Below are 134103 nucleotides of genomic sequence, written 5' to 3'. Positions count from 1 at the left end.
GCTCCAGTTTAACTCGGAGCTTCCTGGCAGCTAAAGCAAAAAAGTAAAAAACTTGGGCAAGGCCTTCAAATAAACACCACACACCTGAAGCCCCCAAACACAGCCAGCTGGGCGGTGCCAGGCCGGTTCAAAGGTGAAGGTCACCTGCCTGCCTTGGAAACACACAAGCAAAAGGACAATGTGTTGAGTATTTTGTAAAGTTAAATTTTTTAAATGATTTATAAAATTTATAACTACACTGTTATATTTAATTATGTAAAATGACTTGAGAATTCATCTCATCGTTTTTAACGTTTCACTGGCTTTACTTTAGTAAAGTGTTGTTTATAAATGCCTTCATTTACCCAAATAAAAAGTTGGTTTTCCCTCCCAAAAAATCCAATAATGTTTGTGAATCCAAAAACCTGGCAGACACAATTGTAAGGCATTCCAGAGATGACAGAGATCTGGTTCCTGTCCTTCCAAAAGGTTACAGTATTTGGAGAGCAGGAGACAAATGGCTAAAATTGTCGGATTCAGCAAATTTCCCGAATACTGAATGGCACATGCTTATCCTAAAAAAGTATTTGTTGTGTCTCTGAAGTTCAAATTTAACTGGATGTTCTATATTTTATCTGACAATCATAAAAACGGTTCACTCCTAGTACCAGTGGCACAGGACTTAATTGAGCAGCAAATATACATTGAACGATACATGAATCACAGACATACTGCTACTTCGAATTTTAAAGCTAAAAGACGCTTTAGGGCCTATCTGGTTTCCTAGGTGAGGCAATAGAGGACAGATTAGCTGCTAGTCCGTATATAAAATGATCGATGAAATTTACATAAATTATAATTCTATCATTATACGTAATTATATAAAATGACTTGGAGAATTCATCTCATTGTTTTTAATGTTTAACTGGCTTTTCTTTAAGAAAGTGATGATGGTGATAAATGCCTTCATTTACCAAAATAAAATAATTTTTGTGTTATAACAACCCAGTGCCCCATGTCACAGACCAGGCAGAGGCCAGGCTGAAACAGGGAACCTTAGTCTCAATGTCGGCTCTTTCTAGACACTAATTAAACATACAAATAGTTGTTGCGGGCTTGCCCTCGCCTGATGGTTTATCTGGGCACTGACAACAGATTTAAGTCCTTCTCCCAGGAGCTCACATGCCAGTGATGTAGACGGGAGGCTTCCCTCTCCCCATTTCTGATCCCCGGGGGAGAGGGCTTGACAGCCTTTGGGGAGGAAGGTTTGACAGCCTCCTCAAGGGCATGTCATCACTCCGGTTAATTACACCTTGAGCACTGTGATAAGATCCTGGAGCAGATGCAAGTCTTTGGGTGGATACGGAGGCTGTTCCCTCCTCTGCAAGATCAGTCGGCAGAGGCATTTGCATATCCAAAGCACAGAGGAGCAATGAGGAGGTTTATAAGCCAAGAAATTCACCTTCCTGGGTGGTTGTTCTGTTCTGATGGCCTTAATAGCTTTGCGTCTGATAGTTCAGTTTTTCTCCCTCCTCTCATCTGCCTCCCCTAGCCCTCCTCCCCACCCCCAAACTCTAAATGTATTTTAAAGACAGAAACTCCAATATTGTATCTACGGTGCATCCCACAATCTGGTATAAGGTTTCTCCAAGCATCTTAATTTCTCAATCTGTTTGGTCTTGGTGGCTGTGATTATTTCACAAGCCTCTCAAATCTGGCACATTTTCTGCTAAGATGGCTTGTACATTCTTTGCCAAAAGCATCGTCCTTGACACCTTGCTCCTGTTTCCTTAGACTTCTAAATTTTCACTTTTTATGCTCCTCCAATATGTCAAATTCCACTTTACTCATCCATTCTTGCATATATTCATTTAACAACAATTCAAGGATGTACTATGGGCCACGTACTGTGCAAAGGCACTGGGGTTGCAACAGTAAATAAGAACCCAGAGATGTTACCCGCTCTCCATAAAGCTTACAGTCTAGTTGGGGAGGCAGGCCAAACAAACAAACTAACTAAATGATAAATGCTTAAAAGACCTAAAAGAGGGTCCCAAGGAGAGACTCAAGTGGGAACTATTTCAGAGTGGTCAGGAATGGCCTCCTTAAGGGCAAGCATTGAAGCTGAGACCTGAACGGGGAGAAGAGGCAGCCATGCAAATGTCAGAGGGAGGAGGGTTCTGAACCAGAGGCAGGGATAGCACACTGGACCTGGGCAAGAAAGAGCTGGGTGTGCTTGAGAAACTGATAGAAGGCCAGTGTGGCTGCAGGATGGTGTGAGGGGAGCGGGAGGCGGGGGGGGGGGGGGGACATAAGATGAGAGTGGAGAGGCAAGTAGGACCGATAATTTCAGGGCAGCAAAAGAAGTTTGGATTTTGCTCTGAGAGCAGTGGAAAATCCCCGAGTGGATTCACGCTGGAATGCTGTGGTCCCATGTGTGTCTTAGGAAGATTGGCCTTGCTGCTGAGTGGAGCCTGCTCTGCACAAAGGCCTCTGGGAAGCCATGGCAGGAGCCTGAAGAAGAGATGGATGGTGGCCTGGCTAGATGGTTGCTTTGGAAAGCTGCTTGGAGGGGAGATGCCAGCACCATGCCTCCTTCTCAGCAGCCTGAATGTCTGAGTCCAGCACACACACACACACACACAGAGCCCCACTGCAATGGACATGAAGTTCGCTTAGAACAGTGGTTCTCAACCTTCCTAATGCTGCGACCCTTTAATACCGTTCCTCATGTTGTGGTGACCCCGCAACCATAAAATTATTTTTGTTGCTACTTCATAACTGTAATTTTGCTACTGTTATGAATCGTAATGTAAATATCTGATATGCAGGATGTATTTTCATTGTTATAAATTGAACATAATTAAAGCATAGTGATTCATCACAAAAACAATATGTGATTATATATGTGTTTTCCGATGGTCTTAGGCAACCCCTGAGAAAGGGGTGTTCGACCCCCAAAGGGGTCGCGACCCACAGGTTGAGAACCGCTGGCTCAGAAAGTTGGGATTGTAAACTGATCTTTCTTATGAACTGCTATTTTTTCCCCCTGAATACTAGGCAGCTTCTTTACAGGAGTATGAATTGGAACAATTATGTTCTTTCACGATTATTAATGAAAAACGGAGTCAAAGAGGAGCTAAGTAGCTTGTTTAAGGATATACTAGGTAACACGAGCCCAAACTCCATCTCAGATGTCCTACTTCCTACTCCTCATTCCTGTGCTGCTCCGTAGGTCCCATAGCAAGGGGACAGCCACCAGACTTCGCTCAGTATTCTACTCTTGACATAGTTTTATCCATCCCACGGGAAATTGCCCAGTGGTGACACCCCATTTTTGTGTCTACAGATGAGATACAGTATAATTTAACTTTGGATTGGCATTGGCTTGGTGCAATATCCCTGAAGACCACTAGGGGGCAAATAATAGTCCTCGAAAGCCAGCCGGTGTCACCACTACTGGTCCATCTGTCTGGAACCCTCTTTACCTCTTGGTTTTTCATATTTATGCTTTGTCTCTTTTTATGCCTTTCTTTTAAATTTTATTACCTTTTTATTATTCCTTCTTTTCTCTCTGCTCCTCCAATATGTCAAATTCCACTTTACTCATCCATTCTTGCATTTATTCATTTAACAACAATTCAAGGATGTATTATGGGCCACATACTGTGCAAAGGCACAGGGGTTGCAACAGTAAATAAGAACCCAGAGATGATACCCAGATGGAGTCTGCCCACATCAGGGAGCTAAAACTATGTTTAGTAGTGTGTTGTATGTGTTGAATTGCTCCTGATTTGCAGCTCTGAAAGAGTATAAGTGTCCCTAACCGGCTTGGCTCAGTGGATAGAGCATCAGCCCGTGGACTAAAGGAAGGGTCCCAGGTTCCATCAAGGGCATGTACCTTGGTTGCGGCAGTGATCCCCTATAGGGGCATGCAGGAGGCAACAGATGGGTGTTTCTCTCATCATGTTTCTAACTCTCTATCCCTCTCCCTTCCTCTCTGTAAAAAATCAATAAAAATCTATTTTTTATAAAAGAGTACAAGCGAAACACTTTATAGTTCCCTTCCCTAGCTTTTCCCACTCATTTGTTCATTTTTTTACTTATGTGGCCTCCCCTTCAATAGAAACAAACAAAAGGTCCTTCAATTGTTAAGGAATTTCAAGAGCAGCGGAAGTTTTAAGAGGCCTTGAGAGCTGCATCCTGTCTCCGCAGTAACTGAGACAGTATCTAAACAACCACCCAAAGTGTGGGGTTCCTGTGGACCTGGGGGAGAGGGGAAGGCCACTCCTTCCTTCCCCGAGGCCAGCATTTCACATTTCCTACTGTCAGATGATTCTCCTTAGTGTCCACTCCAAATTCTCTGCAAGTTCAGATTGGTTCTGTCCACAGGAGCAAGATCTATGGAGGGAGCTGCGAGGTGTTTTATGTTTCTGTTGACCTGAGGGGCCTGTGATCAATTCCCGTGCTGCAGGCTGACAGTTCAGGCGTGAGTGTACCCAGGGCCAGGGCTGACCGCCTGCTTCCAACAGACCTATTTACATCTGCATTAGAGGGAGGCACGCTCTGAGGAACTCGGAGAGGAGGAACAGTCCCATTCATCACGAGGGTAAATGATCCTAATTGAGTGGTTAAGAGAATGGATGCTTTCTAGGTAGTTTACAGTAAGGGGCCTCCCGCTCCTGGATGCAATAACAGAAAACCACGGGCCATCAGATCCATTTGGGAAAGAGCATTAGCATCCAGTCCACTCGCCTCTTTGGTCCTCCAGCACGTGTTTCCTGGAAGTCAGCTCCCTCTTAGCAATCAGCTCAATAGTCTTTTGAGTCTTTATTTTATTTTTCTCTTGTTAAGCTTCTGAAAGAGCAGGGACTCTCTTCTTATCCCTGCTTGTACAGCAAGTGATGCGTAGTCAAGTATTGCATACTCAAGCCTTGGAGACTTCCACATGCTGGAAGTACATCTGACCTCCCACTGCCCAGCTTCTAGTGAGCAGATGATTCCGGAATTCCTTCTCAGCGCCGCCCCCCACACCCCCGCTCCCCCCCCCCCAACCACTTGCTGCAGGTACACCCTTCTCTACTGAAACAAAAAGTTATTTGCTTTTTGAAAACGTTTAAAGTTCTGTCTTATGCTGTCAGTTGGAGAGGTAGCACTTACATATAATAATTTTTAAAACTGTATATTTTTTGAATAGGCAATTCATCCCCATGATTCAAACTCCATATACATTTGAGAGCACAACAGTGAAATGTTTTCTTCCAGCCGAAAGCAGACTTAACATGAAGTGAAATACGCTTTGATTTCAGGGACCCTTATTTGCATAGGCCTCTTCTAAGGTTCTGTGCCTAATTCCGTATTATTTTTTCCTTTAAACGCCCCTCCCCCCCCAAATTGTATGAACTTTGGTGTTTCCAAACACTTGAATATGCCCCTGTCACCATCCCTGTCACTTAGCCACCACATTCCCTTCCCAACAGTCAACCAATACCAATGCTTTTCTTGAGTATTTTCGTGGATACACATTTAAGTAAAAGCATATCTACTCCTTCATCCTTTTAAAATAAGTGGTAACATGCTGTACCCACTGTTCTGCATTCAGTTGTTTGAATTTGCCTTAAAGTAAGTTAATTTCTTCATAATTTGGTTTCCTCATCTTTAAGATGGAAATAACTGTACCTAGCCCAGAGACTTCCATTAGGATTAAATGAGATAAAGTAGAGCACTGAGCCCATCACATGGAACATAGTAAATTATCGATAGATATGTTATTACTCCACTGTTAATATCCTATATAATAAAAGGCTAATATGCAAATCAACTGAACGGTGGAACAACTGGTTGCTATGATGTGCACTGACCACCAGGGGGCATATGCTCAACACAGGAGCTGCCCCACGGTGGTCAGTGCGCTCCCACAGAGGGAGCACCACTCAGCCAGAAGCTGGGCTCATGGCTGGTGAGTGCAGCAGCGGTGGCGGGAGCCTCTCCTGCCTCCACAGCAGCGCTAAGGATATCCGACTGCTGGCTTAGGCCCACTCCCTGCAGAGGGCCTAAGCCAGCAGTCAGACATTCTCCAAGGGCTCCCAGACTGCAAGAGGGTGCAGGCTGGACTGAAGGATACTTCCCTCCCCCCGAGTGCACGGGTGTCGTGCACTGGGCCTTTAGTTTAAAATATAATGAACGGGGTGGTCCTGATAAATAATAACGGATGAATGAAACAAAATAAGAAGCCTCTGCAACTCAAGTCTTTACTATTTCTGTGCAAGGTGGTGTTGTCCATGGGTGGAATACAAACACTAAAAAGAAAATGTTTGTCTTAAGGAGCTTCACATCTAGGGGAGGAAAGCAGACATGAGTCAGAAATGTAACACAAAAGAAGAAATTGCTGTGGGCATTGGTGAGCTGCTTGCTGGCTGGTGTGACAGTGGATACACGGGGAGCACAGAACACAGAAGGCTAAGTGACCTGAAGGCTAAGGCATCTGAACTGGCCTTTGAAGGATCCGTGGGAATTTGACATCCAGAAATAATAGGGGAGATGGTGGTTGCAAGGATAATTCGATCTGACAGAATCACAAATGCTGAAGAAAATGTGGTTAATTAAATGAAATAATGTTTAAGAGAGAGAGTTATAGATTGACAGGTTGTTTTCCCAAATAACATGATCTTTGGGGTCCTTTTGACAAGTCTGAGCGAGAAAGGGAGGGCCGGGAGTCCCTAGGTGGGGGTGTTATGTGGATTTTGATTGAATTTGGCATCTCAATCTAACTCTCAACTGTAATTAAAGGGGGGGGGGAGGTATCAACATTAAAAAAACAACAACAGTCCCTCATGAACAAACTCCAAGTCTAAATCTTCAGATAACACTTTATCAATAACACGTTCTAATTACATCTGAGGCTTTGAAAAGATGCCTCTGTATGATAATTGCTGTAAAGCAGATTTTAGTCACAGGGACTGAATTGCACAGAAGAAATAGAGAGTTTATTGAAGAGCATAATTTGATTGCAATTGCAGATCTTGACAATGCTTGAACAATGGGCGTCCCAACCCCCCTCCTGCTCCCACCCCTATACATCAAGTGTATAAGTAACATTTCCATGTGCAAGATGGTCCAGAGGCCATCTAACCACTCCCAAGGCCAGATGGGGCTGGGTGGGGGTGGGAACTGAGTTCCAAGCCACATATTAGATAAAATGGAGCTTATATCTTGATTCCAGAAATGCAAAAGCCTATGGTTAAGTCAGCTTCTAGACCAGCGGTTCTCAACCTGTGGGTTGCGGCCCCTTTGGGGGTCGAATGACCCTTTCATAGGGGTCGCTAAGACCATCGGAAAACACATATATAATTACGTATTGTTTTTGTGATGAATCACTATGCTTTAATTATGTTCAATTTGTAACAATGAAAATACATCCTGCATATCAGATATTTACATGACGATTCATAACAGTAGCAACGTTACAGTTATGAAGTAGCAACGAAAATAATTTTATGGTTGGGGATCACCACAACATGAGGAACGGTATTAAAGGGTCGCGGCATTAGGAAGGTTGAGAACCACTGCTCTAGACGAACACAGGGCCCTGAGGAGAACCAGCACCCCAAGGGTCTGCCATCAGATTGAACACACTTCAGACCTGAAGTCAGAGCCCCCGGAGCTGCCTGCGTGTGTAGAGTGGGCTGCTTCTGCCCATCTGGGGCCTCTTCACCTAACTCCTCGTCTCAGTCCAGGTTTCCCCGTCCCCCAATCCATGCCCAGCCAGTGTGTGCTGCTTGTGTGATCAGCAAGTCGTTTAGGGAAAAGCCTTTTAATTAAGAGGAGAGCAACACATTATTAAATCAGATTTATTTATTACCCTGCCATCTGGCCAGAACTCCTCCCAGCCCCCTCCTCCGAGCCCACAGAGGCACAGAAAAGGGACAAAGAGAACGGAAAGAGAGGAGACCTGGGTTTGTCTAAACTTGGAACGGACCCTCCGCCCCTTCCTGGAAGCAGGGTGAAGGTTCTGGGAGGACTTCTCGGGATTGTTTCCATACTGTAGAAACGGAGTCTCTGTTTTCTTGCCTATGAAACAGGGACAATACTGCCTACCTCACAGTGAGACGTCTGGCACAGTGGCTGGCGTAGGGGAGGCACTGGGGATATGTAAGTTAAATCCAAAGCCAGTATATTAGCTGCTTTGTTATAAGGTGGCTGGTGATGACGGTGGCAGCAGTGGGTGGCAGGAGTGAGACAATAGAAAGCTTCCTCCTCATAAACTGCCACCGGTTATCTTTCTGTTGTGACCCACAGGGCATCCCTCATCCTCTCCCTCACAAGTATCAGGGAGCTCAGGAAATCCAGGTCCAACGCTTGCCCGTCCCCACTCCAAACCTGGATGTCAGGTGCCATCCTAAGGAAAATAGCAGCTGGAGACTTCCGTGTCTGCCTTGGGCATGGTAACAAGAGGGCTGAGAGGCACTTAGAGTTCAAAGTGGAACTGAGGGGTGTGTTTCAACCGGAAACAGCTCAGCGAGGCCTACCCTGGAAGACATAATGAAATAGATGCTAGTTCCCAAAAGTACAATCACCACCCATGTGACAGCTGTGAATGAAGACAAATGCAGGGATACTGGAGACTCGGTTACCATTAGCCCCATTTCTGTTAGTGATATGATTTTCCACAATAGTGAGCAACTCCTGGTAAAGCATCGAGCAAAATAAAGTATAGTCTTCCCGTAATTTACATAGCAGTGCCATTCTTAGTGTATACTTCGTGTATATTAAGAACCATTTAAAAAAGTCCTCCTGTTTACATATAAAACCAAATTATCTTCTAAAGCTCAACTTATAAGTACGCTTCCAGGCCCCTAATGTCTAGTGGGGCACTTTAAAGTTGTGGAGCACAGGGGAAAGCATGCACAGAATTGTCACCCAGATTGCGGAGGACAAAATTGCCCAGCTCCCTGCCTCTGCTGGTCAGGTATGGGATTTCCACCCATCATTGGGACAACCCAAAACACTCCCCACCTTTCCAGAATGTCCCATAGGGGGTGATGCTGGGCTAGACTAAAATTTAAAATGTGAATCAAACTAAATTAAGTGAAAAATGTGAACCAAATTAAATTAAATGTAAAAAAAAAATTAAATGACAACCAAGAAATTTAAATGTAAGACCAAACCAAACCAAAATAAAACAAAAAATCCAGCCCTGATACAATCAAGAACTTTTGAACTGGACTTGGGATGATATGAAAGAATTTTTGTGCATTTTGCTTGGTATATAACAAAAATCATTTTATGTAAAAATACAGACAAACATGCATACAATAGTGCAAAAAAGTAAACCTCAACAGTGACCGTCTGAGTACAATATGTCTGTGAGCTTTACAAGAAACACTTCCCGGGGTGGCTGCTCAGCTCACAAAGACTCACTATTCTTTGGACAATTCCTCCATACAATACTCAAGGTGAGCCCTCAGCTGTGGAGTGTGCATCACATCCCCTCTGTCCCAGTGGATTGTTCTCGGTGTATGTGTGTGTGTGTGTGTGTGTGTGTGTAGGGGGGGCACACCTGACACATTCAAGCCCATCAGATCACCTTTCGCAGGGGCTTGGCACTGGAGCTTGGCATGGGAGCCTGGGCTCAGCTGAGTCACATGAAAGCGCTGCAGCATCCTTCCCCAAATTTTCATTTCTTTGTGTTCAAACCAGCTAAAGTTGGGTTATTTAAACTAAAGAATCTTAGTAAGATGTTTTCATTCTGGAGACAAATAACATGTCAGGAGAGGATTTAAGATTAAAGATTGGCTATCACAGAGGAGGTCCCCTGGAAGTGAGAATTGGAGAATTATTTGGTTCCTCAATGTGGTTATATTTAGATAAATCCTACCAAGGGGAATGCAGCTGAACTTGGCAAATTGTCTGTCTTTGCATATACTGGAAATTATATTTAAACTAGAGGCCCGATGCATGAAATTCGTGCAAGGGGCTCGGCCCTTGCAGCTGCAGTGGCTTGCCTGGGCCCTCACAGCCCTGGCTTCGTCCAGAAGTTCATCTGGAAAGATGTCCAGAAGTTCATTCGGCTGTCTGGTCTAATTAGCATATTATGCTTTTTAAAATATATATATATATTTTTATTGATTTTTTACAGAGAGGAAGAGAGAGAGATACAGAGTCAGAAACATCAATGGGAGAGAAACATCGATTAGCTGCCTCCTGCACACTCCCCACTGGGGCTGTGCCCGCAACCAAGGTACATGCCCTTGACCGGAATTGAACCTGGGACCCTTGAGTCCGCAGGCCGATGCTCTATCCACTGAGCCAAACTAGTTAGGGCTATTACGCTTTTATTATTATAAATACAATAATTGTATTAGCCAGCTTCCAAAAGGGTCCCCAATGATGCTTGCTTATTGACATTCATATCCTTTTTAAAAAAGTATATTTTTATTAATTTCAGAGAGGAAGGGAGAGGGAGAGAGATAGAAACATCAACGATGAGAATCATTGATCAGTTGCCTCCTGCATGCCCCTGATTGGGTCTACAACCGGGGCGTGTACCCTGACTGGAAATTGAACCCTGACCTCCTGGTTCACAGGTCAATGATCAACCACTGAGCCACACCGGCAGGTGACATTCAGATTCTTGTTTAGTCCCCTCCCATATTGAATAGGGCTGTGTAAGCAATAAAATATTGCAAAATATTGTGTGTAAATCTGACTTCTAAGGCCCAGTCATAGAAGACATTGAAGTTTTCACCTTCTTCTGTCTTGGGTCAGAAATGGGGGCTAGTCCTAGCCAAGCGGACTGGTCCCTATGTCATGAGGACATTAAAACAGCCTTTTGGAGCGGCCCATCTGGTGAGCACCTGGGGCCTCCTGCCACCAGCCAGCCCCACCTTCTGTCAGCTGAGTGGCCCATCTTGGAAGTGAATCCTCCAGCTCCACTCAAGCCCTTAGATGGTACAACCCTGGCTGACATCTTGATTGCAATCTCAAGCCTAAACCAGTGAAACTGTGAGGTAATAATGTTTGCTGTTGTTTTAAGCCGCTATGTCTTGAGATAATTTGTTACACCCTGATAGATTAATAATCTAAAAAATTCAAACTCCTCACAATGACCTACAAGGCCCAGATGGCCTGCCTTCCTCTCCCAATTACATCTTTGACCCCATTTCCTAGTCTTTGCCCTCTCTTTCATTCTGTTGCAGATACACTGGCCACCCTGATTTTTCTGGAACATGCCGGGCACACTCCTGCCTCAGGTAATTTGCATTTGTGGGTTTCTCTGCCTGAATCACCCTTTCCCCAGACATTCAAATCACTTGCTCCCTCACCTCCTTCAAGTCTTGGTTCAAACTTACCTTCTCATTGAAACCTTTCCTGATAACTGTATTTAAAATTAAAATTCTTCACCTCGCTTGACAATTTCATCTCCTTCTGCTTTATTTTTTCTATAACCCTTATCAGTATTTAGCATATGATATATTTTATTTATCTATTGTCTTTATTTTTATATCTACAAGGGAAAAGATTTTTTGTGGGTTTGTTTATTACATCCTTAACGTCTAAAACAGTGCCTGGCACATGCACACAGGATGCTCTCAACAACTGTTTGTTAAGTGAATGAATAAATGATTTAATCTAGTTAGCTTAAAAACATGAAACCCATTATATGGGTTTCTTGTAGAAAAATTAGAAACTATGATAAGTCTTAAGGATGAAGTAAGAATGACCATCTGGAAATATCAGGTATTTGCTATGTATCTTTCTTGACTGCTTTCATCAATGCCCTTTGAGTTGTAAGGAATGGAAATCTACTCTGGCTGAACTAAACACAGGGCTGTTATCATTAGCCACAGTGGACTCCAGAGAAACCTACAGAGTATCCTTGGGCCTCAAGAGAACTAAACAAACACCAGACACCAAAACTGCTCTTTCTGGCTCCGTGGGGCCTTCAGATCTCCCTCCCAAGGAACCTCTGGTTCATCTGCTCTAATCTCTCTCTGAAGACCACTCTTTTTGCTCATTCATTCGTTCACACGTGGTCCTCCGGTCTGTCTGGAGTTTCCATGATGTTCCATCCTCATACGCTCAGTCTGCTGTTGTCCCAATTCCAAGCTCCAAGAAGACTGATTGTTCCAGCTTGGGCCAGGCAGACTCATCCAGTGGGCAGGATCACAAGTCTGTTAATTTACTTGGGTCATAAATTGGGTGGTTTAAGCAACAGAAATTCAACATCTCACAGTTCTGGAGGGAATAAGTCCAAGATCACTGTGTCAGTAGGGCTGGTTCTTCTGGTGGCCTGGGGGACTCTTTGGTTTTCTTTGGTTTCTGCTGCATCACCCCAATCTCTGTCTTCATTTCCACATGGTGTTCCTTCTGTGTGTATGTTTTTGTCCAAATTCCTCTTTTTATTGGATTAGGGACCACCTGAATGCCCTTATCTTAACTTCATCACCTGCAAAGATCCTATTTCCAAATAATGTCATAATCAAAGGTCAGAGAGTTAGGATTGCAACATCTTTTGGGGTACCACAATTCAACCCATGACAGTCGCAGTGAAATAGTCAGTAGATTTGTGCCTGTAAGTGGCTGTGAGTAATAGGAGCAATTATATTTGTTTGGTACCAACATTTTTTTTCTATGTAAATAAATATAACTTTTCTTGCAAAAATGGAATCATTCTGCATAGTTTTCCTTTAACAAAACATTGTGAAATTTTTCTCATGTCAATAGCACATTTTATCTTGTTCTTAATGGCTATGTAGTATTACAAGTATATTATGCAAATATGTTATAATTTATTTACGCAATGTCTTGTTAGATTTTTCCCTTTTTTGTTATTTTGTACAATACTGTAATGAATTTCTTTTTCTCTAAATCTTTGAGCACATTAATAATTATTTCTTTAGGATATCTTCCTGGAAGCAGAATTAGTGGTTCAAAGAATATGGCATTTTAAAAGCTTTTGATATATATTGTCAAGTTGATTTTCTGGATGTTGTTGAGAATGCCTGTCTCCCAACATCTTTGCCAGTACCCAATAGAGTATTTGTGGTCAGCCAAAGTCAAAGAGATTACAAAATATTTTTGATTTCTATTCTTGGACTAAGATTGAATTTTTCCCACATATTTATTAGTCATATGCATTTCTTGTTTGGGGGAATTGTCCATTCATTTGCTTTGCCTAGTTTAGTACTGAACTTATTTTTTCTTATTGATTTGTATCAATTTTCTACCTTAGAGATATTGACCTAGTATATGTTGTAGCTATTTTCCTATGGCTTCATTTGAATTACAATGCTTTGGAAATACAGGCATTTGCACTCTATCAAAAATTTTCTTTGTGTATTTTCCAATACTCTTATGCTTACAGAGTTCATTGAGGGGATAGACAATCATGTCTAGTTCTTATTTTCCCCCCAATGGCTTGTATATTTACATTTCAAATGTTGCTCTCATCACCTCTGGTAGATTAAGTATGGCTGCAAATTCTTCACTACTCTTACGTTTGAGAGGTAGAGACTAATTATTTTCTTCTTGAATCTGGTGTTGGAGAATCGCTTAAACATGGTAGAAATGATCTCCTGGGAATTCGGAAGCTGGATTGAGTACTGAGTCTCCATGTAAGAAGTCTGACTTAAGCAACCATGCTGGAGAGGTTATGTGCAAGCATGTGACCATTCCAGCTGAGCACAGAATTCTAGCCATTTGCACCAATGCAAACAGGGTATCATTAAGTAACCTCTGTCAACACTAAATGGAGCAAAATATGAATGGAGCCCTGCCCAAGATCTTGACCCATAAACTCATGATACATAATGAATACCAATGTTGTTTTAAGCCACTAAATTGTAGGGTAGTGTTATGCAGCAATAGATGACCAGAACATCCCGTCTTTCCTAAAGTATTATAACAGAAGCTGAGAGCTACAGGAAAAGGTACTGGAGGTGCAGGAAAATGGAAGAGTAAAGATCTTCAACAAGAATATTCTCATCGATTAGTAATGACTGATGATATTAAAAGTAGCAAGGTTTACAGTTGACATGTACTTGAAGCAGAAAAAAAAAGGTAAATCAATTCCACTCCTGCACATTTTGAGAAAAAGCTTTTTTTTTTAAATAATTGAAATCCACAGCACGTTTTTAATGTACCATATAAAGCATGAGGCCCTTGACACGGATTTTTCTCATTTAATCCTCAACAGATTCCTGGGGGGGGGGGCGGGGGAGGGGGGTAGGGGGTGGGGAGTAGGGGGTAGGGGGTAGCTGCAATGACCAGAGGGGAAAATGAAGGCTTTCAAAGACTCAGCTGTGGCCATGGCCACAGAGCCAGAACTAGGCTTTGAATCCTTGTGTATGAGCCTGCACACTTGACCACAGGACTTGCCTTCTTTCAGGGTGACGCTCTGATATCACTTGTAGAAAGTTCCCTTTCGCCAGGGAACAGGTCTGGATGCCCTCTCCCCCACCAGCTCTTACCATTTAGATGCCTCTAAGTCTGTGCCGGGGTCCAACCCCAGCAGGTCCAGGGGTCCCCAAAGGCGTAGACGGAGTCGGCGAAGAAGGAATGACACGGAGACAGTGTTCAGTTGATCAGCAGCCTAGCCAGGATCTCCAGCCAGGATCTCCAGCCAAGTTCTGGTCTGGATCTCCAGAGAGGTTCTGCTTCCATGTTCTCTTGCTAGGTTCTCCAGCCAGGTTCAGTCACCAGGTTCTAGTCAGGCTCTCTTGCCAACCTCTGCAGTCAGGTTCAGTCCAGGATCCCTTGCCATGTTCTCTCCAGCGAAGTTCTTCTGTCTGTAGGTTCTGTGTAGGTTCTGTCTTCTTGGCTCTGTGTTCTAAGTTCTGTCTCCTGAGTTCTGTCTTCTAAATTCTGTCTGTTGTTGTCTTGTTGCATCTGTATTTATACCAGTTGATTCCAATCCTATCAATCTCTATTCCAAAGGTTAGGGCGTTTCTTATCTCCATTCCAGGGAGTAAAGATTATGTAGCTTAAGCATGATTGTTCATAGTTAAAGTGATTAATTACCCGCCTGGCACTTAGTTGAGGGGTTTTATTCCCTCCCTAACTTCAGGGGGAAATCCCTACCTGGGGATTCAACCTGTCTCGGAGAGGTGACCTTGGTTAAAACACAGCGCCAAGAAGGTGAGCAAACATATTAAGAAAAGTATGCCATATATGCCAGGTCCCTTGAAACAGCAAGGATGGACCGGCTCCCGGCAAATTCCCCCTTTTTTATTTTTTAAAAGCAGGCATTAAAAAGAAAAACCCGAAATGCTCTCTTGTATCCATTTTAAGAGTAGGATTGGCGCTTTCCGCTATTACCTGAGTCCTGATCTATCACCCCAGGGAGAGCTTGCCAATCCTGCACTTTCCCAGGGTGGAAAGGCTGCAGTAGGGTTAAGGATAAGGCTCCTTGGGCCTACCTTCTCCCATGCCATTACATTTACCTTTCCTTCCTCAGAAAAGCATGGACATACTTCTTGTATAAAACGTTCCGTCTGACTGGGAGTAAGCTTAATTCCTCTGCTAGCAAGCATATGTGTTAAAAGATCAATACAGAGTCTTCTTTCTTTAGACTCAGTATGGCACATCTTCTTAATCTAAAGATCAATACAGAGTCTTCTTTCTTTGGACTCAGTATGGCACAACTTCTCAATCTAAGTTCTGTACTATCCACCTTCTTACCCTACTTATCCTCTATAGGGGGGTCTGTAGCACCCTGGTGGAGTCCTATCCGTCCCGAGTGTGGGGGTTCTCAATGGGGTGGGGGCTTACCTAGGGGAATCCTTTTCCAGGGGTTCCCAAAGGTGTGGACGGAGTCGGCAAAGACTATCCTTTTCCTATGGTGGAGTCCTATCTGTCCCGAGTGCGGGGCGCTTACCTAGGGGTCCCTGTTCGGGCGCCAGATGCCGGGGTCCAACCCCAGCAGGTCCAGGGGTTCCCAAAGGCGTAGACGGAGTTGGCGAAGAAGGAATGTTCGGGCGCCATATGCTGGGGTCCAACCCCAGCAGGTCCAGGGGTCCCCAAAGGTGTGGACGGAGTCGGCGAAAAAGGAATGACACGGAGACAGTGTTCAGTTGATCAGCAGCCTAGCCAGGATCTCCAGCCAGGATCTCCAGCCAAGTTCTGGTCTTGATCTCCAGAGAGGTTCTGCTTAGGATCTCCAGCCAGGTTCTGTCCAGGTTCTAGTCAGGTTCTCTTGCCAATTTCTGTAGTCAGGTTCAGTCCAGGATCCCCTGCCATGCTCTCTTGCCAGGCTCCGCCTCCAGGCTCCGAGGCCAGTCCCTGTCCAGGATCCTCCGGCATGCTCTCGCCAGCGAAGTTCTTCTGTCCCTAGAGAACGTTCTGTGTAGGTTCTGTGCCTAGGCTCTGTCTCTCTTGGTCCTGTCTTCCAAGCCCTGTCTCCTAAATTCTGTCTCTTTCTGTCTTGTTACATCTGTATTTATACCAGTTGATTCAATCCTATCAATCTCTATTACAAAGGTTAGGGCATTTCTTATCTCCATTCCAGGGAGTAAAGATTATGTAGCTTAAGCATGATTGTTTGTAGTGATTAACTACCCACCTGGCACTTAGTTAAGGAGTTTCATCCCCTCCCTGACTTCAGGGAAAAATTCCTACCTGGGGAAACAACCTTTCTAGGAGAGGCATCCCCTCCCTGACTTCAGGGAAAAATTCCTACCTGGGGAAACAACCTTTCTCGGAGAGGTGACCTTGGTTAAAACACACAGCGCTAAGGGGAGCAAACATATTAAGAACCGTATGCTATATATGCCAGGTCCCTTGAAACAGCAAGGATGGATCGGCTCCCGGCAAGTCTGTTATATCAGAGGATTGAGCCAGACACTCTCCAGCCTCTCTTCCAGATCTTGTTAAGCTGTGGTTCCTAAAATTAAGCCAAGGACCTGGAAACATGGACAGTGGCCATGAAAACAAGTGGTTCCCTCGGAGCCCAGGATTCAGATGCCTTTTCCTACCTGGGGTCCTGGGAGGGCCGAGGTAGAGTCATATGGGCAAGAAGGTCCTGAGGGAAGGGATCGTGTCTAATTCATCCCTGTGTCCGTAGAGCCCAACACAATGCCGGGCCCCTCAGGACGTGTCTGGTGTAGTAAAAGAAAGTGCTTCACATTACAGTGGCCTGAGCTGAGACCCCAGTCCTCTGAAACCCTCAAACCACGTCAGAGAGTTTCCTCGAGTTCTGCCTTACCCATGCCCAGGACAAGTCCGTGAGGTTATTTCACTCTGTCTTATCCTGAGCCACTGCTCTGGCCACTGACCCTCATGCTATTCCTATTAGATACAGCTGCCGTGTGATGGTCACTCATTCTACTTTTCTGGTCTCAAGGAGGGGATGGTTCCCTCCGCCGTTACAGCATCACAGAGACAGCCTTCGCATCTTAAGGAGACTTTTCTCTAAGTCTGGGATTAATGAAAGAAATTATGAAAACTCAGAAATATTGCAATCTCTTGCTCCGTATCAGGTGCATTCTCCAGATCTGTTTACTTGCTTGGCTGCTGGCTTGCCTAGGTTGGCAAAGGACAGCCCTCCCTCTGCCCCAGCAGGCATTCACACTAGAGATGCCCCAGGGCTCTTCTTGGCTTTGGGGTACCAACAGGAGTGATATCCTACTCCAGGGAGAACAAACATTTTTTGTTTCCCAATGTACATTCTTCTTCTTATATCCTTATAGCTAACATCCAATTAAATTTGTGCCAGTATGATTGACAATGGGAGTGTCCGTATGCTTCAAGGACAAACCCTCCCCCAATCCCTCCCCGAACCAGTATGTCTGGCTCAGATAAGACAATCACAGAATGGTGGGACATGAATCCATTTCTTCAGTTGAGTTCTTTAGTCCTGTCCACTTTGCTAGTGAATTAATAAATTATCTAGCCCAATTGAGCTACCCACCTTGATTCCAACCAATAAGGCCTATACCAAGCATCTTAACTATTCAGAGAGCTACCCCTTCATGCCAGAACCTATAAATTCTTAGCACAAGGCCCAACGCCTCCTTTGGCTGTTGTGTGCTCTGCAAGCCCAGGATCATTAATCACTCTGCTGCCTGGCAGGCTCTTCCTGCCAGCAATGATTCCCTCTGACCCTCCTGTCCATCTCCCTCCCTCACCCCAGCCTCTGACAGAGCAGAGCGAAGGCTCACACCTGTCAGAATGGGGTGGACAGAATCAATCATCAGGGTCATGAATCTCTTTCACTGCCCCTCCCTGCACCCCACCATTTCATCCCAGGATTTTTAATTTCTTTCTGGGATTGGCCAAGGGGAAGTGTTGGCAAGAAATGGGAAAGAATTTAGGGGACAACAGCAACAATAATTGGAGAGCCCTATGAGAGCTTAGAAACACTGTGATATCTGGCTGCAGCAAGCACAAGGAAAACTTGTGATGCAGACTTTCTGGGGATCTGGGGACCCGAAGGTCTGTGACCCACTGAGGGTTCTTGGCTTCATGCGGGGAAAAATTCAAAGACGAGCCAGTATAGAGTTTAAAGCAGGGGTCCTCAAACTATGGCCCACGGGCCACATGCAAATACAAATATTGTATTTGTTCCCGTTTTGTTTTTTTACTTCAAAATATGATATGTGCAGTATGCATAGGAGTTTGTTCATAGTTTTTTTTAAACTATAGTCCGGCCCTCCAACGGTCTGAGGGACAGTGAACTGGCCTCCTGTTTAAAAAGTTGGAGGACCCCTGGTTTAAAGTGAAAGAGTTTATTAGTGAAGCAGTGGGACAGAGAGTGGCTACTCCACAGGCAGAGCAGCCCACCCTAGTGGGGTTTACTTCTTCCATTGAGTCTCATTTAATCAGGGGTAAGACATTCAACAAGGGGGAGGGATATACAGGATTTTTCCAGGAAAGGGGTGGAGACTTTTCTGAAGAGCCCCATTGGTCATGTTGTGTCCTTATATGGGATTTCCCTTTTCCACCAAGGCAGTGTGGGGTGTGTCATTTAGTATGCTAATGTGTTACAATGAGCACTTAATGAGGCTAGGAGGGTTACTCCAAGGTGAAATTAGTCACCATGTTGAATGGAGTGGGTCTTCTGCTGGTTCTAAGTCATAAATTCATTGGGGGTTGGTCTTCCTAGCTCCTTAATAGTTCTTGTAGCCCTTATTGGTTACAGCCGTTTCGCCACATACCCTATCTCACGTAGACCCAGATTTCCATACAGAAAAAAATGAAATAGGAGTGCAAAGAAGGCAGACTATGATGTCTTGTTTGTGGGCCTCTTGGCTTTATTTTTGCTAAAGCCTACTGCCTAATTTCTTCAAGGCCCAGATCATATGGGCACAAATGAATGGACTGATTGGTGCCTTTGTAGGAGGTGAAATTGCAAAGTAGGCCACTCTTGTCTTCTCTCAGCCCCTGGCAGTATTAGCTCTTTGTGCTAAAAGGAGCAGACACAAGGGCCTTCCTTCCATTCCCAGGAAACCTGCTTTAAGGTGACCTGCTGAGAAACGTGCTCCATCCTTTGTCATCTAAAACCTTCACGACTCTAACAACGGGTCGGGTCGGAATTGCAGGCCTGATAAGAAGGGAGGGTGCCCTAGGCAGGTGGGTAGAGAAGATATTTTTAGGCAACCAGAACCTTAGAGAACCCATCAAATCACAGGGGCCCGCCCACTCCACCTGTGTGTCAGCTTTAAATTTGGATTCAATTTTTTGGTGGCACAAAAGATTTCTGTGCCTCTTGCCACTGGGAGAGCCCCTCCTCCCACTCTGCTGTCTCCAGTTATTCCGCCCTCCAGCATCCAGCTGGCTCCGACTCAGCCTGAAGGAGAGCAGGCGGCCAGTCCAGCCTTGTCAGACTGGCCATCTGTCCTAGCCAAGGGTGAGGGTCCCTCCCGCCTGTCCCAGAGCTTCCCAGGGCTGCTGACACAGCTGCTCCAGAAAGAAGGTTTTAAAGTGTGTGTTCTCATGGGTGCCACTAATATAAGATCCGAATGCTGGGAAAGTCAGGAAAGTCAGGCCAAATGCCCAATTTCTGCATGGACTGTTTCAGAAAATGGGACCCAGTGTTGGGAAGGTGAAGTGAGGGAGAATGAATAGGGGTAGCATAGTCAAGACATATGGCTTCTGGCCCTGGTTCTGCTACTTCGTAACTGCATGACCTTGGAAATCATGCCCCTCTCTGGGCCTGTTTCCTCCTCTGTAAAATGAGAAAGTGGGATAGGATGTATCTAAGTTTCCTTTTAACTCTTTCCTTTTATAGATTCCGTATCATCTAATAAGACCAAATATCTGTATGGAGCATGTAGGCAAAATCTATAATGAGTCAGCAGAATTTGAAATTGTGACAACTGTTTATATTTGAGGACCATACTTTCCTTATTTTCATTAATATTTTAGGCAGAAGTATTTTGTAGTATTTGGGAAAGGCGGGCTGGGGGAGATCGGGTGGTGCCTCATTTACTTTATTTGCTGGTATAGTCACAGCCAAAGGGTTCACATTAACTTGAGTGGACTGTCATCCAAAGTGCTTTATCTTTTGTCTGTTCTGAGGTGACTTTCTGATGCTGGAGGCTCTATTCCTATTCCACCTGTATCAGTTAGATCCCTTTTTATTGCAAGGGACAGAAAACTCAACTCTAATGGACTAAAGCCAAGCAAAGAAAATGTATTGTCTCATATATCTGAACCATTGTCACTAAAACTCATTTCTTCTCCCTCCTCTCAGCTCTGCATCCTCTGTATTTTCTCATGTTAGGTAGTATTTCCCTTTGTGATCACAAGAGAACATCCCAAAACTCTCAGTTACATACATTCATGTTGAAGTCTGTCAGTTGGTATAATTTGAGCTGCAAACAACAGAAAATCTGACTTGTTAGTTTAACAATAAAGAAACTTTTCACTTCACATAAAAAGAAATCCAAAGACATGGTGAGGTCCAGACTGGTTAATTAAGTGCCTCAACCATGTCATCAAGGACCCAATTTTTTTCTACACCTTCATTTTCAATATCAATTATTTTCTCAGAAAGGCTTCCCTCACGGTGACATTTCATTGTCATATCTCAACATAGCAATGTGCAGGGAAAACTATGTCTTCCTCCAACTCTTTCTTCAGAAAAAGGAAATGTTTTCTAGAATCTCATATTTTATGGAACAGAACTGCCTACTCATATTTTATGGAACAGAACTGCCCCACTTGCTCATTCCTCAACTAATCATTGGCAAGTGGAATAAAATTACCATGGTTAGCTTAGACCAGTGGTTTTCAACCAAGAAAGATGTACCATAGGAGCCATTTGACAATATCTAAAGACATTTTTGGCTGTCACAAAAGTAGTAGGCAGTGCTACTGGTATCTAGTGGGCAGAGGACAGGGATGCTGCTCAACATTCTAGAGTGCAAGGGATAGTCCCTGACAACAAAAAACTATCTGGTCCAAAATGTCAGTAGTGCTGAGGTTGAAAGCCCCTTGCTTAGATAATCACCTAGGATGATTAGTAGAAAGTCAACCATAATGTCTTCTACAATGTTCTACCTGGAACATAGCAATAGTTCTAGTAAGATGTCACTATATTTTATTGGTCTGACTGTATCACATGTTCATCCCTGAACCAATTACTATGTACAAGGGGATGAGAGGTAATGAAGGGTTTAAGCCTAGGTCACATGTTCCACCTCTAAGCCAGGGATGAGTCAAATCTACCCAAAGACATGAGCTGAGAGTGGGGAAGGAAAGGGTGATATCCCAGAGAAAACTGGGAATGGTAATCAAGATGAGGGGAATCAAGATGCTGGGCAACAAAAACAGCAGATGCCCACCAAGAGACTACAGAGGCAAAAAACTGTGTTTGTGCTTGGACTCAAAATAGCAGCAGCAGCAGTAGGAGGTCAACCGAACTGTCTCTAGGAACACTCTGGGCTGGCGCCCGTGAATTACTCATTCCACATGGTCATTCCTGTGGCTTTAATTACCTCTATCCAAGCAGCACTTTTCACCTAAGGAGATGCTCAGCCAACCTGGCACAGTGAAATCAGAAGGAACATAGAAGAGGGAGGGAGGGAGGAGGTGTTAGCTAAGAGAGGTCCCGAGAGTGAGCGAGCTGTGGTACAGACAGGTGTGCTGTGTGTTCTCAGCCCTAGCTGATTTTGTGCCCTGCAGCTGAGCTCTTAGGACTGCATTGCCCGGCTCTCCTTGTTCTCTGGCTTCTGGTTGGCTTTGGTTAACAGTTGGCATCATCAGGAGATGAAAGGGAAGGAGGAGAGATTCAGATATTTATTCCTCATGATTACTCCTTGCTTTGTCATGATTCTGGCAGTGTCTACATCCTACTATGCCCAGCGCTTCTGTTGGGTGGTTCCCCTTCCATGGTGCCACTTTCATTTATTCCATAATAGAGGCCAGGTGCATGAAATCCGTGCATGGGTGTGGACCCTAGGCCTGGCTGGCAATTGAAGCACAAGCGTGTGGTGTGGAAGGGCAGGTCCCAGCTGATCTCTGGGCCCTGGGCAGCACCTGGGCCCCTGGGCCCCCATGTGCCCCCCTCCGCCTGAGTCATTGGGCTCTCGCCCAGCTCTCTCAGTGCCTGGGAGCTGGGTGGCAGCCCCACCTCCTACCACCACTGCGGGGTGATTGGTGGTGCCATTGGGCCCCACTCATACACGCCTTGACCTGGCATCACCCGCTCACCTGCTCCACGGCCCCGCTCTAATCAGGGCCCATTGGGGCCGGCAGCACCTCCACTGCCGCCCACTGCCAGCGCCATGTCACTGATGCCCGCCATGGTCCACACCACCCCTCTGGTGGTCAGTGGACATCATAGTGCAGTGATGGCGAACCTATGACATGCGTGTCAGAGGTGACACGCGAACTCATTTTTTTGTTTGATTTTTCTTTGTTAAATGGCATTTAAATATATAAAATAAATATCAAAAATATAAGTCTTTGTTTTACTATGGTTGCAAATATAAAAAAATTTCTATATGTGACACGGCACCAGAGCTAAGTTAGGGTTTTTCAAAATGCTGACATGCCGAGCTCAAAAGGTTCGCCATCACTGTCATAGTAAGTGGTCGAACTCCTGGTCAAACTCCCGGTTGAGGGGACAATTTGCCTATTAGACTTTTATTATATAGGATTACTACCTCCTCCTTTTTCTCCTTCAGGCCTAAAGGTGGCATTAACTCCCTGTTGTTACCTTCTTGGGTGACTCAACACTCCCCATTGGTTCACTTAATCTTACTTATACATCTTCATTAGAGGGTCTTGTGACTAGTGTATATAGTATCTTCATTAGAAAGCCTCTGAATGTGTTGTCTGGTCTCCCCAAGAATCCTGATGGATACAGCAGGCAGGTGGCAGATACAAGATCCACGCATGTTAGACTGTGAGCCTTGACACACCCAATATTCATGAGCCTAAAGAACAGCCTGTTCTTTAAGGCTCAGACTTCTTGGGAAGCTTATTAGTTAAAATGATATATTCAAGGGTTATTCTCCCTCTCTCCCTCCAATTCCTGTCAACCTCTTTTCTCTTTAATATAAGCAAGTAGAAAGTGTGCCTACCATGCTAGATTTGATAATGGTGACTACCATTTCTCGATCACTTATAATATGCATAAACTATGCTATGCTTTATTTCATCTATTCCACACAAGGAATTTATGGGTTTGATACTACTGTTCTTCCCATTTTATAGAAGAGGGAACTATAAAAGAGGCTCAGAGAGTTAAGTAACTTACCCAACATAAAACAACTTGGTATGTGGCTATGGTGGTTAATACCAGTGGCCACCAATATTTCTGATTCTCTTACACCTCCTGGAAACATGGAAAATTATATTCCCCATCTGTCTTTGTAATTGGAGAGGGTCTTGTGACTAATGCTGCCAATGGGTTGTGACTTCAAGTGACAAGGTACTCCTGGGAGGACACATTTCAGAGCTGGCATGTGATCTATAATGCCTGATTCGTCTGCCAGTGTGGTCACATGAGCATGCATTGAAATGGGGCAGAGGGTGAGAGGGTGCCATAAGATTTAAGCAGCCTAGATTGCTGAGCCTCTTCATGAAGGCAGCTGTTCTGCAGTCAAACTTATTGTGTTAAGAAATAGAAAATATGGCCTTAGCTGGTTTGGCTCAACAGACAGAGCATCAGCCTGTAGACCAGCGGTTCTCAACCTGTGGGTCGCGACCCCTTTGGCAGTAGAAGGACCCTTTCAGAGGGGTCGCCTAAGACTATCCTGCATATCAGATATTGACATTATAATTCATAACAGTAGCAACATTGCAGTTATGAAGTGGCAACGAAAATAATTTTATGGTTGGGTCATAACATGAGGAACTGTATTTAAAGGGCCAGAAGGTTGAGAACCACTTCAGTGTAGACCCAAAGGTTCTGGGTTCAATTCTGGTCAAGGGCACGTACCTTGGTTGTAGGCTTCTCCCTGGCCTGGGCTCTGGTCAGGGCTCATGCAGTCTCACATCGATGCTGTCTTTCCCTTTCTCTTCCACTCTCCCTAAAAATCAGTGGAAAAAAATATCCTCTGGTGAGGATTAACAACAACGAAAGAAAGAAAGAAAGAAAGAAAGAAAGAAAGAAAGAAAGAAAGAAAGAAAGAAAGAAAGAAAGAAAGGAAGGAAGAAAGAAAGGAAGGAAGGAAGGAAAAGAAAGAAAGAAAGAGAAAGAAAGAAAATACATTACCTAATCTATCCTGACTGAAATAGTGGAGGAGCTGGGATCAAAACCAAATGTTTTTGGACCAAAAGTCATTGTCCTTAGGCACTAAGCAATAGCAATAGTGCTTCTCCCTGGCTTACTATCCAAGAATATTTCTTGGATAGAGTTATGGCCTTGAAATGGTCAGATAAAGGGGACCTAAGAAAGAAAAGTGATGTTCATGAGGACTCTTACTAGAGGAATAAAAGATTTAGGAAAGAGATTAGCAAAAAAAATTATACCTATCTTTCCTTTGCTCATTGTATCACTAAACAAAGAAAATAAAAAAGAGGATTCCTTAGAAAACTTTATAGTTAGGTCCTTCAGGATTTTTGCTTCTGGGAATTAATTGTAGCTGTTCCTTATTGAAAACAATTTTGCAACCCATCTCCAGGGAAGCATGAGTGGGAATACTCTGCCTTTAAAGGAAAGCTCCATACAGCCCTCCAGTCTGCAAGCAGGCAGGGTCTTCATTTGGGTCACTGTCTCCCTGTGTGGCTTCTCTCTTTCATGGTTCAATAAAAACCAGTTATAGGTTTAAGACCATTTATTAATCTTAACCATCTTCTCCGTTCAGCCTTCTGTCACCCATCACCCCCAAATCCCAAGGATCGACAGGCCATGTCTCTGTATCTAAGATTGGAAAAAGCCAGGTAATGAGGCCAGTGTCCCCAAATCTAAAGGCACTTTGTGTAATAAATCACAGTCCCTCAAGGTTACTAGGAAACCTGAGTTTAAAGGGATTACATTGGAGACCAAGGTGCTAAAGTGACCTCATTTTCTTGACTGAAGGAGAAAATATTTTCTAATAAAAAAAGATTGACAAAGTAGGTGGCCCTTATTGCTCACATATTCATATACCTATGGATGAGAACACAGCGCCCGCTCTTACCCATATTCCCAAGCATGTGCACATGGGTCCCCACACTGGGAACAGCAATGAGAGGATCTGCTAATTAGCATCATGTTTACACATTTATTGTCAACTATAATTACTTGTTTATTAGAATAGAGTCTTTCCTGTTTATTGCAGTCATTATGGTCTGTCAGTAAGAGATAACGTTCTTGAATTTCAGGAATATGTGTGAATTGCACAAATCTTACAGCCTTAACCAGGACCAACTCTCAATGAAAACGTTTAGAGAAGATAATCCTCAAGAAAGCATGGGATTTTATTTCGGTTAACAAGTAGTTATCCTGCCCAACAGAACTGCAAACAATCTCTTACCCAAGGAATTGGCCTTAGTTCCCACTAGTCCATGTTTCTCTTCCACAGTGTTAATGCCAGGCGCTGTGCTAGGCAATTGCTTGGTATGTGAGTTCTCAGTCCATTTTCACCACAACCTTCCAAGGGTCCCATCTTCTAGGTAAGGACACTAAGGCTCAGAGAGGTCAGGTGACTTGCATTAAGGGACATGCCTCGGATGCATACCCAGGCCTTTCTTACACAGCCCTGCTTTGTTCATTCTGCACAAACACACTCACACACCCCACTCACATGCCATTCCCCACATGAGTGCATTGGAATGCTGGCTGGGCTAGTTTTTCTGGGCATACACCTGCAGGGGTGTCCATAAAGGGGATCTTCTGGGAGACAGGACCAGGAGCAGGAGGTGGAGGCACAAGGTCATAAAAAGAGAGCAGAGGTAATAACAGCATGATAGGCAGGGCCACCGGTGATGGGAAGAGGTCATGTTTGCTGAGGAAGTTGAAAAGCTCAATGCCTACCTAGCAGGGGGTTTGGAAAACCAAAATTTATTTGTCTGGCTGTTGTGGATGGGGTTTGGCAAACAGAGCATTAAAAATCATTAGTTAGGAGAACCAAGATGGCGGCATAGGTTAACGCCGGAGTTTGCTGCTTTGAACAACTACTTCAAAAGTGAAACTAAAAGACGGAAGGGACATCACCCAGAACCACAGGAACGCTGGCTGAGTGGAAGTCCTACAACTAGGAGGAAAGAGAAACGCATACGGACACTCAGAGGAGGCGCAGTGCTGAAGTCAAATTCTGAGGTGCGGAGTGCGCGGAGCGGGCTGGCGGCGGAGGGCGCGGTTGTTGTTTTCAATCGGGAGGGAGTCACAGACTCTGAGCTCCAGATCCAGGCGAGTCTTTAGGGACCCAGACTCAAACGGGAGGAGCGGGACTGTCTGGCTTCGGTCAGAGCGAGTGCAGCTTTCTCTCCCAGCTTTGCAGCGGGTGCTGGGACTCAGAGAGGCAGAGCCCCTGGGGACAGGACTGAGAGCCGCCATAACTGCTCTCTCCGGCCCACCCTGTTGATCCTGTGTGACCCGCCCCGCCCAAGCCCTGCACAGAGGCATTTGCCGGATAGCCTCAGGCAAACGCCAGATTAGCACCTCCCTAGAGGACAGAAGTTCTCTCACTGCTGACACAGCTGATTCTCATAGCCACTTGGCCTGGAGGTCAAACCCTCCCTGGAATTAGCTACATCAAGATTTATCTATAAGACTGCGAACGAAGACCACTAGGGGGTGCACCAAGGAAGCATAACAAAATTCGGAGACAAAGAAACAGGACAAAATTGTCAATGGAAGAAATAGAGTTCAGAACCACACTTTTAAGGTCTCTCAAGAACTGTTTAGAAGCTGCCGATAAACTTAATGAGATCTACACGAAAACTAATAAGACCCTCGATCTTATATTGGGGAACCAACTAGAAATTAAGCACACACGGACTGAAATAACGAATATTATACAGATGCCCGACAGCAAACCAGAGGCGCGCAAGAATCAAGTCAATGATTTGAAATGCGGGGAAGCAAAAAACATCCAACCGGAAAAGCAAAATGAAAAAAGAATCCAAAAATGCGAGGATAGTGTAAGGAGCCTCTGGGACAGCTTCAAGCGTACCAACATCAGAATTATAGGGGTGCCAGAAGATGAGAGAGAGCAAGATATTGAAAACCTATTTGAAGAAATAATGACAGAAAACTTCCCCCACCTGGTGAAAGAAATGGACTTACAGGTCCAAGAAGCGCGGAGAACCCCAAACAAAAGGAATCCAAAGAGGACCACACCAAGACACATCATAATTAAAATGCCAAGAGCAAAAGATAAAGAGAGAATCTTAAAAACAGCAAGAGAAAGAAACTCAGTTACCTACAAGGGAATACCCATACGACTGTCAGCTGATTTCTCAACAGAAACTTTGCAGGCCAGAAGGGAGTGGCAAGAAATATTCAAAGTGATGAATAGCAAGAACCTACAACCAAGATTACTTTATCCAGCAAAGCTATCATTCAGAATTGAAGGTCAGATAAAGAGCTTCACAGATAAGGAAAAGCTAAAGGAGTTCATCACCACCAAACCAGGATTATATGAAATGCTGAAAGGTATCCTTTAAGAAGAGGAAGAGGAAGAAAAAGGTAAAGATACAAATTATGAACAACAAATATGCATCTATCAACAAGTGAATCTAAGAATCAAGTGAATAAATAATCTGATGAACAGAATGAACTGTTGATTATAATAGAATCAGGGACATAGAAAGGGAATGGACTGACTATTCTTGAGGGGAAAGGGGTGTGGGAGATGTGGGAAGAGACTGGACAAAAATCGTGCACCTATGGATGAGGACAGTGGGTGGGGAGTGAGGGCGGAGGGTGGGGCGGGAACTGGGAGGAGGGGAGTTATGGGGGGGGGGGAAAGGAACAAATGTAATAATCTGAACAATAAAGATTTAATTAAAAAAAAATCATTAGTTAGGTCCCTGATTATATTTAATCTTTTTTGCTTTTGCAGATGGTTGATGAGGGTGAGGGGCCAAGTCCGTGGCACATAAATGATCCCCAAGAAGGAGTAGGGGGTCGCCACCATCATAATGGGAATAGCCAACTGTGGCTGAGTGGACTACGTGCCAGATGCCATGTGAAAGGCTGTCCACAATTTTCTCATTTAGTCTTTGTGTCACTCTATGAGGTTGGTTCTATTTTGTTTGCAGGAAACAAGCACAGAGAGGTTAAGTGAAGTGGCCAGGTTCACACAACCATGAGCCATCCAATCAGGACTCCGTGTCCCACCCTATCTGCTGTAACAGACCCTTCGACACACCCACATACTAAGTACCTTTTACTATATGGACTCTGGTCAATGAGAATGCATCCTGGATTTCAAGAGGCAACTTTGTGTTTTCTTACATTTTTATATTGAAGTATTTGGTACTTACTTACACAGAGCAAAGTGCACAAATCTTAAGTGGGTAACTTAATGGGTTTTCACACGATTATATATTCATGTAATGGCTCTCTATAGCCATAACTATATGAATCTGAAAAGGTAGAAATGATAAACACTGCAGGAAATGTAGGTACAATTTTTTTTTTTAAATCTCCAGGTAATATTACTCGGAGCATGTGATCTAGCATGCACATGGATGGTGTTATAGCCATCTTTTTATAATTCATAGATCTCAAGTCTTCCCCACTTTAGGGGGTTGTAAATTCAGATGCTCGGGGTGTATGAGGTACAAGGTGGCATAAACCAGGATGCTATGGGGCTTTCGTTGTGTTTATATCCATTTCGCTTCACATCTCAGGCACAGGTAAACTTTTGTGCTTCCCACACAGGGAAACCCTGACATATCTTGTGAATTTCCCAAGGGAAGGAGGATATATAAGTTCAAGGTTTTATTATTGCTATGTATGTATCTAAAAATCAATATTTCTATCTGTCTGGCTATCAACCTACATGTGCACATCGGGTAGCCATTTCAAACAGGCTCTTTTTAAAGCCACATTGTATTAAGTGGGCTCTCTGTTAAAATGGGTTACGTATACATGGCTAAAGTTTGCAGGATGTATCAGCACACATGTGAACTGGAGGAGTTTGTGGTACAAATACAGATTACATTTCTATTTCGGATGATATATGTATGTGTACACATGCATTGTAGATAGCTAGAATTCTGCGATTGGTCATATGTCACTGGGACAAGATGATATGTTACCAAAGAGGGCAGAGCTTTTTCCCTGTGATGGACAAAAGCTCTCATGCTCTGGGGTCAGATTGGGATGGACATATCAGAGGCACAGCCAGAGGAGCCTGGGGAATCTTCGGCTGAGACCACCTCCCCCTTTGTCCCAGCCTCACTCTGCGCAGGCAACTGCCCTCTCAGCACACTGGAAAAGCCGATTCTGTCTTTCATGTCCACTGCTTTATTTTAGGCTTTTTGAATATTTAATAATACCATTTGTCTTCCCAGAAAAAGAGCTCGGAGAAGCCTGCGCAGTTATTGGTACAGGAGATGAGCAGCGGGGCTGTAGCTGACATGGGACAGGCTGGCCAGCCATTCCCTCCAGGAGCATCCCAAACTGCAAACTCCTACAGAGGACTCTGGACTGAGGCTGTGCCAGGGAGAGGAGGCCACACAGGTGGCTTCAGGCACCAGTCAGCAGCCTTAGAGAGGAAGAGGAAGTGCTGAGCTGGTATCGAGTGACCAGAACATGAAGTGAGAAGGAAACCAGAGACTTATTTTCTACCCACATATGCAGGTTTGGCTCAAATTCAGGTGAGTGCTGTGTATTTCACAGACTGGAGAAGTTAGAATGACCCACATTGCTCTTCTGATCCCAAGCAGGCATTTTATAGACTGGGAAACGGAGGCCCAGATTGTAGCCAGTCCCTGAAGTCATACAGCTGATTTGGGGCCAAGCTGTTTCTATAACCCAAGACTCTGTTTCTTGGAATGGTTAAGTTATGCTGCAGTAATAAATAGCTCCACATTTTCTGTTTCTTAACACGATAAAACACTTATAAAAGTTTATTTTGCCCTTTCTCACCACCTTGTTCTGCCATTCCACCCACCTGCTAGTGGGTTATTCCCTAACACGTTACCCTGTTTGGTTTCTTAATAGCACTTATCACCACATGGAATTAACTTACTTGTTTGCCCACTTACCTGTTTTCTACACGAGGATCTGAACTTTGTGAGAGCAAAGCCTTCATTGGACGCCTCCCCGTCACCAGGAATGGCCCTGACTCCAGTGGGGAACACATACGAATACCTTCTCTGCACCTTTTCCATGTCACTATCTTGCCTCTTTTGGACACTGGTTTGGAACTTGCTTTTTACTCACTCATGTCTGGAGAAGATCAACTCCTAGCAGGGGTGTGGCCAGCCCTGCTTCTGTGGTGCCTGATAACGGGAGGGTAGGATCCTGGCTTAGAAATTCATCTGAGCCAGTGTTCTCCACTGTGGAGCTCAAGTGCCACCCATTTCTGTTTCAGAATTGCCCAAGGAACTAGACAAAACAAAACAAAACACCAGTCCCATTCCAGACAAATAAGTCAGAATCTCTAGCGGTAAGAACCCACCCAGGAATCTTTTAATAAGCACCATGGCAACAGGCTTAAAAGAAGCTCTCCCAGGTCTAAGCTCAGCCCACCAATTACACACACCAAAATACTCATTTTTCCTGGTGAGCACTCACATTACACTTGCATTGTCTTGTGAATGATCAAATTCTGTTTGAGGTCAGAGTAGAGTACCTTGAGGTGCAGAGAGCATGGGCACAGTGGCTGATGTAACCTGATCTCTGAAGGAACATCCCATCCCTTTTGCTGTATTATTTTCATTAGAAACAGGTCACTAGGTCCAGCCTACACTCAAACGGAAGGACTTACACAAGGGCATGAATACCAGGAGGTGGGGATCATTGAGAGCTCTTTTAGAAGCTGCCTGCTACACCTTAACCTGAATTTTGAACTATCTTTTCACATGGGACACAGTATGTCAGACAGATAATAACTGTATGAGGTACTGTATCTGGTACCTGAAATTTTAATTTAAAATTCAGTGTTGCATCCTAAGAACAGCATAGACTTTAGGTTGAGAGAAGCTTCAATGAGAATCTCAACTTTGGTGTTCACCAACTATATCACTTTAGACTTAGTTTCTCTGAGCTTGTTATATTTTTATCCAAAAATAATGTGGAAAATACCTACCACCTAAGTAGTTTTGAGGACCAAAAAATCACTTGCTTGAGGCACATGTAAAAATGCAGATTTCACGGTTGCTCCCCAAGAAAGCCTTATCCAGTAAACGTGGGGTGACTCCTTAAGAATTTTTAGTTTTAATAAGTGCCCAAGTGTTTCTAAGTACACATGAATAAGGTGTGTGACTCAGAACATGGTAGCTATTAATAATTTGCATGAGAACAGTAATTCTGCAATCATCTATTATTTTTGTTGTTGTTAATCTTCACCCGAGGATATTTTTCCATTGATCTTTAGAGAGAGTGGAAGGGAGGGGGAGAGACACAGGGAGAGAAACATCAATGTGAGAGAGACACATCCATTGGTTGCCTCCCACACTTACCCTGACTCGGGCCAGGGATTGAGCATGCAACCGAGGTATGTGCTCTTGACTGGAATCAAACCCATGACCCTTCAGTCTGCAGGCCAATGTTCCATCCACTGAGTCAAGCCGGCTAGAGCTCTGTAATTATTTTTTTAAAGAACTTTATGTTTGAAGAGAGTCAACTGCAATAGAATGGAGAGCAAAGCAAACTGTATTGAGGACTAGAAGATGTTCTAGCTTTTGTCTGACACTTTGCTGTAGGATCTTAGGTACAGAACTACCTAATCTTCCTGGTTCACTTTTCCCCCAGCCCCTGTAAAATGCCTGCTAGCCTGAATACTGTCTGTCTGGAAGAGAAGAAGCAATAGCTGCTAGCATGGAATCCTTTTAGGGCTCCCCTGGTTGGGGAAACCAGTGCAATGGCCTCCATAATAATTCTTTTCAAAACTTTGTGTCTCTTTTTTTCCTGCAGACTATTCCTTGGTGGCTCTCATTCCTCTGCTGCTCTAATTCACATGACCCCAGCATCTCCGCATGTAATGAAATATATCTGAAAACAACCTCATTTGAAAGAATAAATCTATTAAGGAGCTGAGAACTTTCTGGCATGAAATGAAAAATATTGATTGCTTTTCACCTGTTAGCAGTAAAATCCCATCCAGTTAATTAACCTGCTCAGAGATAAAGTTTATTTCTGCCCTTCACCTTCAGCTCCAAATCTTTAAACCCATTAATACAAGTACCTGGTCAATGAATAAATCTCCCAGAGTGGTGTTCGGGGTCTCCTGTGATCTGGCTCCAGCTTAACTTTCTGACTTCACTTCCAGCTACTTACCTTCAAGTACCTTCCACTCTAGTTGAATGGAAGAGCTAATGTATCCAGCATTCCCACTCCCACAAATACCCTTCCCTCCTCTGAATTCTACATATTTTAACTCAGTTCAGATGTTACTTATTGAAAAGGGCTTTCCTAGAGCTCTGGCATCTTAACTTTCCCCCTTCTCTCCTAACTGCTGCCCAGTTGTAAGCATTAATTACCACCTTATTCTAACACGCCCACAACTTTGAATACCTTTGTAGCATTTATTATTTTATACCTTCTATTATGCTTATGTAAACATTTATAGTACTAGACCTTTGAGGATGCAATTCCAATTTTTTTTGTGTCCCCCACATCTCCCAACACAATGCCTTGCCTATGATTAGTGTTCAGTAAATATTTTTTGAATGCTTATATGGAGACTCATTGATTTAACATTTTCTTTATTGTGGCTTTTACTCTTGGGGCTCACAACCGCTATTTCATCAGCAGCACAAGGAGGCTCTAACTCAGTGAAGTGCTTTTCAGGATTTACATTATATTTAAAACAGAACTCTCAAGCCCAGTGGTTCTCAACCTTGGCTGCACATTAGAATCACCTGGGAATCTTTTTAAAATCCTGATTTCTGGGCCTCATCCTCCGGAAATTCTGTTTCTTTGTTATGGGGTGGGGCCACAACATTAGTAACAAAGAAACAGAATTTCTGGAGGATGAGGCCCAGAAATCAGGATTTTAAAAAGATTCCCAGGTGACTCTAATGTGCAACCAAGGTTGAGAACCACTGCTCAAGCCTTTCAATCTTTCTGAAGATAGTGCTGTGGTTGCTTCCCATCCTTAGCAGTTTTCTGTTTCTAGAAATCCTGATTTCAGTGGGAGGCGCGGGAAAGAGTCTTCTTGTGGATAATGCCCCGATCTATGACTCTGAATACAGATGTCAGATGGCTTTTCTATCTCCTGTCCCAGTTTACTTGCATGCCATACTTGGAGCTAGCATTTACCAGCACAAAAACAGATAGTTGATTTTAGGTAAAACATACATTCCATCAAGTATGAGAGCCCTCACATGTATGTGTCTAACTTGAAGGGGAGAAATATGGTAGCTTCACTAAACAAAAAGGACATTCACTCATTCATTCAATCAGTATTCATCTTCTTAGTCACCCACCAGACTCTAGGTGCTATATGATGTGCTGATGATACAAATACAAATACTGGTTCCTGCCTTTGAGGAGCTCTGACTCTTGTAAAGGGAGATGAATGTATGATAAGACCATGATTATACAGTGTGATTTGCACAATGACAGAGGCAGGCACAGGGTGATGTGGAGCCCAGAGAATTTGCTTTGAGAACAGACGGATTTTTTTAAACAAAGAAATGCATTTTACAGCACAGTAGTTATGTGCTGATATCAATAATATACACATTATTTTGTACTTATTAATAGCATCAGCATCATCTTCAAATCCCTCACTCTGGGCCAGGTCTCCACTGCCTTGGTGGGTACTGAAGCATGATTCAAACAAGCAGCCACACAGGCTTAACCAAGACCTAGACTGAGATCCTTGCTCCTCAGAGCTTGTAAGAATGAATCATTCAAGGAGATGGCAGCAAAGGGGGTAATTTTCTCTTGATTCATAGGGCTGAACTTCATGCCAATGATATTTTGGTGCAGAGATTTTGAATGCTATTCTGTCTATAGCTCCACCATTTCTAAAGACATTGCTACAGCTGTGTGGATGACTCATTGGGATAGCTTGTGCAAGCCTATGGCCCTGGAGCTGTGTGTGTGTGTGTGTGTGCGTGTGTGTGTGTGTGAGAGAGAGAGAGAGAGAGAGAGAGAGAGAGAGAGAGAGAGAGAGAGACCTCTAAGGAGAGGCAAGAAAGCAATGCTGCAAACATTGAGCATTTGTATAGACCACTTTAAGTTTTCTTTTTCTTGCTCTTCACATTTGGGGACTAATTTTCTACTTTCCTGCTCACTAAGAACTTTTTGAGGAGAATGGAGTAGGGTGACATGAGTCAGATAAAGAATAAGAAAAGAAATTTCAAATCCATTTCAAATTACCTTTTGTCAGTGGCTCAGCGAAAGGCTGGAGATATTGGTTAAGATGAGGCTGTCACATTACTTTAGATTCGTATGCTCCACAATTGAAAGAGGTCTATGGCTTGGAGTAATTAATGATGACTTTGGTGACAGAGGTGGTGGTCATAATCCACTCAACAAATATGTATTGAGCACCTACTACATGCCACCACTGACCTAGACACATGGGATCGAAATGGACTCCCCTTAATAAACCTCTGCCATTGGGGCTTAAATTCCAGAAGAAACTGGCAAAATGGTGCTAGCATTCCCCTTCTTGTTTGAACTATTTCCTTCTCATAAGTTCCTAGTCATGAACGGCTTGTTCTCCATTAAGTGCCAGTATCGGCTCGAGAATCATAAAACTTTATCTCTTCCAAAGCTTGAAGACTGTTATCTGCTTAACATGTTTATATGAGCAGAGAAATGGACTCCGGTTCAGATGTAGAAGTCTGTGTATGTGCATTGAGGGGTGGGTGGGGGCGGTGATAGTGTACAGTGGGAAGAAATTCTACTGCCCTATTCTCCACTGATACTTTCCAGCTGGGGGGAAATACATGTTAATACCCGAATTGCTCCCCTCCAGCCCACTTGCCTTTCCCCCTCTACCTCCACTTTGCTCCCTCCTCCCTTCCTTTTTAAATCCCTCCCTCTCCTCCTTCCTCCCCTTTCCTTTGGTCCCTCCCCACCCCCTTCGCCAGCTCAGTTCTTCTCCTCTCTGGCTCCCTTTCTCTCTAGCCTTTCCCCTCTCATCCTCTTTCCCTCCTCCATCCCTCCGCGTCTGCGCCAGGCCCCCACCTGCAGGGGCGCGGGGTCTGGGTGGGAGCTGTCCACTCGCCCCGGGTGCTGAATGCAGCAGCAGCAGCGGCCGCGGCGGCGGCTGAGATAACTGGGAGGTTTCTTCGCTCCAAGAACACTGTTTCCAGTCCTCAGTCAACTCACAGCCCACGCCACCTCTCCTCCAGCACCACCCCTTTGGGACCTGAGCCAAGGGGGCAGCGGTCGAGGCGGCGGGTGCTGAGCAACGGCGGAAGACGAGACAACACCTGGCAGCAGCCTGGAATCTGATTTGCTTCCTCTCCCCTTTTAGAGGAGATATATTTATATACGGTTTTGGGGAGTCGCGAGAACCGAGCCGGGGCCAAGTGCGGACTACATCCCACCTGGGCCACACTGCTTCGATTCCCTCTCTTCACCGTCAACCGGCACGGCACCGCAAACCAGCCTTACCTCGTTGCATCTGCGGAGAGAGGTAGCAACAGCGAGCCCAGCCAGCCAGAGGCGGTGGCGAGGAGGGAGTGGCGGCGTGGGGGCTGGGGGCGAAGAGAGCCGGCGAGGCCGCCCTTGGTGGGGGTAGCGGGGGCAGAGCTGCGGCGAGGACCCCGCAGCCGCCCTCCTTCGCTCCCACCCCTCCAGGAGCACTCTTTCCGATTATTTGAGAACCGAATTATTCCTCTTCCACTAGTACCATCTCATTTTTTATTACCTCCCTTCCCCACTCCTCAGCCTCCCCCACCCTACGCCGGCCTCGCCTCTGGTTGCATGGCAGCGCTGCCCCGGCGCGGGGGCTCAGGGCCAGCCCCCCGGGAAGGAGGAGGATCATGAAGCCTGGAGTCGCAGCCACGCCGGACCGCGAGCGGCAGCCAGAGGAGCCCCCGCCCCGGAGACACCCAGACGCCGACCAGCAGTCGCCACCGCCTTCGCAGCAGCCTCGCAGGCCGCGGGCAGACCCGGAGCCAGACCAAGGGGGCGACCACCGTCCAGCGGAGGACGAGGAGGAGAACGCGAGGCCACACACCCGCCCGGACCTGCCCTTCTCCAGGCCCTCGCCCCTCGCCGGAAGGGACCTTTGATGGAGCCCAGGGGAGGGGTCCGAGGATTTACAGACTGTCGCAGGGTGGGCTAAAGGCTGAGGTCATGTAACTACTTCCTTCTGTCCCTTTCTACACACCCCTCTTCTCTACACCTTTTCTCTACTCCACTGCCTCGCTCCCCCTCCCCCCCTACACACCCTTCTTCCAGGAAGAAGGCGCTTTGCAAGGGTTAAAAGATCTTTTCTTTCTCCTTCCTCGGTCCTTTATTTCCCCACCTTTAATCTCCCGATTAGCTTTCCCTTTTTTGTGCAGCCCTTTGGCTGCAGAGGCAAAGCACAAGACCCTTGTCCAAGTTCACCTGTAATTCCTTCCCCCCATCCAACTGCTCTCTTAAAAGCAACACCGGTGCTTCTGGGGTTAATTGCCCCAGTTTTCTGCCCAGGAGAATTAAAACTTGTCCCCACCCCCTCTCCTTCCTACCTTACCTCCCCTCCCCCCCACCCCCCCAATCTCTGGCTACCTGAAGAAATAATCTTTTCCCTCTCGCACATACAGTCCTCAATTCTTCATTGAGCTAGTTTGCCCTAATCCCAGCTCAGTCCACTCCAAATTTGATTTATAATCTTCCCCACCTTTTTATATACAAGAAGAAAGGTTGCCCATTGTCTATGAATTTGAGAACAACCCAATAATCCTCTCCTGGGGAACTTTCTAACAATTAGACCTACATCTCAAGGCCCTAACAGACTATCCTCAACATTTCTTTTATCCCCCTCCCTCTACCAGTGCCCCCAGGTCAAAGGCAGAAAGGAGGCAGCCTGAGCAAAGCCTAAGGTTGGGGTGAGGTGGGGTGGAAGCAAGAGAAGCTTTTATTGTTGGGCTTTCCAGGTAAAGTTCAGAATCAGTGACTTGCAGTCTTCAGTCCTGGGGGTAATTTATTTGCTACTTGGAGGAACCAGTGAGAAAGCAGACTCCCGCATAACACAGATACTCTGTGGACCCCTCAAAACCATCCTATCTTCTGCAAAGACTTCAGCTGCCCCTCCCGGGCTCTCTGCTCCCACTGGGCACATGCTGATGCCCCTGAGTGGGCTGCTTTGGTGGTGGTGCTGCTGCTACTGCTGTGCCTGGTACCGCTTTGGACTGTGCACCCCAGCTCCCCAGATGTTGCGCCACCAGGGTCTCCTCAAGTGCCGCTGCCGCATGCTCTTCAATGACCTGAAGGTTTTCCTACTTCGGCGCCCCCCTCCAGCACCCCTGCCCATGCACGGAGACCCCCAGCCCCCAGGTTTGACCGCCAACAACAATACCCTTCCGGCTCTGGGTGCCGGGGGGTGGGCAGGCTGGAGGGGCCCTCGAGAAGGGGTGGGCAGGGAGACCCCTCCTCTGCCACCTCCACCACCTTTGCCACCTTCTTCTGTGGAAGATGACTGGGGTGTCCCAGCCACGGAGCCACCTGCCTCACTGCTCAGCAGTGCCTCCTCAAATGACTTCTGTAAGGGGAAGGCTGAGGACTGCTACTCACTGGGCAGCAGCCTGGACAGTGGCATGAGGACCCCGCTGTGCCGCATCTGCTTCCAGGGGCCAGAACAGGTAAGGCCATTTCCCCCTTTTCCTGCTTCCTTGTAGTGTCTCCAGATCTCGCAGATTGCTACTCGCCTACTTGCTCTGGGGAACCATTATGTTGTGTCTAATATGAGGACTGTAAGTTTTAAGACTCTCAATGATGTTCTTTTGGTTAAGTTTGCCCCAAGAGGGTCTGGTTCCTGGTGGAGCCTGTTTGGTGGCTGGGTTGTATCCAGTGTTTGCATGTTCCTTCCAATGCTAGTATCTTCAGTTCCACGTGAAAATTCCATAAGTGTCCTCAAAATAGAAGATCCAGAAGTCAGGAGCAATGAAATGAAGGAAGTTGGTGGTCTGTTCACACTTGTCGTGAAGATGTCCTTTTGTCTGATTTATTGTGAGTGGCATTTTCCCTAGCTCTTCTTCAGTCCCAGATTTAAACTTCTTCCCTCCATGAAAGTGAGCAGAGATCTTGCCCACTTTCCCTATTCTTATAGACCGAAACCCAATGAGCCTGTGCCTGTTCCTTCATTTTCATGTAGAGACTGTCCCCTTCCATATTACATTTCCTTCTCAGCAGTGTGTTTTAGTCACTGCAGAGAAAATGGAGAAGGATTCTAGGTCCAAGGAGACTGCAGTTTGCTAAGACACTTCTTGGCAGACTTGTGTTTTCTAGGTTGAAAGCAGGTAGGTAAGTGGGGTGAGAGTGAATTTAAGGGAAATAGAGAGACTAATAGAGAATCTTGTTGTATCTAGTCCCCTCCTCAGGCCTGAAGCACATCAACTGAGATTGTCCCTTCCACTCTCCCCATCCAGGATAGAGAATGGCAAGTACCTCACAGACCAGAGTCTTCCCAAGTCTGAGAGTTTTCACTACCCCATTCATTCAGATTTTCACAGACATACTTACCCCACCCCTTTGAGCTCGACTTTCAATCTAGTGTCTGCAATGCTGGACAGCATGTGCACATTCTTCCAGAGTCATATTGTGGCAGCTCTTTCCACAGAATCCCAGGTCTGAACATCAGATCGAGTCACTCATTCTGGGGAAAGAATACTCACCTGGGCCCTGGGCAGGGTTATGTGATCACATCAGCCATTCTTTGTGGATTTCCTGGAAGTGGAGGGAAGACTTCTAGGTGCTCTCTGAACAAATGGCAGTGCACTGGGATGCCATGCTGGTGTCCCGAGTAGTCCTGGTTCTTGTTGGGGGCTTGCTCTGTAAGAGGCAGTCTTGGCTGACATTTTCATTCATTTTATCTCTGCTCTGAATGGGGAAAGCACTTCATGGACAGATGATGACTGAGGCCACACCCTGGGCATTATGAGGGAAGGAGATATAGACATCCAGATGAATACATATCTCTGAGAGTTTGAGGGCTGGATTCCTTCTTCTTGTGATGAGGATTGCCTGAAGTCCCAAATAGAGTACCGCCCAGAGTTGAGGGCTTCAGTTAGGGGAGAAGGTCCAGGGTCCCTGCTCCACGCCCTTTTCCCAGCCCTCCGCATCACCTCCAGGGCTGGGTCTCCAGCAGAGACACAAGGCAGAGTGGTTTGGCTGAGAGCAAGAGGGAACCTCACTTTGGGGACCACCTGGTCAGGATTTTGCCCGAATCAGGAGCCTCATCCATTCCCAGACAAGGAATTACTTAGTTTCTTAAGTTCTTAAGCTATTTCTTTCTTCTCCCATATGGGCTGGCTCAGGGCTGCATGTCACAGGGGCTGCTGGGAGTGTGGCTTCTGGTAAGAGTACCCTAGTCCATAGAGAACAGCATGACTTGGAGACTATTTGATGGGTGTGTGCAGTCCAAATAGCTTTATTTCACTGGGTTCTTTTTCCATTTCTGTGATTTCAAGACACCTTTTTCTGTTTCCCCTCCTTTTCTCATATTTGTTGAGAAGACCCAGGAGATAACGAGCATGAAAATGCCTTGAAAGGAATTAATTAATAATTGCATGTATTTTGATCACAAAAAGCAGTATTTTGTTGAGAAAAGAAAAAGAATGACATCATTAAGCATATTGTGAAACACTTCGTGTGCTACAGGGTTGGGTCAGAGATTAAAAGATTTTCTTTCTCACTTATTATTCTCATGATGTGTCATGAAGAAAGCATTGACTAAAAAAGCTAACAACACTGAGAGAGGAATGGGCTCTGTTATTATGTGGGAGAAATAGGATATTGTGACAGCATTAAGACTGGATCAAATCAAGTATTTCCTGTATATTATCATTACATTTTGGGATTTACTTTATCTGTACAGGAGCCAGGAGATTAGAATGGGAACATGTTATAGAAGTATTAAAAGCAATGTAGCTTAGACGTAGGGAAGGCATTTCCCCACTTTTTCTTCATTTCCCCCCATAGCATTTCAATAAGGAAGGGAGACAAAAGAGGGAGGAGATAGGGAAAACTTTTTAGAGAAGGGAGAGGGAGAGTGAGGGCGGAGAGAGAAGCTGAGATTTTATTTCAGTATCTTAGTTTCTTTCTGCTCAGGAAGAGAGCTGTCCAGCATTTGTCCACATGTGACCCTGAAAGGCGTGCAGACAGACTGTAATCTCAGGGCTGAATGTCTTGGTCTTTTCCCTGCAGCCAAACAAAGGGACCAAACAGCTCCCCAGTCATCTGCCACTACTCCAAGGGCTAAAAGACTGCCAAACACGAAGATGTGGTCTCTGCCTGCCAATATTTGGTGAGGGACAACTGAAAGATCCAGCTAGTGTAACATATTTATACAGGATTTCGCATCACTCATTCATAAATGCATTTAATACACATGGACTGAGCTTTTACAGTGTGCCAGATGCTGTTCTAGGCATTGAGTATCCAGGAATAGACAAAACAGTTGAGATCTCTGCTCTCCTGAATTTGACAGTCTAGTGGAGATACAGAAATTGACAAATAAACTACTAGATAAATCAAGTGATTTCGGATGGTGTTGACTGCCTTGATAAAAGTAAAACAGGAAAATGAGTTAGATAAGAATGAAACGGGGGCGGGGTGTGCTTGGGAAAGATGCAGCTACATTAGATACAGTGTTCAGGAACAGCCTTCCTAAGAAGGTTCCCTCTGAGCTGACACCTACATGGTGAGGAGGACCCCCTGATGGAAAATCATTTCAGATGGGGGGAACAGCAGGTTTAAAGGCCTCAGTGTGAATAAGCTGAGCATGTTTGAGAAATAGGAGGAGGGCGATGAGCAGGTGTGAACAAATGCTTTGAGAGACAACTTGGCTTCACCCTAGAAAACTGACCAAGTACCCACTCTCCTCCTTTCAGCCATTCATTCAGGTTGGATCAGGGTCAAGGTCCATGAGCGTGTAAGACTAGAGCCCAGTCACCAATCCTTCGCTCTCCATTTCTAGTTCACTTTGAGGGACAGTAAAGCCTGGTGGGTTAGCGGAGGTCTCTGAAGCCAGATGGTCCTAGCTCAAGGTCTGAACAAATTGTGTAGCCTCTCTGTGCCTTGGGTCCTCATTTTTTTAAGTTGGGATAATGATGATCATCCCCAATATACAAGGTCACTGAGCATCAGTGCTGTTAGTGTGTTGTTGTTGTTGTCTAAATGCAAGAGAATGCTCCCCCTTCCTTGTTTAAAAGGAAAAATGTGCCCTGGCTCCCAGTCTGGCAGGAGGAGCGCTATGGTCATGGTCTGGCTGTGTTCGTGGGTTGTTTTTTTGTGCACTCACAATGGTCTAGAGCAGGGGTGGGCAAACTTTGTGACTCGAGGGCCACAATGGGTTCTTAAACTGGACCGGAGGGCCGGAACAAAAGCATGGATGGAGTGTTTGTGTGAACAAATACAAATTCAAAGTAAACATCATTACATAAAAGGGTACGGTCTTTTTTTTTTTTTAGTTTTATTCATTTCAAACGGGCCGGATCCGGCCCGCGGGCCGTAGTTTGCCCACGGCTGGTCTAGAGGCACAGTGCTACTCCTCTGCTTCCACCATCACAGGTATTAAGTGCCCACCTATGCCTGCTGCTCTGCTGAGCGAAGTGTAAAGACACATGGCCCATGTGGCCCTGCCCTCTGGGACTTGCACAATCTAACCCAGACATCACGGAGGCTGATAGAGATCAAGAACACACAGACAGCAAGTCGAAGTGAATTGCAGTAATATCGGCTACAAGAAAGGGATGTATGTTTAAAGGCGGCTAGTGTATGGGGTGCTTATGCCAAGAGGCAAGTGGGAGAATTTGTTACTTTTTCTCTAATTAGTCATAGAGGGCTTCTTTAGTGTGGCTGCTGAATACCAAATGAGATGAAATAGACTTAGACTGAGTTTAGAAAGCTAGAAGCAGCCTCGTTGTGTTGCTCAGTGGTTTAGTGTTGACCCCTGCACCAAGAGGTCACTAGTTCGATTCCCAGTCAGGACTCATGCCTGGGTTGTGGGCTTGATCCCCAGTGGGGGGTGGGCAGGAGGCAGTGGATCAATGTTGATGTTTCTCTCTCATCAATGCTTCTATCTCTGTCTCTCAATTCAAAAAAACATATAAAAAAAGAAAGAAAGCTAGAAGCATAAGAGATGTGAGACACATGGGTATCTCGACAAAGAGGTAAAACCAGCTCCTAGGCTGGGCCAGCAGTGGAGCACTTGGAGGTGGGTACAGAAATACCCATCATGGTAGTGGTGGTGTCAGGATACCTGTAATGGAAATCAGGAAATGAGTCTCGAAGAGATTAATAGGCTTCATCTACCTCTTCCTCTTCCTGGGGTTGGCCTCTCTGGAGCTCTGCATTCAGAAGGGGCAAGAGTAGTGTGGAATATTCTAGTCCAGTGATGGCGAACCTCTGACACGTGTGTCAGAGGTGACACGCGAACTCATTTTTTTGTTTGATTTTTCTTTGTTAAATGGCATTTAAATATATAAAATAAATATCAAAAATATAAGTCTTTGTTTTACTATGGTTGCAAATATCAAAAAATTTCTATATGTGACACAGCACCAGGGTTAAGTTAGGGTTTTTCAAAATGCTGACATGCCGAGCTCAAAAGGTTCGCCATCACTGTTCTAGTCCAGTGGTTCTCAACCTTCTGGCCCTTTAAATACAGTTCCTCATGTGACCCAACCATAAAATTATTTCCGTTGCTACTTCATAACTGTAATGTTGCTACTGTTATGGATCGTAATGTAAATATCTGATATGCAGGATGGTCTTAGGCGACCCCTGTGAAAGGGTCGTTCGACCGCCAAAGGGGTTGTGACCCACAGGTTGAGAACCGCTGTTCTAGTCAGTGTTTGGGGTTCTTGGGGAATAAGAGAAGGGCTTTGGAGGCCCCAAGATGCAATGAGAACCCTGTGAATGGAGATCAAATAGAGCATTTTAGAAGAGAGCCAAATGGTACATTATTTTCTTAGCACTATGGTTCAATTTTGCATTTCTGTGTGTGATTATTTAATTAGTATCTGTCTCCACAAATAACACACCCATCCCTAACATTCATGGACCCTCAGGTAAGAGTATAGATAGAGGCTCAGATGGCATAGGCCAATATATTTAAACATAATAAATCCAGCAAACTAAATGCATCTTATGCTCCTATCCTGACAAATATACCTGCAAAACAACTGTTAGATTCCTCTTAATTCTGTGCCAGCCAAGTGGGGATATCTGACCCTTAGACTACACGCCACTCTGACTCTCTTCCCACTGCTGGCTCCATGATGAGCCTTGGACACATGCATGTGGACACTCCAGCTGGTCATCCAAGCTCTGTGCATGCCACCACCAGACAGATGCCCTTTGACCTCTTCCTGTTTAACTGAAGAAAAGAAGCCTGAAGGTTCTGGGAGCGAACTCACAACAGAAATCACAGGGTCCCAGGTAATCAGAGCATGTTCTAGAAGAGGGGCATGTCTCCCTGACCCTGCAGACTCCTCACCCTCTCGGAAGGGTGCAGCTGAAGAAGGACCAAAGTGGAGTCCTGGGTCTAAGGAAGGCAATGCAGAGCGACTAAGATCCCTGGAAGCAGCAACTTGTGTATTTACTCATCATTGGGTCATCAGCTCCCATTCCAGTGGCTGGCACTTGCTTTATACTCTAAAATATTTGTTGAATGAATGAGCCTCTAGAGCAGCAGTTCTCAACCTGTGGGTCGCGACCCCTTTGGGGGTTGAACAACCCTTTCACAGGGGTCGCCTAAGAACATCGGAAAACACATATATAATTATATATTGTTTTTGTGATTAATCACTATGCTTTAATTATGTTCAATTTGTAACAATGAAATTGGGGGTCACCACAGCATGAGGAACTGTATTAAAGGGCCGCGGCATTAGGAAGGTTGAGAACCACTGCTCTAGAGCTTATCCAGCAGGCAGCTCCACAGGTAGGGGAACTGGGGAGAAGAGAGTACAAAAGAGAGAAGTATTCACTGGAATTAAATTATGGAAGTGTGCTGGATAGAAGAGGGGGCAGATCTGCTCCGTGGGATCACAGAAGGCATTGCCTTGGCCAGTGATGGAATCTCCAGAGACACTAACTTGGATTTTGATATTAGAAAGAACTTTCTACCAAGGCTGTCCCAAGAGAGTACAGGCTGCTTTAGACGGGGATTCAAATGGGTGACTGGGACTAGTGATCATCAAGATCCCTTCTGAGCTTGAGAGTTGGGTTCATTTCAATGACATTGCTTGAGGGTCTAGAGATATTTTTAATTCAAGCAGAAAGAGATGAGCCTGCACCCCTTTCCAATTTAAGGGGTCATATTATCCCAGTGTATACAGTATATGGCATGTGTAAATATATCTTCAGCAAAGATCTCAGAGAATAGTCTCCATCCTGCATTCATAGAAATCCCAATTTGTTGGCAATCACGTGATTGCTGCAATCACGAATTGACACCATGCACATACCATAGTAGGACAGCTGCTAGCATTTCATGAATAATAGGCAACAAATGCCATCATGGACCTAAGGATGCAGAACCAGAAAAGGGGAAGCCCAGTGACCCCACCCCCAGAGTCGTAAGTGGGCTGTTTTCACTTTCCCATCTGGGTTTTTCCATTGTATTTTTTCAGTGCCAACTTTAGCCAGTCCCGGTCCTATTTAATCTGGAAGCTCCAAGGACACTTTCCTTGCTCAGGATTCTCATCAGCGCTCTAAGTCTTTATTGGGACTGTTTGAATCCCACCATTGGGTCCCTGGCTATTTCCAAGATTTAGCTGTCTATTACTTACTGCACACACACACACACACACACACACACACACACACACACACGAATAAAGCATTGAGCGCATCTGTCTCTCTTCCACAGACCGAATTAGGGATTGGAGTAGGAGAGATACCTGGTGTCTTGACAGTTGTGGAGTGATTTTCACCTCAGTTGTCAGTAGATCCTCTAAAAGTGTGCACTTAGGGGTAATCCTTCTTCACTTGCCAGCCTGCATCTCCTTGTGGGTGGGTTGGCTAATTTATTATGGGTGGCTTCTAGCTGAGTGCCCCATACAGAGTTACTTAATAAAGCTGGTAGGACAGGAGGGAAATATGCATTTCAAAACAGCCTTGGAGAAGAAAGGAGAGATACTGGAAATTCTCTCTCTCTCTCTCTCTCTCTCTCTCTCTCTCTCTCTCTCTGTCCCCTCTTTTTCTCTCTCTGTCTCTCTCTTTCTCTCCCTTCTCTCTTTTCCAGCTGGTATGTTGGAGAAGCCCAGTTGTGGCCTGTGAGTTGGGGGAGGGAGAGTAGTTCGAGAGGGAGAGGATACTAGAAGAAGTATGTGGGAATGAGCGAGCTGCTTCTTATTTGCTGGGAAGGAAGCCAAGTTGGAAGGGAGCCCGGATGTAAAGGAGCTGGTCAGTGGATACTGTAGGGCCTGAGCTGCACACCATTCCCCTCTGAGATGTATCATATGTAAGCTGGAGTCTACATGTGCAATTATGTTTAGTACACATGTGATACCTCCCTCTGCATATGTGAAAAGTAAAAGTGGGTACACATGGAATTGGCTGCCTCGTGAAAAATAGGCAAAATTGAATAAGTTACAATTTGAATTTCAGGTAGATGCAAACTGTCAGAAAAAAATGGGGGATCTGCAAATATGAGCTCTGTTCCACTCTATGTGATGTAAGCCCACAAGGGGGACTCATGGGCCCCAGTCCTGGACCCAGCTCATCCAAAAGAAGCCTTTTGAAGCCACTGTAGCAGCTAACATAGGGCTCTACATACAGGAGGGGTCAGTACTTATTGATCCCTTCCTCTCCCTCCTGCCACATGTTCATTCCAGACTAATAGTGCTGTATTTGGTCCCTAGTGTACACATGGTGGAAGGTACATTTGTGTGTGTGCACACGTGTGTGTGTATAAATTAAAGTGCCAGGTGTAGGCACTTTAATTTATACACACCCTTCTACCCTGTCCAGCCTCAGGTTCTGATTCTATAAGGATGAATAGTGATGATTCTTGTCCTAACAATGATAGTGACCATTACCCTGGCTGGAGACCACTGGCCAGCAACAGAGCTTTTCTCATTCTCTTGCCTGGTAATGGGAAGAACAAAGACTTTGAAGTCAGAAAGACATGGATTTAAATCCCAATTGGGGCCCTTCCCAACTGGGTGATCTCGGGCAACTTATTTAACCTTCCTGGACCTAGATTTCCTTGTTTACAAAGCAGGAATAAAATTCTGAGCTTGTACACTTGTCCTAAGGCATGGACAAGATTTATGAAAGTTCGAGGCACAGAGAAGCTGCTCATTAAATGGGAGTGATATTTACCCCATTCTGTAAGTGTGGTTCAGAGGCTGCAGTAGGGCCCCTAGATCATACTACTGCCTTTCCTACTCCCTTCTCTTATGAAAACATTAAAAAAAATCAGACTCTGTAAGGCTGTGCTTCGACCACAGCGAGCCCCAGGCTGTGTTTGCGCCTGACATCAGGGATGCACATTTAGAGCCAGTGCCGCTGTTCAGCAATCTGTTGCCTCTGTACTAATGACTCAGCGGAGCCTGCCTGGGTCCCTCATTCCCCACATAGTTAGGTGTCTTTATCCATCCCCAGCACCACCACATTCCTGAAAGATCTTTATTAAATAGCACTCTCTTCTGGGTATGAACTGTGCAGAAAGACATTTTCCTGGGCTCTGAGTCCCTAGGGTCAGTAGCAGACCATGAACTCAGAGGAACATGTAGGGTAGGTGGCAGAAGAAAACACACTGCTTGCTCAAAGTGTGACAGCAAGATGTTTGCATTCAGGTTCATCCCTAGACTAGCGTTTTGGAAAGCCTGGGGCGGGATGGCTACCCCAGACAGACGTGATATTAAATAACACTGATCATCAAGTGAGAACATTGTTCTTTTCAGTTTGCTCTCATGCCTTATGATTATGTCCAGGATTTAAAAAAAAATCTCATTAGAGTGATAATATGTCTTTAACACCTTTCTAACACTTGTCAGCCTCCTTTGTAAACAAAGAGAGAAGGCGCCAGGCTCAGAGCCTTTGGGTGCACAGTAATATCTAGCTGGAATCTGTTAATCTTGTTTTGTTTGTATTTGTGTGTGTCTGTTCTTTTCAAAAAATTAATAGACTTTACTTTTTTTAAAAAGCAGTTTTAGGTTCAAAGTGAGACTGAGCTGAAAGGATAGAGTTTCCATATACTCACCTGCCCCCGAGTCATCCCACCTCCTCCCCAACTATCAACATCCCACACCAGAGTGGTGCATTTGCTACAGCGGATGAACCAACATTGACACATTATCACCCAAAGTCCATAGTTTACTTTGGGGTTCACTCTTGGTGTTGTGTATTCTAAGGGTTCAGATAAGTGCATCATGGCATGGGTCAAACATTGTAGTATCAGACAGAGTAGTGTCACTGCCCTAAGAACCCATCCATTCATCCCTCCGCTCTGACCTGGAACCCTTGGCAATACAGCCTGGCCTTTTCTAGACTGACATGTAGTTGGAATCATGCAGTGTATAGCCTTTTCAGATTGGCTTCTTTCACTTAGTAATATGCATTTACAGTTCCCCCATGTCTTTTCATGTCTCTATAGCACATTTCTTTTTAGCTCTGAATAATATTCTGTGATATGGATGTACCACAGCTTGTCTATTTTTTCTTTGGTAAATGATACCAGTTTTTTTTATTTATGGTAGTGGCAACAAGTCTCCTTTATAAATAAATTTATTGAAGTAAAAATATGAAACACTTAGAGAAAAAATGTTAAGTCTAAAGAAAATAATAGTATAGATGCCCCATGAATACATTGAAAAGTAGAAGTCACTGACCTGGGCTGCACACTTTACAATAATAGTTCGGAAACATCTATGGGCACCAAGAAGTGCCCAGGAAGAGGGAAGATGCACAGTCCCAGGCCCCTGTCTCAGGGGTTGCCCCAGAATCTGCATTTTTACACTCAATTTGAGGATTCTGAAGTAGGTGATCACTCCAGGCACACGGTGTAGGAGTCAGGAGTTTGTGGAGACAGCTAATGGGGAGAAGAAATCCCTCCACCAGCTCTGAGGCCCCCAGACGTTACAAGGAACAGGGGTGTGGGCACTGGAGGAGGGGAGCACAGGACCATGTGACTAGGAAAGAAGTGACATGTCACTCAGGACCGAGGCAGGACAAGATGCCGCTTCCACTTCTCTGTTGCCTCAGTGATCTGAGAGCTACAAGTTTCAGATGGGATAGCCACAAGAAGGGAAAGTCCAACCCACATGGCAGTGTAACAGGGGGGATGCACCCTTTACCTGTGGTACGCCACTGAGACCTGGGGCTTTGTCTGTTGCCCTGCTAATGTTAATTTTCCTGGATAATCCAACCATCAGTTCCCACTCCTGAATTATATTCGGAGGGGATTCTGAGTGAAGTCACATCAGGGCCCTCCCTGGGGAAGCCCGAGTCCCAGAGCAGGCCCACAGATGTTGCACAGCTTGCTTCCTCACAGCTCACTGAATACAGACAATGAAGTGCTTCAGCTCAGGAATGACATCACTATTGCCTGCAACTCGCTGGACCTAGAAACACAGCTCTGCCTACCAGCAAGAGGGCTGGGGAGTGTCATCCTCTTGGGTGCCTGGACAGAGAGAAAGTCCAGGCGTGAGTGAGCGCACCAAGTCTCTCTCTCAACAGTATTAGCATCTCCCTCTTAGGGCTGTTGGGAGAGTTAGATGAGATAACACACTGTCTGACCCACAGGAGAAACTCTATGAACAGCTTTGTTACTGTTTACTCACTTGTAAAAGGAGGAGGTTGTACTCAGGAATGTCCAGTCCCTTCCTGTGCTGCTGTCCTCTTTTATGCCACAGCAGGTATAGGAACCATACCCTGGGGCTGGGATACACCCACCCCCCCCCCCCTCTGCGGATAGAATAAGCCTCCCTGGAAGAATGGACTTAAAACTGGGCCTTGAAGATGGATCAGGGAAAGGGTTTGGAAAATGGGAAATGAAGACTGTTCTAGGCATAGGAACAGTGGAAACAAAGAATCAGAAATGCTTTAGGAGAAGGTTAGCACATTGGATAAGAGCATAGGGCTTTCATAGCCAAGCAGAACTGCTTTTAAATCCCAGTGTGGCTGTGCAGATATATGACATTGGGCAAGTCACTTACACAATTCTCATTCCCTCCACTATAGAATGGGAATGGTTGATAGTAATAGTGTCTGTGGTAGTGAGACTCAAATGATATAATGCATGCAAATGTCTTGGCATAGGCCCTGGCCAGTGTGGCTCAGCTGGTTGGAGCGTCATCCCATATACCAAAAGGTTTTGGGTTTGATTCCCAGTCAAGGCACATGCCCAGGATGTGGGGCTGATCCCCAGTAATCATTGCTGGTAATCTAAATAAAAGTTATCTCATAAACCTGCATACTACTTTTCAATTGCCTATGGGAGCCATTGTGATGAACAAAATCAAAAGCATCCTTCACTTTAGTGCAGCTACTTGTCAATAAGTATCACATTCTCAATCAACAGATACTTTTTTAAAAAGAGCCCTTATTTCAGTATGATGAGGAACCTAGATAACTAAATACATTTATTTTATTTTTATTTTTTTGTTAATCGTCACCCGACAATATTTTCCCATTGATTTTTGAGAGAGTGAAAGGGAAGGGGAGAGACAGAGAGAGAGAGAGAAAAACATCCATGTAAAAGAGACAGATTGATTGGTTGCCTTTTACACAAGCCCCAACTAGGGATGGAGCCTACAAACAAGGTATGTGCCCTTGACTGGAATTGAACCCAGGAGCTTACAGTTCGTAGGCCAACACTCTATCCACTGAGCCAAACCGGCTAGGGCTCAATCAACAGATACTTAAAGTACAAGTATAGTCACTTGAGGCTTTGTGAAACTTTAAACTGAAAAGGATCCAAACTGAGGGACAGTCTACAAAACAATTGGCCAGTATTTTCCCAAAGTGTCAAGGTTATGAAGAACAATGGGAGAAATGTCCCAGATTGGAGACATCTAAGGAGATACGACAAATCAATACAATGTGTGATCTGGACTGGTTCTGAACCAGGTGAAGCACATCAGTGGGACAGCTGGTGACACTTGAACTAGGCGTATAAGTTAGTTGATAATATCAGATCAATGTGAAGCTCCTGGTTTTGGTCGTTGTATTACAGATGCTAACCGCTGGAAAAATGAAGGGAAGAGTTTGTGGGAACTCTTTGTGTTACTTTTATAATTTTTAAAAAATGAATCTGAAATTATTGCTAAGTGAAAAGTTAAAAAATAAAAATGATTTAGATGGGAGCTATTTTCATTGGAAGAATTAGGAATTACCAGTATAGGAAAAATAGCCTGGGTTTGATAGTTACAAAAACTCTGGTTAGGATCCAGGCTCTAGCACTTCCTAGCTGTGTGGCTTTGGGCAAATCAATCAAGTCCTCTGAATCACAGTGGCTTCTATCTGTACCATGAGCGAATACACAGAAATACTTCATAGAACTGCTGTGAGAATTTCAGGAAACAGCACCTATTACGGAGCGTGCTCCCGATATCCATTAGCTCTCTTTCTGGTCTTGAAATACAAACATACAATGAACTTACAATTTCTTTCTGGTCTCTCCTTCCCCCTCTATCTGAGGATGGCAAACAGGCCTCCCACATTCCCCAGGTCTGAGTCTGTGTGCTAAGTGCTTTGAGAGAGACACCTGAGCAGTAAAAAGGCATGAGTGGGCAGGAAAGTTTCCCCACTCTGGGATTTTAAGCCTATAAACAGAGTTAATCATCAGCATAAACAGAGCTAATCATCAGCATAAACAGAGTTGGCCATTATGCAGTGTTCTTTAACACTTTTAACCTCACACCCCAAAGGCGGCACTCTGGCACACAGAGTATGGGTTATATATTTTGATTCATCCCGTGGTGATCCCTCCAGGAGCCACAGATTTAAGCCTCCATGGAGCCATGTGCTTTAGAAAGAAAAGCTTCCAGGGCTGGGGCTCTGAGTTCTCCAACATGTTTAGAAAACAGCTGCCCAACCAGGCAGCTGCAGGTGAAGGAGAGCAGGTGTGCCTGAGAGAGGGGAGGTGTCCGCTCCTGTGGTGTGCATGTCGGTGGGTGGGAATGAGTGGGTACATGAGCGGGTGAGGAAATGGGCATGTGACTGCACATGGAATACAACTATTTACTATAGAAGAAAAGGGCACTCGAGGGTGTGGGTCTGTTTGGCTGTTCCTGCCTTTGTGCATCTTTGTTCCAGAGAGAGCTCAGAGAGTCTAGTCTTTGCAGTCTGTGCTGACATATTTGCAATGCTTGCTGTCTTGTTTCTTGCTTTTGACATCCATTAAGTGTTTCCCAGATAAAACAAAATTTGATCTCCCCCCACCTCACCTCGCAAAATCAACCAACCAATCAACCAACCAACCAACCCACCCACTCACCCAACAGTGGGCTCTGGAAGAGTATATGCTATGTCTTCACAGGTTCTTCTCCTCTCCTTCATAAAACATAGAGTGAGGTTCCTCATGATTTAAATTGATCATCAGCCTTCCTATAAATGCAATTCAAGTAAAAAAGTATTTGTTCATTTGATGGCTGGAACTTGCTTCCAAATAAACCAGTTACTATAGATGACACAGGACTGGCCATGTGTTTAAACACGCTGAAACCGGCTGAGGGCTACATGGTTTATTCTACTACTTTTCTCTACTTTGATAAGCAAGCCTTTGGTCTACTTGATGATGCTGCTTCCCAGTCCCTTGCACAGAGGCCGACATATGGAGGTTACTTAATGGAATTTTGTTGAATGAAGGAACCAACATTTCTAAGCACTAACTATATGCACAAAAAATACTGTAGCTCCTAACTATATATGTTTATTGGGGTATTGAGTGCTCAAGAAGCAGAAGACCTTACTTTGATGGTGTATATGTGTGTATGTGTGTATGGTGGTGGTGGGGGAGTAAAATCAGTTTTAAATGTTGCTTAACATGGGTTGGCTAACCATTCCAGTTTGTCCAGGGGCTGACAAATTTTCCAAGATGTGGGGCATCCAGTGCTAAAACGGAGACAGTCCTAGACAAGCTTGGACAGTTGGTAACCCACAAGAATGCTCCAACTAGCTACACAGTAGACTACTACATACAGGACAACACCTCCGACACTCATGTCTGCTAGCTGTAAGTGGGGAAGCACTTGGTGATGGATTAGCTGACGGGTGCCTGTTTTCACACTCCAGGAGAAAGCAGCCATCAGCTGTTTGCCAGGCTTCTTAGAATCAAGGAGTGTGATCTCTGAAACCCTCCTCCTTGATTTTTCACGGGGCAGGAAGGACAGCTTAAGACGTTAGATTTCTAGCCCAGAGCTTCTCAGACTTTTATATGCATAGAGCCACCTTGGAGTCCTTGTTGAACCACAGGGTCTGGAATAGAGCCTAAGGTTCTGCATTTCTACAGGCACCCAGGTCCATGGGTGCTTCTGGTCCATAGGCCACACTGAGTAGCAAGGGGCTCAGTAGTTCTCATCCTGAGCTGGCATATTAAAACTATTAAAACATTCTACAGTTGCCCAGCCACAAACCCAGACCAATTAAGCCAGTCTCTAGGGGCAGGACCAGGCATCAGGTATTTTTAACTCTCTCTATATGATTCCAATGTGCAGACAGGGTTGTGAATCCCAGGGAGGGGAAGGAGAGAAAAATACCGTGTGATGATAAGGGCTGATTGATTGGTCCAGATGGGCTAGGCTGTGCTGTCAAGAGATTTATTGGAAGTGGAATCAGAAATCTAAAAGAAGGAGCTTATTTTGGAAAGCCTAGAGGCAAGATTCTTTTTTTAAAAAGTCAGGATATAATGGTTTGTGTCCTTTGGCCATTTAGGTTTAGTAGGGAATCAACACATCTTGACCCCTCTGGGTGATGGAGCCCAGGGTGCAACTCTAGGGAGGGAAGGGAGCCACTGCTCTGGAAGTAGCTGAGGGGAGAGAGCATGGGTCTCCAAAACCAGCCAATCACAGCTTTCACAGACCAAGTTATCCAAACTGGTCCTCCAACCATTCAGAATGTCCCTTATTCCTTGCTTATTGATGCTTCCTAGCAGCTGTTCCAAACATTTCCCATTTTCATCAAGTGTCAACCTCATTCTCAGCAGATGACCTTGCCTCTTACTTTACTGAGACAATTGGGGCCAATCATTCACATTCCAGCACCTCCCCCCTTCTGCCTGTCATGACTCCCTCTTCACTTCTGCAAATGTCTGTCTTACCTAGTCTTTCCCTTTCCCTCCTATGTGCCTCCTTCCCAAATGACTACACCAGTGCTCATTGGCCTGGCTCACCCTAGCACCTTTCATCTCCATGAACTTCACTTCATCCAGTGCCACCCCCCTTGTTCACTCCAATGACTGAAACTGATTCTTGGGAGGTCCCTGATGACCTAATTTAAAAACAAGCTGCCTTTCAGAAGCCCTACCCCATCTTGATTCCTCTGCATATAAGATACTCTGATCTCCCTTCCTTGAACATATGCTTTCCTCATTCAGTTCTGTCCTTGTAGATGTCCATATGTGGTGAATACAAAGACTAGCTGCTCAACATCCATTCCATCTGCTTCTGGTGACATCTTGTCCAAACTCTGGGCCATTCCCATTTGGGGGTCATGAAATCAACTGCACGATTTAGCTACAACAAGCATTCGCTTTCTCCACCCTCTGCCCTTCCATGAAATAGACTAGAATAGAATAGGAAAAAAATCAGGTATATTACATGTCAGAAGGGTAAGTATTGTGAAATGTGAGTTTTTGCTGCGGATTAGTAAAAAAAAAAAAAAAAGTTGAGAAATTTCTGTTCTAGTTTGCCTTTCCATACTGCCAAACTGGGAAGTAAAAAACGACACCTCCCATACTCCTGCAACATTTCTACTGTAAAACCACAGGAAGACTATCTTCTGAAAATCAAGTCTTTCTCTCAAACTCCCAATATTGATCATGATTTCTCTAGAGTTCCTATCCCCATCCTGAACCCTTTGTAACTTTTCCCTCTCACTCTAGCCATACCTAGTCAGTCACTAGGTCCCACTCTGAGGATTCCAGCGTTCAACCCTCCTTACATTTCCCTTGCTTCATTTGCTGATTTTGCTATTCACACCCAGAATATTACAATAACCTTCTAACAACTCTCCCAATCCCCCCAGTCAGTGACAATCTCAAACTGCATTTATAAGTGAAATGACCTCAGGAATGTTGTTTGACACTTCCAACCTTCAATATAATTACCTGCAAAGTGGGATACTTTTCTCACAGGGCTGGTTGAAATAAATAAAAAGAATATAAATAAAGCTAGGTAAAAGATATTTAAAGAGGTTGGCATAGGTTAGGAACTCAAATTTAGCTTCTAGCCTCCTAATTCATCAGATACTCTGCTACCAAACCTTCTACGCTCCTTATGGCCTAATGAATGAAATATTTCAACTCTCATCCCAGTGCCTTATGGGCCCTTCAACTTAGCCACAGCCTTTCCACTTAAGCCTTCACTTTCCACAAGTCCCTGTCCTTCTGGACTGTGGGACAACTCACCATTCCTTCCCCAGACACACCCGTTCCTGTCTCTTTCTCCTGGGCGGTGCCTTCCGCCTGGCTGGCCCTTCCTCTTATCATTGTCAGCACAACAAGGTCTTGCAGAAGGGGATCACAGGAGCCCATCCACCAGCTGGTGGCCCCACGGGAGAACTGTGGAAGCAGATGTGCTCAGGCCCAGATGCAGCAGACAACAGGGGCAGGGTAACTGTTGCGCATGGTCACCAGCATGCGCCTGGGATCTGATGCAGAGAGGGAAGGGGCATGGGGACCTTCCAGCAGGCATCTAGAAAATAGGGCCTCAGTCTACCCCAACTGTCCTTGCATGACCCAAATTTGCTCTTTCCTCAGGCTGGAATAAACTCCAGAATTTCTCCAGAACACCTAGCCCATTCCCACTTCTACAGAGATTCATACCCCTTCCTCACAACTCCATAGCCATCCTAGGCCAGTCGCAGCCACTCCACCTCCCTTGCTGGTCCCTCTGCAGGTCTGCCTTTCTTAGCCCCAGCCCATCCCTCAACAGAACAGGTGCCAATTAAAGCATCAGAACATAGTTGCATCCAAAGGGGTCTTTTCCCCTCTTGGAGATAGGCAGTTCTGGGTTTAGCTGGCCACCCTCTCATGTATCAGACAGGTGCCATTGTGAGCTCTGCACCCCACAGAAAACTCATCCTTGTTTTTGTTTTGTTTTTAAATCTGTCAACTGGAGAGAATAGCATGAATCCTCTGGGTGGCTGTGAGGATTAACTGTAGTTTAACCTGTCAAGTTCAGCCAGCTTCTGGGGTCCTAATGCTAGAAGGCTCTCAGGCTTGTGTGGGCAAAGATACTTATTCTTTGATCTGGGCTGGGTATATAATTTTTTTTTTAATCGAAAGAACACACACACACACATACACACACACACACGACACACACAGACACAGACACACACGTACACACATACACACACACACACACACATACTCCAGAACACACTGTTGAAAAATTGGAAGATCCAGAATCTTTGGGCCTCTTTCTCCCAAGAGACAACTATGAGCTCTTGCCTCTAATTATGGCAGTTTGCTGACGTCCCTCCCCAACCCTCTCATGTGACGCTCTGTATATATGGTTGATATTCAATATTACTGTATATTACAGTTCCTCTGTGCCGGCTGGTGAGCAGCTGCTCTCTGGGGCTCTTCCCTTGGGACTCCCCCTCTCCGACCTCACTGAGAGCCAGTCACAATAGGGGGTCTCTGGGACCCAGCTACAGGGTAGCTGACTGGCTGGTGTCTGTGCCGGTCCAGCTGTCAAATGTATTGAGAAACACTGATGCCCAGATGTACAGGAGTGTGTGCCTGACTTCACCTCTGAGTCCCCAGTGTTGGGTGCTGGGCCTGGCACGGATTAGGTGTTGTTTGTTGACTGACTAACTCTGCCTTATGTTCTCAAAAATGTTAGTTTCCTCTCCTTCCCCTCACTCTCCCCTTCTCTGCAGCTAACAGGAAACTGGCCCACCCTGGATCCTGCCCTTTCACTCAGCTCTCCCTGCACCCTTCGATTCATACCGGATCAAGGGGTTAGGGGGGTGGGGAGTAGGGCATTGGTCTGGGGGTGTCCCTGGGCCCCAGTTCCTCAGCAGCAAGCAGGCCTCTTCCAGCAACCAGTGGCAGAGGAATACAGATGGTGCCTTGTGCCTTGTGGGCAGCCAACATGTAGTCAGGCACGGGAGACCGAGAGACCGTGGGTGTAATCAAAACCATTTGATTTCTCAGACAATAGAAACAAATAGAACAGCAATCTCAGTCAGGACATGGAAGGGCCAGCAGGGAGCAGGAAGATTGGAGGAGCAGCAAATGGTATAAATTAATGAAAATGATTCCGCTGGCACTCCTTTCTGCCTGCCTGCCTCCTTGGAATGGTCCTAGCAACTGCTTCCTGGGCCCCAGGCACCTGCGGGGCCTGACGCTTGGGGAGGGTAAAATCTTGGAGGTTTGACAACAGAAGGGAGGTCATTAGTGCTTTGAGAAGCTGAGTGGTTCAGGGGAGATGAGAGGGATGAAGAGGAAACTGGGGAGCCTGAATGAAAACGTGCAGATGTCCGATTTGAGAAACCAGGAGGCCTCACTGTGAGTCCTGGGCTGCTCCGCTGGGTGACCCTGGGCAAGTCGCCTCACCTCTCTGGGTCTCAGCTTTCATATCACTGAGTAGGCTGGGATAGTGTGGCTTCTCGGTTCCTGCCAGCCCCCACATTTGGTGCCCCCAACACAGTGGGGCCTTGACTTACGAGTGTCCCGACTAAGGAGTATTTTGAGATACCAGCTGTCTCTCAGCCGATTTTTTGCATTGAGTTGATAGAGTAATTTGAGTTAACGAGCTCCTTAATGAGCTCCTTAACGAGCTCGGTCTCGGAATGAATTAAACTCGTAAGTCAAGGCCCCACTGTACTCTTTTATGCACACCCCATCCTCGTTTCCTCTCTTGAAATGATTTGGGTTCTATATCTCTCTCCTCCAGCCAGGAGCCCTACCTGAGGGCCGAGGATAATTTTACTTACCTTTTTGGTCATGGGGTCCTCGGAGCATGGGAAGGCCGGGTCTGCTGGCATGAAGGAACGCAGGGTGGCTGGGACAGGTGCGGGCAGCCATGTGCGTTCCTTAGGAAGGGAGGGTGGGGATCACATGGTATCATGGGCTTTGACGGGATCCAGGTGGGGCTCATTACCTGCACTCACGTGGCGATGCAGGCCGGGAAGACCCCGCTGCTTCAGCTTCTCCCTAAAGACACTGTCAGGGTGACGGCGAGGAGGCATCCCCTGCCAGTTCCTGGTTGAAACTGAACTGCCAGCCCTTCACAATAATTTTGAGTTTTATGTTCACGTGTCACCCTAGATTAAAACAAACGACACAGATGGAAAAGTGTCCTCCCAGCCCACCCAGAGGCCCCTCATTTTGGCTGTGAAAACAACCAAAGCCTGCTTCCCAGAGCCCAGGCTGTGAAACCCATCTGGCTCTGATGCTGGGGAGCTGGGTCCGAACAGCGGCCCCACCCTCTCCACTTCCTGCTTCCTTTGTTTGGGGCCTGGGGTCTGAGGTGTGGGAAGGAAGGAGGCAGCTCTGGCTGGAAACTGGGCTTCTCCATCCGGGCTACTCTGAAGGAAAGTGGGTGGGTGCTGGGATGGAGCAGGTGAGCCAGCTGCTGCTGGGATAAGGAGTTGTTTCAGAATCACCCCAGGAGTAGCCCAGAGAGAGGGTGAAAATTACAGGCACAACTCCCCCGGGGCTCCATGGTCCCCTGTCACCTCAGGAGACTCCTGGGTGACAATGGGGCCCCCGGGGGGTGGGGGTGGGGTCTCCATGGGATCCCTCGTGATGCCAGCTTTATACTGGAGAGACCCCAGCAAAACCCAACACCCCAGTCAGTGCCTGCCCTGTAGTGGGAATAACAAGTGAGCAGACGGATGAATGACCAGGAGGGCAGATGAGGATTTGGAAAGGATTGTAAAACTGCCAGACTCTTGTTAATGCCACCTTCTTTCTTACTGAAGGAAAACACTTCTCAGCGGAGCAGCTAAGAGAGAAAAGTGTGTCTTAACGGAGGAAGGTGGGGGAGGGGTGAAAGAATGAATGGATTTTGTGTTTTGACATATTTACTAAGAAATGTGGAAACTGCTTAGCACCTGCTAATTAGAGTCAGAGGAACCTGCATTCCCTGCGATGTGCCAATGCCAAGGGAGCAAGAGCTGGAAGGATGGGAAGATTTTCTGAAGGGGGTCACGGGCTCTGCCCAGTTGCGGTTGGAGGACCAGAGAAAGTGGGTGGGTGGAGATGAGGAATGGAGGCAGGTGCTGAGGAGGGCAGGGTCATGTCACATTGCACCTTACATTTCCTGTCATCTTCTCTTGTGTCAGAAGCCAAGCACTTTCTTCTCTCACTGGGAAGGGTCTTTGTGACCAGGTCTGTCCTCTTTTACTATAGCTCAGCAACTTTAATACTGAAGGTCACAGAGTAGTCCCAGGTCACCCTGGTGCTCTTTCTTTGTGCTTGTCTCACCTCTCTTGAGACTTTCTCCCACCTCCCTCCTCTCTGCTGTCCAACCAGGGGACAGCAAAGAAGTAAGGGACACAGGCCCTGGACTCGAACTACCTGAGTCCACCTCTTCCTGCCCCACCTTGCTTGCTGTACCTTTGGGAAAGTTGCTTTATGTTATGTGCCTCAGCTTCTTTTATTATAAACTAGAGGCCCGGTGCACAAAAATTTTGCACTCGGTGGGGAGAGGGGGTCCCTCAGCCCGGCCTGTGCCCTCTCGCAGTCTGGGACCCCTCGGGGGATGACCACCTGCTGGCTTAGGCCTGCTCCCCGGGGGATTGGGCCTAAGATGGCAATCAGACATCCCTCTGGCAGCCTGGCAGCCCTCGGGGGATGTCCACTTGCCAGCGGGGAGCAGGCCTAAACTGCACTCGGATATCCTTAGCGCTGCTGAGGAAGCAGGAGAGGCTCCCACCACCACCGCTGTACTGGCAGCCATCAGCCTGGCTTCTGACTGAGCAGAGCTCCTCCCATGTGAGAGCGCACTGACCACCAGAGGGCAGCTCCTGCACTGAGCGTCTGCCCCCTGGTGGTCAGTGTGTGTCATAGTGACCAGTCATTCCCAGTCCTTCTTCTATTAGGGTCAGTTTGCATATTACCCTGTTACTATATAGGATAGAGGCCTGGTGCATGGGTGGGAGCTGGCTGGTTTGCCCTGAAGGGTGTCCCGGATCAGGGTAGGGGTCCCGCTTGGGTGCCTGGCAAGCCTGGATTAGGGGATGATGGCTGTTTGCAGCTGGTCACACCCCCTTCAGGGTGGGGGTCCCCACTGGGGTGCCTGGCCAGTCTGGGTGAGGGGCTGAGGGCCGTTTTCAGGCTGGCGGGTGACTGAAGCTCCCAACCTCTCCTTTTTTTCTTTCTTTCTTTTTTATTTATTCTGGGATTTATTTACCTTCTATGGCTGTCACTGGAGCTGAGAGCTGGCTTTAGCTCTGAGGCTCGGCTCCAGCTCTGAGACCTCGACTGCTGAAAGCAGGTATCTGGGCTCTGTTTAGCTTCTATAATTGAAACACTGTTGCAACTCCAGCTCTGAGGCCCGGCTGGCTGAAAGCAGGTTTCTGGGGATTGTTTGGCTTCTATAATTGCAACACAGTTGCTTAGAGTGCAGCTCAGAGCTGGGCGGCGGCAGGAGGGGAACCTTGGCTTCCTCTATCACTGGAGCAAGCAAGCCTCCTGTTCGCTTTAGCTGCCTGGCTGCCGGTCGCCATCTTGGTTGGCAGTTACTTTGCATATCACCCTGATTAGCCAATGGGAAGTGTGTCGGAGGTACAGTTAATTACCATGTTTGTCTATTATTAGATAGGATGGGAGATAAAAATAGCACCCAGTTTATGGGTTGTTGTGAGGATTAAATCAATGATCCATTTAAAGATCTTGGCACTTAGTAGGTGCTCAGTGGATGTGGACTACAGGTATATTCAAGGTTGAATGAGATAGTAAATGTGAAAACACTTGGTAAATTCTAAAGCAGAGATAGTATACTGGCCCATGGGCTACATGCAGGCTGTGGGCATTTTCTTATTTTTTGGTCTGTTGAGTGTTTCCTTTTTTGTTTGTTTTTTTGTTGTTTTTTTTTTCAACCAAGCCAGTGTGAAAAAAATCTTATCCTATATAATAAAACCCTAATATGCAAATAGACCAAACAGTGGACCAACCAGTCACTATGATGTGCACTGACCACCAGGGGGCAGACGCTCAATACAGGAGCTGCCCCCTGGTGGTCAGTGCGCTCCCACAGGGGGAGCACAGTGGTGGTGGCAGGAGCCCCTCCCACCTCCACAGCAGCACTAAGGACCCCTTGGCTGACATCTCCTGAGGGGTCCCAAACTGCTAGAGGGCTCAGGCCGGGCTGATGGACTCCCCACCCCCCCAGTGCACGAATGTCGTCTCTGGGCCTCTAGTTTTACATAAAAATACAGATTTCTGCCTTTCCCTCTAGAAAAAAATCCAAAGGTCTGGCAACTGTAGACCTGGCTTCCTACACGTGATGGATGGGCTGGAGCTGAGCAGCACTCATTCACTGCAAGAACACAGTCTCAGCTGGGTCACACCTCCCATTCTCAGCACCTCCCCAGTGCACTCACATCGCCAAGTTTGCACATCTCTGTCCATGTCTTCTCGGTCTGTGGCCCTTGCATTTTATCCATATTACTTGTTATTACTCACTTAAAAGTCAGAGACATGCAGGGACTGAGATTTCTAGTGTTAAGTGTTGCTAAGTGCTGAAACAGGTGAGGAGGGAGGTTGTAGAAACGCTTTCCTTGGGAACCTAAAAATAACACGGATTTATGCACAGCCTCTCCTGGATGCAGGGGAGGGCAAAAAGACTCCACTAAGTTCCTCCCAGGTGTTAAATTGAGCTGGGGGTGGGGAGGAGCTATTTTAGAATCTGTATGTTGGAGGGAGGAAGGGTGGAGATTTTTCATAGGTAAGTTATATACTGCAGTCTAATTCAACATTTGGGAAACAAGTTTCACAACATAGACAACAGAAGAAGAATGTCACCTTTGTTTATGAAAAAGATACATGTGCTTGTAAAAATTTACCTCAATTTCCACAAGCACAAATAAAAACAAAACTTAAACAGGGAGGTGTGGGGTAAACTAATTCTAACCTGTATCAGGCACTTATACTCTACTTAGCACCTTACATGGATTAATTGAGTTATTTTACCCTCACAATACCTTCTAAGGCAGTAATAGTATTATTCCCATTTTGCCAGGTTTTGAAACTGGAGCTCAGGGTGATGACATAACCTACCAGTTTCTCCAGCTGGTACCTGGAAGAACCAAACTTTGAAGTCCAGATTGAAGGACTCCAGTGCCTGGATTCTCATCCACTCTACTCTGTGTTCCAATCATCTGGATGATTGCAAAGAATGGGGAGAATTAATTATTATAAGCTTAAGCAGGCAGAAGGGATGTAAATGTAACTTGCTGGAGTACCAATTTGAACATCTGTTGATGAACACATTTTGCTTATTCAGTTTTAAGTACCCTCACTCAGAAAACTCAAGCCACTCAGCATTTCCACTCGGTTCTTACGGGCAGGGTGGTCAAATTCCGTACACGACTGAAAGGATACTTCAGAGTTTCCGTAGGCCCTGCTCATGGAAAACTACAACTTCCTTGGTCTTAATAATAAAGAGCTTTGTTTTCTGAAAGGGTACCTCATGACAAGGTCTACAGAATCCACCCTGACCCACCCAGACAGATCATCTGCATATCTTGAAACCAGCAGTTCTTAATTTGAGCATCTAATGCTCATATCTAAAGGTTAACCCTCCCCACAGAAAAAGTGTTCATGTACACATATGTGCAAAAATACCACTACAATTTCAGGAAGTTAAGAGATCCCCTGAAGCTCATTCATGGACCCCAGATTAAAAACCTTTGCTATAAACCAGAATGGGGCCAGATTCTAGAGACCCCCCACCCCCAAGCCAGCCTACAACTTCTCTGATTATTCCAAGCACCTTACCACCAGTCACTAATCATCTGGTTTTAATTTTCTGCTCTCCTAATGGCTTCATGTCTACCTCTTGCTTTCTCCTGGTAAGATGATTCTGAGAAATACAATGTTAGAGAGGCTGGTTCTCATTTCTGTGACTCCCCTTGGACCTCTCTAGCCACCTTTGGTAATTTATATTTATTCACCAGGACACACACACACACATGCACACATGCCCCTCTGAATATGCATCATTGTACACAACACTTTAAATCAGTCCAGTCCACCTTTCACAGCTACCTCAGTTACAGAGACTGGTTAATAGAGGTGAGGGATTTCCACACATCCCTCCCCCATGTACAGCTGGGACAGTTATCACTGGACAAGAGTACATGGTTTGGATTGGGGGAGCTGGTCACTGGGGTGGAAATCTAGCCCATGCTTAACTCCTCCAGCCAGGTGCCCTGGATAAAGGCTTTGGCCTCCTTTTCTAGCTCAAGCAAATGCAGTGGATGGGACTGTGGCAGTCCTGCGCGATGAGCAGGGTCACCAGGGAGTCAGAACACATCTATCAGAGGATAAAATACCTATGTCCCTATCCTGGTTTTGTATCACCAGTCACTTCGTCTCTTCTTTCTCCTCAATGAATAAAACTTTCAGTGTTCCCAGGGCTACATTCTCTTAGAAGAATGAGACCTGGAGGATCCATTTCCTGTACTGCCCCATCTCCATTTCACAGGACTCATGTTTCTGCTATGGCAAGTTGAGAGGAGAGAGGATGGGAATGGCTGGATGATTCTATTAGCACTTGCCCTCCTCTCTGCCTACTTATTTCCTAGCCATCATTCATATCTTGGTTCAAGCATCCGCTCTTAACTCCAGGGGTGAAACCAGGATTATACTGACGTAATTCAGGCAGGGCCTGTAGAGCCTCTGACTCTCTGGCTCTAGGGAGAACATGTGACCTGTGTCCAGGGTTCAACTCAATGAGTCCACAAGCATCTGTGAATGTCTGACATGCATTGGGTGCAACTCTTAAGTAATAATGACACAGTAGCACCACACTGTCCCTGGGGTGGTGGGTTTGTTTTAAGGAAAGCCTATTCTAGAAGCATTGTAGCAATCCAAATTTATTTTAAAAAAAAACTCTGTAATTCCATTTCTCTAACATAGACTTTCATTTTTGTATGTTCTTTGTCTAATGTCTCTGTTTCCAACAAACTCTAAACAAGTAGTTTTGATGATTTTCCATAGATCATTAAAGTTTGGGGGAGAAAATCTATTAAGCACTAAGTGCTTCCCATGAAATAATTCAAAGTCCCACCCACAGTCAACAAGATCCTGACTGAGGAAGCCCCTGGCTGCTCCTCTGATTTCATTTCCTGCCATTCACCTCAGTCACGGTGGCTTTATTGTGGGTCTTTGCTCACACCACTCAATCGCTGGCTCGTACCTCAGGGCCTCTGCATGTGCACTCCCCGTCTGAAGCAGTGTTCCCCTCCACAGGAAGCACGATTAAGAACCTTCCCAGCAGGAAGGCTGCTCTCCGGGAAGCACAGAGAGCTGTCAGGACAAGTGACCTTTCTAATCACGCCTGACATTTCACAGCCCCCACTGCGGAAGGCCTGCCCTTATTCTGGAGGCAGCGTGTTGTGCTGTGGCACCCAGACACCTGCGCCTGAGGCTCCAGTGACTTGGCCTCCAACCCGGCGATGAATGAGAGCGGGCAAAGGGCTTTGTTTCTCAGGAGAAGAGAAAACATTGCGCAGGGGCTTATGTGGATGGCGTGACTGTGTCTAAGCCAGGGATAGAAAGGGATCTGAGGAGGATATTGCTTCCTGGGGGAATTAGCCCTGTTCCTGAGGGCTCAGGCGATGCCGATCAAATAGGCCTGCTCTGAGGAAGTGAAACAGACAGGATCATCTCCCAGTCCCTCTGGCCCAAGGGGGCTGTGATGACTCACTTTTTACCCACCTCAGTATGAAAACAGCATTACTTTTTCTTAGTTTAAAAAATAATGCCTTGCCCTAACCAGGGGTGAGCAAACTTTTTGATTCAAGGGCCACAATGGGTTCTTAAACTGGACCGGGGGGCCAGAACAAAAGCATGGATGGAGTGTTTGTGTGAACTAATATAAATTCAAAGTAAACATCAACACTAATAAAAGAGAAAAATGGTAATTGGCGTACGAGCTACCCTTTTCATTGGCTAATCAGGGCTATATGCAAATTAACTGCCAACTAAGATTGGCAGTTAACTGCCAACAAGATGGCGGTTAATTTGCATATGTAGGCACAATGCAGGAAGGCGAAAGGGAAAGCAGGAAGAAGCCCCCTGCCACTGACAGTGATTGGAAACCCAGGGGGGAGCTAAGAGCTGGAGGCGGCCCTGGGGCCACCTTTGCCCTGCCCCCCAGCCATGATCAGAGAATCAGGTGCCTTTTCCGCCCTGGCCAGTGATAGCAGGAAGTAGGGGTGGAGCCAGCGATGGGAGCTGGGCACGGTTGAAGCTGGCAGTCCCAGGAGCTAGGGGTCCCTTGCCTGGGCCTAAAGCGGAGCCCACGATCGAGGGGCCGCTGCAGCTGCGGGTCCCCGCTGCCCGGGCCGGATGCCTAGGCCAGAGGTGTTAGGACTGGGCAGGGGCGGAGCCTGCAACCTCGGGGAGCTGGGGGTCCCCTGCCCAGGCCTGACGCCTCTGCCGGAGGCCTCAGGCCTGGTCAAGGGGCCGATCCAGTGGTTGGTGATCGGAGGGTGATGAGGGTCAACTCCTCTGGCCGAGGCATCAGGCCTGGGTGGGGGGCGGAGCCGGGGATTGGGGGGATATGAGGGTCCCCTTGCCCAGGCCTGAAGCCTGGGTCAGAGGGGTCAGGCTTGGGCGGGGGGTGGAGCAAGCAATCAGAGGGAGATGGGGGTCCCCTGCCCAGGCATGATTCCTGGGCCAGAGGCCTCAGGCCTGGGCGGGGGCCAGAGCCAGTGATCGGGGGGAGATGGAGGTCCCCTGTCCAAGCCTGACACCTCTGTCAGAGGCGTCAGGCCTGGGCAAGGGGCTGATCCTGCGATTGGAAGGTGATGGGGGTCAACGCCTGAGAGCTCCCAGTATGTGAGAGGGGGCAGGCTGGGCTGAGGGACACTCCCCGCCCCCACCCCCCCCACACACACCCAGTGCACGAATTTCGTGCACCGGGCCCCTAGTCATTACATAAAAGGGTATGGTCTTTTTTTTTTTTTTTTTTTTTTTAGTTTTATTCATTTCAAACGGGCCGGATCCGGCCCGTGGGCCGTAGTTTGCCCATGGCTGCTAACCGGTTTGGCTCAGTAGATAGAGCGTTGGCCTGTGGACTGAAAGGACCCAGGTTCGATTCCGGCCAAGGGCATGTACCTTGGTTGTGGGCACATCTCCAGTAGGAGGTGTGCAGGAGGCAGCTAATCGATGTTCCTCTCTCATCGATGTTTCTAGCTCTCTATCCCTCTCCCTTCTTCTCTGTGAAAAATCAATAAAATATATTTTTAAAAAAATAATGCCTGATAGTACTATCAATAATAAAAATATATTTAAAATGAAACAAAAAATAATGCCTGCCCTGCTTACCTGACCCAATGGTTGAGCATGGAACTATGAACCAGGAGGTCCCAGTTCAATTCCTGGTCAGGGCACATGCCCGGGTTGCAGGCTCAATCTCCAGAGTGGGGCATGCAGGGGCAGCCGATCAATGATTCTCTCTGATCATTGATGTTTCTATCTCTCTCCCCCTCTCTTCATCTCTGAAATCAATAAAAAAAATTTTTAAAAAAACAATAATGCCTTCCCATTCTAAAAAGGTCATACAGAACATGACGGTATAAAGAAGAAAGTAAAAATTACATGCAATCCCATCATTCACAGATAACCACTATTTACATTAAGGACATTCCTATGCATATGTGCAATATTTTAAAAACAAAGTGAAGTCCTATCATAAATGCTGTTTTGTAACTGCATCTTTCACTTAACATCTTGAACACATTTCCATGTCAATAGAATATAAATTTAACAAAAATCATTCTTACTGGTTTTACCATATTCCATTCCATATTCCATGTATAGATGAACCCTGTGAGGTAGCCTCTGACTATTTATCATGATAGAATGTATTATAATGAACAATCTCACAGATAAATCCTTCTGCAGAACTGAGAGTGATTCCGAATGATAAAGCCCTACAAGGGGTTTGCTAAGTTGAAGAGTTTGGCGTATTTTTAAGACATTTGCTCTCTGTCCTCTAGAAAAGTTATAACAGTGCACATTCCCACCACCTGGGTCTAGCGTACCTGCCTGTCTTCACCTCCTCAGTCCTGAGGATTACAATCGTTTCTATCTTTGCCAATTTTATGAGTGAGAAATGGTTTTTACAGTTGTTTTTTTAAATATATTTTATTTATTTTTTACAGAGAGGAAGGGAGAAGGATAGAGAGTTAGAAACATCGATGAGAGAGAAACATCGATCAGCTGCCTCCTGCATACCCCCTACTGGGGATGAGCCCGCAACCCAGGTACATGACCTTGACCGGAATCGAACCCGGGACCCTTCAGTCCGCAGGCTGACACTCTATCCACCCAGCCAAACCGGTTAGGGCTTTACAGTTGTTTTTATGTGCACTTCTTTTTTGATTAGAGGAGTTGAACTGTTTTCCCTACTTTATTGGCCATTGTTTCTTGTTTGGTGAATTCCCTTGACCTTCCCCTCCCTCTTTAGGAGTGTTAACCTTTCTAATATTCAGTTAGAAGTACTTTCTATAAAGCAAAGATAATAACTCGTTGTCATACAAGCTATACCAATTTTGCCTAGTTTACCATGTGTCTTTAACTTTATATGGTTTTGACCACAAAGAAATAAAAAATTCAGGTGTGGTCTAACTTCCGTGGTCCAGCTTTTTGGGAACCACATTTAGAAAGGCCTTCTTCAGGCCAGGGTTGAGAAACATATGTATCTGTATTTTCTTCCTGGTTGTTGCAGCTCTCTCAACTCACATGTCTTTTGACCACTATCTCCTCTGCCTGGAACACTCTTTCTCTGCAACTATGTGGCTCCTTCTCATTCCTCCACTCTCAGCTAACCATCCTCTCCCTGGCGAAGCCTTTCCTGGTTATAAAACTAAAGAAGGTTCGCCCAGGCCACATTTTCTTTCTCTTAGCACCTGATTGTTTTCCTTCATACGTGTTATCAAGAATTGTAGTTAAGCATTTTATTGGCCTACTTATTCAATATTTGCTGCCAGGCTGTAAACTCTATGGAGGGCAGAAACCATATCTGCTTTGTATTCCCAGCAGGTGTCTGGCACATAGTAGATGTCCAAAAGATATTTGTTAAAAGTGGTTGAATGCTAAATTCATCTAGAATTTGTTTGGGTATAAAGTGTGAACTAGAGATCTAATTTAAGTCTTCCAAATAGTATCTTGTGATTACAACGCACAACTATAAAGCAGACTAGTTTTCCCCCAATCCCCATTTCACTTGGAACAAAACAATGAAACCTGGGATGCAGGAGGGGGATGGAATCGATGGCTCACCAGCCCCATCAGCTCCTCTCTCTACCAGGAGTTCCCTTTCTCCATTATTGCTTTAGCGCTAAGTGCTTCCCATAATGCTTGATTCAGGGCTTAGTCTAGAGTGGATCCTTAATTAATGGTATTTACTGGCTGGTTCAAATCATTTAAATGGCAGGGGAATCTGATATTCTTGATGGTGGTTCATACAATATTCACATCAGCCTTTGGAAGCCCTGAAAAATCTATGCTCCCAACATAACCCCCCGAAACTGCAGTTCTCTACACCTTTCCCAACTGTGAGATGTTCCAAATCCAGGGACCATATCTAACAGGTTGAACAAGGATGAGAAATGAAGAGTTAGGAACAGGAAGAGGAGGATGGAGAAAGTTGCTTGCATGTCTTGTAATGTTTCCCAGTGCTGCCTTATGCCACGCGCCATTTGCTCCTTCAAAACTGACCAGTATAGTAGCTATGGTGGCTTTACAATCAGGCTCATGGGGACCATAACTTCTAGTCTTTAAGATCTGATGCCAGTAATTTTCCCAATTTATAAAAGCAATACACTATGCATAAAATAATGGGAGAAGTCACAAAATAATTGATTTTACTCTATTTAAAAACTGTTGTAATGAACTAAAATTGTTCAACTTTATTAATAATCAAGGGAATGCAACTTTAAGGAGCAATTAGATACCATTTACCTCTAAAAATTGGAAGAAGTCACAAAAGAGGGACTAATGTTACTCCATTTGAAAATTGTTTTATTAAATCTAAAAGGATTTCACTTTAAAACCACAATTAGATACCATTTGCACCTAATAAATTCATTGCAATATAACAAATTATAATACATAATGCTAAGCAGAATGTGGTAAGACAAGTGCTTCATATGCTGGGATGCGAGAATAAATGGACACAACATGCCCTAACTGGTTTGGCTCAGTGGATAGAGCGTCGGCCTGCGGACTGAGGGGTCCCAGGTTCGATTCCGGTCAAGGGCATGTACCTTGGTTGCGGGCACATCCCCGGTGAGGGGTGTGCAGGAGGTGGCTGATCGATGTTTCTCTCATCAATGTTTCTAAATCTCTATCCCTCTCCCTTCCTCTCTGTAAAAAATCAATAAAATATATTTTTAAAAAAATAAAAAATAAATGGACACAACATTTCTGGGATGGAATTTTCCAGGAAGAAGCAAGAAACTGACAAATGTCCATCCTATAATGGCTTATAGTTTTATTTCTAGAAATCTCTACTGAAAGGGCTTATAAGTAGTTCATTAAAATAAAAATGTGAGAAAACCTAAGTTCTTGATAATAAGAACATGAAAAAAGTCAGGATTCAGCCACACTATAGACCATTAGGAAATCATTACCAATGTTTGCATGAATTAATTAATGACATGGGTGGGATGTGCTCCTGGATCTAAGAATACAGAGTTTGAGTTCAAATTTTATTTTTAAACAAGAGGCCTGGTACACAAAATTCATGCATGGGTAGGGTCCCTAGGCCTGGCTAGCAATCAGGGTCAATCTGCACTGACCCGTGGTGGTCAGCTCACATCATAGTGAGCAATCAAACTCTTGGTCTCCTGGTTGAACTCCCAAGGAGACAATTTGCATGTTAGGCTTTTATATACATAGTTTATATTTTTATAGGAAAAGGATTAGAAAAGGGGATAAAATGTTACCAGTGCTTATCTCTACCTGGTATGATTATAGGTAATATTTTTTCTTCTTAATATATTCCATATTCTTTACATTCTATCATATTGCTTTTTATTTAAAAAGACTATTTTCTCATCTTCTCCATTTCTGCCCCTTGATGATGTTGATGTGGTCTTGGGCTACATTCATTGAACTATGGAATCCAGAAAAGGGAAGTGAAGACCTTCCTATATGCCTCTCTTGCCAGCCAAACATCTGTTATGTTCAAGATGAAAGACCTTAAAAACATACACCTCCAGGAATGGGTTAATAAAAAGACGACATGATGAAGGGACATAAAGCTGTGGGACATAAAAATTAGCTAGAATACTTAGGCAGGATTGGGAAACCAGACTGGCTGCCCATAACTACCTGAGGTTATTACGAAGCAAAAAGTGCAAAATATTCTGTGTCACCCCAGAAAGCAAGACCAATAACTGGAAATAACAGGCATCTGGATTTGGGTTCATTGTAAGAAAGAACTGTCTGATGATTGAAACCACCCAGACTGAAAGGGCCGCCTCAGTGAGAAGGGATACTCATTGCTGGGGTCATGGCGAGGTGACAACCTGGTGACAAAATTGAGAGGGGTCTGGCATCACTGTGTGGTTATATTGGTTAGTTGCCCTTCAAGGTGTCATATAGGCCAATGATTCTATGCTTTGCCCATCACAAAGTGGGGAGCTAAGTCCTGGAAGTATCACTTAGTCATTTCCCCCTCTTCTTGCTAGTTCCTCAGTTCCAAGCAGGAAGGCACCACAGCCATTTGAGACAAGGGCTGTGTGTTTGTAAATGGAATGGGCTGGGGCTTGGAGATCAGAGAAACAGAGCTAGATCAGTTTTCGCTCTTGGTTGTAAGTGACAGAAAACCCACTGAAACTGTATCAAGTGAAATAGAAAATATATTAAGTCAAAACACAGGAAAGCCAAAGTGACTGGAACTGGGTACAATGTGGCTGAGCCAACAGTGCTTATCTCTAGCAATTTTGACTTCAATTAATCTTTCAAACTTAAAAACCAGCTTCCAATTCCAATTGGTATTCATGGGTTAATTCAAATCTTAAATGGCAAAAGAATCAGAGTTTAAATTCCATCCTTTGACCCATGTAGCTGAATTTAGCTCCATGACATGTGGAGGCAAGAAGGTCTCGACAGTCTTGAGTTTATGTTGTACTTACAGCTAAGGAACTCAGACTAAGACTGTGTCTTCCTCCAAACTTAAAATCCTCATTAGATGGTTTGGGTCATGTGACCATTTTCTAAGCCAATCACTGTGTCCCAGGGTAGTTATCCACTGATTGGTTAGGCTGGGTTCTATGTACACACCTGAAACCTGGGTGGTGGAGGCAAGTGAGCCTTCTGTGGGCCTTCTGAGCAGGATATAGAAAGGAAAGTGTCTTATGTCCACTATAGGGAGTTTTCTCCTATTTAAAAACATATTTTGGAAGAAGAGGGTTGAACACAGGGTTCTGGAAGCAAAGTGTAGTCCTGGCTCACATTGTACCCAGTTCCAGTCACTTTGGCTTTCCTATGTTTTGACAATATATTTTCTATTTCACTTGATACAGTTTCAGTGGGTTTTCTGTCACTTACAATCAAGAGCACAAACCGATCTAGCTCCATTTCCCTGATCTCCAAGCCCCATCCCATTCCATTCACAAACACATAGCCCTTGTCTCAAATGGCTATAGTGCCTTCTTGCTTGGAACTGAGGAACTAGCAAGGAGAGGGGAAAATGACTAAGTGATACTTCCAGGACTCTGGGTTGAACAGGATGTAGAAAGTGTCTTATGTCCACTATAGGGAGTTCTCTCCTATTAAAAAAATATTTAAAAAATACCAGCTGCCATGGAAATGTATTCACATCCACACCATCTGGTAATTCTGCCTCTCTTCTAGCTTGCATTCCTTCTGCTATAATTTCCACCCGTCTTGTTCTGCTGCATCTTCAGGGTAGATTTATATCAAAACCACTCCCTCACAGACACACTGTGAGGATTAACTAGGTTTTCCAGAAACCATCTGTAAAGTGCCATGGGATCTGCAGAGCCAGATGCTTTGTAAAGATATGTTGCCATTAGAATCAACTCTTTATTTTTCACGCTTATGGGGGATGAGTGTGAGGAAGCATCAAAAGGCAAGGCAGTGGAACTCTATAGTCTTGAGGCTTCATTTTGGCCATGACAACTCTTCTCTTCCCTCTCCAAATGCTTTGCCTCTGCCATTCACAAGAAGCAAATGTGAACAACCCTGGTAGTTTCGACTGTCTACTACACCCTTCTTTGAAAGGAGTAGAAGTTGGGAACAGGGAGCCCACAGTGGGCTGTATAATTCTAACCAAAACAGGATCAGTGCCCCTGAGGATCAGCAGCTCGCTATGTTGAGTGGCTTTCCTTTTTTTTTTTTTTTTTTTAACTCAGGTTGGAATGATATATAACTGTCTGGGTGGGATGCAGACATCATAGTCTGGATTCCTCTGTCAACCTGTAAGCTCTCTTCCTGGGGACTCGCAGAGACAAAGGGGGGAAGCACAGTGCTTAGGGGGAGGGTTGAACACAGGGTTCTGGAAGCAAAGTGTAGTCCTGGCTCATAAGCCACACCTTAGGCAGGCTTGTAGGGTTCTTCTGTCCAGTCTGCTTATCCAGGTTACATGGGCCCATCGTCCACCCTCAGGAAACTGGTTTCCCTGGCTGTCATAGACAGGAAGTTTTGGAGTCCAGGACAGGAACTCCACATGCCTGACTTTTCCTTTAAAACTATTTTCTCCAAGTTTTAATTTTAAAAACATCCCAACATATAGAAAAGTTAAAAGAATAGTACAATAAACACCCATATACTCTTTACTCAGATTCATCATCTTGACACATTGTGTACTCTATCTATCTATCTATCTATCTATCTATCTATCTATCTATCTATCATCTATACATCTATAGGTAGATATATACACATATTTATCCATACATATACAGATGTGAGTATGTATGTATTCATATATCCCCTATTGTACCTATGCTGTTCTTCCAGCTGATTTTTTCTATCTACCTCTATCATTCAGTTGTTTGGTAAACTGTCCCTCAGTTGGGATTTGTATGATCACTTCTTCAAGATTAGACTCAAGTTCAGGGCCTGGATTTTCAGCTGTGTAACCTTTAGCAAGTTACTCAATAACGCAGAACCTGAATTTCCTGACGAGATTACATACCTCTTGGGTCACTGTGAGAAACTAGAAACTTACTGTCTGAAGTTCTTAGCGCAGGTACTGACAAACACAAGCACCTAAAGGTTGTTTGCTCTATAATCAGCAGCATCGCCGACAGCACCATCCAGAGCCTGATAGACCCGCTTCCCAAACAGGTTTTCATCTCCATGGGGAACTTGCAGAGTGCTGAACCCAATACTCCTCATCTGCAAATGGGGAAGAAGCCCTGCTCTGAGTAGCTTACTGGGCAATTGTAAGAATCAAATGGAAAGTGTGATTAATGGCACAGTGCAAAGTGGAATATGGGAAAATATAGGGAAGAATCATTATTATTTTCTTCATATGCATACCTTTAAATTACCCTCTTGTGTAACAGAAAAACCCAAAGTGGGGGTTAAAATAAAGTTAGCATCGAATAAAAACTTAATTCCTGAGTTTAACTAATGCAATAGTTTTCAAACTTTTTAAAATTTTTATATTTGTATTGACTTCAGAGAGGACGGGAGGGGGAGAAAGAGATAGAAATGTCAATGATGAGAGAGAATCATTGATTTGGCTCCTCCTGTGTGCCCCCTACCAGGGATCGAGCTGGAAACCAGGGCATGTGCCCCTGACCAGAATCGAACCTAGGCTGACACTCTATCCACTCAGCAAAACTGGCTAGGGCTCAAACTTTTTTTTTTTAATCAGCAGAACTTAATTTTCAAACAAAATTTATGGGACTTGAATATATAAAGCAGATTAAAATAGAGCTACCCTGAATGAAGTTTGGATGGAGATGGAGTGCCAAGGGCCTTGGGTCACCCCTGCAGAGCCCCCAGGCTCTGAGGAGCTGGTTGAAACACTGAAAACAGGTCCCAGGTGCCGTGATGTCAGGGCCTCCTGGGGCTGCTTCAGTTTCCCCGTTGGCATCTGCTCACAGAGCCATGCATCCCATGATTTATTATCTCCTTCTCATTCCTGGCCCATTTCTGCAAGGAGCAGTAATATCTGTAGACCCCAATGATGCTTTACTCAGCTCATTATCAATCATCATTAATTGCTTATAAACATCCTTTCCTGGAAACCACCTAAATGCCTTGTACTCAGAGACAGACTGACAGGTCACATAATGAAGCACCAGTGGTGTCTTGGACAGAGCAGCCCTGGCTGGGGCCTCCCAGCATATCACATGCACCTGCATGTTTCACCTCCTGAGCTGGAGGCTGACAGTTCCTATAGCCCACCTTGTCTACAAACCACCAAACCTCACTCTTAACCGGTAGGACCACCTGTAATAACATGCTTGGGCATTGCTTACATCAGAGCAGGGCCATGTAATAGGACAGAAAATAGACCAGAACCCGGTCACCTACTTCTCTTTCACTCTTCATAATCAACTCCACTAGGAAGACAACAAAACCCCCACCTAGGTCATTTGTTCAAGGTCACCCTACCTTGGAAGAGTTGAATTCAAACCAGGACCTTAGACTTCAGAGACTACACTCTAATCCTAAAGGTCGTGGACTGACCCATTTTCTTAGGACTTCTGGAAACACTGTGTGTGCCACATGGTATCCTTGACTCACTGCCCCAGTCATCTCATCTCATCCTTCTAATATCGTGTAAGCCAGAGTATTAATAATATTAGCAATGCTTGCTTGTGACCTGCTATGTGTTAAGTGCTTTCTGTGCATTAACTCTCCATGGCCCAGCGAGGAAGGCACTATTCGCTTTGCATGTGAGAACACTGAGGAGCTGAGAGGGTCCATGACTTGTACAGAACACCATATGGCTACTGCTGCAGACTGATCCCCCTCCCACTTTCATATGTTAAAATTCTAGGCCCCTTGTGACAGTATTAGGAGGTCCCGCCGTTGGTACATGATTAGGTCATGGAATGGAGCTCTCATGAATGGGATCAGTGCCCTTACAAAAGAGACCCCTGAGAGCTCCCCTGTCCCTCTGACTATGTGAGGACACAGAAGAGATGGCCACCCGTGAACCAGGGAGCAGGCCCTCCCCAGACACTGTATCCACGGGCACCTTGATCTTGTATGGCCCAGCTGACTTGGATTTCCCTTGTAAGAAACCAACGTTTGTTGTTTATAAGCTTCCAGTCATCCTCACCAAGGCCCCAGATGTGTGAGGGAAGCCATTTGGACCCTCCCGACTAGCCAATCTGCCTATCAAACACTGTCGAGTGGCCCAGTCCATGCCACATGGAGCAGAAGGGCCCAGCTAAGCACTGTTCGTTTCTGACCCACAAAATTGTGAGGGTAGTGAAAATGGTGGTCATTTCAAGCCACCGAGTATTGAATGGGTTGCTGGGCAGGAATCAGTAAGAAGCCTTGCCACTCCCTCTTGCCACAGGACCCCAGAATGTCTTTTCTCTGCTCTCCATCTAGTTAGTGCCTGTCTTTCAGCCCTTAGCCCACAGATGGCTCCCAGAGGGTGGCCTCCTGTCGGGTCACTGTATCCCCTTTTTCATAGCAACTGTCAAAGCTGCAGTTTTACATTTGTTTGCATGATTATTTCATGAATGTTTGTCTACCCTATTGGATCATATGCAGGGACCAGGGTCTGTTTTACCTGCCACAACATCCCCCAGCACCTTCATGGCACTTGGCACATAGTATTATCAACAAGCTCATGAATGAATGAATGAATGAATGAATGAATGAGTACAGGGAGATGTGATCCTCTTCCTACACTGTGTTTGATTTGTGGCTCAAGCCTGTTTTTAGTAGAGCTCTCCATGGCCACTGTGTGCACAGGGAAAGGCCAAGTGGGTGGGGCTCTGGGATCGCCAGCTTTCCGTCACTGAACCCAGCACCCCTTTTGTTTTAAATATTGGCATTCTTCATAGGATACATTTGAAAAAAGGTTCCAGCTACTTTAAAAAATATATTTGAAAATCACTATCCTAGGCCTGCACCTCCATTGGCCACCTTACTCACTCCTATCTTCTCCTCCCTTCTTCCTTTCTCACAGAAACTCCCACAGAACTAATGCTTGGCAAGGGTTTAAAAATAGAAGACCCCCCCCTCTCTCTTTCTCCTTTCCTTCCCATCCCCCTGTAATTTGTTGTAAAAAAGGAAACTGTCTGGATGCATTCCACTGAATCGATGTGCTTTTCCTGACTAAATAAAACAACACATTGATGTATTCCCCGCACCTGGAGGTTATGCCCCCTGTGAATCACGGTGAGTGGCTGGGCTGAGAGGCCTGGCCTCCCAGGCAGCAGCCTGCTCCCCTGCGAGAGGTGAGACCCATTTGCTCACTCACCCAGGTGCAAACACACACACACACACACACACACACACACACACACACACACCACAGTTACTTCATTCAGGTTTCCACTAGAACTTGGGAGGCACACATGGATGTGAACTTAAGGAGGCCCCACCCAAGGTGCTGCCACTAAGATCTCCTCCCAGGTGGTCCGCTGAGAGGGCTCTGGGGCTCACGGGAGAGAGAGGAGAGAGTGGGATGCTCTGGAGAGAGGCCCACATTCAGACAGCTTTATCAGAAGCACAAAGAGGCTGTGTGTGTGTGTGTGTGTGTGTGTGTGTGTGTGTGTGTGTGTGAGAGAGAGAGAGAGAGAGAGAGAGAGAGAGAACTGGAAATTGTTAAGAGCAAGGTGAAAGGTGTTATGAGTTGTGTGTGCAGCCAGTGGACACTATAATTATGAATGAAGAGAGAGACACTGTGATACAGTACAAAAAAAATAAACGTTTCAACACTCAATTCAGTTATCTATAAAATGAGGATAATGATACTCACCTCTCAGCACTGTTGAGGGCTTACATGAGATCATGTTTATTTAACACCCACATGTACTGGGCAGTTAATAAACTACCCTTGCTCTTATGGGCCAGCACATCTTGACTCTGAAGATGTTTAAAAACATTCAATACCAGAAAATGGACAGTGGCTAAAACTGCCCCCAGTAAAATGTATTATTTATTAAAATCTGACAGAAGACTCACAGCTTCTTGGCAAAATTCAGATCTGCACACTTTGATCCCCCAAAAATTAAGTTTGGAAGGATTATAAAGGCTACAAAATAAACCTTTCAATGACAGAAGCTGTAATTAGTGAATTTTAATGCACATTTTACTTATACACATATTTCACTTATAGAATGATTTGGCCCAGTGAAAAGTTTCAATAACATTAGATGAGAAATATAAAAAATGGTGTTTAATTGCTCTATATTAAAAAAGATTGATCAAAAATTAAATTGGCTTAATGGAATTATCTGTGGAAAATGCATTCTCAGGGAGAGTTTATCAAAGCATATATAATGCCCATTAAAACTTTGCAATTATAAACACGGGATCAAAATGCCCTTGGGCTCCAAATGGTGAGATCAACCCAATCTCTACTGGCCACTCCTTTTATTCTGACTGTTTTCATTCCTATATTCTGAGCTTATACCAGAAAGAAGTCTTATTCCCCAGTGTGAAGAAGATAGGAAGAATGGGGAAGGTGTGGTGAACGTAGGAGTGGAATTGAGTTGTTTTGGCTTTAGAAGCTAGTCTTCATATGTTTATAAATTATAAAATTCTATTTTAAACAGTCTTCTTCAATGCCTCTCCCTCCCCCTAACTAAATTTGTGATAAGCTTTCCATAAAAAATTAACATAAAGGTAGTAAACATAAAAATATACAATAAAAACAAAACTGTTTGGCAGTTATAAGTGATAATTGATCACTTTAAGTTTTAAAGTATTAATAAAGTTATAAAGTATTAATGAAGTTTTAAATTATTGAAAATTCTGAATATTTATCGTTATAATCCACAAAAATAGTGTTCTGAAAACATTAATTTTGCTTGTACATTTTTTTTTTGTTTCTCTGCTCTGTTTTCTGCCAACAGGTTTACTATACCACTAAGCTGACAGGGCACCATGGTCAGTGACTCCCTCCACCCCCTTCACTAGACATACTCATAAAAGCACCTGTATTGAGTTTCTTCATTATCCTAAGCTGTCTATATCTCATTATGTTTCCAACAGCCCTATTACTACTGTCTTCATTTTAATGATGATGAAACTACAGTTCAAGGAGGCTAAACTACTTACACAACAGTCTTCAAAAACATGCATCATTGTATGTTTATGCTAACAAGCTTACATTGTCCTATTTTTCTTAGTCGCATCCATGGACCTACACATGTGATCACATATTATATGCATGTTCCAGGAATCGCCATGGCAGAAAGCGCACACATTGCCTCAAGAACATATTTCCCCCAAACATTATCACATTAATTTATTTGATTGGAAAGATATTAACATTGCTCGGAAACAGAACAGAAATGCTGTGCCATTGCTTCAAATTGCACAAATGGACAAATGGACACACACATGTACACACACACACACACACACACATGCATATAAACACGCTGGAGGGTAAACTTATAGTTGAAGACCTCTGAGGAAAGGGATGCTGATTGTCTTGACTGTACAAGTTACAGAAACTATATAGTGCTTTCTCATGAAAGTCAGAGGAAGCACTGAGAAGAGGGTCCCATGCTCAGCGCTCCTGGGCTGACCACACCAAGTGCACTATGCAAGAGGGTCTTGACCTTGGCTGGAGTCCAGCCTGGACCTGGAACTATGGGTCTGCACCTGGGATGGCCCCTAAATGTGGAGGGTCTTTACTGCCCTGTGCCTCCTCAGGGCCTTTCCCCTGAAGCTTCTCTCACCTGCTCCAGGGGAGAGGACCAACTCTTTTGTGAACCTCCTGCCACGATGCTTTCACTGCCAATTAAAATTCTATTCCATTCCCAGCAAGGAAGCTGGCAGCCCTGGGTCTCACCAGCAGGATGAACTGGTTGCAATTAATGTCTCTTCTGGAGCCTGATTAGCTAGGGAGAGGCCAGGATACTTACTCCACCCCCAAGGCCACCTTTAAATTAGGAAGTGGAGGTTCCTCATCCTGTTGCCTCTGTTAAGTCATCGGTTAATGCAAACGTGTTAACCCTTTCTATTTCTTCTTGGAAGTGGAGCTGGGTCAGAGAGACAGGAAATCATCTCTCAACTGGACAGTCCCAGGAATAAAGGGAGGAGAACCCCCTAGATTGCCTTAGTATTCAAATTCCAGATTATTAGAATGAATCAAGGACTTGCTCTATTAGGCATAGGCTAGGAGTTGGGGATTCAACCAAACCCACAGGCATAATGTTTAGTGTTATTATGTTGAAGCTTTGAATATAGAAGATAACGTACAGGAATAACACATTTAAGAAAAAAGAGAAAATCCCAAATGATGGAAAAGGAGAAGAGAAGGAAATGAGCACATATGGAATGTTTTCTATGCGCCAGACATTTTACATATATTATAGTGAGGAATTCTACAAGAACTCTATATTTTTTACAGAGGATGGAACTAAGGCTCAGAGAGGTTAAGGAAAGTGTCTAAGGTCACAGAGCCAATGTGAAAGATTGATTGTTCTAATGGCCCTATATCTTCAGGCTTCTTATAGATATTTCCTCTTGGTAATGCCCGCTCACACTGACTGAGTAGTCTGCATGAATTGCTTTCACCAATGGGAGAGTAGCAAACCACGTAAATAGAAACTTGAAAAGTGCTTGGGATCAGGGTGTGCCCTCTCTTGCTGGTGGGAACACTTCCACCATGATGTGAACGAGGCTGGGCAGTCCTACTGGCTGATAGGAGAGGTGTGAGCAGAAGTGGACCAACCATCCCATCCTAGATCATCCAGCCTCTAGCCAACTCACAGATGCCTGAGCGAACCCAGCGGGGACCAGCTAACCCTGATCAGCAGAACCATTCAGCCAACTTGTAGACTTGTGAAACAGAATAAATGGTTGTTATTTTAAGCAGGTTAGTTAGCAGCTAGAACTAACTGATACTAGTAAATGGCAGAGACAAAAGTTGTTTGATCTTCAAGCCTGTGTGCACTGTCCATTTGTCATGAAAAGATAAAGGTTGAAAATGTAGCAGGAAAACACAGGTTAGATTACGATATGTTTCCACAACAAAGCTGCCCAGTCACACAAGGGTATCACTGGGAGGAGTGTGGTATTCCCATATTCAGGTCTCCGAAAGGGCAGTTGTGGGCAATTATCCAGGTGCAGGGTGTTTAATGTGGGTCGCTTCGCCCTGGATGTCTTAGCCACGTAGTTGGCCATCTCAGAGACTGGGCTACACTGAAGAGAATGTTCTGAGTCATCCCTATCATTCATCAGTTCCCTGGAGAAGAAAAAGCCCCCACGGCACCCAGACTGAGATTCTGCAGCCTCCAGCCGGCTGGCTAGGTGACTCCTGATTCTCCTTCACAGCTGAAACTCTCTCCCAAGAATGCCTGGGTTGCATTGCTGCAAATTCCCGACTTAACTCTGCCCCAATCCTACAGCCACCTCCTGCCCCTTCCCTACAGTGGAAAGAAAGGCAGAAAGGAACAGACTGCCTGCATTCGCTGAGCCTCCCTTCTCAGGGTCCCAGCTGTGGTACGACTAACAGTTGCCCTTGAGAATATGAAGAAAGGACAAGACCTTGAATGTGGGGTAGCAGCAGCAGATGCTGACTTACTATAATGATCTGGATGGAAACTGGTGTCATCCTTCTGAAGATCAATTCAGCAACATGTATCAACAGCCTTAAAAATGTCCATGCCCTTTGAATTAGTAACTCCATTCTTGGACTGTCTTTTAAGGATATAATTTTGGATATGATCCATGAAATCATGGATCACCATGAGAAATTTTTCATGACATAGTGTGAATGGAAACATGCAAGTTAAAAATAGGTTATGCCCTGACCAGTTTGGTTCAGTGGATAGAAAGGTGAGCAACCGACTGAAAGGTCCCGGGTTCAATTCCGGTCAAGGGCATGTACCTTGGTTGCAGGCTCCATCCCCAGTGCGGGGTGTGCAGGAGACAGCTGATTGATGTTTCTCTCTCATTGATGTTTCTCTCTCATCGATGTTTCTAACTCTCTATTCCTCTCCCTTCCTCTCTGTAAAAAATCAATAAAAATCTATTTAAAAAATAGTTTATACGTTTCTGATTGAGGGAAATGATGTGTGTGTTGGGGGGGGGCTACAGTTATGAGGAAATTTTTGATTTATAATAAATCTCTATGTATTTTTAAGATATGGCCTTTTCTGCCCCAGTCTCTGGACATGTGGATCCTTGGCTATCTTGGACATAACAGGAAAACTTGCCTTAAAAACCTAAGAGATTGGTGAAGGTCTAGAAATAAATGATTGAAATGATGCATGACATGAGAATGGAATCTAAAAATAGGGCTTTCAGTGTGGATAGATAACTGCTGAGGGGAAGATGAATAAATTTTTAAACAATCATGAAGTGCGAGTGGAGAGGGAACATGGTCTTGGGTTGCCAAGTCCTAGGAAGCAATTGAAAAGCATCTTGATTGCTTACTTAACTACCTTGCCATGTAAAAGAGGTTATAGGCAAATAAAAGGAAGTCATATTTTACATACCAGCCATTAATTATGGGACATGCAGACCAAAACACCATGGCAAAGGCTGAGACTCTGCACATGTCTTTTCTCTGCATGTTCCCAGGCAGGCGCCACCACGAGTTCTCAACACCAGGGCTGAGCGCTCACCTGAGGCCGCTGAATGGCTCCTAAATGAGCAAGACTGGCCTACAGTCTCAATCTTTTGGAGAAAAACACTGCTGGTCCATACATACTCCCCTGTCCCCAGTCATTAAGTCCAGAGGCTTGGGCTGTTCTATGAGCTTAGCCTTATCCCACACTGGTTTTCATATATGGATCTGAGAAGGAGAACTGGAAGGCACTGGTAAGCATGGGAGGCCCTGGGGTCCCCTTCCCCCACACCATCCCTGTACAGTAGCACCCCACCTGCCCAGAGGCTGGGGATAGCAAGGAGGGCCTTTGAAGACCCTCGTTCCCAGCACAAGAAGTGAGAAATATAGAACTGTTTCAAAGAAAAAGTAAAATTGCCAAGATGACAGAAGCTACAACCGCTTGGAGAGCTTAGCAGAGGCTTGGAGTCAGCAGACGGGCGTCTCCTCACGCGCCAGAGCAATTCAGATTCTACTCGCATGCTTCTCATGACAGGGAGCTGGAGCCCAGCCTTCGGGAGCAGCACACTTCCCGAGAGGTGTGAAAAGACTGGCTGAGGTGCCAGCCGGCTCCGGCTCCGGCTGGGTCTCCCCCTGAGAGGCATCCATCCCGCAGGGATGTGGGGTGGACTCTTTGAGGCTCTGAACCCAGAGGGGGCTGTCATTTCTCCTACTTCAGCGCTGACCACCTAGGAAAGGCCACCGCGCTCTCTGGGCTTCAGGCTTTTCCGTCTAAATGGAATATAATCGGAATGAAGTTCATCATAAAGAAGAAATGCAAGTTCCATCCAGAGAAAGAATTAAACACCATTTTGGTGTTTACTGCATTCTCTTTACAAAGCAGGCAAAGGAAATTATAGGACAAAGACTTTTTTTCCTCTTTTACTTCCCTTTCCTTACAAGCTCTTCACAACAAAAATCATTATAGTCTCCCTGCTCTGGTATTATGTCCCTCCATTCCTGCACTTCCAAGGCCATCGCAAAGCCCTCGCCTGGAACCATAAACACCCACGTTCACAGCCTTACATGAAAGGGGGCGGGGGAAAGAGATGTGATGGCAGTCAACACTCCAAGCTTAATATTTTTCCATCTACCCCATCACCAGAGATAGAAACACGTCCATGAGGAGGTAGAAGGCTTGGGGAGGTGGTTCCTAAGAGACAGGGAGGCAGCCAGGTGGATGGTAGTTCTTTTCTCTCCCTGAAATTACAGGGCAGAGAGCAGCACCTGGAGGCGCCTGGAATCCAATGCACTGTTGTCACTTGCACTCAATATCCAGGCGCCCAGGCAGCTTGCTGCAGCAACCCCTGGTCACAGATATTGAGTGGGTAAGTAATTTACACACTGTCCCTCATCGAGTAAGTAGAAGAACTAGCATTTGGATCCAGCAGTCAAAGCTGGCATACGGGCTTGGCACACAGTACATGCTCAATAAGTTCTAGCTACTGGCATTTATTTTTATCTTTGAATACACGAGAGTCTTAAAGCGATGTTGGAGACAGCAGGTTGCTAAGGAGTATCTGGTCCAGAGCTTCACAAAATGAGTCTTAGCTAACCTTGCTTCCAGAGAGGAAGCATGAGTCTACATCAGTGGCTCTCAACCTTCCTAATGCCGCGACCCTTTAATATAGTTCCTCATGTTGTGGTGACCCCCAACCATAAAATTATTTTTGTTGCTACTTCATAACTGTAATTTTGCTACTGTTATGAATCGTAATGTAAATATCTGATATGCAGGATGTATTTTCATTGTTACAAGTTGAACATAATTAAAGCATAGTGATTAATCACAAAAACAATATGTAATTATATATATGTTTTCCGATGGTCTTAGGCGACCCCTGTGAAAGGGTCGTTCGACCCCCAAAGGAGTCGCAACCCACAGGTTGAGAACCACTGGTCTACATGGAATCAGAATCCCTAGAGTAGGGCCTGAGAAAATGAATTCTTTACAAGTTTCCCAGGATTCTGATGTAAGTTCTGAGACACAAGGAGTTGGGGCATAGATAGCTTAAACCCAAGGTCACCAGCCAGAGGGTGGCAGAGCTGGAACTGACACCCAGGAGAGACCCTGCTTTTCACTCTGTAAGTCAGCCATACATGAGATTCCAAGTGTCTAGGGCTGTGATTTGGAATGTTCGTGAAGTGTAACATGTCATCACAGCTCGTTTACACTTGTAACATCTGCTGTATCCCCCAAACACACTGAATGATATATTAATTACAGTGACTGAAAAGTAGTTTTTATAGGATTTCACCAGAGCCCCTTTGAATAACATGAAGATTTTGCACACCTGGAGCTGGGCATCGCTCTCTCAGTGCATAGGGACAATGGAGGGCCGACCCCAGGGGGCAACTGAGTATTTGCCCCTTCACTTGCCACTGACTTGGGCACTTGGCTTGGCCTGACTTGTGGGAAAGAAAGCGGACACAGTGACCTGGATCTCTGAAATTTCAGCCTGGTGGCCTGGAACTTTGGAAGCAAGCCCAGCCGGCTGGTGTATACAAATAGCCCAATTCTGGCCAGTCAAGGTTTATCAAAATTATGTTTTTTGATTGAGTCAGCCACAGGTCGGAGGCCAGATCAGCCTTTAATTTGAGCCTTTTGGTAACGATGGTGATGGTAATGATGTGTAATAGAGACAGACAAATGGACTATGTATTGTACATTTAGGCCATCAGTAATACAGATATGATTATGAATCTACACAGAAAATAGGACCTTGCTTTCTGCCAGCTCTTGGATAGGTTTGTTTGTTTATTATGCAGATCATGTCTGACTTTATGGAATTGAATGTTATTTAAATTCAATTATTGTGAGGTGAAGTTCTTTCTAGCACCAGTTGAGTACATTTGGAGGTAGTTAGAGGGAATAGGTACATTTGTCTTATACCAGTTACATTATAGGGAGAAAGCACTGCTAAAAAAAAATAATTGTCATGAAAATGAGAAAACATGGTTTGGAGGGGTTGGTTTGGATCTCCATGTGTGTTTTTACTTGTATCTTTTTTTTTTTTTATCTGATGAGCAGGGAGGCTGAAAATTTTTTCATGAAGACAGAGGCCAATTATTGATGTGTGTGTGTGTGTGTGTGTGTGTGTGAAGTAAGCTGCTGGTATGAGAGTAAAACTAAAAATAATTATGTGGTTAATTGGATTTAGCATAGATTACTACAGCTCATTAGGGCCTTAAATCTTTCTTTTTTCTACTTAGTAATAGAGTTCTTTCCTTTTAAATCAAATTATCTTGCAACATTTCTTATTTCCTTCTGCCAATTGATGCACTGCTGGTCTCCTGAAGCCAAGGTTTGGCCTTGGTGCCATGGAGAGAGAAGCTTGGGCATGGCCTGGCTGCGAAGGGAGCATGGTAAATGCTGTGGGTGAGTAGCAGAGCTAAAAGGTTGGCCTGAAAGGGCTTCAGGCAGAGAGCAAAGTGCTGCCCATACACTACCTGATACAAGATGCAGAGAATGAGAATGGCCTATCTTGTATAATAATGGATCCTAGGGCTACATGATCTTTGAAGGTCATCTTGCAAATCAGCCTACCTACCATAGGTAAGGGGGAAACTTGCTTTATCATCCTTCGGGGAGGCAGGAGTCACACCCTCTCCTATTCAACTTTGTATCACAGCCTTCGCTGGTAAGTAGGACTTCATGATAGGTCATTTTTCTTGATCCTGATACTAGTCTACACTGACCTCTTACAGGTCTGTAGACTTAAGAAATCATTAGCCGAACCGGTTTGGCTCAGTGGATAGAGCGTCTGCCTGTGGACTCAAGGGTCCCAGGTTCGATTCCCGTCAAGGGCATGTACCTTGGTTGCGGGCACATCCCCACTGGGGGGCGTGCAGGAGGCAGCTGATCTATCTCTCTCATCGATATTTCTAACTCTCTATCCTTCTCCCTTCTTCTCTGTAAAAAATCAATAAAATATATTAAAAAAAAGAAAAGAAATAAAGAAATTATTATCTGGTCTCCTGCAGGAAAAAGACACTTGGAACCTTCTAGGTTTCCCTCAACCTACTGCCCCATCTCTGCTCCCTTTCTGTTCTCTCCCTCCCCAATCCTCCCCCATCAAACCAGATTACAGCAACACAAGTAGTTGGTCAATATCATGGACCAGTTTGGTTGTGCCCTCAAAGTTGGGAAGAAGGGTTATTGATAGTCCTTACTGTTAACTGGTCTCTCAAATATGTGAAGTCCAAGGAGTGACACACAGAGTTCTTTCCTTCCCCTAGCAAGTCAACTATCCATCCTCTAAGTCCAGAGACCACGCAGAATGGACATTGGGGAGTCCCTACTTTCTTTGGCATCCCTCCTTATTCTTCTCTACAATCCCAGTGAACTTTTTCTATTCTTCCCACCCCAATACACACAGGTTCTGGGTCCACCCTGGATAGGACAATCTGATTTTAAGGTCCTCTGAGCATCTACAGCCAACATTAACCTTCCTTATTATTCTAGACCAGTGGTTCTCAACCTTCCTAATGCCGCAACCCTTTAATACAGTTCCTCATGTTGTGGTGACCTCCAATTTCATTGTTAAAAATTGAACATAATTAAAACATAGTGATTAATCACAAAAACTATATGCAATTATATATGTGTTTTCCGATGATCTTAGGCGACCCCTGTGAAAGGGTGGTTCGACCCACAAAGGGGTCGCGACCCACAGGTTGAGAACCGCTGATCTAGACTATGAGATCCAACTAAGAGATAACTTGAATGTATTACTATGCTTACAGAAGTCTCTATCTCTTAATTTTTACATAACAAATGTCTCTTCCCCATCAAGGGTGGGGGTGTGAGGAGGAAGTGAGGGGGAAGTTAAACCCCATCACTTTCTCTACCACCACGTCAATTAGTACCCAATAAACATTGCTTGGAATTGGGTTCAAAGGAGAGGGGGAAGAGCAAAGGATTTCTGCCTTTGTGTTTATATGTTAATAGAAGAACCAGCAAGGCCATCTTTTTTTTATCAGAGCTGGAAAGATAAGGATCTGATGACAATGCTGCTGGGTTTCAGATGCTGTGGATATAAGTAGCTTGGTGGACAGAACCAGTTTCAGAGCCTTCCTCTGCCTTTCTCTTGTGCAAGAACCCCTCTGAGTGGTTATCTGTATATATAAAATTGGAGAATTAATTATTAGCCTCATTTAATTATTAGATGGTAGAATGTCCATGACAGTAATTGTTAAAACTGTGAAATGTTTATAACTTTAGGATTATTGATAATAATGTTATAGAAAGGAGGAAGGAAGGAAAGAAGGATATTGATCGATGTTTGAAGTAGATGAGAAGATGGGCCTAGAGACAGGAAGATCTGCTATAGCCCATACTATAACCCCTTACATATTATTATTTTTTTTTAATTAAATCTTTATTGTTCATATTATTACATTTGTTCCTTTTTCCCCCCCCCCCATAACTCCCCTCCTCCCAGTTCCCGCCCTACCCTCCGCCCTCACTCCCCACCCACTGTCCTCATCCATAGGTGCACGATTTTTGTCCAGTCTCTTCCCACATCTCCCACACCCCTTTCCCCCCCAAGAATAGTCAGTCCATTCCCTTTCTATGTCCCTGATTCTATTATAATCAACAGTTCATTCTGCTCATCAGATTATTTATTCACTTGATTCTTAGATTCACTTGTTGATAGATGCATATTTGTTGTTCATAATTTGTATCTTTACCTTTTTCTTCCTCTTCCTCTTCTTAAAGGATACCTTTCAGCATTTCATATAATCCTGGTTTGGTGGTGATGAACTCCTTTAGCTTTTCCTTATCTGTGAAGCTCTTTATCTGACCTTCAATTCTGAATGATAGCTTTGCTGGATAAAGTAATCTTGGTTGTAGGTTCTTGGTATTCATCACTTTGAATATTTCTTGCCACTCCCTTCTGGCCTGCAAAGTTTCTGTTGAGAAATCAGCTGACAGTCGTATGGGTATTCCCTTGTAGGTAACTGAGTTTCTTTCGCTTGCTGTTTTTAAGATTCTCTCTTTATCTTTTGCTCTTGGCATTTTAATTATGATGTGTCTTGGTGTGGTCCTCTTTGGGTTCCTTTTGTTTGGGGTTCTCCGCGCTTCTTGGACCTGTAAGTCCATTTCTTTCACTAGGTGGGGGAAGTTTTCTGTCATTATTTCTTCAAATAGGTTTTCAATATCTTGCTCTCTCTCATCTTCTGGCACCCCTATAATTCTGATGTTGGTACGCTTGAAGCTGTCCCAGAGGCTCCTTACACTATCCTCGCATTTTTGGATTCTTTTTTCATTTTGCTTTTCCGGTTGGATGTTTTTTGCTTCCTCGCATTTCAAATCATTGACTTGATTCTTGCGCTCCTCTGGTCTGCTGTCGGGCGTCTGTATAATATTCGTTATTTCAGTCCGTGTGTGCTTAATTTCTAGTTGGTTCCCCAATATAAGATCGAGGGTCTTATTAGTTTTCGTGTAGATCTCATTAAGTTTATCGGCAGCTTCTAAACAGTTCTTGAGAGACCTTAAAAGTGTGGTTCTGAACTCTATTTCTTCCATTGACAATTTTGTCCTGTTTCTTTGTCTCCGCATTTTGTTATGCTTCCTTGGTGCACCCCCTAGTGGTCTTTGTTCGCAGTCTTATAGATAAATCTTGATTGCTGTAGCTAATTCCAGGGAGGGTTTGACCTCCAGGCCAAGTGGCTATGAGATTCAGCTGTGTCAGCGGTGAGAGAACTTCTGTCCTCTAGGGAGGTGCTAATCTAGCCTTTGCCTGAGGCTATCTGGCAAATGCCTCTGTGCAGGGCTTGGGCAGGGCGGGTCGAACAGGATCAACAGCGTGGGCTGGAGAGAGCAGTTATGGCGGCTCTCAGTCCTGTCCCAAGGGGCTCTGCCTCTCTGAGTCCCAGCACCCGCTGCAAAGCTCGGAGAGAAAGCTGCACTCGCTCTGACCGAAGCCAGACAGTCCCGCTTCTCCCACCTGAGTCTGGGTCCCTAAAGACTCGCCTGGATCTGGAGCTCAGAGTCTGCGACTCCCTCCCGATTGAAAACAACAACCACGCCCTCCGCCGCCAGCCCGCTCCGCGCACTCCGCACCTCAGAATTTGACTTCAGCACTGCGCCTCCTCTGAGTGTCCCTATGCGTTTCTCTTTCCTCCTAGTTGTAGGACTTCCACTCAGCCAGCGCCTCTGTGGTTCTGGGTGATGTCCCTTCCGTTTTTTGGTTTCACTTTTGAAGTAGTTGTTCAAAGCAGCAAACTCCGACGTTAACCTATGCCGCCATCTTGGTTCTCCAATTCTATAACCCCTTACATATTAACCAGCATTTACTGAGAGCTTACTATGTGCTAGGCATGGTGCTAAATATATTCTCTTACTTAAATATATTCTCCAATTTCACAGATGAGCCACTTCATGTTAATAGAAAGGACCCTCAGTGCTCCAGCAATCATTCTTGATTTCTCTACTCTAATCACTCAAACTCCCCTGGATGACTATTCATTCCAACTCTCAGATATCCAGTAACTCCTCCCCCATCTGCACTTCCAGCTCATGACTGTGCTTCATATTTCCCCCAGAAAATAGAAGAAATCAAAGGAAACTTGCCAACTTTATGGTTAATTCTCAGTTCTCATCCAACTTGACCCATCACCGGCCCCATTTGACACTGGAGCATTCCCTTTTTTCTGAAACACTTCCTCTTTGGCTTTTGGAACATCATGTTCTCTTCTCACCTCACCGGCCTTCCCTCTCAGTCTTCTGTACTGGTTCCGTCCCATCTCTCAAGCTCTGACATCTTGGCATCCTTCAGGGAACAGTCCTAGTACCGGTCTTCTTTCCCACCTACACTCTTTTGGTGATTTCACCCAAGCTCATGGCTTTAAACACCATCTGTATGCCAACGCCTCTCAAATTTGCATCTTAGTCTAGACCAGTGGTCAGCAAATTGCGGCTCACGAGCCACATGCGGCTCTTTGGCCCCTTGAGTGTGGCTCTTCCACAAAATACCACGTGCGGGCGCGCATGTACAGTGCGATTGAAACTTAGTGGCCCATGCGCAGAAGTCGGTATGTTGTGGAAGAGCCACACTCAAGGGGCTCGCGAGCTGCATGTGGCTCGCGAGCCGCAGTTTGCTGACCACTGGTCTAGACCTCTCCCCTAAACTCCAGACTAATGTATATTGCAATCCCTATTTAATGGCTCCACTTAGACGTTTAATAAGCATCTCAAAGTTGGCATGTCCACAGCTGAACTCCCAATCTACCCTCCAAAACCTGCCCCTCCATCAGTCTTTCCCATCTCAATGGAAGGCAACTCTCTCCTTGTGGCTCAGCTAAAAATCAGCACCATTTTTGACTTTTCTCCTTTCATTCACCATATCCAATCATCAGCAAATCCCAATATCTGTATCTTAGAGATGTATTCAGAAACTGACCATTTCTCAGATCTGCTACTGCTCCCATGCTGATCCAAAACACCACCCCTTGCTCGCCTGATTACTACAACAGCCTTCTGTCCCCTGATCCACCCTTTCTTCCTTCGAGTCTAGTTTCAGCACATCAGCCAGAGTGATCCTATCAAGCACAGTCAGATCAAGTCACGTCCTCTGCTGAAAATACTCTCATAATTTCCCATCTCATTCACTTTTGATCCCCATTACATCTCTGACCTTACCTCCTACTCCTCTTCCCCTCATTCACTCTACCACAGATACAATAGCCACTTTGGCTCCTCTAGGACATACCAAACATGCTTCTGCCTCAGGGCCTTTGCACTGGATGTGCCCTTGGCCTTGAGTGCTTAGTCCTCAGATACCTGCATGTCTTGCTTCCTTACCTTCCTCAGGTCTTCCCTCAGATGCCTCCATTTGATGAAGCTTTCCAGAGCCACCATATTTAGAACTTCAACGCACCACCTCCCTAGTATTCCATTTCCAGTGTCCCTGCTTATTTTCCTCCATAGCCCATGAGAGCATCTTCAGTATTTACAATTTATTTATCTTTTTTCTTCTCTGTCTCTCTTAGAGAGACAATTCCATTCAGTGCTGTATCCCTGACACCTAGAACAGAACTTAGAACATACCAGATCAATATTTAATGATTAAAAGAATAACTGAATGAAGCCCAGAAAGGTTAAGTAACTTTCTCAGGGTCACACAGATTGTATGGGCCTGGATACACCCAAGTCTACCTGGGATTAGAGCCCAAGCTCTCATCCATCACACTAATCTGAGCAAAGGAAGAGAACTCTAAACTACACCCAAAGGCAGGCATTTCTATCATCTCCTGTGTGTGTGTGTGTGTGTGTGTGTGTGTGTGTGTGTGTGTGTGTGTTTAATTTTTTATTTGATTATTAGAGAAAGAAAGGAAGGGAGAGAGAGAAAAACATCAATGTGAGAGAGAAATATGATCGGCTGCCTCCTGCACACCACCTACGGGGGATCAAGCTGGCAACCTGGGCATGTGCCCTGACCGGGAATCAAACAGGCAACCTTTTGGTGCACGGGATAGTGCCCAGCCAACTGAGCCACACCAGCCGGGGCAATCATCTCCTATGTTTTGACCTCCCAGAGCTGCACACTGCAGCAGGGCTAGGGCTGCCTTTGTTTCACTAGACAAGATTTCTTTCTTTCTGCTCAGTGGCGGGGATGCCTGGTGCCTGTGTGGGTAGAAGGGGAAGTCTTGGGCTTACCTGCCACTGCCATGGCAACCAGGTAACCTAAGGACTCCAGAAGCAAGCCCTTTCAGATTGAGAAGGGGAAAAATGAGGCAAGCCCAAAATAAACAGAAAGAAACCTGTGAACGGAGAACTGACTGGGGCCTTGTGCCTGCCACTTGCTGTGTCATTGGCAGCAAGGATAATCCATCCTGTTCTCTCCCTACCCTCCAGCTCAGCCATGGCCAAGGGCAGTGGATCACCTTGTCCTGCTTCCCGCCTCTAGCATGACCCCACTTAACCCATCCAAGGGCTCACGCTGTTCTCTTCAGCATCCCCAGGGATGGGTGCCCCAAAACACTCTCGGTGACCTCTTGATAACACAGAGGACAGTCCTGGCCAGAAATTAGGAGATCCATGTTCTGACCCACTACCCACCTCAGAGGGGCAGACTCTTAGTTCCTTAATCTCAGCTTCTCTCTGGGGCTCAGTTGACCTTTACTTAAAAATGACTCCCTTCCTTACCTATTTGATAGTAGGAGAATCAAGTGGAACTGTAGTAAAACAAACAAACAAACAAACAAAAAACACAACAAACTATGAAATTAAAGTCCTTAGGGAAATGTGAGGTAGAATTGCCATATTTTCACAAGAGATCTTACTTGTACCAGGCACTGTGCCCAGCATTTTATGTACTTGATCTCACTCAATCCTTACAGCCACCCTTGAGAAGGTAAGAGCTGCCCACAATAGGAAGATGAGGAAATGCTGCCTCAGAGAGGTTAAGAAATTTGCCCAAGTTTGCACAGCCAGTAAGTGACAAAGAGGCCTTCAAACCTAAGAAGTCTATCTCCCAACACTATGCAATCTCCCCGTCCTGCACTGTGTCCAGTGGGGCCTGGGGGTTAGAGAAGAACTGATTTTTCTCACCCTAGTCATTCCCAGGACAGTCACTGGGGCCCAGAGCGCCAAGCAGATCATCAGGGAAGTGTGCGGTGCCTTCCCATTTACTAAGCCCCTTTGATCTGTGGAGTTTGCTGAGCTCAGAGGACAGGATCATAATAATCCGCCAGCCCAAAGGCTGGAGCCTCAGGGGCTGGTCCTCTCTCACAGCCTGGTGCCCATCCACAGGGTTCGCAGGAGCAGCCCCAATCCCAGAGGAAACAATTAGAGAATGATTAAGTGCCAAACTGTGGGTGATGATGCGGGAGAGGAAGCAAGTCTGTATGCTGGTGGTGGGAGCCCAGTTGGGCCAGGAAGGGGTTGGGTCTGGAAAGGAGAAACCAGAGAAGAGACCGAAGGGTACAGGTGTGGGAGGGACATCAGGGCCCGGGACGCAGGAGGGGAAGGAGCAGAGGAGTGTGGTGGGAAACTCAGAGTCTGATGATGTCAGAGAGACCCAGCTTCACATCCTAGCCATGCCACGGCTGGCTAGGTGACCTTGGGTTGGTCATTTCCCTTTCTCTTCCATAGAGGTCCCTTTACATCGAGAGATGTTCACCACCTCAGTTTTTTTCTTTCTTTCTTTCTTTCTTTCTTTCTTTCTTTCTTTCTTTCTTTCTTTCTTTCTTTCTTTCTTTTCTTTCTTAATATTTTTATTTATTTCAAAGAGGAAGGGAGAAGAAGAAAGAGATAGAAACATCAATGATGAGAGAGAATCCCTGATTGACTGCCCCCTGCACACCCCACACTGGGGATTGAGCCCGCAGCCCGGGCATGTGCCCTGACTGGGAACAGAACCACAATCTCCTAGTTCATAGGTCAACGCTTAACCACTGAGCCACGCTGGCTGGGCTCACCACCTCAGTTTTCATGTTCCACCATTTAACCTCTAACAGAGTTTCCTGAAAAGAACATCAAATCTAACCTGAATCTGTCTGGCTGTTGGCTCATTTCCACTTCTGTTCTTGAGAAACACAGGCATGACCAGAGATGGTGAAGTGTCCAGGTTAAGGCCTCTTAGAGCCCTAAATACAAAAAGAATATGGCTTTATTCCCAATATACATAAAAATATACTAAATAAAACTTGCATAAGTGCCAAGGTTAAAATAGCTTCTTTGCAGATTTATTTATTTATTTGGTAAAATTCTGGATTGCTTCCTCCATCAAAGTTAACCCTTTCTAACAGTTTGGGTGTCCTTGCTTTCCACGGTTTGTGGTGCCAAAAAAGTCCCTATTCTGCCAAAAGGGGTTGCACAGTCCTAAGGGAGAGTGGGGGGACTGGGAGCTTCAGGGAAGCAGCACACCGTTGACCTCTTGGCCCCACCGCCGGCACTGGGACCAGGTCATGCCCCCCCCTCCCTCACATAAGTATGTTGAGGCTGGGATGAGGGGGGTGACTCCAGTGAGCCCTGAGGGTCCCATATCCAGAGCCACAACAGAGGGTCCAGGCCTTGTTCTCAGGGGTGGCCCAGCTCTCCTGTATCGTGGCTGCAGCTTGAGGAGCAAGGGGTGCAGCCTTCACTGTCGCCTGGCACCATTTTCAGGGGCCGGGAGTAATGTCTCTTACCTGATCGGCAATTTGACATGGCTGCTTAACAACCGATTAATCAAACCCAGTTCGTCCTGTTAGAATAAATGAGCCTAGGAAATGCTGCCATGAATAATGAGGGCTTTTGTCCCTCACGCAGCACCTCTCCCCACTCCCTCCTATCTCCTTCCCAGAGACACACAGCAGCTACTCCATACCAAGGATTTCTACCCCTCTTCCAGGTGCCCCTGCTGCCCACCCAGAGCCAGAGCTGGCCATGTCCTAGAGCAGCGGTTCTCAACCTGTGGGTCGCCAACCTGTGGGTCGCGGTCCCTTTGGGGTCGAATGACCCTTTCACAGGGGTTGCCAAAGACCATCGGAAAACATATATATAATTATATATTGTTTTTGTGATTAATCACTTGCTTTAATTATGTTCAATTTGTAACAATGAAAATACATCCTGCATATCAGATATTTACATTTCGATTCATAACAGTAGCAAAATTACAGTTATGAAGTAGCAACGAAAATAATTTTATGGTTGGGGGTCACCACAACATGAGGAACTGTATTAAAGGGTCGAGGCATTAGGAAGGTTGAGAACCAATGTCCTAGAGGAACAAAGCCTCTTGTCCATCAAACAGACATGTGTGCATGCATGCCCCTGCCAAAGCTGGATAGTGTCTGTTTCAGGCACTGTACTGGGTGCTAAGGACACAAAGATGAATAATATACTGTTCCCGTGAGGGGTAACAGTGTATGACCCCCTTTGGATGGCAGAAGGCTTCCATAGAAATCAACTCACTCATTTTCACAGCAACACTAGGACTCAGGCAGCACAGGGACTAAAACTCCACTGAAGTGTTCTGGCCCCCACGGTGGAGAAGCTGGAGCCCAGGGCTCCTCGGTGGGGTCTGGTGCCTGCCAGCAAAGCCTGTGGCTTGGTTTCAGTGGTGTGGTCTAGGCTACCCAGCCTACCGCCTGCCTACCTGCCTGCCAGCCTAATAATGGGCCTCACCACCCTGTGCCTCTTGTCCTGCAGGGGGAGCTGCTGAGCCCGTGCCGCTGCGATGGCTCCGTCAAGTGTACCCACCAGCCTTGCCTCATCAAGTGGATCAGCGAGCGCGGCTGCTGGAGCTGTGAGCTGTGCTACTACAAGTACCACGTCATTGCCATAAGCACAAAGAACCCTCTGCAGGTACCACCAGGGGTTGCCCGCTCGCTGGGGGCGCTGGGGTGTTGGGACCCGGGCTTCCCTTCCTGGGGGAGGACCATTTCACCTTAGAGTCAGGGCAGTTTGGAGAAAAGAAATGAGGTAGGCTAGGTGGGCAAGATCACAGATGGCATTTGGGCAGGAGGAAATGAAAAAACTTTCATGTATTTTTTTAAAGCCTCAGCAAGAAGAGGAGAAAGGAATGAGGCAAAGAGAGAAAAATAGATACAGAAGGAAAGAAGGGCAGAGTCAGATGGAAAAGAGAATAAGAGAGTGATGGACAGACGGGTGGATAGATGATGGATGGACAGATGGGTGGATAGATGATGGATGGATGGATGGATGGATGGATGGATGGATGGATGGATGGAAGCAGAAAGGAAAGGACAGGACAAAGAAGAAAGAAGGGAGGGAGGGAGAAGAAGAAAGGAAGGAAGACCAGGGGACAGAAGAGAACAGAATGAGAAAAAGGCAGAGGGTGGAAGGGGTGAGGAGAAAGCCTGAGATAAAGCTAAGGGCAAGAAAAGAGGAAAGAAGGTGAAAGGAGATTCAATGGCACTTTCCACCCTTTAAGGTACATGCAATTCACCTGGAATTTTGTCAAAATGCAGACATGATTCAGGAGTCTGGGATGGGGCCTGAGATTCTGCATTTCTGATAAGCTATGGGTTGATGGGGTGGTATGAATGCTGCTGATCCACGATTCACACTTGGGTGACAGGGGCCAGAGAAGAATGGAGAAGAGACAGGAGAGGGAGGCAGAGGGAAAGTGAAGAATGGGCAATAAGGAAGGAAGAGCCCTAGCTGGTTTTGCTCAGTGGATAGAGCATCGGCCTGCAGACTGAAGGATCCCAGGTTCAATTCTGGTCAAGGGCACATGCCCAGGTTGTGGGCTTGATCCCCAGTAGGGGGATGTGCAGGAGGCAGCCGACCAATGATTCTCTCTCATCATTGATGTTTCTATCTCTCTCTCCCTCTCTCTTCCTCTCTGAAATCAATAAAAATATATTTTAAAAAAATAAGGAAGGAAGAAAAGGGGAGAAGCTACTGTGAAGGGCAAGGGCAGGGAGGGGCAGGGCTGGGGTGGGGTCTACCAAGCAGATTTAGACAGGGCTGGACATGCAGGAACTGAGGGGTCCCCCACCCCATCCTCCCACCCTGCCCTGACACATCCATCTTCCCAGAGGAGCCGGCAGGCCCTGCACCACCCCATAAATCCTCCAACTCAAGCAGCTCTCCCTCCGAAGCACGCACACATAGAGAGTGCTTGGCTTCTGAAAATACCTCCATGTGCACATGGTCAGCCAGTTAAGCTGCCAGGTCATCAGTTAGCCAGCAGGCTAGTGAGGGTGGGAACTGTGCATCTGCACAGTGGTGTCACTCTCCTTCCTGAGGGGGAGGGGAGAGTGACCCTGTGAGCCCAGGAGGGTGCTGGTTTGGTGGTGATGGTGGGGTGGGGTCTCTGCAAGGGGCGGGGGCAGGTGGAAACCTGGAGCTGCTGTGTCCAGGGCATTTGATGTTAGACACTATGCAGCTTACATGGGGCATTGCCAGGAATGAGTGTGTGTGTGTGTGTGTGTGTGTGTGTGTGTGTGTGTGTATACCGGGGAGGGGGGGCAATTTTTTCTGGAAGGAGACGTTAAAAGCCCCAGGCACCTCAGCCATCCTGATGGTGGAACAAGGGGTCAGAACAAGAGGTGCCACCCTCTCTGCTGGTTCCATCTCCAGTCATTCGTTTCAAATCTTGCAGTGTCTTAAAATAGCAGTGTCGTGAGACAGCTGATTCCACACCCACGTGCTGTAACTCTCCCCTTCCTTCTTGGCTGACTTAAGCCTTGAAGAAGGGTCAGGGTCCAAACCTACAAGTCTCCCCATGAGTGCCCCCTTGGCTTACTAGCAGGCATTGGCCTTTGACTCATAAGATGAAAAACCATTTAGGGATAACTCTTTCCTGGGGGGGCGGGGGAGGTTATTCTAATCTCATAAGTACAGCAAACAAATGGCAGAATTGACAAAATTGAGCTATTAATTTACTGCTAAGTTACTACCGTGACTCTGCTGCTTTTGGAAATGCAGTGGTGTCACCGCACTTTTCCAGACTGCACAGAAGGAAGTAGTCTGGACTAGCAGCAGTGTTGTGTGGTTGTCGCCCAAATTGTGCCAGTTGTCCTGGGCTCCTTGGGCCCAGCCAAGTGTGAGGCAGCTGCCTACTGAGCCTCAGTGGGACAACTTCTGCTCCCACAACCCAGGCAGACCACCCGTGGTACGGGACAGAGTGGGCAGGCCCCACCGCCAGTGAGCAGAGCAATGGATGGTAGCCCGGGGCTGCCTGTGCTCAGTGTGAGGAGGTTTCTCCCAGGCCCCATACAAAGTGGTGAAAAACAGCAGCCATGACAGTATGTTACCTCAGTGACCCTCTGCAAGCTCTGGTTCTAGCAGAAGAGCCACTGAGAAGAGTTTTGGGGTGGCCCCATGGTCTTCGTGGTTATTTCTTACCCTTTCTGCTACACCTGAGCTGCAGTTACATTAATGTTCAGTGGGTGCTCACTGGGGGCCAACCACTGTTCTACATATTCATGCATATTATTTCATTTAATATTGAAAACAACCAATGCAGTGGGTACTGTTATTCCCAATGTGCAGATGAGACAGTGGAGGCACAGAGGGGTCAGCAATCTGCCCAGGGTCACCTGGTGGAGCAGGGTTGCATCCAAGGGGTCTGACTCCTGAGTCTGGCCCTTAACCTCTACCCTGTAGTGCACAGCACTGAGTTTGCTGAGTACGTTTACCTTTAGGCAGCCCCCACCTCGACGTGCATGACTATATTTTTGCTGAAACATTAACGGAGAAGCACAGAACGTTATTTCATTTAACCCTCACAATATTCTAGGAAGTGGGACTGATTATTTCCACCTTTACAAAAGGGCAACTTGAGAGTCTTTAGGACATACTGACTTCTCCTAGGTCACACTCTGCAAGTTGGGGCAGAGCTCGGCTGGAACTGGGTCACCTGCCCAGACTCAGTGCCCCACGTGCGTTCCCTATGTTGCAGAACAGGCGGCGCTTGAGAATCTCGCATTTAGAATCGTGCTCTGTGTCTGGGGGCTGCAGAGCCTGGAGCCCCTGGAGCCCTCCCCCCGCCCCCCACCCCCCAGCCTCTTTGAGACCTTGGTCATTTGTTCTCTGCTTTCTCCTTGCGCTTCTGCTCCTGCACCTTTTGGGGAGCCTCACGTGGAACAGACAGGAGGGCAGCCTTGACGATGGCCCCCACCCCACTCCTTCTTCATGCTTCAGACTGTAGTTGGGGCCCTGTTTAGTTTTCACAGGTGGCTTGGGGGCTGGTAGGAAAGGGCTTTAGAAATTAAGGGGACTTTTCCGTGCCTTTGGTTTTGGGATTTTTTAAAATCTGGAGCAGGAGAAGGTGGAGGTTATTGATGACTTAATGGTAGAAACAAAAAAGCCCAGGCAGGAACCCTCTTCACAGACAGTGGGACAGGCCTGGAAAAAGCATTTGTTGTATGTGAGCAACATCTGTAGGTTTGGGTTACAGACTTCTGGAAAATCCCCTTGTTATGTGTAACCCTAGGCAGGAGGAAACAGTGGAAAATTTAAAGGCCCAATGACGTGTAATGGGATAATTAAATGTGAAGGCGGATGTCCTACATCTAGACTAGCAAACAACATGTTTTCCAATGGTTACAATTCCTTGGGGGCCATTGATCAGTCCCGGCTGGAGCCAGAATCAGTACCCGCTCCCCGGCCATTGGATGCAGAGTGAGCGCTCGCTGTTGGCAAGTGGAGGGTACCCTGCCTTTCCTCCTGTTCAGGCCGAAATGCCCTAGGAGTCTTCTCTGCAAGGTGTTATGCAACTTCCTATGATCAGGAGATTGTTCTTCCTTCCCTCTTCCCAAACCTGATCCTTGTAAAATTGTCCAACTCCCCTGCTTAAAACTGTTCAAAAGCATCACATTTACTCTTAGGACAAAGTCAAACATCTGTGCGTATCCTTCAAGATTCCACATAGTCTTCCCCTCTTGTATTTCCAGTGTCTCACCCCACAACCTCTTCGCTCTCTCTGCTCCACTCACTCTGGTCTTCTTCCAGGTTTTCATACTCTCAGGGCCTTTGCACACCTTCTTCCCTGGGCCTGGGGCCCCCTCCCCTCTCTTTCTCTAGTCAACTCCTACTCAACTCAAGCATCTCTTCTCCTGGGAAGTCAAATCCCCATTTATAGACTTCCACAGTGACATGGATCTCCCTTTCTCACTCCTGACAAATTACATTTGTAAGAAATTATTTGGTTGTCTGTGTTTTCTAGAATGTAAGCTCCATGAGAGCAGAAATCGTGTATGTTCTTGCTTACTACTTTGTCTCTGGCACCCAGAAGAGTGGCTGGCACATAGAGACTACTCAGCACATGTTTGTTGAGTGACAGCATAAATAAATCCCAAACTAAAATCCAACCCCAGGCTCATTCAGGCCTCTGCTACCTAGATCGTCATAGAATAGCAGAATTTCAGAGCTGAAACTCACCCACACCTTAGCCTTCAACCCATCCATCAATACTGCTATTAGTATAATACTTTTTCTGTTTAAAAAAATGAAACTTTAGTGTTCATACACAGTCAGTAGATTATACTGTTTTTCTTATCTCTCCTCCATATCCTGGGTCCTCTCCTACTCTGTTGAATTGGTAATCTCCAGCATGTATATTAAACGGCATGCCAGGTGTTGCAGAAAAGTAAAAAAGGCCTGTGTCCTTTCAGCACCTATCAGTGTGAAAGGAAACAGTGCTGCTCTGAAAATAATATTTAGGCCCTGGAATTCCAACCACATTAGCGCTGCATTTTCACTTCCTCCTCCCCATTTCTCTGTCTGTGTCATACTCAACTGCAAAGACCTTCCTTCCCAGCCATGCCTGCCCAGAACCCCACCCCTGCAATGACTTTTGATCATTTGGTGTGATACAGGTTTCTTCCACCAAAACAATATAAAACTAAAAAACTTGCAAGAATATCCATTGTGTCACTAGTTGGAAAGCCCTGGTTTAAATCCTAAACCAGTGGTGAGAGTTTGGGGGTGACAGAAGGAAGAGGGATGGGAATGGGATGAGGGTATCTGCTAACCTACCGACCATTCATTCTCTGCCCCGCAGTGGCAGGCCATCTCTCTGACAGTCATTGAGAAGGTGCAGATTGCAGCCGCCATCCTGGGTTCCCTCTTCCTCATCGCCAGTATCTCTTGGCTCATCTGGTCAACCTTCAGTCCCTCGGCAAAATGGCAGCGCCAAGACCTCCTCTTCCAGATCTGCTACGGGATGTATGGGTTCATGGACGTGGTGTGCATTGGTGAGTCGGGGCCTGTCTCCATGGGAAGTGGGAAGCCAAATGAGGGTGAGTTAGACAAATCCCTCAGGACTGCACCCTCTGGGAGGTCAAAGCAGAGAAGGCAGCAGCCTTGAAACCTGTGAGCTCAGGAGGGGCTGGTGGCTTAAATTTGGGAGGTGAGTGGGAAGCAGGGAAGGGAAGGAAGATCTAAATCTTTCCAAGCACATGTCTTGCCTGGTTGAAGATAGATAAGGAGATTTGCCATGAAGATTTGTGAAAAGTCTGTTGGTCAGTCTATCTGCCTCTGGCCGGATGAGGAAAGCCTCCTCTCTGTTGTGTACCCATGGCTGCCAAGCCAGACCAGGGCTGCCTGCACATTTAATCTCATTCTCTTCACAGCAAAATGCCCAGAACCAGTACTGAGGATCCCGCCTCCTTTTTCCAGCTTTCCATAAGCCGATTCCAATGCCCAAGATTTCTCTAGTCGAGCTGTTTCCACATTGTGTGTAGCCCTGGGCTTCCATGCCCAGCTTCAGGAGCCGCCTTCAGGAGGGGAATGGAGTACTGACCTGATGGGCTCTGACTCTTCACCCCTGGGTCACCCTGAGCTTCTGCTCTTTGATCTATTTACATGTTTCCATTGCATGTAAGATTCTGTTTAAAAGGCATCAGTGTTTTAGAAAAAAGTCAGAAACCCACCACTTGAGTTCCTCCTTATCCCATTCCCAAATCTATGTTCCCCTCTCTAACCTCCAGTTAGTTTGGTTGGTGGAGGGTTGGTTGACATAGGCTGTCAACTCTGAAGTCTTCATCCAAGTGACTGAGGAGTGGGGAGTGGTCCTGGTTTTCTGAGTGACGGGAAGCCTGCACATCCTGACCCGGAACTCTCAGATTTCCCCTAGGCCATAGTGCTCACAGCATCAGAGCACCACAGCTGTCTTCCCTGGGCATTTGTTTATGAATTATATAAAAATGCTACAAGGCTTCGTTTGGCAGAAAAACATCTATTAACTAGAATTTGGCTGGGATGATATTAATGTGAGTTTCTCTGGGATCCTATAATATTAGAACCAGAGAGGTTGGACACTTGCATACTAATGACAGTAGCCAGCAATTAGTGATGCTGGAACTTGTAAACTTGTCTAAGCAAACTTGCTGCCTCTCTGCGCTAGTGAAACCAATACATCAACCCCTAGTTCAAGAGACTGTTAATTATGGCATGTAGGCAGTGAAATAAGCAGACTGCTCGGGTTTGGAGAGCGGTGGAAGAAAGAGGACCATTAATGGGAGGAATATGACTTGAGGCATTCTAATTTAGTTCCCTCGTGCACAAAACTCCCTTCCTACTCCTGCTGAGGCCTGGCCTTGTTGATGCCAAAAACCAGTTGTGTCTCCATATGGAGGTATGGGGCTCTGGCATGGAGGGGCCTTCCTGTAGAGGCCCCTCCAGCTGCCCTTCATTCTCCTTCAGGCAGGTTTTTGATCTGTCATTGATATGAGCTTCTAGGAGACATGCTTTCCTGTCACGTGGTGTATTAGTCAGCTTTGGCTGCAGTGACAAACAAACTCCAAAATTGCAGAGCCTTATGACAGCAAGCATTTATTTTCCATTCATGGGACTACAAGATAGCTGTGGCTCTGCTGGACTTGGCTGGGCTTAGCTTCTGACTGTGCATTGGCTTTGGGCCTGCTCTGAGCGTCTCTTCCTGCTGGGCCCAGCCTAAAGGAGCAGGGACTACAGGAGTGTAGTCTCTTAGCCAAGTGCAGGAGCACAGGAGGATTGGTTGACATGTGCAATGCTTCTCGAAGTTTCTGCTCAGTGCTGGTACATTGCTCCTTCTGCCCACAGACATTGGCCAATGCAAGTCACCAACTAGCCTTCCATCAAAGAGGTAGTGGGGCAGGGAAGTATACTCCTCCTTTCCAGGTGGGAATGTGGGCGAGAGAGAGGAGCATAAATACCACTTACCACTCAGGGCTCCATAGGTCTGACGATTGAGATAATTGAACATAGAGGAGATTGTACAATCGACCAGCACGACTCCCTTGCTTTGCAGTTGAGAGAGCTGGGCCCGGAGAAGGGAAGTGACCTGCCCAAGGTTGCTCATCTGGGAGTGGAACCCAGGTCACCTGATTAGCAGTCCCATGTTCCTTCTATTAGCCCTCTCTCATCAGGTAGGAGTCCCAGGCGTCACTTATGGGACACCTGCAGATGCCACCTGCCACTTTGATACACCTGTGTCCACTTACAGGAAGAGCCCTCACAAACAGGCCTGCCCTGCTCCCTGTGTCTCTGAGCCATCCAACACCCCCACTCTGGCCTACCTGGTGCTCTGGTCTCTCCTGCTCAGAGGCTGTTCTATCATTTTGTTGGCTATACTGGAGCTAACAGTGTCAGAGCATGTCCCCCAGGGCAAGGATTATTCTTCCCATTTTTTCAGACAGTAAAACTCTGAGACTGAAGGATTTGTCTTAGACTGAGTCAGACTCTCTGTTGTGTTTTGCTTTTTAAAAAATACATATTTTTATTGATTTCAGAGAGGAAGGGAGAGGAAGAAAGAGATAGAAACATCAATGATGAGAGAGAATCATTGCTCAGTTGCCTACTGGCACCCTCCCCCCCCAACACAACTGGGGCATGTGCCCTGACCAGGAATCGAACCGTGACTTCCTGGTTCATAGGTTAACCCTCAACCACTGAGCCAAGCTGGCCAGGCCGTTCAGTGTTTTTCTAGGAGAGGCTGTCCACAGGAGAAAATGCTGGTAGGCAAAATAAAAAAGGGAGTAATATGTGACTTGGAGAAGGAAGAGGGAGGTGATAGGCAGTAGTTCAAATGCACAGATTCTTATGGTGGTTGTGACAATGGTGATTTTGATGACAGTGATGATGATCAGTAGTGACAATAGTGGTTTTGAGGATAAGGTTCAAGTACGTGTCACTTCTCCTGCTCTGCAGTGTGCTGGCCAGTTGAGGAAAAACACACAGCACTGCATAAGTGGTTACAGACTATCAGCTTTTTAGGGGCTCTCTGGAAGCAAGAAGCAGGTGAAGCCTGCAACATCTACCAGAGATTCTGCATTTCTAGGCTCAACTAGATATTCAGACCCACAGAACTACCAGTGAGCAACCTGGCACCAGATCCATTTAGAGCAGTGGTTCTCAACCTGTGGGTCGCAACCCCTTTTGCAGTCAAACGACCCTTTCACAGGGGTCGCCTAAGACCATCCTGCATATCAGATATTTACATGATGATTCATAACAGTAACAACATTACAGTTATGAAGTAGCAACGAAAATAATTTTATGGTTGGGTCGCAACATGAGGAACTGTATTTAAAGGGCCAGAAGGTTGAGAACCACTGGTTTAGAGGAAAGTAGGATGAGAACCATGACCTCCACAAGGCAGGTCTGGCTTACCTCTGCAGGTGAGTCCTTGCAGGACATCCATATCCTTGTTGAGGGCTAGTCTCTTGGCCCCCAAATAATAGTTCAGGAAGGAAATAAGATTCACAATAGTGGGTGTAGGATTCACCGTGGCATAGTTTCCAGGGTCCCCACAGAAGTCTCTGTTTCCCTTTCCTTTCCTGTGGAACAGAATAACACCACCATCGTTAGAGTTGCTGAGAGGACTGGAGAAGATGGTGCATGTAAGGAGGAGGCACGCCTAAGTTATCAGTGGCCAGACTAGGAGGCACCTGATCAGAGTAGGTTCCACCCGTAGGCACTCAATAAAGGTTTGCTGAATCCAGTCACAGCCTAGAGAACCTGACCCCGTGTCCTCATGTAATTGAGAGTCTGCTGTGATTTGGAGCAGTGCTTCTTTCGGAAGGTCTTGGGTCCCCTCACGCGTGACCCCTCAATGAGAAGATCTGATTACATTGAATGTCCTCGCTCCACCTGCCTCTCTTCCGTCATCTCTAATGACACTGTCTGCCCCAGCAGGGAAGCTGACAGAGCCTCACAGAAAACAAATGGGACGTTCTCTGCTCCAGTGGGTCAAGTTATTAGAATTTAACAAGAGCAAATTAATTAAGGTCTTTGGCACCAAACACATTTTTTTTTCTTCACTTCAGAGACCCAAGAGATTGGCCATCAAAGTGTCAACTTTGCAAACATAAGGACTTCATCCTTACCATGTTTATTTCGTACTCATGGGTGGACTGGGGTCAAGGGGAGGGAGGAGAGCAACATTTCTGAGTTTGCTCCAAATCTTTAAGACAGCGGAATATGGTTGTTACCAAAATTATTTTAAAAATTTTTGTTGAAGTTTTCTCTGTGTGCTATCTATTCAGGTTATTTCCTTTGATTTAGAGATACCTGGTACCTGCCCTCTAAAATATAGGAATTCAAATCCTAATTTGTAGCAAGTGGGCAGGGGGTGGTGGCAGCAGAATTATAAAAACATTTTCAAATTTAATTTTAATTCATATTAACTTAAAATACATATATGCTATAAAGACTCCTCCCTTTGGGCTAGAAATGACCTGCCTGTCAAACCTTTTAATTCCCTGATTAGAAAACTTTAAAAATATGGAGGAGGCAGCCAAAAATATGAGAGAGACTAGGAAATAAAAGATCTAGGTCTGAAAACAAGATTGGCCACTACCTACCTCTATGACCAAGTTACTTCCTCTTTCTACAACTCAGTCAACTCATCTGTAAAATAAGAGGGTTGAACCTGATAACCTCCAAAGTCCTTCTGGTTCTGATTCCTAGGATTTAGTAGTTATGTCCATTGTGAGAAGATATCATAATTCTCAGAGGTTGACAGCTGTGGCTGGGGGGAATCTCATTAATGGCGTGGAGGACAAACAACCCATAGGCATCAACCATGTAAACCAGCAAGTGAGGCTAAGTCTATGTTTCATTATCGGCATGTGACTTGTCCAATTTTCTGAACTTAGTATTAACTCATATCTCACCCATGCCCTCCCTCACCCCTCATGGCTTCCCATGCATGACCACTTCTCCCCATAGCTGAGCTTTGGGATGCTTGAAGGATGAAGATGACTGATTTAGAAGCAGACACACCAAGTAAGCACTGTCCCTCTCAAAGGAGACCCCTTGGGAGGTAATTCACTTAATCCAGTTGTGCTGACAAGCTCAAAATATTTTAGGAACACCTCTTGAGAGCTGTCTTCAGTGCCTGCAGCACAGTCTTTGGAACAGACTCAGAGTGGCATGTCCCTTTGTTGCCAGGGATTTGTGACTAGAAATAGCCCAATCTGATAAATAAGAAGGGTGCTCAAGCCAGCTAATACATTTTGGAGACCACATGAAAACATGCCCTAATCTGCTTTTCTTGTCTGGCCTCTAACCTAGTACTGAAGTGATTTTAATAAGGGTAACTCCCACTTAAAAAATGAGCCACCACATTTCAGTGGCTTAATGCAATAGAAGTTCCTGATCAGTGGAGGTTCTCCTCCACACAGAAATTCAGGGACCCACGCCCCTTCTACTTTGTGGCTCCACAGTCTCACAGGGCTGTTGAGTCTTTTATCTCCAGCTAATAGAAAATAAAAGAGAGCACAGATAAGGGACACCCACATACTTTTCCTCTCAATCCCCATTGCTTAACCTTGGCCATGTTTGTAACTTTTGTAACTTTATAATAATCCTTTTAAAATGAAGTTATGTGATGCTTATTTAATAATACTGATAATAAAATAATAACTAATATTTCTCATTATATACCAAGCACTGTGAAGAGTGCTTTATGTACATCATCTTGTTTATTCCCTACAATCCTATGATGTAGTTACTATTATAATGCCCATTTTCTTTCTTTCTTCTTTTTTAAATCCTCACCCGAGGCTATTTTTCCATTGATTTTTAGAGAGAGTGGAAGAGAGAGGGAAAGACAGAGAGAAATATCAAAGAGAGAAACACATTGATTGGTTGCCTCCTGCACAAGCCCTGGCCAGGGCCAGGGCCAGGGAGGAGCCTGGAACCAACGTATGTACCTTTGACCAGAATCGAACCTGGGACCCTTCAGTCCACAGGCCGATGCTCTATCCACTGAGCAAAGCAGCTAGGGCATAATGCCCATTTTCTTGACGTGAAAACTGAGGCTAAGAGATAAATCACCTAAGGTCATAAACTAAAACCCAGTTTCATCTGATTACAAATCCCACATTCTTAACCACTCGGTTATAACAATGTGACACGTATATAAAACACATCTTATATGACTTCAAATAGAAATTATATATACATACACATAATTTCAAAAAAAATTACCTTCTCCATAGCTGCACGGTCTCTGGAGGGAGTACCTGACCTTGAGCACAGAATGAAGCAGCCCAGACACACGGCACTGTTCGGTTTCAGATAACCTAGGTTTATGTCCTACTTCATGTATAAGCTGTGTGTCTTAGGACAAGACATTTATCCTCTCTGAGCTCACTTTCCTCTTCTGTAAAGTAGAGATTATATCACCAACTTCACAAGGTTTCTATGAAAAGTATACTGTATTTGCAAAGCCATTTTAGAGTGACAGTCATAGTAAGCATTCAATAAATATTGACTGTCATCACCATCAATCACCATCATTGCCAGCACCTTCATGATCACCATCCAGAATGGCCGAGAAACACAATTCTGTCTATATGTGTCCAGTGGGTGAGAACTCTGCGCCTTGTAAAGAAACCCCACAGAAAAAAATCCACAGTATCTTAGGGCATAATCACACACACTTCCAGGGATGGGCGTCTCAAATTGGGGCTCCAGGATACTTCTCTTTCCTACTCAGTCCTACTGAGTTAAGCTTACATTACCATTAAAGAGCCTCAGCACCCAATGATTTTCCAACAAAGTTCTTCTCACAGGTTTCGGCGGTGCCCTGGGTGCCGATGCATTGAGAAACGTTCTGTACAGCTTGACCAAGGTCAACTGGCCCAGCAGGGCCCTGCTCAGAAGGGAATTCTTTCAGAAGCCACTTCTAAGGGACAACCTCTCCCTGGGCACTGAGAGATGGAAACAGAAAGTGGCTTTGCATTCGCCCTCACTGAGTGCTTTCAGCATCCTCTCTCCTTTGAGTCTTTGTTGAGTTAAATGACTCAAAGCATTCATCAAATGAAAACTCAGAGCATTCAAGTCAAGGTGAGCCTGCCCAAAATGGGGCCCCTGCACCCTCATCTTGCCAATTCCTCAGGGAGGCCCCGAGAAGTGCAGCCTGGCTACTTGTGAGAAGCACAAAGCTGTACCCCTGGAGAATATTGGACAAGTGGCATTGCCAGTCAGGTCTATCCTGGCAGCAGCTTCTTTTTTTTAAAAAAAATATATATATTTTATTGATTTTTTACAGAGAGGAAGGGAGAGAGATAGAGAGTTAGAAACATTGATGAGAGAGAAACATCGATCAGCTGCCTCCTGCACATCTCCTACTGGGGATATGCCCGCAACCCAGGTACATGCCCTTGACCGGAATCGAACCTGGGACCCTTCAGTCCGCAGGCCGACGCTCTATCCACTGAGCCAAACTGGTTTCGGCGATGGCAGCAGCTTCTGAAACCACCCCACATAGCTGGTTATATTGATATATTTCCCACACTTGCCTGATAAGTTCTTTGGTGCAGGTCCTGACAGGGATAGCCCCTTGAGGGGTAGCATCTGGAAAGTGAATGTTTGGCAACGGTGGGGCTTCCGAGGTGTCTTGCCCCATAATTGCCTGCAACTCTGCAGGGGGAGGGGAGCATCCCTCCAGGTGACTACTGAAGGAGAGGAGACGCAGGTGCGAAGGCTTGTCTCTACTTCTGTGGAGCTGGTTGGTCTCTAGAGCTCCTTTCAGTTCCAGCAGTGGTTCTCAACCTGTGGGTCACGAGTCATTTGGGGGTTGAAAGACCTTTTCACAGGGGTCGCCTAAAACCATCAGAAAACACATACATAATTACATATTGTTTTTGTGATTAACCACTATGCTTTAATTATGTTCAATTTGTAACAATGAAAATACATCCTGCATATCAGATATTTACATTACGATTCATAACAGTAGCAAAATTACAGTTATGAAGTAGCAACGAAAATAATTTTATGGTTGGGGCCACCACAACATGCGGAACAGTATTAAAGGGTCACGGCATTAGGAAGGTTGAGAACCACTGCTCCAGCATGTTACTCATCGATAAACAATGACTCACACCGAGGCTCAGGAAGGACAGTTAGGAGATGGAAGAACAGGTGCTTCTGTTTGGGGATGGGGCTGGCAATGACGGAGGAAGAGATATGAGTGGGCACTTTCTATCCTGTGATCTCCCCAGACCCCAGAACAACCAGCATCATGTAGCATTGAGTGTTAGATGTGTGCCCCACACTGTGCCAGGCATCAGCATGAAGGACTCATTACCATGTTTAATCTCATTACAACCCTATAAGAAAGGGGCATCAGCCCCTATTTACTCAGAAAAAAAAGTAATTGCCTAAAGCTACAGGCTAGTAAAGTGACAGAGCTCTGAATGTTCAACGCATGCCCATTGGTAAGTTGACTTTAAATTGTGGAGCTCAAAGATCTTTGGGTCTAGGAGAGGAATAATCCATTTCTCCAGTGGTCTGGCATTTTCATGTCTGTCACATCTGGAAGTATTTTTTAAGTTACTTACAGTGGGCCAGGATAAGGACCATGTTGTAGGCAGTGCTGTCCACACACAGGCAGCGCTGGCATTGCCTCAGAGCTGCTTAGAAACGCAAATTCTTAGGCCTCACCCCAGACCTACTGAGTCAGACTCTCTGGGGGCGGAGCCTGTGAGTCTGTATTTTACAAGCTCCCTGGTTGATTCTTGTGCATGCCAAAGTTTGAGAAGCACTGTTGGAGAGTTGTGTGCAACTTTTATGCCATTTAATGAGGATACCAGCAGGAGATGGGGGTAGGGAGGAGGATTCTAGCATGAGAGGGAACCAGATGCTTCTCTACAGACTTCTCAGTTAGCATTGGCTTCTTAACTCCATGCATGATGGGGACCAAGTGTCATAGAAGCACATAGTAGGTACTCAGGAAATACCAAGTGGAATTAAATTGTCTCTCACTGCTGTGGACACAAGAGCCAATGGCCAAGGTTCAGCAAGGGAGGATGGGGATGCCACATCCAGAAGAACTCCCTGACACTGCTGTGGTGAGCTAGGGGCATGGGAGCCATCCACTCACAGTGGTCACCTTCCCTCATGGGCTGAGCTGAGCAAAGGACCATTTAAGCTGGAGGTCAGGGGGAGCTATGATGGCAAATGAAAGGTTCTGACAACCTATGGAGCCTACAGTTTTGTGAGGAAGAGGAGGCCAAAAAGGCAGAGAGATGTTAGAAAGACCAAGGCAGCAATGGTTCTGGAACTGGATTTCCCACAAATACAGCCCAAGGGCACATTGTAGGTGGTTACCAGGTAACTGTTAAATTACATAGAAAACCCCAGCAAAGGACACAACCAAAACTTACTGGGTTTTGAATATTACCATGCCCTCTAATTTTCCTTTTTTTTCCTGCTCCTTCTCTGCCTCCCTTCACCAATCACCTTCTTTCTTTCTATTCTAATTCCAGTCTCATTCTCTCTCTCTCTCTCTCTCTCTCTCTCTCTCTCTCTCTCTCTCTCTCTCTCTCTCTCTCTCTCTCTCTCGCCACTGCCATTTCCCATCCATCCATCTTCTTTCTCTTCAACCTTGCCCACTCACCTGTTCCAATCAGGTGAGCCCCACCCATCTCCCCCCATTTGAAAAACATTCTGCCATCCCTGGAACCAGTAAGTAGTTTGTAGAGCAGGAAGCAGAGGGAGTGCTAGGGAGTATATGTGAATGAGGTAGTTTGTGCTCTTCCAACTTTTGCCAAACAAGCATTATCTACAAACACAGGTGCACCTTCCTCCCCTTCAGCCACCTATCCATTAAAATGGTTTAATTACTTCCTGAACACTAGACAGTTAGATAATTAGAAGGCAGCATTCAGACCAAAAATTTAAGCCACCCTAGTCAATCAGAGTAAAACTGTCTGATCAGGAAGCTAATTAGGAATCAACTGTAGTGGCTCTTAATGGAAAGAGTTTAGGGTTTCAAAAGATCCTGCTTCTCTCTCCCCAAGGCCCCTGTCTCCTCCATCATCATTGAGGCTTTTCAGTCTCCTGAAACTGTGTTAGCTGCCCAAGCCTCAACCGTACCTCCTGTCCTCAAGGGGCTTATGATCTAGGGAAAAAAGCATAGCAGTGTTCAAACAAGGCTTGTGGAGTAAATGAACAAATAAATGGTATAGTGCTAAGGGTGCATAGGCAGGTATTCAAAAGGTTGAAAGAAGTGATAAGAGTTGGCACATTGGGAGAGGGTGAGAGCAAGGCTCTGGGTAAAGGTCAAGCCTTCCTGTCCAGAATCAGGCAGGCTGATCAAGGGGTCCACAGTGGTCCGCTGAAGATTTATGAACGCCCTAAAATTATAAGGACAGTTTGTGTGTTTGGTTTTTCTTTTTCCAGGAAGACGGTCCTTAGCTTCCATGAGATCCTCAAAGGGGTATATACTGAACACATTAGGATCTACTGGGCTACAGGGAAATTGTCTCTCCTTCAATGAGCCCTTGAAGACTTGTCACGCAAAGTGCAACTGCAGGAGCCATTGGAATCCTGGAGACAAGAGTGACAGTGGGTAGCAGTCTTGCCTCCTAGGATCACAGTGTGTTGGAGGTTGGAGAGGCGTTGAGGTGTTGCCATCCAGTCTCTTTGCTTCACATCAGGAGGCTGAAGTGACTCAGTACTGTTTGCTCTTGTGAGTCAGTGCTTAACCACAGGGGCCAGACCAGCCACCTCTAGATTTACAATTGCTGTAATTTCCATTGTGCCTCATCCCTAATCATCATCATCCCTCACTCACCATCACAGGTCCCAGCCTCTAAGACCACCCTCACAATATGGACAATCATCCCTTTCCTGTCTTGCTCATCCCTTAACTGGTCCCATCTTCTTAGCCCTTCTATTGTGCCCTCTGGACCTCATGGTGCATTATTGGCAGCCCTTCTCTGAGTATAACTTTCATCTTCCCTTAATTGCAACATAACTGTCTCCTGAAGACATTATTTCTAGCATGACTTTCTCAAGTGGTGGCTGCTTTTCCTATCATGCACTATTCTGTGGGGTCTGAAGATGGGATCCCCTTCTTGATGTTGTTGGCTGCTGACTGCCTACTCACATTCCTTGATGGACCTGACTCATACACTCCCTCCCACCAGTCTTGACTTCAGAATCTTTACAGATCAGTGGTTCTCAGCAGAGGTGGTACCATCCCCTAGTGGGAATTTTGGAAATGTATGAGGTTTTTCATTTGTTTTCAAATGTAGTTGTGCCCAGCATTTATATTGAAATTTATATAGTCTTGTTATAAATGACTTTCCATTTGTTTTCTTTTTCCCCTTTATCTATTAGGGCAATATATATATACTAGAGGCCCAGTACACAAAAATTTGTGCACTCGGGAGGTCCCTCAGCCTGGCCTGTGCCCTCTTGCAGTCTGGGACCCCTCAGGGAATGACCACCTGCTGGCTTAGGCCCACTCACTGGGGGATTGGGCCTAAGCTGGCAGTCAGACATCCCTCTGGCAGCCCGGGAACCCTGAGGGGATGTCCACTTGCCAGCAGGGAGCAGGCCTAGCTGCAGTCAGACATCCTTAGTGCTGCTGAGGAGGTGGGAGAGGCTCCCACCACCACCGCTGTACTGGCAGCCATCAGCCTGGCTTGTGGCTGAGCAGAGCTCCCCTTGTGGGAGCACACTGACCACCAGGGGGCAGCTCCTGCATTGAGCGTCTGCTCCCTTGTGGTCAGTGTGTGTCATAGTGACCAGTGATTCCCAGTGGAATCACTCTGCCGTTAGGGTCAATTTGCATATTATACTTTTATTATATAGGATAGAGGCCTGGTGCATGGGTGGGGGCTGGCTGCTTTGCCCTGAAGGGTGTCCTGGATGAGGGTGGGGGTCCCGCTGGGGTGCCTGGCCAGCCTGGGTGAGGGGCTGAGGGCCATTTTCAGGCTGGCCACACCCCCTTCAGGGTAGGGGTCCCCGCTGGGGTCCCTGGCCAGCCTGGGTGAGAGGCTGATGGCTGTTTTCAGGCTGGCTAAAGCCCTCAGCCACCCAAGCTCCCAGTGGAGGCTGGCTGGAAGCAGGTATCTGGGATTTATTTAGCTTCTATAATTGAAACTTTGTTGCCTTTTGCAGAGGCCACAGCCAGCCAGGGCAGGAGGGAAGCTTGGCTTCCTCCATCGCCGGGGCAACCAAGCCTCCTGCTTGCTCCAGTTTTGTGGCTGCTGGCCGCCATCTTGGTTGGGTTGATTTGCATATAGTCGCTCTGATTGTCTGGTGGGCGTGACTTGGGCATAGCAAAGGTACAGTCAATTAGCATCTTTGTCTTTTATTAGTGTATAATATCTCAACCATCGTGACTTATCTTATGAACCTCATTTGAGGGTAAAAAAAAAGGGGATATTAAAATATATTTGTTATAAAAAGAGGGCATTTGGTCTGATAGCACTGAGATGGCTGATGCAGAAAATATGTCCAACTCCTCATTACTCCAAAATAATTTTCCTCCCGCTCACCTCAGCCCCACTCAAATGGTCGACCTCTAGACCTTATCCTCACCAAGAACCACACCACTCCCAAAGTCTGGATTTAAACATCCCACTCTCTGATGATCATCCCCCTCCACCCCCATCTTTGTGGTTTACTGATTCCTTGGCTGATGCATGGAAGAGGCAAGGAACACAGGTGACTTCTAGAAGCTGAAAAGGCAATTCTCCAACTTCATGGAGACCTCTTGTCAGTGACCCTAAAACTTTTCTTTTTCATTATTCTTTATTTTATTTGTGTCTTCACTTCTCTCCTCCCCAGGGTAATAACTACTCCCTTGCAAACATCCAGAACTCTCACCTTCTCTCCTACCTTACTTTCCTGGAGAAATAGTCAATACTGATTACATCCAGCTCTCTTCTTATTCCACAAATACACCTACCAAGCAGTTGAAAGTGTAGGAAAAAAATCACATAACCAATGACTAGATTCATTTCAAACTTATGGCCACAAATTTCAAATGGGCACCCAACACCATCAGATGATTCTGCCACATCTCCCTTGCAAATTCACTCTCCCACTTTCCAAGATAACTATTTCTCACTTTCTCTTTTCTCCACAAATTGTCAGTACTTCCTCCCTTATCCATTCCCCCTTAGCTGATGACTTCATGGAAGAAAAAGATGCACTTGCACTTCTATCATCTTACCTTCAAGGTGCCCACCAAGCCAGTGGTCACTCCTCATTTCATTGACCTCTCAACAGCATTTTCAAATTATCACACTCTCTTTCCTGAAATATATATTTCTCTAGACATCTGGGTCTCTACTTGTGGGTCTTGCTTCTACACCATTTATTGCTCATTCAGAGCCTCCTTTGCTGATTTCACCTCCATCAAATTGCCACCAAACCTCTATACATCAGAAGGCTCACAGAGCCTCTGTCATTGGCTCTCTTCACTTGTTTGCCATCTCTCACCAGGAGATCTGGGCCATTCCTAAGGCTTCACATTTTACCTCTGCACTGATGACTTCTATCTCCAGGCCAGATCCCTCCCTAAGCTTCAGACTTATATGTTCAACTGTCATGCTGGTCCTTCCAGTGAGATTTCTATCAGACATCTTAAATGTACCATGAATAAAATACTAGTATAACTATTACTGTGGCTAAAGAATGGCCCCCAAAGACATCCAGGTCATAATCCCTGGAATCTATTAATGTTGCCTTATGGTAAAAGGGATTTTGCAAATGTGATTAATTTAAGAATCTTGACATGGGGTGATTATCCTGATGACTCAGGTGGGCCCAATGCAGTAATCACAGTGTCCTTATGAGAGGCGGGCAGAGGGAGGCTTGAAGACAAAAGAATAGTAGGAGATGTGACAGTGAAAGAAAGAGGTAGACTGATGCAAGGAAGAAGCAAGGCGACTTCTAGAAGCTGAAGAAGGCATGGAAATGGGTTCTCCACTCAAAGCCACCAGAAAGAACCAGCCTTGCTGACACCTTCAGATCAGCCTGGCGAGACTGATTTTAGACTTCTGATCTCCAGACCTATAGAATACATTTGGGTTATTTTTAGCCACTAAATGTGTGGTCATTTGTTACAGCAGTCGTAGGAAACTAATAGAGTCACTGCCACCACCACACAAATCCACACCCCCTACCCTTGTGCCTTTTACATCTTGATAAATGGCACCATTACTAACAGCTAAGGCCAAAACCTTCCAGTTGTTCAGATTTTTCTCTTGATCCACACCACACCTGTCAGCTCTACTCCCAGCATACATCCTGATTCCAATGGTTCTCACTGTCTCCACTGCTATCACCCTGGTCTAGGCCACCATCATTTCCTCTTGTGTTCCGCTCCTACTCTTGTCCTCCTCAGTTTATTGCTTCACAGGAGCCAGAATGATCTTTCTGGAGGGTAAGTCAGATCACATTATTCCTCCTACTAAACCCTTCAATGGTTTCCCATTATATTAGGATAAAATACAAGTTCCTTGTCATGGCCTACAAGGCCCTATCATTGATTGGCCTCTGCACTTATCTCCCTGAACTTCCCCACTCATTCACTACACCCTGGCCACACTGACCTCTTTTCTGACCCTTTGCATCATTCCCAGCCCCCAGCCTTTGCGCTTGCAGTTCCTACCACTGAATGCTCTCCTTTCAGGCCTTTGCATGGTCTCAATTCAAATATTATCTCCCACCACCTTCCTGCTAAACAGGACCTTTTAGAACCTACAGCTAGTGGCTATTTAACCCTATTTTACATTCCTCATAGCATTTTCTCAGTACCTGAAATAGTCCTACTGACTTGTTTACATCACTGTTATGTGTCTCTCCACTAGAATGAATGTAAGCTCTGAGGGCAGGATTCTTCTTGTCCTTCTCACTGCAGTATCTCTAGTACTTGGCACACAGTAGGTACATAATTAATATTTATTTGCCTGGTTGTCTGACACGGCTTGTTTCTGATTCCACCTTCCCACAGGCCAATATAACTGTGTCCAAGTCTCCCAGTGGTGTGTGTATTTCAGTAGTGCTGGGCTAGTTGTACAAAGAGTTAACTAGTGGAATTTCAGACATCATTCAGCAGGTATGGCATGACCATGGGGTTTCTTTCATGGTGCCTTTAAAAGCATACGATTCATTCAACATCAGCTAAGTACGGGGTGGCATGGACACATGGTAGAGGGAGGAAAAAATACAGGGTGGGGGAAAAGTAAGCTTACAATTGTGAGTACTCAAAACAGAGTTCATTCTTGTATTAGTATTTATTAATTATTGTATTATTTTATCAAACAACTGTAACCCTACTTTTGCCCCACCCCATATTTATATTATACCTCAAAGACAACAAATTTGGATCTTGTGAAGTCACAATGTGGGTGGGTAGAGTAGAGGTAGACAAAGGTATCACATGGAAGTTCTCAGCTATTCTGTGGACTTGGTGTGGTTTGCACCCACTAAAGACTCGTTGAGCCTAGGAATGTAGGGATGGGAACCATGTGGCTCAGAGCTGAAAGGCAGGTTTGAAAAGAACAAATCAAACTATAGAAATCCAGCTTGGCCCCCACCTACCTTCATTTATAAATAATGGGAGACTATGACTTGCTTTCCTTACGTGGCTTTCCTTCTTCTCCCTGTGGCCTCAGGTCTCATCATCCACGAGGGACCCTCCGTGTACCGCATCTTTAAACGGTGGCAGGCTGTCAACCAGCAGTGGAAAGTGTTGAACTATGACAAGACAAAAGACCTGGAGGATCAAAAGTCAGGAGGCAGGACAAACCCCCGGACCTCCTCGTCCACCCAGGCCAATGGCCTCTCCTCAGAAGAGGAGGCTGCGGACACCCCTGCCCCCGAGGAAGGCCCTGCCCGGGCAGCCAGCCAGCCCTCAGGCCCTCCCTCTGATCACCACTGTGCTTACACCATCCTGCACATCTTGAGTCACCTAAGACCTCATGAACAGCGGAGCCCCCAGGGCGGCAGCCGAGAGCTCGTCATGAGGGTCACAACAGTGTGAAAGGAGTGCCTGGAAGGGCAGCCATGACCATGCACAACAGCGGAGGGTGGGCTGGGAAGGGGCTGGGCCCGATGGGATGCTGGTCTGGGGAGCAGGTGTGGGGAGGCCAGGTGGCTCCCCAGGTGCCAGAGCAGAGGGCAGGCAGAGGGTGGGGGGCTGTGAGGGGTCTGGGGGCAGGATTAGAGCTGCAGTGAGTGATGTTGGTGTGGTTTTGTGGTTTCAAATCAGTCAATACCATTCTCCAACAAGAGCAAGGAAAACCAATACAAACTCAACAACAAAGTGCAATACAGACTGAACCCAACAAAATACAACATCAACACCGGGCACATGTACCGTGGTCAAACACCTGGGGGGAGTGGAGGCTGCAGAGGGCAAGGCTGGCCTGGGGGTGGTGCCCACCTGTGCCCGTGTGGAGGGAGAGGCAATGCGAAGGGCACAGAAGGAAAAGCACCTGCAGCCTGCCCTGCTTTACCCTTGAGTTTGTTTTGGTTCCTCTCGGGGCCTGACCCACTGGCTGGGGGAGGGAGAGGGACGGGTGAGGACTGGCAGGGATGGCATTCAGTTTTTGCAGCCCCGGAGCTCACCGGATGGGCAGGATTTCTAACTCAGATGGCTTTGGCGACTCTGGGTGGACCGTGTAGGGAGGGAGGTGTTGGTGTGAGCGGCCAGAGGGAGGGGGGATTTTCCTCCTTTCCACACCTTCCAAAGTGGAACTCCCAATTTCAGGTGGGCTCAACGAGGGCTTAAGTTTGGAGTTGGATGTCTTTTTGTGCCCTTGTTACTTTATTTTATGGTGATTTGGCTCAAAGATGTTTACAGGACACACACACACACACACACACACACACACACACACACACACACACACAAAACTAGAGAAAAGTACAGATTTCCCATGGGCATCTCAAGCACAGTCCTGCTGCTGTGGCTTCAGCCTTCAAAAGCTGTCAATCCAGAAGTGACTTCCCTGCTGCCCACCCACCCATGGCCCACCTTGCTAGGCATGTGCTGAAAGCTGCTACAGTGAGTGGGAGGGAGTTGGCTGGATGTATCCCAGCCAGTGGAGTGGAGTAAGACCAGTCTAAGTATTCCTTGCTGCTGAGGACCCTCCCCGAGGGCAGTTTGGCTAAGCCTTCAGTGCTAGTGCTCTCTGGTCCTTCCCAAGCACCAAGACTGGTCCAGGGACCCTGGCAGGGAGCACTGTCCCTTGAGCCTGCTCACTGGTTCCTGGGACCCTGCCAGGGAAGGCCACTGGGTGGCCACCTGCAGAGTTTCTTGTTGTCATTGCACAATGGCTGCATCATCCATAGGTATTCAAGGGACACTGTCAAATACTTTTTTAAACCAGTTTTTAGGGTTTTTTAAAACTCTCTGTTGTTTGTATTATTCTCTTAAAAGCTTGAAAATAAAATTTCTTTCCCTACCACTAGTGTCCTTTTCCATATGTGAGCTTCCCTTCTTCTCCCCCCTTCTCCCTCTGTGGGAACCCTGCCTCTCCTTGCCTGTGTCTTCTCCACCCCTAAGTCTCCTTGTAGCAAGAAATCAAGGGTGTTTTTATTTCTGCTTTGAAGGTATAGATGAGGTATGGCAGGTGTGTGTGTGTGTGTGTGTGTGTGTGTGTGTGTGTGTGTGTCTGTGTGTTTATGAAGCCCAGGGACTGCTGGCCACTTCTTGGCTTCTTTGCAGATGGGAATCCTTCAAGTCAAAAAGAACAGCGCCCAAGTCCTGCCCTGCCTTCTGCCCAGGAAACCTGGAAGCAGAGACCAATGTTGAAAGGAAATCTGGAGAGCTTCCACCCCATCAGGTCATTTCACAGAAGCGGAGAGAACCTCAGAAGGGATGAATGTGTCCTGACCTCATTCCCCTGACTCTTCCTCTGACTATCAGAGGGTCCCAGGAGAAGGCTTTGCTGTAGACAAGATCTGAGGCAGCAGACAAGATCTTTCCTCCCTTTCACCTGACTGGAACCTCCATCCTCAGGACCAGAGCTGGTGGAGTGATGTCATCAGCAGGATGTGTACTGGTTAAGGAGGCTCCTCACCTGATGGACATAACAGTTGGTGAGGGAACAAAGGATGCATACAAGCAAAACATATAAACAAGTGAAACCCAACAAAACCAAACAAATATTTCCTGGTGGAGTAAAGGTATGTATTTTTCTGTGTGGTCTCAGAACAGGCCATTCAGGTCAATTAAATATTTATAGAAGCCCTAGATGGTTTGGCTCAGTGGAAAGAGCGTTGGACCTTGGACTGAAGGGTCCCAGGTTTGATTCTGGTCAAGGGCATGTACCTCGGTTGCAAGCTCGATCTCCAGCTCTGGTTCGGCCCATGGAGGAGGCAACCAATCGATGTGTCTCTCTCACATCAATGTTTCTCTCTCTCTCTCTCTCTCTCTCTCTCTCTCTCTCTCTCTCTCTCTCTCTCTTCCCCTCTCCCTCTCCCTTCCACTCTCTCTAAAAATTCAATGGAAAAATATCATCAGGTGAGGATTAACAAAAAATATATATTTATGGAAAATATAGATGTCTTACATGCACTATCTATTTTCAGGAAAAGTATTAGGCTGCACCAACATGCAAACTTCACCACAACTGTAGTGGCCATCACATTGAATTTGGTGACTCACAGGGCACTTCAGATCTTGTGGTTGTGCAGGGTCATCCTACTGAAGAAGAGGCATCAGATTAATGACAAATTCTCATAGAATGCTAGCATGTGTTGGATCTTGATGATGGAAGACCTCAAAGACCTGTCTGTTTTGTTTGTTGCTATATATTCAGGATGCACAGCAGTGAGTGGCATATTGTAGGTGCTCAACAAATATTTCTGGATGAATAAGAGACTCCTGGAAGAGGACCGGACTGCCTTCAGCATGCAGGAGACATGCCTCCTTTGCTTCCCACTTATACCCTAACTCTCAAGTTCAATCATAGCTCAGAAAAGAAAATCCACTTTTGACTCCACACAAGATGGTAGCTTCCTTGTGCCTTGTGAAATGGAACTTTTGGGCCCCAAAATGAATGGATTGGGTTTTTCTATGCATCTCTGTGGGCCAGAGACCACTTTCCTCTTCCAGACATGATAATCATCCTTCATTCCACCAGACAAATGTCCCGGCTTCCTGTGGTGTTACCTGATGCAGAGCAATGAGAAGTGGCCAGAGAATTCACTTGCCCCATGCATGTGCCACCCACGAGTATGGCACATGCATGGGGTAAGATGCTAGCTGACACCTAAATCTCTTTCCATTGCCGGGCACCAAATTAAGTACTTTATATGTATCAACACTCTTAGTATTCCCACAAATGATGTGGGGATGTAGGGATGTAGGTGTCATTATTACCTTCATTTTACAGATGTGGACACTGAGGCAAAGAGGTTAAGGAATTAGCCCATTAACAGCAGCCAGGAACTCATCCCAGGCCACCCAGGCTTGACTGTAACCATTCTGCTCCACTCCTGCTGGACACCCGGCACTCGTTTCAGGGAAACCTGGGTCAGGCCAATGCAGGGAGCTCATCACGACAGAAGTCTATGGAAAAATTGTGGAAAATGTGTAGAAACTGGGGCTGAATAATTCTAAACTATTTCTGTCCCCTACCAAAAATTAGTTTACCTAAAAATTGATTTTTGATGTTATCCAGATAATATCCTGGCTGAATGAAAGCCTGTATGATAGAGAGTTGGCTATTTCTTGACATGGAAGAGTTCAGAAAAGACACTGGATTTACTCCAACCAAATTTTATAGACAAAGGGCCAGGTTCCGTAGGGACCACAGAATCTTCTTCTAGAAAAAAAAAAAAGTAAAAGCTTACCCTATTTATCAGGACTAGACCTTTGGCCCTGGTTCCCAGTGAGTTGTGCAGAGTGAGGGTTCTAGTCATAGTCCACAAAACTTAGGAGGACCCCACAATTCTGAAGCCTTGTCCCTATCTATTGGGAGAATCAAATCTGTGACATCTTAGAGCATGAAACCACTAAAATCATGGAATTTTTATGAGATGATTTACTACTATTTATTTTACGTATGAGATCCAACATGTACAACAGAGGGCAGGGGCATGGCCTGGACACAACGATACCACTTCCTAAGCGTCATGATGTGCTTTGTAAGCAGAGTTCATTGTGTTGCAGGGGTAAGAAAAAGGAGGGACAGGGCACATTATGCATTCTTCCTCATCACCTTTTCTCAAATTGCCTGTTTATCCATGAATAATAAGCAATCAAGGATGACTTTTGCCTGTAAGGGTCTGATCCTGTAGCAGTGGTGCAAGGGCCTGAAGCCTTCTCCCCCCACATCTCCATCCGCCCTATTGAAAAATGGCATGTGGAAACTGGGAAGTGCTTGGGGTGCTATGGACAATTGGGTGACACTTTAAGACAAGTCTAAGTGGTGAGGATCTAGGACTGGCTTCACCCCAGATCTGAGTGTGGGGTCTGGGCCACATTGGGTTGATGGCCAGCTGGTTGGCCAAGCATCCACTTGTCCTTCCTCGTGCTGCCTCTTTCCCGCTCTAGCATTTCTTATCCACTCCTCACCCAGCCCATCATGAGGACAAGAATCCACTGGGCAAAGGCTTTCCTCTTGCCCACCCTGATAAGAAGTGAAGCCCTCAGCACCCTCCTGGACCCCTGACACCCAACTGATACCACCCAACTGATTCAAGCTACTTATTTTTGGGACAGGGTGAGGTTAAGGGAATGTGCAGTGGAAATATCTGTTTACATGGTAAGCATTTTAATAATCAGAATGAATTCATGTAATATTTATGTAATTAACAAAATTATGGTACATATATCGAGTGGTACATTGAGTAACCATTGAAAACAATGATTAAAAGCTCTTTACTTGGAGGAGGTCCTCGCTCATCTTTCCTAAGAACTTTTCTTTGAAGGAGGGGCAGCCCTGCAGGGGTGGAATAGAGGACTCATGGGTGCTTCCACGTTTCTGTGTTCCCATGATAAGGAAATTTATACTTGAGAGTTTATTTGCCGATCTACCAGAGGGAGGGCAAGGGCAGGAAGAAGGTCTCAAGTTGTACTGAAGACCTGGCCTCCCACACCTTCAGTGGTCTCCACAGGCCTCCAGACCAGAGTGATTCTGAAGCAGCCCCTGGAGCTCCCGGAGATTGAGTTTTTGCTGCCAACACACCGGGGAGGAGCTGCCTGCTGAGAGGCACAGAGTGCAGCTGCAGCCAGGCATCATCGGTGAGAGTGCCACCTGCCAGCCCAGCTCTGCGTGTGTCCAAAAGAAGCTGCAGGCAAAGCTGGCCAGCACAGAGCCAGCAGCATCCAGGCTGCAGGCAGTTGGTTCTGTCCCCTTTCTGTCCTACCTCTCTCTCCCGCCTCCCTAGGCAGCAGCCGTTTGATGCCTTCCAACAGCAGATGACAGTGTACAGGGTGTCTGCTGCCAGCATCCCCTCCCCATGCTCACCCCAGGCTCAGGAGCCAGTCAGTCCTCTGCCCAGGGACCTGTCAGCTGGAGATAGTCACTGAAGGCTCCTGCCTGTCCAGCCAAATGCCTGAAACCTCCAGGCATTTGCCTGGCCTCAGAGCCTGCCAGATGTGAATCTGCAAAGTCAGTCAAGGGGACTGACAATGTGGAGAGACTCAAACAGACATAGTGGGGGCTCTGAGGCAGATGGAGACACGAGGTAATCAGGCAGAGTAAACAAACATCCAATGAACAAAGCCTTCTTCGGCAGCAACCACAAAAGGGAAGGTAAAATAAGTGACACACTCTTTTTCTGTGTGGACTGGAAATTTTTCATAATGAAATTGACAAATAGCCCTCATGACGTCACCCTCTGTGCCCTTGTGTGGGCAGTCTCTCTGGCCTCGGCACCTCCTCTCATACTGTCTGTGCATAAGTCCTACAGCTTCCACAGGCCCCAGTCCGAACACCGCTTTCTCTAGGAAGCCTTTCCTGATGCATCCTCCTTCCTCCACCGCCCACTGGAAAGTAAGCACACCTTCCTCTTTATTTCATTTTGATAGCACCATTTTGATAGCAGCTATTCCATTTTCACTTATAGTTACCTGCATGCTAATCCGCCCAACAGCCGCAGAGTGCCTTAAAGGCAGGGAGTCTCGTCCATTAATACTCTATCCTCTGCACCTACCACGTGGTTTAGAACAACGGGAACTGATAAATGGATACATAGATCAATTATTCATTCATTTCAGAAACATGTATATGCGCCCGAATATAGCAGGCACTACACTAGCCAGTGAGGTTAACAAGACAGGTAAGACAGTGGACTCACTGGCCTCATGGAGTCTACCCTCTAGGAAATGGAGGCAGCCATATAAACAGACAATTATAGTGAAGTTATTGGTGCAATCATGAAAAGTACATATAAGGTAGAGAGGATGGTGGGAAGGAGAGAGGGTTCAATTCTACAAGGAAGGTTAGGAAAGTCTTCAAAAAGAGGTGGTGCTAGGTTCAGGTTCATGGAAAAGCAGATGCAAAGAGAGGGTTAGACATATAAGGGATTTATCGGCGGAGGGAGCAGAAGGCAGGTAGAGCCCTCAGACCACACTGCATGCCTGATACCTGTGGGAAAGGAAGTGAGGATAGGAAGAGTCTCAGACTGCAGGGAAGTTCCAAGAACGGTTTGGTCAGACCAATGGGGAGTCCTTGGACCAAAGCTACCCATTGGCAGAATCTCCTATCTTATTGGGCGGGGCCCACCGTGCTCAGGCATGACCTGAAAGCAGCCCACAGGAGCCGCTGCTTTGACATGAACATGGTGGCAGACCCAGCAGGGCAGCAGCTGGGGCATTGTCAACTACACTCTCTGCACTGCGAGGTATAGCTGCACATTTTCATAGCTTGGTCTTCTAAGTAATATCAGCAGGCACATAGGTGAGGGAAAGTGGGAGAAGACAAAAGGGAAGATGGGGACCTGCATAAGAGAAGACTCCAAAGCAAGAAACAATGTGGATCATTAGTGGGCACGACCAGAATGTAGGCGGGGGTGTGGGGAGGGATGGTGCAGCAAGAGATGAGGTCAGCTGGTTGGAACAGTTCCATTGTGGGGGGTATTGCATGTGAGCAGTGGGGAGTTATTGACTATCAGGAGGGGTCACAGCAGCTTTGAGCTTTAAAAGAGGTTCTGGTGGTCATGTGTAGGGATGAGAGCTCAGAGGGAGGCAGGTGGGTCAGGCAGGAGACCCTAGCAATGGACTAAAGCAGTGGTGGCATACGGGAGAGGAAGAGAGGGATGATGAATGGGAGGATGGATGAATGCAGAACTGAATGAGTGAATGAGTGCAAGTGATCAGACTGTGCTCTCATGGACAACTCCACTGTATCCAAATCCCTGAATTCTGCTCTGCGTGGGGATGGAAATGAAGCAGCGACTCTAAAACCTTCCTGCTGAAGAGTTTCCATTAGGGGAAACTGTGCCCTGATTTATTACAAGGGGAAAAGTCTTTCCAACATCCTGCTCTGCAGAAATGTATTAACACCTGCCCACCCTCACCTGCGCGCCTGACCCAGGCTAGTCTCAGGCAGGCATGGACACGACTCTGCACCCAGCAGAGCACCAATCCCCGTGAGGCGAGGCCATCCTTTTCTGCTCCATTCATTTTCAGGGCCAGATGGTGTTTGCCTCATTGACTTTCACTGCTGATGTAGGCTTGTTTGCTGGTTTTTCACAGGTTGCTTCATTTCCTTTATTTCAATTTATTCTTCCACTTGCCCTCTTTTGTGCTCTGTGTCACGTTCATCACGATGGCAGGGAGACAACTGGAGCTCTCAGCAGGTGGACGTTCTTTTCAGGGAGCTGGCCAAACCTCGTGCCCACAGCTCAGCCCTCCCAGCTCTGGGGAAACATCCACAGGAGCCCCTGAGAACAAACAGAAAGCTCAGTTTTATTGAAAAACTGCTGATTAAGAAAGATGGCAAGGGCACCAACAACAGCCATGACCTAAAGGATGTCTGCTGCCACCTTGCATAAAGATTAAGTCTAAAATGCAACTTCAAGGTCATTCCTCACCCAAGTGCTCTGTTTGGTCACCAGCAAGGACAATCAGCGTACGCACCTGCACTTACCATGCCTCCGAGCTTCAGGTGCCTTTCCCAAATCAAAGGCTCCACCCTTCCTCCAGCCAAAGACATCCTCTTCCACCTTGACATAGTTCTACTCTGTGCTAGTACCAACATCCCCCGCAGTCTCTGTTACACATGTCCACAGCCCTATCCAGTGGAGGCTAGCTGTTGACTTGCTTTGGTCTGAGTTGAACACCTTGAACATTAATTAGGGTTGCAGTTCTTTCTTCTTCCCCAGACTCTCAGATTCTCAAGAGTGAGAATGAAGACTCGCTCCTCCGTTTGGGCCTCCAAGCATCTGGGGAGTGAGCTGTGGAGTGTCTGACTTGCAAGGCCTAGGTCTGCCCTGCTCTAGGAAGTGATCAACACTGGAAAAACAAACAAAACACGCACACACTTGTCTGACATTTTTCACCACTCCTGTGTATCTTGGTCTGTGTCATTTGCCTTTCTTGGCCCTCCTCCCTGTACTAGTAAGTGTTTATGACATTATGTAACTGTCACACATTTGGATTTAATGGATTCAAAGTGAATTGTTCCGAAACCTTTTATTAACTAGCACATGGTTCCCTAGGCCCTGACTCTCTGCACTGTGGTGGTGGGAGGGAGAGAGGGAGGGAGGGAGGAAGGGGGGAGAGGGAGAGAGGGAGAGGGAGAGGGAGAGGGAGAGGGAGAGGGAGAGGGAGAGGGAGAGGGAGAGGGAGAGGGAGAGGGAGAGGGAGAGGGAGAGGGAGAGGGAGAGGGAGAGGGAGAGGGAGGGAGGGAGGGAGAGAGAGAGAGAGAGAGAGAGAGAGAGAGATTGAATTAGCGGAACTGAGAGAGAAAAACAACCCAGCAAGTGCCAACTGGCAGCCTCTCTGGATCAATAATATTAACGATTTCAGAGACTTCCAAAGAGCTATTGCCAACTCTTTTGGCTTTTTTCAATACTATTATCACTATTACAAGGACACCCCAAGGCCCTTTTACTTAAAGCCATGACAGAATGCCCAAATGACAGCACTGTTGATTTCTGCCTTCAAGGGCTGCAACCTCAATGCTTCCGAGAGAGGTGGGTGGTGGGGCTAGACTTGGCTGTAATTTGAAGGTCAAGGTTTCAGAGGGAGGGATGGCAGTCTCCTGAGAATTCGTTTTTGTCTAGTAGCCATGTGACCACTTACCCTGACCGACCCTGAGAATTTCCACTTGCCTCTATGAAGATATTGATAAAAATCAAGGCCTTCACTGGAAAAACTAGGTCGTGTCTAAGTGCCTCTGCTCTGGCAGATGTTCTGGTTCCACTCTCTGCTCTGTCATTGACCATGTGTCCTCCTCAAGGCCCTCCATCTCTTGGGGCCTCTGTCCCCTGTGACTTGGGGTATGGGAGTGGGAGGATTGTCTAATGATGAATGATTGCTGAGAGTCTGTGGTGGTCAGTCATTGTAGGGGTACAGGAGCCAGAGGGAGGGCACATGGCTCAAGGGAGAAGGCAAAGGCCCGAGGAATCTGTGAAAACTAGTCATTCATTCATTCATTCATTCATTCATTCATTCATTCAACATGTACTTCCTGAGGGCCCACTCTGCGCCAGGCATTATTCTAGGTTCCAGACCAATGCAGTCTAAGAGGAATTTCATGGGAGCCACAGCTATAATTTTAAACTTTCTAGTTGCTACATTAAAAGAGGTTAAAAAAATACAGGTAAAATTAATTTTAATGATGTTTGTTAACCCAATATACCCTAGGTATTATTTAAACATATAACCAATATAATATGCACTGAGTGGTCAGATTATTATGACTGGCCAGATTATTATGACCACCCCATCAGTACTTCATTGGGCCACCTTTTGCCTTCAATACTGTGGCAATTCTTCTTGGCATTGACTCCACGAGATGTTGAAAGGTGATGTGAGGAATCTGACACCATGCCTGATGGATAGCACTGTACAGTTCTGAGATTTGATGGTTGTGGAACCAGCTGCCTGATGGCTCTTTTAACTTCATCCCACAAATGCTCAATTGGATTGAGATCTGGTGATTGTGGGGGTAACCTAAGCAAGGTAAAGTCTCCCTCATGTGCTTGAAATCACTCCAAGAAAGGCAAATGACACAGAGCAAGATACACAATACGAGCACCGTGGCATGGCACATTGTCTTGTTGGAAGAAGCCATCTCCATTGGGATACGCCATCAACATGATAGGATGAACTTGATCAGCAATGATACTTAGGTATGTTGTGCTATTCAGGCGTTTATAATGATCTGGCCACTCAGTGTATAAAGTACTGATGAGGTATTTCATGTTCTCAGTTTCATCCTGAGACTTTGAAGTCCAGTGTACATTTGACATTTCTGGCGCATCTTAAATAATGGCTCTGTGGGCTGTGACACCTGAGGATTTGGACGTGGAAAGAGCAGAGATGGCTAACATTTATTGAGCTCTCATTAGGAGAGAGGCATCATGCTAAGTACTTTTTGCACATTAAATAATTCCATCCTACAGCACAGCTAATAGTCACTATGTCATACTTATAACAGAGATGAGGAAATGGAGACCCAGGAGCTCAAAGTTGCTCCAAACCATATGGCTGCTGAGTGGTGAGCCAAGGACACAGTCTGTCTGGTGACATGTACTTGGGCAGATATTTACTATCCTATTTACTGTATTCCTTTAAGCTAGGCAGCCCATGTGAATTATAAACATGTGGTGGTTTCTTAGCTCTCAGGGCTGTTGTGGGGATAAAATCAAACCGTTGTAAGTGGTATGAACTGCTGGCTCTAGCTCACGTAGGACACCAGGAATGGGCACTTCCCTTTGAATCCTTCAATTTAGGTTAAAGCCACCTACAAGCTAAACGACAGTGTCACCCTTTGGGAGGTCCTCCTTGTCCCTGGGTCTTACAGAGTCCTAAAAGGGGATCTGTCTGGCTCCACGGCCACCTGCCACTGTCCCTGTGTGCCATGCAGGGTCTGGTGGGGTACTGGGCCTCTCCCAGCTGGAGCTGTTGGTTCACACTGAACTTGACCTCAAGTAACACCAGAAGACACCACCTTCCACAGTGGGTTCATCGAGTCATGCCTCAGGGATAACAAGTAAATTTAAAATTTCAAACTTTTGAGCCCATCCTGAAAAATCAGGATATTTAACATAAAAATTGATATTTATAATGCCTCAAAAGTTTTTTAAATAGGATGACACTCAGTCTGGATTCCTACATGGCTACCACTGAGTAGCAACAGTCCCTTTCAGAGGGGTGTGTGCTACAGTGGGCGCAGTCCTTACCACTACCTACTACTGGCTGGCCCCTGCCACTAATGAGGATTCAAGGGTGTTTTTTATTTTTTTTTCTCAATGTCTCCCCATTCACAATACAGACCAGGCAAAGAGCCTGAGCTAAGGTGTATATGGGGCAAGTTTACTCTGCCTCCTATTTCTGTACAGTCAGTGTAAGAACACAGCCTGTGGTAAGCACCAGGAGGCCTAAAGGGTGTTTTTTTTGTTTGTTTGTTTTTTTAAATATTTTTATTGATTTCAGAGAGGAAGAGAGGGGGAGAGATCAATGATGAGAATCATTGATCGGCTGCCTCCTGCATGCCCCCTACTGGGGATCAAGCCTGCCCCCCAGGAGTATGCCCTTGACCAGAATCGAACCCTGGACCCTTCAGTCCACAGGCCGACGCTCTATCCACTGAGTCAAACCAGCTAGGGCAAGATTCAAGTTTTATTTGTCATCACACATGTCAATGCTTTTCATTGTGGAGACCCAGCTCTCTGTGTACGTGTCTCTACAAAACAGACCACACACAGACAGGCTGTGTATTTCCTAAGGCCAGCAGCTTTATTTACTCTTTTCTTACCTGGCCCCTTGCAACACCTGCCCTGCTCCTGGGTCCAGTCCCTCAGCCACACACACAGCCACTTCCTCTCTAAGGGCTCTGTGCCAGGTCAGATTCCGGCACCCACCTGCAGGAAGAACCTGCAACCTGCAACCTGTAAGCCTCTTCCCGGTTTTGAAGAGCCTTTGAAATGCGAAGCATTTATTCTGTTCTCCAATGGTCCAGTATCAGTGTGTGAAGGTACTTCTGAGGAGCCAACCTCCAGAAGCCCAGCGGTCCATTTCTCCTCTGCCAGGAGCTAGGGAAAAATAACTGTGCAGCCCGAGTTGCCTTCCTGAGGAGACCACGCTGTAAGGTGGCTAAGAGCACAGATTTGGAAGCTGGACGAACCTAAATCTAAGCTGGCTTGCACCCCTTACTGCTTGGGTGAGCTTGAAAATTTCACACCGTGCCCCTGCCTTGTGTCAGGACCTGGCACAACCAGTGCTGTGTGGTTGCTATCGTTCTTAAAGTGCAAATAAAATTGTTAGCAGCTCGCTCCACTGTGCCTTTAATGGGGAAGCCCAGCTCTTGTAGAGTTTCTGGTTTCATAGTGGAGACTAAGGGCACGTTATCCCTTTTCCACACCAGTAAACATTCATGAGGATGTGCTCCAAGGAAACAGGCCCTCCCAAATAGTCCTGTTTACTCTGCTGACTGCCCAGTTGAGAGGGAGACCCACAGCCCAGAGTACAGCAGACACCTGTCCTTTGCACAGGTGAGGAGGCCCCCGCAGGGCAGCAGGCATGGCTCACCGCCCAATCCCATCCCCAGAGTTCAGGCCACAACAAAGGTTCCCCCACATGAGCAGTGGAAGGAGAAAAGGGATTCTGCTCTGTAGACAAAACACAAATGTCACCCCAAAGGGCAGGATAAACATAGCAGGGGACCCAGGCCAACTGTACAAGAGCAGGCTGCCTTGAGTGACAGGTGAGCAGGTTGTGAAGGGGGTGTCCGGTGGCCTGGAAACAATGAAAGAATAGGGGGCAGGAGTCAGGAGACCCGAGTTCAGGCCCACCTGGCCTACTAGCTGCACGGCCTTAGGTGAGCCTTCCACTGTGCCGGTCTCCGCCTCCTCAGCCAACGAGGGGACAGACCAGGTGTGCATACTGTCCCTTCTGGCCCATCCCCCGGCCTCTCATACTAGAGTGGTCATGCTTATTACATGTTCTGGCTGACCTAGTCCTGACATAGTCCACTGTAATCCCCAAAGCAAGAACTGTCTATAAGATCCAGGGCCCTATAGCAGGTGCTGCTTAGAACCTTGGGCCTTAATTGGGCTCAATAAAAGCTTCTCCCCCCCTTCATAGTGGTGGCTTCTATGTGGAGCACCCCACACTTACTATTTACTTATCCATTCTTCCATTAAGGCAGCATTTATTAAACTCGTGCCACTTATAACTGGGATGAATGAGACAACACAGGGCACAAAATCCAGAAATGCACCCACAGGGCATGACCTTGGACCTCTGAGAACTGGTGTCAAAGCACCCTGCCATCCCCTACCTAAGAACGCATGCCGTGGCTCCCTCCGTGTCACCCTAGCTTCCTGAGACAGGTGGGTGAAGGGGGTACCAGAGGGCCAAGCCAACCTCCAGCACCACTTAAAGCACCATCACGGCTTCTTGCTCTGGACTGAGTCACAGTCCCCTTCCCTCTCTTCTTACAAGGCAGTGCATGGTATGAAATCAGAACATTTCCACAGATTTTTCCCAAACTGCACGTATCCTAGGCTCTGGTGTCAGGAGCCTCTTCTTTTCCCAGAAGCCGAGACGGCGTCCCACTGACAGAGCCTGATAATAAATGAGTTCATTACCCTGGCTGCTGGGGCCCATGACAGCCCATCTGCTGGCGTGATTAATTAAAACTCTGACTGGCGATGGAGGAGCCATCTCAGGGCAGAAAAGCAATTATTCGGAGCATCTTCCAGCCCAACTTTCCTGTTGGCTCCTAGAGAGAGGAACACCAGGAAGGGAGAGCAGGGTCTTCCGGGCCGGTCCCATCTCCTTCCTGCCTTAGGTTCCCTGTAGAGTCTCCTCCTGGGAAGCCCACTAGAATTAAGTGGAAGCGAGGGGTGGGCCAGATCCTCAAGTTCCCAAGTGCAGCAGGGGAACATTCCTTAGAAGAGGGTTTTCCCCCTTTTTGGACCCGTGCTCAGGAACTCCCCACTTCCATCTGCAAGCGATGTGCTTGTCGTTCCGTCTTGCCAGTTGAGTGTGAAGCAAGGGTGGGAGGCCAGGCCTCAGAGTCTCCAGCCATGTGCAGAGCCCTGCATTTAGGGGATGTTGGTGCGTTCCTGGTCATAAACAAGGCTACTTTGGTCCCAACTGTCTGTGACAAGTTGTGCTCCTCTCTATGTCAGGACCTAGAGGAAAAGGAAAGTCGCAAGCTCTGAGGAGCTCCCCTACCTCTGGGAAGACAGAGACACCATGTCTGTCTGATTTCTGCGCCCACTGTCCTGGGATGGCAGTGTGAGATCCAACATGGGCTTTTCACTTGAATGAAACCACAGTAGGGACCTCACCACCTAGAAAACCATCAAGTTTGCCTTTGGTCTATGGAAATCCTGTGCCTGTTCTTCACTTCTCAGGCTTAGGGCTCTCCTACTGCCCTGAAACAAAACTCGCTCTGGAGCCAGCATCCACACTAAAGGATAAATACCTGATATATCTCCCATCCTCCCCCACTTTCCACCCTTCCTCCCAGCCCCAGGTCTCCATTACACCATTGCCCGTGTCCATGGGCTATACACATAAGTATAGAAGTTTTTTGGTTTAACTCTTCTCGTCCCCCCAACCCTTTATCGAGGTATGTCTTGCCATGCCTCCCTGAGTCTTATTTTGTTGGTCAATTCATTTTGTTCATTAGATTCCACAAATAAGTGAGATCATGTGATATTTGTCTTTCTCAGTTTGGCTTATTTCACTTAGCATAATACTTTCCAGGTCCATCCATGCTGTCCCAAAGGGTAAGAGGTCACTCTACTTTACAGCTGCATAGTATTCCATAGTGTAAATATCCCACAGCTTTTTTATCCATTCATGTAATAATGGGCATTTGAGCTATTTCCAAATTCTAGCTATCCTATATAATAAAAGCCTAATATGCAAATAAACCAAACAGCAGAACGAGCAATCGCTATGACGTGCACTGACCACCAGGGTGCAGATGCTCAAGGCAGGAGCTGCCCCCAGCCCACAGGCCCCAGGTCAGCCAAGGTGGGTGCCAGCGGGGAGGCCCCCCGCCCCAATAGCCACACTGGTCGCCCCAGATTGGCCCTGATCACTGGCCAGGCCTAGGGACCCTACCCGTGCATGAATTTCATGCACCAGGCCTCTAATTGCAAATAATGCTGCTATGAAAATAGGGGTACATATATTCTTTCTGATTGTTTTGCGGGGGGGGGGGGGGGGGTTGTAGGATATATTTATTAGGAGTGACTTCATTTTAACAAGGACCAAAGCCATGAGCTATAGCAATGAGATGGGTGCACTTCAGAACCAGAACCAAGGAGTGGAGGGATGGAGCTTTTGGGTCTTTGGGACCTCTCAGAAATGAACTGCTATACCAGCAATTTTCCACCAGTGTGCCACAAGGATTTTTAAAACATGCAATACCTGACTATTTAATCAGGGGCACTGAACTCCTTTCCCTTAGATTGTAAAAAAAAAAAAAAAAGAAAAAGAAAAAGAAAAATGACAATAGCCATATGGTGTGAATGAATCAAAATTATACCTATTTTTTATCATATTGGCATATATATTATTAAAAAGTATACTTTTTGGTGTGCTGCAGAACTTTAGTAATTATTTTCTGTATGCAATTAGATGAAAAAGGTTGAAAATTGCTGTTCTATACTAATATACAAGGTTAGCTCCTCTCTTTTTTCATGTCCTCAACACTACCTTACTGCAGTTAGCATCATTTCATCATATTATCTCACCAGGAAGAAAGTGGGGCTCGGGGGTCCTCCACTGAGTCTAGACTCAAGAGTCCTTCATTACACGGCCCTAAAAACTCAGAATAGACATATACCAGGCAGGACCAGACGGACACTTCCCTCTGCGTTGTTTGGAGGTTACTGTTTCATTCTGTGCACTGAGCACTCTTGCCTCACTGACAAGGACTTAATTTGGTAGGAGAAAAGAAAGGGGAGCGGCGAGGCGGGAAAGAGACAAAGGAAGAATCCCTGCGTTGTTCCCTACAGCCCTAAGATGCAGAGACCGCAGCCTCCAAGCTACCCAGGAGGAGCAACTGGACAGCCTTTCTGCCCATGTCTCTCCAGGCAGACAGAGGGAAATGCTGCCCAGAGTAGGGGGGAAACACCAGGAGATGGTGCCCAGACATGGCCACACATGGAAGCAGCTGGGGATCTTTACTACTGATGCCGGCTCCCACTTTCTGACCTAATCCGGAGGCTGTGGCCTGGACGGCAGTAGTTTTTAAAGCTCCTGGGGTGATTCTATGTAGAGCAAAGTCTGGGATGTGCAGTCCTGCCTGAGCCTCCCAACCAGCAGCCTCTGGGATTCTCACCAAGTGTGGGCCCCAACAGCCAGGACAGAGCTGCAGGGAGCTCAAATGTGCCCTGCATACTTGCAGTCCTGTGGTTACCTGGCTCGATGGGGTTTCCTGCTCCATGGCAAAGGCAGCACAGATAAGAGCTCTGCAGGGGGCTGCCGAAGACAGGAGGTGGCTGATTGGAAGCACTTTCAAAGGGTCCAAGAGGGACGTGGCTGAGGCAGGAGGTAGAGGGAAGGGTGTGTCACGGTGAAGCCGTGCCCCACACCATGCCATAAAGGCAACATAAAAAGACAGGCCACATGTCTGGGACCAGACACTGCCCGTGCATGTGGTCTTTTTCCTCAAAATGTAAGAATTCATAAATAGGACACAAAGACACATACATATCAATAACAGGTAACATTTATGGAACACTCTGCAGTTTGTTTCATATCCACATTCTCAATAAATGCAGACACAGATTCTTTCTTCACAATTCAGCAGTTTGACCCTTTCCACTCACACAGGATGTACAATCACCCCTCTGAGGGAGGCCCAGGCCACCAGCCAGCGACGCTGTGGTGGGTGTGCAGGGCCAGCCAGCGATCACCCCGCAGAGGGAGGCCCAGGCCAGCCAAGTGATGGCACCCCATGCCTGTCTCCCACAGAGGGAGGCACCTGGTGGTGGGGAGTGGGGAAGGGGGGGGCAGTGCTGCACAGATGGCAAGCAGTGGCAGCGGTGGGGGCAGGGCCAGCTGCCGGCAGCCCGGGGAAGGAAAGCCCCGATAGACCCTGATTGCTGGCCAGGCCTAGGGACCCTACCTGAGGGTCCCAGATTGCGAGAGGGCGCAGGCCAGGCTGAGAGACACCCCCCCCCTCCCCTCTCCATGCACGAATTTTGTGCACAGGGCCTCTAGTGAAATGATAAAATCCTAACTGCTGTGGTGAATTTCTTTTTTTTTGGGGTGGGGGGGTGGGGGGGTGGTCACTAACATGTCAGAGGGCAGAAAGAGCGTCTTTTCTCCGTGAGGACACCATCACTCGCTGCTTAGAATGGGTATGCAGGAGACTGCTTCCCCTCCCACCTGCTTACAGAAAACCACCGGCACAGACAGCCAAAGTACTGTGGGAATAAAAGGCTTACATAAAAACAGAAATGGGTAGGACCTACCCTACCCATGGCTTTCCAAACCCAGCTTTGTTATAGGAAACGAAGGGCATCAATGATCAGCATGA

The 134103-nt window shown here is 46.1% G+C and overlaps 1 protein-coding gene and 1 non-coding gene across 2 annotated transcripts; one reads left to right on the top strand and one right to left on the bottom strand.

Annotated features, from left to right (window-relative positions):
- Positions 1-35706: 35706 nt before the first annotated feature.
- Positions 35707-117873, top strand: MARCHF4 (membrane associated ring-CH-type finger 4). The gene is made up of 4 exons (XM_059703077.1): positions 35707-38286; positions 94901-95056; positions 100227-100419; positions 116080-117873. The coding sequence occupies exons 1-4, from the start codon at positions 37765-37767 to the stop codon at positions 116445-116447; spliced, it is 1239 nt and encodes a 412-aa protein (XP_059559060.1). The 5' UTR covers positions 35707-37764; the 3' UTR covers positions 116448-117873.
- A 9968-nt stretch (positions 117874-127841) lies between these two features.
- LOC132238969 (small nucleolar RNA SNORA51) lies at positions 127842-127973 on the bottom strand. The gene has a single exon (XR_009453933.1). It is a non-coding gene; the product is annotated as a small nucleolar RNA SNORA51 (small nucleolar RNA).
- Positions 127974-134103: the final 6130 nt, after the last annotated feature.

This window comes from Myotis daubentonii, chromosome 7, assembly GCF_963259705.1.
Source record: "Myotis daubentonii chromosome 7, mMyoDau2.1, whole genome shotgun sequence".
Classification (NCBI taxonomy): Eukaryota; Metazoa; Chordata; class Mammalia; order Chiroptera; family Vespertilionidae; genus Myotis; species Myotis daubentonii.
Note: the sequence above shows the minus strand (reverse complement) of the source record. Positions and strands in the feature narration are given on the sequence as shown.

Bases quoted from the DNA above. Each gene is read 5' to 3' on its own strand.
- MARCHF4 (XM_059703077.1), top strand. From the start codon at position 37,765: ATGCTGATGCCCCTGAGTGGGCTGCTTTGGTGGTGGTGCTGCTGCTAC. The intron at 95,057-100,226 runs GTACCACCAGGG...TCTGCCCCGCAG, and splicing joins GCACAAAGAACCCTCTGCAG to TGGCAGGCCATCTCTCTGAC. The intron at 100,420-116,079 runs GTGAGTCGGGGC...CTGTGGCCTCAG, and splicing joins CATGGACGTGGTGTGCATTG to GTCTCATCATCCACGAGGGA.